This window comes from Trachemys scripta, chromosome 1, assembly GCF_013100865.1.
Source record: "Trachemys scripta elegans isolate TJP31775 chromosome 1, CAS_Tse_1.0, whole genome shotgun sequence".
NCBI classification, from domain to species: domain Eukaryota; kingdom Metazoa; phylum Chordata; order Testudines; family Emydidae; genus Trachemys; species Trachemys scripta.
Window position 1 is genome coordinate 135364094 of NC_048298.1, and position 108068 is coordinate 135472161.

General features: G+C 45.7%; 3 protein-coding genes and 1 long non-coding RNA gene across 4 annotated transcripts; all 4 read right to left on the reverse strand.

Moving 5' to 3' along the window:
- Nucleotides 1-16994: 16994 nt before the first annotated feature.
- Nucleotides 16995-19473, reverse strand: LOC117870886. Its single transcript, XR_004644059.1, has 3 exons — nt 19386-19473; nt 18507-18659; nt 16995-17223 (listed from the first exon to the last, which is right to left on the reverse strand). It is a non-coding gene; the product is annotated as an uncharacterized LOC117870886 (long non-coding RNA).
- Nucleotides 19474-20249: 776 nt separating this feature from the next.
- LOC117873778 (antigen WC1.1-like) lies at nt 20250-29463 on the reverse strand. Its single transcript, XM_034763570.1, has 4 exons — nt 29327-29463; nt 22529-22621; nt 21412-21495; nt 20250-20281 (listed from the first exon to the last, which is right to left on the reverse strand). Exons 1-4 carry the CDS (start codon nt 29421-29423, stop codon nt 20250-20252), a joined length of 306 nt encoding a protein of 101 aa, XP_034619461.1. The 5' UTR covers nt 29424-29463.
- A 333-nt stretch (nt 29464-29796) lies between these two features.
- On the reverse strand, nt 29797-45181 carry LOC117873833 (scavenger receptor cysteine-rich type 1 protein M130-like). The gene is made up of 9 exons (XM_034763702.1): nt 45100-45181; nt 42463-42777; nt 41697-42008; nt 36150-36467; nt 32885-33199; nt 32105-32416; nt 30260-30574; nt 29897-29966; nt 29797-29827 (listed from the first exon to the last, which is right to left on the reverse strand). Exons 1-9 carry the CDS (start codon nt 45179-45181, stop codon nt 29797-29799), a joined length of 2070 nt encoding a protein of 689 aa, XP_034619593.1.
- Nucleotides 45182-49056: 3875 nt separating this feature from the next.
- Nucleotides 49057-81841, reverse strand: LOC117873899 (scavenger receptor cysteine-rich type 1 protein M130-like). The gene is given in 4 exon segments (XM_034763826.1): nt 49057-49388; nt 52550-52699; nt 52702-52863; nt 81719-81841. Coding segments are annotated over 4 exon segments (705 nt in total). The 5' UTR covers nt 81780-81841.
- Nucleotides 81842-108068: the final 26227 nt, after the last annotated feature.

Consider the following 108068-nt stretch of genomic DNA (forward strand, 5'->3'; position numbering starts at 1 on the left):
GAGAGCCCAGGGCTGGGGTGGCAGGAGGTGTGTGTGGGGGTCAATGTTGGGGGGGTAGGGGGAGCCCAGGGCTGGGGCAGCAGGGGGGTGCGGGTGGTGGGGGAGAGCCCAGGGTTGGGGCGACAGGGGGGGTGTGGCAAGGAGCCCAGGGCTGGGACGGGGGGCAGCCAAAATTTTTTTTGCTTGGGGCGGCAAAATACCTAGAGCCGGCCCTGCTGGCTTGACTCTGACTCTTGCTTCTAGAGCCTGGCTCTTGCAATTTCTTCAGCTCCTGCCTGATGACCACCTTCCCCTCCTGGGCAGACCTCAGCCTAGGTGTGACTGGTAGGCAAGAATGCCTATGCCTTGGTCCATTACAAAGGGAAAGTGAAATGTGTAACATCTTACTGTCACAAAGGAAACCACAGAGTGGTAAGAGAAGATGGGAATGACATTTTATCATTGTTGGCATGGAGACTATGAGGAGTGGGACAATAAATGATTTGGGTTTTTTTTTCTTATTTCCCTGCACATGTGTAAGTGAAGAAGGGAGTTGTAGCCTGCAGAGAGGCTGTCAGATCTCAAGCCAAAAAGAAAAGCTAAAGATGATCTGTTCCATGGAGTACACAGTTAATCCCCAGAGAGGGCCCTGAAGGCAGACGTGCGGAGGGAAGGTTTCCTGGAGCATGCACAAAAAGGTCAAAATGGAGTGAATGGCCCTTGGGAGGGACTTTATGCAGATAATGCAGAGGCAAATAGCCAAGATAAAGCACCTTTTGCTGCAAAAGCACCTGGGAGCCCTACTCATGGTCCAGGTCCAGGTCTCCATTGTGCTAGCCGCTGTACAAACACAGAAGAGAAAGACAGTTCCTGCCCCAAGAAACTTACCATCTAAGTAGAAGACAAGAAACAACAGATGGATACAAACAGACAGACAGGGGAGTACATGGTCAGCATGGCAGATTGTAGTCTGAGCACACCTGCAACTTAACCATTGTCAAGTTTTCACCTGGGTCAAATTTCAACTGTTGTCACCTCTGATGACATTTGCCCTAACCCTGGCCCTCCCTTCATCCCCACTGTGATGTTGTGGGGGTGCAATCCACACCAGTGAGAGGTTGTGTCTCTGCTTGCCCTGCAACCCTGGGTGACTTACAATGCTTTGCTGCTGTAGCTCCCAGCCTGGGACGCTTCCACCAGTCCACAAGCATATAGGCCACACCCTGACTGTCTGTGCACTTGACAGCCCTGGTTCAGTAGCTCTGAGCCCAGCAGCCTGTGTACAACCCCACCGCCCCACTCTGGCTTCCACCAGAATTGGTTACAACCAGCAAAGTGACCCCAACACACTCCCAGGCTCAAATTTCCACAAAACTGTCTCCCCTGAAATGTCCATCTCTCCCCTGGAACATTCAGAGGTGTATAGAGGTTTGTTGCTCTCATAAAAGAGTCAATACCCAATAGCTTAACACTTTGACTTGAAGTGACTGCTAACTCCAGTTAAACACAGCACTGAGTTGGTTTATAGTAAAAAATAAAGCACATTTATTAATAGGACATCAGTGATGCCAACTAAAAGGAATAATGTTAGAAAGGGTTACATGCAAATAAAAGTGAAAACAAATATTTAAAAGTCTAAAACTTACTCTAGCAAGGTACAGGCTTTGTTCAAGATGGTTTCTCGAACTTATATTCAGTTCCCAAAAACTTCACACCCCCCCCCCCTTGGTTTGAAGGACCCATCTTTCTCAGCTTGCAAGAGCTCTGGCCTCTTGTGTCTGTCTAGTGATGGGTGCCAAAGATGGCTTCTGTCCTTACTTATAAGTTTCAAAGTTCAATGACCAGAGGCACGATGACCTTATGCTGTTCTTCCCTTCTTGTGGATTTTCAATCCCCCTGCTGATTTCCATGTAAATGGGGCTTCCATTGTTTTGGTCACACCTTGTTTAATTTAATTGGGGACGGGTAGATAGCTGCCTTCCCTCCTGTTTGGAAAAGAGCTGATTCTCCCTTTGTTTGGACATGCACTTTAAACCATGTTATCAATGAGAATCTACAATTCCTTATAATGTTAATACAGACATTTCATAGACTTTCATACAATATTTCCCTCGATACACATTCAGAATACAGTAATATTGTGTAGACTCAGTTCATTCAATTGCTTATTGCTTGAGAATCCCCTGTCTTTATGGCCCAATAAACCTTTGCAATGTAATCTTTGAGAAGAAGAACTCAAACCAAGCTTCTCTCTCCTGCTGGGTGTAAATGCCATGCTGTCTCCTCCTGCACTTGTTAGATTAATAGTTTTATTAACAAAAGTCCATTGACATATTAGGTAGTCTCTGCCTCAGGACCCAGCTGGTCAGAGAGGCAAACAAATTCCTTCTTGTGGGGCAGACCTGTTTGCTAGCTCTCTATTTCATGCATGGTTTAAATACATTTTAGTCATAATTCCAGCCTATACCTATGTACACACTTAACACATGTGCAAGAATATTAATGATCAGTGAATTATTAGTTTTTCAATATTGTACATACTACCTATCAGACAAAGATTATGACATCTGTGAATTGGGGTACACTGAACTGGTCAGAGCAGCTGAAACTCATTATCTGTGAGCCTCTTGACCTCTGGCATTGGGATTCTCTTAGTGTCACACCAACCCTCTCCACCTCCACACCATCCTCACCACCACCTCCATCCCTCTCTTGTCACCACTCCTAGCTACAGCCAGGCCAGTAATTGTTATTTTGGTTCAGATACCAAACTGAGAAATCAGAAAAAAAAAATTGGTTCAGCCCTGAAACTGAATGGTTCAGTTCCAGAGAGTCCATTGTGGGTCATATAGAAACGGTGTGTGCTCCCCCTTATAAACTTTAGCCCTGTGATTAGGGCACCTGTCGGGGGCATGAGAGTTTTGAATCCCTGCTCAGAAGCAGGGGCTTGAATTCAGGTAGTCCATCCCTATGCCACAGGCAAGTGCACTAATCACCAGGCCATGAACTATTCCAGGTGGGAATGCCTCCTGTTGAAGGTCAACGTCTCCTGTTGAAGCTATTCCACTTTACATGTTCCACCTCTGAAATCAAGGAAATGATTAGTGAAGGTACATGCCACTATTGGGTGGGTGAGTGGGGGGGAGGAGTTTGTAGGGGGGTGGACTGAGTTGATCTGGGGCATGGCTGGGGAAGCCTGGCTGAAGCAGGGGCAGGAGTCCCAGCTGGGAGTGGGTAGTGGGAGTGAGGGGCCAAGCTCAGTGTGTGGCTTGAATTTCATAACCAAGGTATGGTGCAGCCCTCCAGTGATCTGCTGCTGTGATGTTTATGCAGCAACATAGGGCAGGAGACAGCAAGGAGCAACTTCTTACATGCTTGAGTCTGAACATTTCTCCATCTATGACGGCTATGACCTCCTCAGAGACACTTCAGAAGGAATCCTCCCTTTGCTGTTTGACCTGCAAGTTGGATGACCCCAATAGCTTCCCCACACCTGCAAGCTCTTGTTTGGGGTCCTAGGGGCACATGTCTCAGCAAGGTCATTCGCTTAACCTAGGCAACAATCCTGACTCCCCCCACCCCTATGTAAGTCTCATCTCCCATGTCCGGTGGCTCATTTCTCTGAGATAAGAACAGACCTTCAAACAGAAAGAGGTCCCCTAGGGTCTGTTCAACAGGGCCTGCAGCAGTGTCTTAAAGTGGGGCCAGGCCAGCTCTGCCATATCCAGTTCTGTTCATTCACATGCTAGACCTACTGTAATGTGGCCTGTTTGTCCACCTGCTGTCAGACAGCCCTTCACATAGGGATAGCCCTTCACGTCCCCATGGAGGCATGTCAGGGGCACGGTGCCTTACAAATGGATCTTTGCCTCCCTCAGCAGGTCTTCTCTCACTAGGGTTTGCTCACATCCTGAGTCCACCAGGGCTGGCTCCTCCTGATCGTTGATATGCACCACGGTGATCAATTTTGGGTTGTTTGGTATTTTAATGGAGTCTGGGGAAGGTCAAGCTGCCCCCATAATTACACTCCAGGGTCTTACAATCTCTTCTGATATGTTCTTCTTGCCCACATAGGAAACAGATCACTCTCACTGGTGGGCCCTGTAATGGCCTTCCCTGATTTTCCTGTCTTGACCTTCAGAGAATGGGATGGGAAGTAAGTTGGGGACAGTCTCTGGCATGAGAACTTATCTACTGGGGCGAGGCTGCCATCCACACTGTGGCCTCAAAATGACTGTTCCCTCTCTCTCCTGCCCTACTTGACTTTGGGGAGGCAAGCTCTGCCCTCCCAAGTTGGATCAGTGGGGTGTCAGCTTGAGGTAGGTCTCTGCTAGTCTCATTGCTTCTTCCAGTGCCTCTGGACGGTGCTCTGTACCCATTCACGCATGGGCTTGTAGGGGGTGGCAGAGGAACTACTCGAGGATGACCAGGTCAGCTACTTGCCTGCTTGTCCTGGCCTCAGGCCTTAGGCCTTAACCACTTGCAGCTGATGTCCTTGAGCCTCAGCAACAGGGTGTGAGGCCACATAGACAGGCTGAATCATTCTCTGAAATGATGGTGGTAAGTCTCTTTGGTTAATTGCAGTCTGTTGAATATGGCTGCCTTCACTGTTGGATAGTTCAGGGCAGACGGTGGTTGAAGGCCCTATAATGGGCTTGCACCTCCCCAGTCAAGACAGGCATGAGGTGGATGTCCAGCATTCGCTAGCCCAGTTGTTGAGTTGTGGCCTGGACCTCCTACTGTTGCTGCTGGGAGCCTGCTTGCAGCTCATTTTGCTGTTGCTGGGCCTGCAACAGCTGTAGTGTCAAGACTTATATCTGCCACAGCTGATTCTGGGCAATGGCTTGTTGGTCTAAGACAGTGGCCTGCTGCTGGCCAAGTAACCATACAGCTTCCTCTATCTTGGGCCCTATTGGGCTTCAATATACGTGTTTCAGTTCTGTGGGGTTGGGATACAGTGAGAAATCCCACTTCTAGTATCACACGTGAGTCATTGCATCAGTCCAACAGTGCCCCTCCTGGCCAAGCAGGGCATGGCGCCGGCTCCCTCAGCTCAGCGGGGCCGTCAGTCTATTCCTGGTACCCAGGAATCTGAAAAACCCTCTGTAACGATGCTGGTTCTGGTGGGACCCAACTGAGAGTGCCAATTCAGGACAAAATGCTTAAAGCAGAGCAGTTACAGCCCAAGGCTGGGGTTTTTCCACCCCTAAGGCAAACCAAACCAGCCAGCCAGAGAGGACTTTGGTTTTACTCCCTTGGCTAACCACAAGTCACACAAGCAATTCCCTTAGACACTCCAGTTTCCTAGTATCACCACCAGTGCCACTCGTTATGGGGACAAATGGTTATGAAAACCAATACCCCAGTAAAAGAAAACCAAGCCCCAGACCCAGGTCAATCTACAAATCAGATCTTACCCACAAATCATGCTGTTGCCAATCCTTTAGAATCTAAAAACTAAAGGTTTATTCATAAAAGGAAAAAGATATAGATGAGAGCAAGAATTGGTTAAATGGAATCAATTACATACAGTAATGGCAAAGTTCTTGGTTCAGGCTTGTAGCAGTGATAGAATAAACTGTAGGTTCAAATCAAGTCTCTGGAGTACATCCCCAGCTGGGATGGGTCATCAGTTCTTTGTGTAGAGCTTCCATTTGCAGCAAAGTCCCTCCAGAGGTAACAAACAGGATTGAAGACCAGATGGAGATAAGGCATCAGCCTTCTATAGTCTTTTCCAGGTGTAAGAACACCTCTTTGTCCTTACTGTGGAAAATTACAGCAAAATGGAGTCTGGAGTCACATGGGCAAGTCCCTGCATACTTTGCTGAGTTACAAGGCATATCTGCCTTCTGTCAATGGGTCAGTTGTATAGCAGGCTAGGCAGAGCTGACACCAACTTGTCTGGGATGTTACCCAGAAGCATAGTATAAGTTTGAAATACAGACAGTATAGAGCCAATATTTATAACTTCAACTACAAAAATGATACACACATATAGACACCGTAATCATAACCAGCAAACCGTAATCTTGTTTTAGATACCTTATTTGACCCCCTTTATACAAGATTTGGTGCCACCACAGGACCTTGGTTGCAACCATGTTCTATATGGTCCCAGTTCAAGTCAATAACTTGACACCCTCTCTGAACTCGGGTCTGTCAGCGAGTTGGTAGGGGAACCCAGGCCCACTCACTCCACTGGGTCCCAGCTCAGGGCCCTTAAGCTAGACATGCAGGATGAGGGTTTGCTGACTCTGAGCGCCTTCCTACCTTCCCCAAGGCTTCTGCAGGCTTGTCAGTCTGTTGGTCCTTTTGTCCCTTTCTGGGGTGTTGTCCCTGGGCTCTTTACCAGTCTGCTGACAGGAATTCCTTTCTCCAGTCTGCTTACTCCTCTGGTAGCCTGCCTGTCCCTCTGCTTCCCAGCCCTTTTATCCTACCAGCTGCTGTGAGGCTGCCAATCACCAGTGGCCAGCAGTGTCTGTATTAACCTTTTGGTTGTTGGGTGAGCATGGAGTACATACACCCGATGACAGGCATAGATTCATAGATTCTAGGACTGGAAGGGACCTCGAGAGGTCATCGAGTCAAGTCCCCTGCCCGCATGGCAGGACCAAATACTGTCTAGACCATCCCTGATAGACATTTATCTAACCTACTCTTAAATATCTCCAGAGATGGAGATTCCACAACCTCCCTAGGCAATTTATTCCAGTGTTTAACCACCCTGACAGTTAGGAACTTTTTCCTAATATCCAACCTAGACCTCCCTTGCTGCAGTTTAAGCCCATTGCTTCTTGTTCTATCCTTAGAGGCTAAGGTGAACAAGTTTTCTCCCTCCTCCTTATGACACCCTTTTAGATACCTGAAAACTGCTATCATGTCCCCTCTCAGTCTTCTCTTTTCCAAACTAAACAAACCCAATTCTTTCAGCCTTCCTTTATAGGTCATGCTCTCAAAACCTTTAATCATTCTTGTTGCTCTTCTCTGAACCCTTTCCAATTTCTCCACATCTTTCTTGAAATGCGGTGCCCAGAACTGGACACAATACTCCAGCTGAGGCCTAACCAGAGCAGAGTAGAGCGGAAGAATGACTTCTCGTGTCTTGCTCACAACACACCTGTTAATACATCCCAGAATCATGTTTGCTTTTTTTGCAACAGCATCACACTGTTGACTCATATTTAGCTTGTAGTCCACTATAACCCCTAGATCCCTTTCTGCCGTACTCCTTCCTAGACAGTCTCTTCCCATTCTGTATGTGTGAAACTGATTTTTTCTTCCTAAGCGGAGCACTTTGCATTTGTCTTTGTTAAACTTCATCCTGTTTACCTCAGACCATTTCTCCAATTTGTCCAGATCATTTTGAATTATGACCCCGTCCTCCAAAGCAGTTGCAATCCCTCCCAGTTTGGTATCATCCGCAACCTTAATAAGCGTATTTTCTATGCCAATATCTAAGTCGTTAATGAAGATATTGAACAGAGCCGGTCCCTGAGGAACCCCACTTGTTATGCCTTTCCAGCAGGATTGGGAACCATTAATAACAACTCTCTGAATACGGTTATCCAGCCAGTTATGCACCCACCTTATAGTTGCCCCATCTAAATTGTATTTGCCTAGTTTATTGATAAGAATATCATGCGAGACCGTATCAAATGCCTTACTAAAGTCTAGGTATACCACGTCCACAGCTTCTCCCTTATCCACAAGATTCATTACCCTATCAAAGAAAACTATCAGATTGGTTTGACATGATTTGTTCTTTACAAATCCATGCTGGCTGTTCCCTATCACCTTACCACCTTCCAAGTGTTTGCAGATGATTTCCTTAATTACTTGCTCCATTATCTTCCCTGGCACAGAAGTTAAACTAACTGGTCTGTAGTTTCCTGGGTTGTTTTTATTTCCCTTTTTATAGATGGGCACTATATTTGCCCTTTTCCAGTCTTCTGGAATCTCTCCTGTCTCCCACGATTTTCCAAAGATAATAGCTAGAGGCTCAGATACCTCCTCTATTAGCTCCTTGAGTATTCTAGGATGCATTTCATCAGGCCCTGGTGACTTGCAGGCATCTAACTTTTCTAAGTGATTTTTAACTTGTTCTTCTTTTATTTTATCTGCTAAACCTACCCCCTTCCCATTAGCATTCACTATGTTAGGCATTCCTTCAGACTTCTCGGTGAAGACCGAAACAAAGAAGTCATTAAGCATCTTTGCCATTTCCAAGTTTCCTGTTACTGTTTCTCCCTCTTCACTAAGCAGTGGGCCTACCCTGTCTTTGGTCTTCCTCTTGCTTCTAATGTATTGATAAAAAGTCTTCTTGTTTCCCTTTATTCCTGTAGCTAGTTTGAGATCATTTTATGCCTTTGCTTTTCTAATCTTGCCCCTGCATTCCTGTGTTGTTTGCCTATATTCATCCTTTGTAATCTGTCCTAGTTTCCATTTTTTATATGACTCCTTTTTATTTTTTAGATCATGCAAGATCTCGTGGTTAAGCCAAGGTGGTCTTTTGCCACATTTTCTATCTTTCCTAACCAGCGGAATAGCTTGCTTTTGGGCCCGTAATACTGTCCCTTTGAAAAACTGCCAACTCTCCTCAGTTGTTTTTCCCTCAGTCTTGATTCCCATGGGACCTTACCTATCAGCTCTCTGAGCTTACCAAAATCTGCCTTCCTGAAATCCATTGTCTCTATTTTGCTGTTCTCCCTTCTACCCTTCCTTAGAATTGCAAACTCTATAATTTCATGATCACTTTCACCCAAGCTGCCTTCTACTTTCAAATTCTCAACAAGTTCCTCCCTATTTGTTAAAATCAAGTCTAGAACAGCTTCCCCCCTAGTAGCTTTTTCAACCTTCTGAAATAAAAAGTTGTCTGCAATGCAGTCCAAGAATTTGTTGGATAGTCTGTGCCCCGCTGTGTTATTTTCCCAACATATATCCGGATAGTTGAAGTCCCCCATCACCACCAAATCTTGAGCTTTGGATGATTTTGTTAGTTGTTTAAAAAAAGCCTCATCCACCTCTTCCACCTGGTTAGGTGGCCTGTAGTAGACTCCTAGCATGACATCACCCTTGTTTTTTACTCCTTTTAGCCTAACCCAGAGACTCTCAACACTTCCATCTCCTATGTCCATCTCTACCTCAGTTCAAATGTGTACATTTTTAATATATAAGGCAACACCTCCTCCCTTTTTCCCCTGTCTATCCTTCCTGAGCAAGCTGTACCCATCCACACCAACATTCCAATCATGTGTATTATCCCACCAAGTTTCAGTGATGCCAAAAATGTCATAGTTGTATTTATTTATTAGCACTTCCAGTTCTTCCTGCTTATTACCCATACTTCTCGCATTTGTATATAGGCATCTAAGATACTGGTTTGATCTTTCCTCCCAGTTTTGTCCTGACCCTCCTTTCTCTCTGCCAATATAGCCCAAACTCCCTCTCGTTTCCGACTCATCTCCCAGGTCTCCATGTTCCCCACTTACCTGTGGGCTTTGCTCACCTGTCCCCGTCGAACCTAGTTTAACGCCCTCCTCACTAGGTTAGCCAGTCTGTGTCCAAATAGGGTCTTTCCCCTCCTCAAAAGGTGAACGCCATCTCTGCCTAGCAGTCCTTCTTCGAATAGCATCCCGTGGTCTAGGAAGCCAAAGCCCTCCTGGCGACACCATCTTCGCAGCCAGGCATTCACCTCCATGATGCATCTGTCTCTGCCCGGGCCCCTACCAGAGGGGCATCTGAGATTCTACTGGAGTCCATTTGGATGTGCCCACTCTTCCAAAGATTGCAAAATGTAACCTGCCCCCTTGAGGTTCAGAGAACCCGGTCTCACTGCTTCTGAACATGAGCTCAGAAAGATGAACTCAGACTGTCCATGGGGCAAACTGAACTGGGCTAAGGGCACCCCAAACTGTGCCCCTGGGGCTCCAGAATTTTCCCTAGACAAGGGAGTCCCAAATGATACCTACATTTAGCTCATGCCATGTGAACAAGATAGACATGCCTAGGGCCAGTGGCCTCTTCATGGATCCAGTGGTGGTCAGGAGCCAAGGCTCCATGGGAATCGCAGCCTCCGGATGGGATCCTGTGTTTACAGCAGCTTGCATCATATTGGTCAGAAACCTGATTGAAAGTTGTTCGGACAAGGACTTAGAAAGTGCTCTGACACTCATTGCTCTGCCCAGGATTTCAGTTGAGTTATGGGTGTCTGAGCTCTGCCTTATAGCTTGTTTATTGCCCATGAAATGTTGGTCATCCCCTATTAGGATGTCACGGTCACTGAGTTTTGTGTCCATTCTCATTACTTGACTCTGGCCTATTAACTGTCCTCTGTTCCTGGTGACCAAAAATCACATTAAAAAGGAGAAAAAAGTGTGTTTGGTGAATGTGAAACTTGTCAGACAAAGAAAAAGTTATTTAGTAAATTGATTCAAACAAGAATATTGAATTGGTGGGGAAATGCCATATTTTCTTCCTTGCTCAGAGTTGCTGTGAGCAGTTGATTGTTCCTTCCTAAATGGAGCACTTTGCATTTGTCCTTTTTGAATTCAACTTTTGTTATTTTTGTTAAAAATTTGAAAACTTTAAAATTTCCCCTCGCCCTATCTTCCTTGGCCCTTGGGGATCTCTGTGGAAAGAGGGAATGGAGCCATTTCAAGGCAGCACCCTGCACCCCAGCCATAGCATGCAGACCAGCCACAAAACAAATGTCAGGGATGTCAGAAGCTGATGGCAGATCTAAGAGAGCCAGCACAGCTAGGAGGAGATCATCAAACAATGAAATTGGAGCAGTTTCCTTGCCATGCCCAGGATTTGTCCTGACCAAGACAACTCAGGTACAGCAGGAGACCTCAGGTGATACAAGAGTAGCTTCCTTGCAACCTGCTCAATGAAATTATCAGAACATGGAGAGTAAAGGCAGGGCAATATGAAAGCTTGAAGTCATGGCTTCTTGTGCATTGACCTAACAATGGACCATCTGAGCGAAGATGGATCTTTGCTCTTCCATAGCAAGGCATTAATAGTCTTAGCCAGTAGTGGACACAATGACCTCACCCTTGCATAAAAGGTTTTGGTCTAACATGGAAGTTTCAGGCTACAGCGCCCCAGAACAGCCAGTGCCCCATCATGAGTTGCAGTAATCAACCCAGTGTGAGGAGATGGAGCTTTTGCCCCCTGCTGACATGGCGCAGATCCCCAGGGATTCAGCCAAACCAGTCTGGAGCCCATCAGCCATGTCTCTGAAATAGTAGATGGATGGTTCTCATTATGAGAACCATCCAAATCTGCTGCTGAGGGCAAATAGTCTGGGTTCACGTGGATCCACCACCCTGAGCAATTCCTCAGGCAAGGACTTCTCAGAAATGGTTGTGGAAGAAATTACAGATTTTGTCTCCTTAGTCCCAGCCTTGGCATAACAGGGTATCAAATGTTCCTCACTTCCCTACAGCCATAGAAGTCTGTACAACTCTCAGTTGGGAATGATAAGAAGTTTTCTGCCCGCAGCTATGGGGAATGTAGGTCATTGCCTAATTTGTAGAGTGCAGTCACTGATTAGACATTAATAATAATGAATATTATTGCAAGTCTGCAGTGATTTGGCTGGATTTCATCTGAAAAGCACAGGATCCAGATAAAAGCTGATCAGTCAGAGCAGTCTCAGCCGTTCTACAGAGACACATGACCTCCACAGCTGCCTTTTTGAAAGTGCCTGCAGTGATGTGGGTCACGGTGGGATATTGTACCTGGGCAGGACACAACAGGAGTGTTTGGGATGAACCCCAGTTACATCCTAGGCAAGATGTAGGCCCCTGTCATATGTCTGCTAGGCTCCTGCAAACAGAACTCTAGGGTGGGAGCCATGAATATGTTGTGTCTGTTCATTTCTGGTGTCCTCACTGCTGTGTGGGGGAAATCATGGGGTGTTTGTCTACTAGCAGACTTTGGCCATGTCTTCTCTTTCTGCCCTCCCCACCCTCGACAGATTCTGTGCCAATGCCTCAGACAGCCCTGGGGGAATGTGCTTGCAGTTATATGGGGTGACACAGAGGCCCCTTGGTGGTTCCCGTCTCTGTTTTAACAACTCGTCAGGTCTGACACACTCACTAGACCTGACACACTGTTGTTATAATCTGGATCTGAAGGTGTCATGTAAGATATCATATACAAGCTGGTAATATCCTGGTGCCAAAAATCATTGTATGATATATGTACGGGGTGCGTACACAGAGTTATGGATATGTACTAGTGATCTAGAATTATGTTCTTAACATGTGTTTGGCAAGCAATACATAAGCCCAGTCTGCCCTAGACAAAGGAATGTGTATTTGCTTGTCTGACCAGCCAGGTTGTCAGGCTGAGACAATGAAGGTAAACTTACATGTAAGGTAAACAAAGTTAGAATGACTTGAAGCCTGGCCAGTAGGGCTAGCAGGCAACCAACAACCCACGCTCCCACCCAGCAGCAGTAATTGGGCTTCTTCCTGTGATCCACAAGTCGCAGAGGCTGAACACCACAGGAAATTCCGCCTTAAGTGATCTGACTGACAGTGGTTTTAGCAAACCCTGATTTGGTCATTGATCCTATATAAACCCCTGGGATAGAAAATAAGACGGAGAATATCTTATTGCCCTTATATAAATCCATTGTATGCCTACATCTTGAATACTGCATACAGATGTGGTCTCCTCATCTTAAAAAAGATATACTGGCACTAGAAAAGGTTCAGAGAAGGGCAACTAAAATGATTAGGGGTTTGGAACGTGTCCCATATGAGGAGAGATTACAGAGGCTAGGACTTTTCAGCTTGGAAAAAAGGAGACTAAGGGGGGATATGATAGAGGTATATAAAATCATGAGTGGTGTGGAGAAAGTGAATAAGGAAAAGTTATTTACTTGTTCCCATAATATAAGAACTAGGGGCCATTGAATGAAATTAATGGTCAGCAGGTTTAAAACAAATAAAAGGAAGTTCTTCTTCACACAGTGCACAGTCAACCTGTGGAACTCCTTGCCTGAGGAGGTTGTGAAGGCTAGAACTATAACAGGGTTTAAAAGAGAAATAAACAAATTCATGGAGGTTAAGTCCATTACTGGCTATTAGCCAGGATGGGTAAGGAATGGTGTCCCTAGCCTCTGTTTGTCACATGGTGGAGATGGATGGTGTAGACTTATTGGAAAACCTGGGAGGTGTCTAAAGGTCCCTTCCCCGCCTAGCGGGAGGGATCACTGGACCCAGGAACCAAGTGATTATGGGGGGACAACTAATAAATAACAGGGAGCGAAGTGAAGGTAATAGGTTCAAAATGAGGGTACCAGATGGGGACACTGAGCAGAGAACCCCGGACAGCAACCACTGGTCCTCGAAGGTGTCGAGGAAGCCAGTGGACACTGCCAGGTGGAACTCTGCCTGGATACATGAGACGAGGGAGGAATGGAAATAGGCCCCATAGTCGCAGAGCACCCCCTAATCCAGCATCCTCCTCCTGGTAGTGTAGATGGAGAGTTTGGCCAGGGCCAGGAGGAGGTTGACGAGGAGGTCTCGTGACTTCGTGGGGGCACGGATGGGGTGGGCAAAAAGGAACAGGTGCGGGGAAAAGTGCAGTCAGAACCTCAACAAGAGGTTCTGGAGAAGCAGGAATACGGGCTGCAACCTGGTGCATTCGAGATAGGCATGCGCCAGGTTCTCCCTCATGCTGCAGAAGGGGCAGGGCCGGCTCTGGCTTTTTTGCCGCCCCAGGCAAAAAAGCCTCCCGCCGCCCCCCAGTGGGGAGCGCGGCAGGGGAGGGCGCCGAGCCTGGCTGCGGCCCCGCTCTCCCTGGCTGGCTGGAGCGCCACGGGGAGGGCAGCGAGCCCGGCTGGGGCCCCACTCTCCCTGACAGGCCGGAGCGCCGGGAGGAGGGTGGCGAGCCCGGCCGCGGCCCCGCTTTCCCCGGCCGGCCAGAGCGCCTGGAGGAGGGCGGCGAGCCCGCTGTGGCTCCGCTCTCCCTGGGTGAGCGCCGCCCCCCTCCAGGTGCTGCCCCAAGCACATGCTTGGTAGGCTGGTGCCTGGAGCCAGCCCTGGGTCCCCAACATGGGCCCTGATACCTGGTATTGCCCCTCAGCCTGATTCCTGGCTCTGACTCCAGTTTGACTCTTGACCCCGATACTGACTCTGACCCCTGGCTTCAGTTCTGAGATCCCAAGCTCCTGCCATTAGTCTTGCTTATCTTTGTCCAGGATCCTGGCACTATCAAGCTAACCAGCAGGGAGAAGACTGTATATCTTCTACACCCAGCAGAGGAAAGGAACTCTATTTGGGGATATACTTCAGATGAATACATACCAAAGATTTATTAGACTATAAAGAGAAGGGGAGAGAACACCTAAGTTATTCCTCATCTGAGGAGTCAAAGAAACCAAGCACTTTCAGCTCTGTGTGTTGGGCCCTGGCTAAAGAATGAGTCAGTCATACTGGAGGGGTGTGATGAGAGAAACTTCTTTGAACAAGACACTCAAGTTTCTTAAGCTGAATTTTAGTCTTTGAACTGTCTTTCTACTTTCATTTCCTTGTAACTGTTTCTCTCCTTATTCCTTATACTTGGTATCACTTAAACCTATGTCCTTTTGTTATTTTACTCTGCCCATAAACCATCTCAGTGCTTTGATTGAAGTGGAGAGTTTGTCGAGCCCAGTTAACTTGATAAGCTCTTGTGTACTGTCTCTTAAAAGGAGCAGCAAACTTGACAAGGTTTTGTAGGCGCTCCAGTAAGAGGGACTGAGCAGTGCATAGAGAGAGGTTTTGTGGGGAGAACTGGGGGCTGGAAGCATTGTTGAAGTCACCCTGCAAAGAGTAACTGGGTGGAGCAAGCCAGGATGTGAACTTCAGGCTTGTCTGCTGGCTGTTGGTTTCAGGGCTGTGAGCCAAAGCAGCAAAGCATTTAAGGAACCCAGAGATGCAAGGTAGGTGTTGATTGAACCCCTTACCAGCCTGGGTGAACCCTGAAGCATCACACATGGCTAAGTTACCCACTTCTCTGTGGCTCAGCTCCTCACCTGTACACAGGGGATAGTGATATTTATGTGATTCACAGGGTTGTTGTGAGGGAAAACTGATGAATGTCTGGGAGATGCTCAAATATTACAGTGACGGTGGCTGTATGAGTACCTAGATCGTTCAGTTGCTCGATATTGTAAAACTCATCCAGGATGCTTATTTACTTGTGTATACTTCTGTTGAGGGGGGGTGTACCTTGATGGGTTATCTCACAAGAGAGATTCATATTTGACTTTCAAGGCTTAGAAAGGACCATTATGATCATCTAGTCTGACTTCTTGAATAACACAGATTTCACCCAGTAATTCTGACATCAAGCCCATAATTTCTGGTCCAACTAAAGCATATCTTTTCGAAAGAGAACCAGGAAAGCGAGCTGCAATTTTTTCCAATGGAATGTTTTTTTTTTCCCCATCAGAAAATGCTTATTCCACAAAATGGAAACACTTTGAAGGAAGTATTGATTTTGTGAACATTTCTGAGAGGAAATTATTGAAATGTTTCATTTTACTTTTTTTACTTTTAAATTGCAATATCACACCACACAACATATCATATCCACAGTCACATATAGACACCCAACACAATCCTTTACCACACATCATCCACATCGCACCAAACACATACACAACATACAAACACCTCACCATCAGACACCTACATCATCACATGCAACACCCCACTATCACAGACCCCATACAAAACACATAACACAACACCACCACACAGATACAAACACACACCACCACTATGTGCCACACCCACAATGCACCATGCAACGTAAGAGTGAAAATGGTACAAAGATGCCTTCTTTAAACAAAGGTGAGCAAATCTAACCTTATCTTAAACAAAGCATTTCAACCTTCTCTTAGAATATCATCTCAGTCCTTAACTTCAAAGTATTTAAGCCCAGTTCCAGAGAGGTATTTAAGCTCCATTGAAATCAATGGACGTTAGGGGGCCTAAATGCCTCTGAGGATCTGAGCCTCTAAGATTTGGGCCTGTGACAAAGGAAAGAAAGATTGTCCCTCAGGCACAGTGGAGCCGTCTCCTGCCAGAGGAAGCTCATTTGTTCAGGAGACCGTTTTCTTGCTGGTTGATTAAGACTCTGGACCCGACTCCCACAGGATCACAAATCACCTGAACCCTCTTTCTGTTTCACTTGAAAATGACCTTCTAAAACCTGCCTTCACTAATGTAAGCTCATAGCAGGTCATACAATAAAACCACAAATAACCCTCCATAAGAATCCATATGCACTTTCCCCAGGGGGAGGGATGGAGAACGAACCATATGTGATGGAAGAAAATCATGCCACTTAATGCACCTCTTTAAGATGCTCTGGTGCCACAGTGATGGGCATAGTATCAGAATTTGCAGGGCAGAGAAGAGGTTAGGAGCCTCTTTTCACTAATCATGTATGTGTGTGTGTGTGTGTGTGCGCGCGCGTGTGTGTGTGTGCATGGGTGTATTAAGGTACCTGTAAATAACCTCCCATTTATCCTCCTGGATTTCAGAGGTAAGTCTGGAGTCTGGATTGGGGGTTAGGGCCCCTCTCTGGAGTTAGTGAGAAACCCAGCAACAAAATATTCCTGTTACCACACCCCTGATAGAACATTCACTCTCAGTGCAGTGCCCATCCTGGAGTCGGCGATACCCGAGAAGTGACATTTTAACATTATTACTTTTGGGTGATTCAGTCTCCTTCTCTCTCCCTGCTGGTCCCCTTGGAGCCACCCAACAGACCTCACGAGAGAAACATCAACCCTGGAACAGATCTTCAAAAAGGGTTTAATAAGAAAAAGCAAAAATTCACGATGAAGAAATGTTAGGAACACAATATCAGGGAAGTTCCAGACTGTCTGATCAATGGGAAGTTACAGGGGAAAATCACAGCCCCTGTCTCAGTCACACTTACATTTCTTGCATCTAAGCAAACTGCAATAAAAAAAGCTAATTGAAGTAGTTCCCAGGCAGGGATTTTCTCTGATACCTCCATGGGTGAATGTGCATTTGGGACAGGAAGAGTCTAACCATACAGCATCTACATCCTCACAGGATACTTGATCTGAACCCAGCTGTTCTTATATTCATGTCCCAGAGGCACCATCATCAACATCATCATAACCCAGGTCATGAGGAGGTGGGGACAGGGCGTCCCTCTCAGCCCCAGAGGCCCCTTCACTTCTTAGCGAGTGCAGACTCCAGCCTAAAAATAGCAAGGAGGTCACATTGCAGTAAATGTATCCATTCTCCACCCATGTGCACTCACATAATGGGTGGGCAACATACAGCATGGGCTGTGAATCAGCCCCTGCCCACAGTTCCTCTGAGTGGGCATCTGACTAGTTTAATCCATTATCTCTTTCTGTTCTTCAAAGAAAACATATGGGAACAGATTCTCTCTGTGCTGAGATCTCCCTGGTGCAGAAGTGTGGGGATGGCAGTGAGCTGGTGACGACTCCCTGATAAGCCACTAGGGGCTGCTGTAACTCCTGACAGCTGATATAGTTCCTGGTGGCTGGAGTAGGGTGGGGGCCCTAGCCCATGGGACATGCCTGGGCATCACAGATCTCACCTGCCCACACAATGCTTGTTTGCATGTTATTGCCATCAAGACCAAAGAAATGCACATTTCATCCCTGGGCCCCAGGTCTGATTCTATCCTAAAAGGGACATTTACATATAGAAGAGAGTGATTTCAAACCTGAAGTTGGGCCAGTAACCAACTCCACAGCAGGGCCCTGCTCTTCCCATTACCATCCAGGGCACTGACACCTGGTTTGGGGAAAGGAACTTTGGCCCTGATCCTGCCAATGGTCACATGCAACTTTGCTGATTTGGACAGTCCCACGAATAGTCTTGCTAACTTTAATGTGAGTAGTGACAGATGGGATCTAGTATTTGTAGGATCAGGGACCTTATCTAGGAAATCTCTCTTTCTTGGTTTAAGTCCATTTAACTCCATTTAAAGGTCAGGGTGGGGATACACCTGGCAGTTTACAATGACTGTATTGCAGTGCAGTCACAGTGACCTCTAGCAGCCAGTAAAGGCTCTTCCAGGTGAGTTGCCAACAACAGAGATCCCAATACACAGGCCCAACAATCCCATCTGGAATTTCTATCTCAAACGTGTCCCCTCACTGGGAGAGGAGACTCCTCTCAACCACTGCTTTGGCCAAGATCGCTTCCTTGCTGCATAACCCACATTCCCAACTGTAGATTGTTCCTGTGGATCAGTCATTGAGAAACACAGACCTTTCCAGCATTGCCAACCCCAAGTGTTCAGAAATGAGGGGTCAGGCCTCAAATATCTTGAGTTTGGCTTACAAATAATGAGATTTAAACAATTGTTTTGGTTCGTTTCTCAGTTTTGTCTTGTGGTTTGAGGCTTTAGGTTAAATTCCAGAAACTGAAACTCTTAGAAAAACAAATATCAGGGGACTAATGAAAAAATGGTGACAATTGGCAACATTACATTTCCCCACTCACCAGTCTGATCATCTCTGTTCCTGTCACTGTCCCCATGGGCCCCAGGGACTTCCTGGGCACTCAGTCCAGAAGCAGGGTCATCTTCAGTGTTAGAAACTTCTCTGGCATCATCATAACTGTCCCATGGGGCACCTTCAGACAGGACAGGGACCTCTGAAATAAAGATTATAATTAATCATAATGAAAAGGGGCTTTCCACAGAATAGAGAAATAAACTACATGCCAGGTGTGGAGAATGAGGGATTTATGTATATTATTTCTTATGAATGTAATATACACCTCAGTTTACCTGTTTGATATTATCCTGCCAGACTGCATAGAGTTAAGAGTGCAAGGGACTATTTCATCAGGCCCTGGTGACTGGAAGACATCTATCTGGTCTAAGTAATTTTTAACTTATGCTTTCCCTATTGTAGCCTCTCATCTTACCTCATTTTCACTGGCATTTACTATGTTAGATGTCCATTTGCAACTAAACTTTTTGGTGAAAACTGAAACAAAGAAGTCATTTAGCACTTCAGCCATTTCTCCATTTTCTGTTATTGTTTTTCCCTCCTCATTGAGTAACAGGCCTACCCTGTCCTTGGTCTTCCTCTTGCTTCTAATATATTTGTATAATGTTATCTTGTTACCCTTTATGTCTCTAGTTAGTTTAATCTCATTTTGAACCTTGGACTTTCACATTTTGCCCCTACATACTTGTGTTTTTTGAGGGGTGCTGTTAATTGTGGAATGCCCCTCTCTGGCTCCAACCAGGCAAGTCTGGTTAATTCTTCCCAGCCCTAAGCTCAGGATCAAAGGGCAGACTAGAAAATGAAGTGGGGGTGGAGCAACAGTAGCCATGGAGTAATGTTTTCAGGAGATGGATTCACTGCTCACCTTGACCATCTGGAGTCTGGGGGATGTCACTTGATGCAGGTTCCTCCACATTATTGTAATCCAACTGAGAACCACCAGGGAAAGCTCCTTCTGGAACAGCAAACAGCACATTCAGCATCTCCTGAACACACCCATTTCCCCAGTAGGTTTTTAGTTCCCCATTAAAGACCTGTTGCCTTGGAGTTTGGGCTGTTTATCATGGAGTTTGTAGGAGAAGTCACAGGTGAACCAGGGTCAAAGTCATGGACAGTGTATGAGAATTTTGCCACCTTTAGTTCCTCATAAATAACAAAGGCCCAGCCCTGTCCCACTGTATCCAATAGCAATTTCGTCATGCCCTTCAATGGGATCAAGATCTGTGCTGGTGAGGCACTAACCCTGGACATATTGGAAGATAAAAGCTGCCACACCAGACACAACAGTTGTGAATCAAACTGAACTGTATAAAGGCATGCTTTAAAGTCTCTACTCCTGGGGGAATTCTGTGCTCCTGCAAGAGTGCAGAAAAACACCCCCACCCCCTGCAGATTCTCTTTACTTTCTGCAGAAAATGGTTTCTGTGGGGAAGCAATGAGAAACTGCACCAGTGTTCATTCACTTCTCCCCAGCAGAGCCCAGGCTTGTCTGTTCCGTCAGTTGTCAGAGAGGTAAATCACTTGCAGGGGGTGTCTGGGGATTCCATTGCAGATCAGGGATGTTAGTCTGAGCTGGGCGGTGGGGGGAAGAGGAGGACAGAGATGGAATTCCACCTCCCTCATCCCCAAAATGGAGCAGCAGGAGCTGGGTCAGATCCACCCCTGGAAACTTCCCCTGGCTGCAGAAAACTCTGCACCATGGTGGGTGGTGGGGATTGGAGGGGGCGATCTAGATGCAGGAGATGAAGCTTGGTGCGGGTTCTGGGGGGAGGAGGGGAAATGAGGTTTGGTGGGGGGGATGGGAGGACAGGGGGAGCAGCTCCCTGTACAGTGACTCCTCCCCCCTGCAACCAGAACCCCCTCCAGAGTCTCCCCTGCATCGGGGACCCCTGCACCCAGAACCCCCCAACCAAGCCCCCAAAATCAATTCCACACTCTCCCAAGCCTCACCCCCTGCATCAGGAGCCCCCCTCACACAGACCTCACCCAGAATCCCCCACTGAGCCCCCTCTGCACCTAAATCTCCACCCTCTCCGAGCCTCATCCCCTGCATTGGGAGCCCATTGCTTCTTGTCCTATCCACACCCGGACTCTCATCCCACTGAGCCCCAACCAGTTGCATCTGGACCCTCCTCCGCTGAGCCCTAACCATCTTCATTGGGACTCCCCTGCAGAGTCCCATTTCCCCTACACTCTGAACCCCACACCGAGCCTCTGTGCATCCAGATCGCACTCAGACCCCCTGCCAAGCTGCCTGCACCCAGATTGCGCCACACAGAACCCTGGTACTCTTGAGGGAATTATCCACCAAAAAAATTAAAAAATTAAAAATTGTGCAAAGTTCATATTTTATTTGTCAAAATAACACAGTAACACAACAACAATATAGTCACACCATTTTCAATTATTTTGGTAATTTATTTCAAAATACTTGTCAGCAAATAATGGTGTGATTATATTGTGTTATTTTGACAAAATATGCAGAATTTTGCAGAATTTTAAAATATTGTGTGAAGAATTTTTAACTTTTTGGTGCAGAATTCCCTCAGGAGTAAGTCTCTTCCTGTTATAAGGGGTAGATTATTCTGACTTGGGCTACATGCTCATGCTGGAGAGGCAGGGGGCTAAGATCACGAGGCACAGATCGGGGCTTCTTTAGTGATAGGTGCCAGCTGTTAAATTCAGATTCTTACATGTCAAGTGAATATTTCTGTATCCTATTCTCTGCAGTTTCTATCCTGGGAGAGGGCACCATGAGCAATGCAGAGAAAGGGTCAGGATTTGATCATACATTTCCATTAAGAGTTTGGACATACATCTTTGATGTGGAAATTAAATTCCCCATCTAGATGTGGGTGTCTGTCTTTGTATTCACCCCACTCCCTTGTTACCTTGTTCTGATGCAGGATCGTTTTCCCCCTCACTATCCCCGGTGTAATACTGCAGCTTCGACACTGAATCATCTGAAAAGGAGACTGGAGAGATGGTAAATGGGATGTTATCACAGTGACAGCAGCAAAACTGGCTGATGGGCAATGCATCCAGGTCCTGGAGCAGGATTTATGGTCTTGGTATTTTTCTCCTTCTAGAGAAGATGCTGAATTCCAGCAACTGACACTGACTTTCCAAGAGAAATATCGTGTGTGTGTGTGTGTGTGTGTGTGTGTGTGTGTGTGTGTGTGTGTGTGTGTGTGTGTGTTAAATGTGACTTTGGGGTGGATAAAATCAGATTGGGAAGATGCTGGGAACAGCCATATTGACCTCATGAGGTGAGGGAGGGACTGAGTGAGCCCTTTAACATGGGATCCTTGACTGCTGTGGATTTAATTTGAATCCTTCTCATTAAGTGGGGAGCCTGTTTTCATTCATACGCAGGCTGTAAGAATTGGTTTAGAGAGGAATGTTTTTCTCCTCCTCCTGAATGTTGCTACTTCATAGCCTTCTCCAGCAGAAAATCATGGCTCAGGCTGCTGGTCTTTGAAAGGTCCAGACCTCCTCAGACATGGATGTGACTCCTGCTTTGTTAAGCAAGATACTTCCCCTCCCCTGCCTTGCTGCCAGAGTAGGCCACATCCCTCCAAGGGTCAAAGCCTGTTATCTACTCCTGCCATTAGTGAATAGGGATCTAAGAAGTAGCCTCAAGGAGATGCACTGACCATGCTCAGAGAGCCTGACAATGTGCTAAACCGAGAGCAGCATCTTCCCAATTGATTGACATTGAGTCAAAATGGTGTAAACAGACAGGTTGCTGACCCATAACTAGTTACCCTTCAAGGCTGCAGGATGTACAGATGGGACTGACTGTCCTCAGAATGGGGCTAGAAGAGTCTGCTTGGGAGGAAACTCATTCATTTGAATCCAGTAACTGGCAGGTCTCTCCACAGACCCAGCTCCAGCAGCCATCCAGGACTCTCAGGGCTGAAGGCTGCAGAGATTTAGCTCTGAGTCAGAGTATTAGGATGGGAAGTGCATTGGAGATTTGCTCCCTGTTAGGAATGACACACAGACCTGAGCGACCAAACATCTGCTTCTTTCTCATCAGGTTATAATCGATCTCCTCATACACAGCCTCAGAGAAAGGGTCCAAGGATCTTCTGGAGCCTGAAAACAAAGGACAAGGTTTGCACAGGGTCAGAAACTAGGGATGGGAAACCCTATGAGATCATCCAGCCCCTGCCCCTGGGCCCAGCACACTCCCACTGCTCTGTCCAATCTAGATTTGAACGTCTCAGGTGACAGGGACAATGCCCCTTTGATGTTTGTTCTATTGGCTATTTCACTGTCATTAAGTTTATCTTGATATTCAGCCTTTATGGTCCCTTGATAAATGTGTCCTGCAACTCCTAGTAGCACCCAAAATCATACCTCTTCCATCCTTGTGCTTACACCTATGGGCAAAATAGTACTTACATATTTATGTACTGCCTAGAGACTATCTGGGGAATAATTAGCTACTATTTGTGCAGTGCTTTAACAATGGAAAGTGCTATCTACATAAGGGTTCATCCACACTGCAATCTGGAGGTGTGATTGCAGCACTGCATGAGTAAACACACCTGAACTAGCTTTCACTGCTATTGTTATACCACCTAGGTTTCACCTACTAGCATGTCAGGCTTCTGTAGTAGATACGGACTGGCTACAGAGCTTTCCTTCCAGAGAGATACTCACTGCATGTGTACATCATAAGATCTTTTAATACTCTGCCAAATATAGCTGATGTTAGTTGAAAAAAAACTTATGCCACCTATTGTCTGAACAGTATAATACAGTTAAGCATTCCTTTAAGTATTCCACTTTAAGTTCTACATTCCTACCATTTACAAAATTTAAACTATCATGCTATCATTGTAGTTCAGTATGAATCAGTCTATTAAGTGTCTGTCTCTCAATCGTACTTGTTTTCTAATTACCCGACCCAAGCACATAACAACATGGTCATCCAGCTGTACATTAGTTGCAATAACTGGCTACAGGTGGTTTGGAATCCTTGAATCATCTTCTTATTATGCATCCACCATCTGTAGAGTTTGGTTTGTTGATTGTTGTTTCTGAGGAATAAACTGTATGTGTTGATGGTTTCTGTTGAACTCTCCACTGTTGGTCACAATCACATTTGATCTGAGTACTGAATTATTTTTCTTTGAGACAGCTAGAGTTGTCCATTCTTTTCCTCCACCCAATTTGGCATGAACACAGTCACCAGATTCTAGACTCAGAAGTTATCTGAGTGACATCTGTTTTAAAAGTGTTCCTGAGCTCTTTCAGCCTTTTTATCCGATTTGGCTACTCTCTTCATATAGATTCTTTTCTAAAGTTGGAACTGTAGTTCTGAGTTTTCTTCCTATCAGGAGTTGTACTGGACCACATCAACACCTGCTATCCCCATATTCACTGGGTAAATGTCACTGTAGGATGGGAGGCAGAGACAAAGTTTCTTGACACTTGACATGACTGCTCCTTAGAGCAGTTAGTCCTGGAACCCACAAGGGGAGAGGCAATTTTTTATTTAGTCCTAACTGGAGCACTGGTCCAAGAGGTGAATATAGCTGGACCACTTGGTAATAGTGACCATAATAAAATTAAATTAAATATCCCTGTGGTGGAAAAAACCTCACAGCAGCCCAACACGGTAGCATTTAATTTCACAAAAAATGAGGAAGTTAGTTAAGCAGAAATTAAAAGGTACAGCACCAAAAGTGAAATCCCTGCAAACTGCATGGAAACTTTTTAAAGACACCATAATAGAGGCTCAATTTAAATGTATACCCCAAATTAAGAAACATAGTAAGAGAACCAAAAAAAAATGCCACCATGGCTAAACAACAAAGTAAAAGAAGCAATGAGAGGCAAAAAGGCATCCTTGAGAAAGTAGAAGTTAAATCCTAGTGAGGAAAATAGAAAGGAGCATAAACTCTGCAAGTCAAGTGTAAAAATATAATTAGGAGGCCAAAAAGAATTTGAAGAACAGCTAGCCAAAGACTCAAAAAGTAACAGCAACATTTTTTTTAAAGTACACCAGAAGCAGAAAGCCTGCTAAACAACCAGTGGGACCACTGAACGATTGAGATGCTAAAGGAGCATTCAAGGATGATAAGACCATTGCAGAGAAACTAAATGAATTCTTTGCATTGGTCTTCATGGCTGAGGATGTGAGGGAGATTCCCAAACCTGAGCCACTCTTTTTAGGTGACAAATCTGAGGAACTGTCCCAGATTGAGGTGTCGTTAGAGGAGGTTTTGGAACAAATTGATAAACTAAACAGCAATAAGTGACCAGGACCAGATGGCATTCACCCAAGAGTTCTGAAGGAACTCAAATGTGAAATTGCAGAACTACCAACTGTAGTCTGTAACCTATCATTTAAATCAGCTTCTGTACCAGATGACCGAAGGATAGCTAGTGTGAGACCAATTTTTTTAAAAAGCTACAGAGGTGATCCAGACAATTACAGGCCTAACTTCAGTACTGGGCAAACTGGTTGAAGTGTTAGTAAAGAACAGAATCATCAGACACATAGATGAACATGATTTGTTGGGGAACAGTCAAAATGGTTTTTCTAAAGGGAAATCATGCCTCACCAATCTACTAGAATTTTTTGAGCGTGTCAATAAGCATGTGGACATGAGTGATCCAGTGGATATAGTGTACTTCGATTTTCAGAAAGCCTTTGACAAGGTTGCTCACCAAAGGCTCATAAGCAAAGTAAGATGTAATGACATGAGGGAAGGACCTCTCATGGATCGGTAACTGGTTAAAAGATACAAAACAAAAGGTAGGAATAAATGGTAAGTTTTCAGAATGGAATGAAGAGAGGTAAATAGTGGTGTCCCCCAGGGGTCTGTACTGGGACTAGTACTATTCAACATAATCATAAATGATTTGGAAAAAGGGGTAAACAGTGAGGTGGCAAAATCTGCAGAGGATACAAAACTACTCAAGATAGTTAAGCCCAAAGCAGACTGCGAAGAGTTACAAAGGGATCTCACAAAAACGGGGTGCCTGGGCAACAAAATGACAGATGAAATTCAATATTGATAAATGCAAAGTAATACACATTGGAGAACATACTCCCCACTCTACATATACAATGATGGGGTCTAAATTAGCTGTTACCGCACAAGAAAGATCTTGGAATCATTGTGGATAGTTCTCTGAAAACATGCACTCAATGTGCAGCGGCAGTCAAAAAAGCTAACAGAATGTTAGGAATTATTAAGAAAGGGATAGATAATAAGACAGAAAATATCATATTGCCTCTATATAAATCCATGATACACCCACATCTTGAATACTATATGCAGATGCGGTCACTCCATCTCAAAAAAGATATATTGGAATTGGAAAAGGTACAGAAAAGGGCAACAAAAATGATTAGGGCTATGGAACAGCTTCCGTTTGGGGAGAGATTAATAAGACTGTGACTTTTCAGCTTGGAAAAGAGATGACAAAGTGGGAGATATGATTGAGGTCTATATAATCATGACTGGTGTGGAGAAAGTAAATAAGGAAGTGTTACTTAGTCCTTCTTATAACTCAAGAACATGGGGTCACCAAATGAAATTTATAGGCAGCGGGTTTAAAACAAAGGGAAGTATTTCTTCACACAACTCACAGTCAACCTGTGGAACTCTTTGCCAGAGGATGTTGTGAAGGGCAAGTCTATAACAGGGTTCAAAAAAGAAATAGATAAATTCATGGAGGATAGGTCCTTCAATGGCTATTAACCAAGATGGGCAGGCATGGTGTCCCTAGCCTCTGTTTGCCAGAGGTTGGGAGTGGGCATCAGGGGATCGGTCACTTGGTGATTGCCTGTTCTGTTCATTCCCTCTGGGGCACCTGGCATTGGTCACTGTTAGAAGACAGGATACTGGGCTAGATGAACCTTTGGTTGATCCATTATGGCCATTCTTATGTTCTTATGGCACAAAATTGTCACCAGTTTCTAGACACAGCAGTTCTCTTACTGAGTGACAACTGTTGTAAAAGTGTTCCTACACTCTTTTTTTGCCTTTTTTAATCCAATTGGCTACTCTCTTCACATCTGGCCACTTTGGAGATAGATTCCTTTCTAAAGTTGGAACAGTAGTTCTGAGTTGTCTTCCCATCAGGAGTTGTGCTGGACCACATCCAGTAGCTGCTATTTATGCTGATCTGTAACTCAGAAGAGCAAGGAATGGCTCTTCCTATTGCAGGATTTTTTGGCTGTCTGTACAGGTCTCTCAGCCTCTCTATTTGCTTATGGGTAATGTGGACTGTTAGTAATATGATCATACTCATATTTTGTTTAGAATGACATTCTCCTGCAGTGAATTGTGGTCCATTGTTTATCACTAGTTGTTCTGGAATACCGAAATAAACAAAGGTGGATTGTAGTTTTTCAATAACACTGTGAAATGTTTTGTCTTTCAAGTATATTATTTCTATATACGTGGAAAAATAGTCCACTACAGTCAGAGAATGATATCCTCTGAATTCGCATAAACCTGCAGCTAGCTTCTTCCAAGTTCTGTCTGGTATTTGTACACTGTATAGTTCAGCATTGTCTCTTGAGTTTATTTTTACTGGATAGCCTTTCAAAAATCCAGTATCAACAAATCCTTTGTGAAGCTCTTCCACCTTTCTCACTAGGCCCATAATGGTGGGGCAGAGAAGGTTGTTGATCTTTGATGCTTTGATCACATGTACTCTGAATGCAAAGCTTTTGTCTTGGTAAGTTGTTTCTGTGGTAAACTGGCCCATGCAATCAGAATGCCTCCAAGGCTAGTCAGAGCTGTGTCAGGTGACTTCAGCTCTGGGACGGGCCGAAGGTTATTTTCAGTCCCTTCTGAGATGACTTTGACATTTTCTCTTGAGTCAATTTTAAAGTCAATAGCCTTTCTCTGAATATTCAGTTTCACTCTCCAGACAGGCTCCATATCTTCACACATGATTAGGGCTCTACTATATTCAAGGTCTATTTTGATAAATTTCATGGCCATAGGGTTTTCAAATGGGTCAATTTCTCATTTTCAGCTGTTTACATCTGAAATTTTATGGCATTGTAACCATGGGGGATCAAACCCAAAGGGTACCTGGAAGTGGGTCTGATCTCCCTCGCTCTTCCCCTCTCCTCCCAGAGCTGCCATGCAAGGGAAGAAAAAGTCCTGTCTCTCCCCAATCCAGCAGGAACTCACAGCTAGGAGCTCATTGGCAGGAGCACTTCCAGGAACAGGGATATTGGACCCACCCCCACAAGTCTTCTCCAGCTGCAGAAACCTCCATTTCTGGTCAGGGAGCTTCCTGCAGCAGGGGGAGGCACTCGGATGTGGGGCTGATCCCCCCTGAGAGAGAGAGCGGACATGCAGGGGAAGGACAAGTCCTCTCCCTCCCAGCCCAGCCCAGACTTGCAGCTAGGAGCCCCCTGACTGGGGTGCTCTCAGCAGCAAGCGGGAGATAGGATTTCACGGAGAAGGGTTTATTTCACGGTCTGACACACATTTTTCACAGCCGAGAAATTGGTAGGGCCCTACATATTATAGATCTCAGAAACAATGGCTCTTGATTGTCTGTAATATGAATCAACTCCCTGACTACTTTGATGCAGCAAACAACAGCAAAATGTCCATGTTTTGTGCATTTATTAAATCCTGAGCCTTTGGGTGGACATTCCTCATCTCTTGGGATATGAATTTGTCCTCATCTTATGCATTTAGGCTGTAAGGCTTTTGTAATTGCTTGGAATTCAACCTTCTTAGCCTGGGAGTTCTGTCTCCTTACCTAAGCAGTCTTATGGGAATTACTTGCATTTATTAACAGCTTCTTTCTTTCAAGCTGGTTTCTTGTTTTTCAAGTTTGGCAAGTTGCTTTGGGTTTTGCTGTCTAATCAGCTCAGACTGCTTTTCTTTTTGAATAGCACTGTGTAGGGTGAAGTCTGTTTTTAATTGTAGCTGCTGTGAAAGATTTTTATTTGTTAACCCAAAAACCACTACTAGTCTGTCTCTGATATTTTCATATTTTTCTGTTCCAAAATCACAGTTTTCAGCCAATGCATGCAGAGCTCTAATAAACCATTCAACATTTTCCCCTAGTCCTTGAATTCTCTGGTGAAAACATTCACTTTCATAAACCACATTTCTCTGAGGTATAAAGTATGCATTAAACTCATCTAGAACCCTTTCGTGGTTGTCTTCATGGCAGTCTTGATTAAAATCATAGGATTTAAAGTTATGCTCTGCCTGCTTCCTCATAGAATAAATTAAAGAGCATACTTGTATATCTTCAGTTTCCTTGCATAATTTTGTAGCAATTTGAAATCTTGCAAAATGTTGATTCTAGTCTGTCCATTGTGAAGGTTTATCTAAGCTGAAGTTCTCTGGGGCAATGGAAAGGGGGATATTGATGAGATCCTGCAACCCCTGTTTTTTTTTTTTTTTTTTTTGTCTGCAACTTCTGTTGCTGTTTTCCTTCTGTTCTTGTTCTCCTCTGGCACTGCTGAACTTTGGACACCATGTCATCTACACCTTTTACAAGTAGGTGGCAGGGCTGCTATTAGCTGGTCAGACTTCTGTACCACTCATGGACCAGCTATAGAGCTTCCTTCCTATATAGATTCATGCCAGATGTGTTCTCTATAAGATCCCTTTAATGCTCTTCATGGCATGGCTGAGGTTAGTTTAAATAAATTGCAACATACAGCAACACCTTGTAGCCGAACAGCATAATACAGTTTAGTCTTCCATTATACTGCCAATGCCCCTCTCCTCAGCTACAGCTCCTCCTGCTATTTCAGAGGCATTTCACTCAGTGGCACCAAGAAGGACCCACCTCTGCGCTGTGCCCTGGCACTTTGCACCTGTGCCCCCAGGATGATTAAGACCAGGCAGAGCAGGGCCCCCAGGATAATGCAGATGACCACGGGCATCGTGACTCTCCCACTGTCAGTCAGAGGGCGGCGTGGGGGAGCTGGATGGAAATGAACATATAACAGAGAGATTATCCTGTGAGAGTCGAGGGGGTCCCAGGGAGCTCCCCAGTCACTCATTGCACAGCCCAAGACAGCAAGGTAATGGGCTGGGACACAGTCTGTGCGCCATGGGGGGAGCTCACAGGGTGCTGTTTAAATCATGGGCTCTGCCCTGTCAGCTGGAGTCCTGCTCAGCACCCGGGTGTCATTCACCCTCAGATTTCATAGACCATGGAAAGGAGCTCCTTCCCTCAGGCTGCAGCTCCTCCTCTGTGACCCAGCACCAGGTAAATTTAACCCTGGATGGAAGGAGATAGATGTTTTACCTGTTCTAGTCAGTGAATCTGATGTCTCTGTCACACCTGCAAAGGGAAAGGGAGGAGAGTTAGAGTCTGGAGTGGGAGGGTGGGGTGGGGTGAGGTGTTTGTTACCAGGAGAAGGGCTCCCTCTGAGAGTCCCTGGGGGTCTCCAGCTGTGACCTGTTCTGATTCCCAGAAACTCCTGCACAGCAGCATAGGGCCTGTATGTTAGAGATTGTGGGCCCAACTTAAGTCCCCTGTGCTGAGAACACTAGTAACAAACCAGCACACTGGGGTCTGTGATGGATGCAGGGGCTATGTGGGCTGATGCCTGAGCCAATCTGGCCCCACAAAGATTCCACCCCACAGCATCCATGATGCTCCTGCACACAGGAGATGGGAAGGCCTGGTCTGGGACCAAGGGGGGGGAGGCAGTTGGATCCATCCCCTCTGTGAAAATTACAGCATGTAGCAGAACCATCTCCTGTCACTCACCTGAGCAATTTACAGAAGCATCTTCCTTATGACCACAGTTACTCTCACCCCAGGGCTTGGCAGGACAGTCCCAGAGAGATGACTCTGTCCCTCTGCAATTCAACGTCTCCACCCAGATGGGACCAGTCCCCTCACCGAATGCAGCCTCGCCCGGGGCAGATACAGCAGATCCACAGCCCAGTTGTTTACACACAACGTTAGCATCCGCCATGTCCCAGGAGTCATCACAAACTGTTCCCCAGGAGCCACGGTACCAAACCTCCACTCTCCCCGAGCATCTGTCCTTTCCTTCCACGACACGTAACTTCTCCCTGTCTGGAAATGCAGAAACCTCACATGTTACTGAGACAGCTGGGAAAGTCCTTAGGGACCAAGAGGGAGACAGTGAGAAGCAGAGATACCTGTGCAGATTGTAGAGTTTGGGCATTCACCAAACAGGGTCTGAGATGGTTTTTCTTTTATTCCTATGGATTGAAAATTATGACATGAACAGGCTGAGAAGCATGTGGGATGTAGGAGAGAGTAGGGTTATCGGTATATTAAACCTCTAAATTACAGCAATTTCATAAGCTTAAATCTAAATCCCTAGCAGGAGGTAGCGGGAACACTGGTAGACACAGAGAACAAAGAGATAGCAAGAAGGTTAGGCAAGTGCTTAGGGAAATGCAGCAAAGTACCGGATGGAACAAACCTTGACTGCTGACTAGATGCAGTCCCTGAGCCAGAACCCAGAGTAGAGCGGGGACCCGGCTTCCCCAACCAGCCACTTGGGAAGTGGCACCATAGGAAGACTGGCTGAGCCTGTTTGGGAGAAGAGACACCCCCACCCAGAAGTGCAAACCACAATCGTGACCTAGCTGAAGGGCTGAGTCACGAAGAAACCGTAGCAGCTCCTGGATCTAGAAAGCAGCTGCAGATAGAGAGACAGAGATGGAGGGATGGTTTGCAACCATGGGGAGAAGCAGAACAACCAGGAGGAGGTGCCATACTGCAGTGAATAGAGCACCCCCATCACACAGACACAGACACTTTTGGAGAATTCTGATCTTGACCCAGATTTCACAGGCAGGGTTTCGGGAATCAGCACCTGCAGCAGAGCAGTCTCCAGGCAGCTGGCCTGTAGTAGGCTGCCTGATTGGTGGGAGAGTCTGCAGTGCAGCTCTTGAGTCTAGCAACCATTCAGCGACTGCTCAAAGCATTTCCCACAGCTGCAATACCTCGTGCTCCTGCCTGGTTCCCAACCTTGCTCTTGCTTTGACCCCAGACTTACCCCAGCCTTGCCTTGCCGATCCTGGCTCTTGCCTCTGATTCCTGATTTCTGACTTTGGCTCTGACCCCTGGATCTGAGTTCTGACTACCAGCTCCTGCTCTACCCACTGTACCTGACTCCTGCTCCAACCACTCTCCACAACCAGGGCCAACTCCAGGGTTTTGGCCGCCCCAAGCAGCCAAAAAAAANAGCTGGTGCCTGGAGCTGGCCCTGACCACAACCGCCTATGTCCTGGTCACTGACATTGGGCCCATCTCTGATTGTTTAGCCCAAAAGGATAACCACAGAGATTCCCAAATGACGCTAGCTAATGGGAGGCATTTGTGAGCTCTCACTAGATGATTGCACTGTGTACCACACAGCTTGCATAAATAACTAATTCCCCTGTTTGTTTTCCATGGGCCTCATTCTCATTCCTAGGGTGGACAATGAAAATATGTCTGGGTCACTGCTGAGAATGTAAAACTATCTATTCTGAAAATTAAATACATGCAAAATTTCTATCACAGCCTTTCAATGAGTTAAACACGTAGAGGGTGTGTGCGTGCATGAGCACACAGTTTCAGAATTACCACTGCAAGAAATATGGGTCTCTTCTGCACGGTTATCACAGGACTGCTGTTTCCACTGGCCTGATGGGCACTGCCAGAGGGAGCTGTGCTGCTCACGGCATGAAACATGGTCCAGCCATGTGGGACCAGAACCTTCTCCATATGCAAAGTCTTTTGCAAGCTGCCCTCCATCCCCACAGTTCAGCTGTTTGCAGACAATTGCTGGGGTGACTCCAGACATCCGATTGTAGCAAACACTGCCCCACATCCCTTTGTAGAAAACCTCCAGCCGCCCAGCACAGTCACTGTCGCTCACCAGCCTCAGATCTGTGAATTCTAGAAGGAAATGTAGAAAAAGGGAAATTAAATCTTTGATTCTGAAAAGAACTGGGGTGTAAAGAGTGAAATCCCACTGATTGCTAACAATCCTGTGCATTATTTTGCAGACGCAAGTGCCAGAGACAATCACTCCAAGAAGCAGAGACTCTTCTGAACGCCACAGGCCCATTAGAAATACAATGGTCACCTCTGAAAAGTCGCCAGTTCCCAGCAGTTATACACACAGATACCTGCAGTACAGCAGTGACTGCCCTCCCAACACTAGAGAAATGCTTCAATATCTCCAATACCCCTGGGTGGGAACCGATGGGAAATGGTAACTTTTTAATCATGATCCCTGTAAGTAGGTAGGAGAGACAGCAAGGGAAAGTCTCAATCATTCTCAGCTCTCTCTCTCCTCAAATTTCTGCCCCCTCCATTAAATAGCTTGGTAACCAGGCTCACAAGAGCATTCCCAGACCAGACCTGAGCAGAGAACTCCCACATCCTCTTTGTGTCTGCAATTGTGCCGGCCCCAGCCCCTGGAAGGACATGCCCAGAGATTGGATTCGTTCCCAGAGCAGTTCACATCATCCAGCCAGATCTGCCCGGATCCTTCCCCATAATGAGCAGAGACAGTTGCATTGATGGCGTGTCCACATCCCAGTTGTTTGCAAACGACATTGGAGTCTGACAGATCCCAGGAATCATCACAGACTGTCCCCCAGCTGCCATTGTAATAAATCTCCACTCTCCCGGCACAACGACCTGCCCCATTCACCAGTCTGATCCGCCTGCTTCCTGCAAGAATGAATCCCAGTTGTTAATATGCAGTATAATAATAAGTGAACAGCTTCCAGGCAAATTAATGATGATAGTGCAATGGTTGAGATACTGAAATACTTTTAAAAATCTGTCTTTGCAAGAAACACAGAAAAGAAAAGAAGGCTGTAATGTAAGGAAATGAGGAAGATTTTTAGAGACCAGCTTTGATAAACACCAAGTGAGTGTAAGGGCCTAATTCTGAACTCCTTATTCATCTGAGTAACCCTTATGGGTAGGGACTTACCAAATTCAGTGTCCATTTTGGTCAATTCCATGGTCATAGGATTTTAAAAATCATAAATTTCATTATTTCAGCTATTTAAATCTGAAATTTCACAGCGTTGTAATTACAGAGGTCCTGACCCAAAAAGGAGTTGGGGAGGTTGCAAGGTTATTGTAGGGGACTGGGGGGAGGGGGCCTGGTTGCTGTACTGCTACCCTTTTGCACTGCTGCTGGCCGGGAGCCCAACTTTGAAGGCAGAGCCACCACCAGCAGCAGCACAGAAGTAAGGATGGCATGGTGCGGTATTGTCACCCTTACATCTGCACTGCTGCCTGCAGAGCGGAGCCCTCAGTTAGCAGCCACCATTCTCCACCCACCCAGCTTTGAAGGCAGCAGCACAGAAGTAAGGGTGGCATGGTATGGTATTGTCACCCTTACTTCTGCACTGCTGCTGGGTGGGCACTGCCTTCAGAGCTGGGCACACGGCCAACAGCTGCCGCTCTGTGGCTGCCCAGCTCTGAAGGCAGCACAGAAATAAGGGTGGCGATACCACCACCACCCTACAATAACCTTGTGACCCCTCCCCCCACAACTCCTTTATGGTTCAGGACCCCCAATTTGAAAAATGCTGGTCTCCCCCATGAAAGCTGTATAGTATTGGGTAAACGCACCCCAAAGACCAGATTTTACAGGAGTAGACCAGATTTCACCGGCCTTAACATGTTTTTCATAGCCGTGAATTTGGTAGGGCCCATCTTATGGGGCTCATCACATGGGTAAGAGGTACTAGTGAGACTAAGGTTATGCAGAATCACCCCTTACTGGAAAGTCTGAATATTTTCAAACTGCTCTTAAAGGATAAGCATCAAGTTGTTCAAGGAATTATTAGACAATAAATTTAACACAAAAGAAATAGTCTTTTAAATTGTTATAGAACTGGGTAGACACCAGAGGATTAGAGAAACGCAGACATGGTAGCAATTTATTTCAGAAATATAGGGAAAGAAAGGCAATTTGATCCATGTGTCTACAATAAAGTCCTGGACACTTAGGGCCCAATTCTACCCTGCTGAAATCAACTGTGAAGCTCCCATTGACACAATGGGAGCAGGAATGGACCCTTAATGTGCCTTAGTTACCCTGCAGTTGGAATGGGCATGGAAAATAATTTCAGTGCAGTAACACAGAGTGCATGATATAGGGATATGTTACTTGAAGGATACCGGGAATACCAGTGTTATGGTTCTATGTTTACTTTTACTGTGGGGTCTTAAAATAAATAATATACCATCAAAAAGAATGATAGAATTATCTTGTACAATAGTCATCTACAACCAACAATGAAAAAAATCCCATCACAGATTCCTGTCCCCCCTTTTAAATAAAGGAAAATTGCACAGTTATAAGATTAGGATTTAACAGTGTCACATTACAACAGCAACTTTGATGTATTTCCTAAGTGACAGAGGGTTAGATCCACAAAGGTACATAGATACCTAACTGCCTCTTTATAAATAGATAATATATAAATCATTACATATTTATTGAAGCAGGGAATTAACTCTCTCCCATTCCACACAAGTGCCCTGGCCAGTAGGCTAGAGTCAGTCTCTTGCTTTTTCTCTGATTCAGTGACTAATTATTTGTACAAAGTGGAACATTTCCAGCAGGAGAGACCCCCCCAGCATACCCTATAGTAACTGTAGCACTCACCTGTCTTCACATCCCTGCTCCAAATCAGACAGAGCAGGGATTTGAACATGGATTTCCCACATCCTAGTTGAGTGCTTTAACTACTGGGTTAAAGAAGTGAGTTCATGGCTGAGAGTCCTGAGCAGAGCTAGGTGCCTACCTCTAACCAGCGTGTCAGAGGCCTAACGCTTAGATCAATGACAGTTAGGCATCTAAATAACTTTGTGTATCTACGCCCTACTCCCTTCCTTGGCATTTCACTGCTGGCAAGTTTAGCTGGTTCCCTGTTCAGCTTGCAGGCTTCTGAGGTGTCTAACTCTCCGCGTGCATTGTATGGGGAGCTGGGCACATGACTCAGGGTTGAGGATCTCATTGGATGTCAAGACACCTAGGAGTCAGGCCTTGCAATGCCCAAGTTCCTTCGGGGATCTAGCCAAGAGCCACTATCCATGGCAGTCTTGGTCAAAACAGATTACATATGACTTCCTTTTCTTACTATTGTTTTCTGATTCAAGACAGCACGTTTGTTAAGATTTTAACATAAATAAGCCACTATATACACTAGAACTGCTCAGGAAATTCATTCTTTTTTCCCACACAATATTTAGATGACCATGAATATTTTTTTCTCTTCAGCAACTAAATTTGGATTCTTCAACAAAAATCTGAACATTTTCAATGGAAACAGACATTCTGTGAAAATCAGTAATCTTATTGTGAAGATTTTTCATCATTTTTTTTATCAGCTCCAATACATAAAAATATATGATAGAGAGAGAAAAGACGGGGGGAGGTTGCTGCATTTTATTAACCCTATAATGTGGCTATGCTTTTTCTGTATATAATATGATATTTTTTACTGTAAATTGGCAAAAGTTTGAACTTCAGATCCACATTGTTTCAAGGACTGCTGAGATTTCAGCACAAGGTGGGGTGGAGGCAGGCCCTGGGGTGGGTTATGTTCCCATTGAACAAGGACAGGATATTTATAAGATTTTCACACTAAGTCACCTGAGCAAACCACACCGACGTCCTCAGCAATTCCTGCCTGGGCTATCTCAGACGTGGAGTTGTCACAGAGAGTCAGACGAGTCTCATTTCCTGCACACTGGACCCTTCTCAGCCCCACAGGGCCCGTTCCTCGCTCAGACATAGGGGGGTTATAAGCTTTCTCAGCGACTCCGCACTGGAGCTGCCTGCAGACCACGCTGGCATCGTTCATGTCCCACTGGTCATCCAACACTCTGCCCCACACGTCATGGAGGGAAATCTCGACTCTGCCATCACACTGACTCTCTCCATTCAACAGCCTGAGCGACTCAGAACGACCTGGGCATGGAGAGACAGGAAATGCACTGAATAAAACTCCCCACCGGTACTGCATTAGAAATAATGCACAGGTGTGATGTGAAACACAGTTTTCTGTGGCAAGTGGAAGGTAACCCTCACTGCTGTGCAGTGCTACAGGGAACAACCTCTCTCAAGGGCTCCATTTATCTCTCTACTCAGAAATGCAGGGGGTGATGGTGGGAAAGGCTTCCCCAGCTCTGAGGCCAGATCCTGTGAGGAGCTGGGCCCCTCCTGTACGATGCAGAGCGCTCTCACTTCTCTCTGGAGTTACTGTGAGTGGAAGGTGCTCAGGAACACCTGGCAGATCAGGTCCCAGTACAAAAGGCCTCCGTGCTCACACAATCCACTGACAGCGGAAGCACTGTGAGATCGCTGTGATTTACAACAGGAGTCTGGGTATTGGCCTACTTCCCTGCTGCAATTCCCAGATCCAGCACTGCCAGGACACGTGGCTCCTTTAAAGAAAACCCTGCCCTGTTTTCACTGTTCAATGTACATTGGTGACCTGTGATCACCACCTCAGCTCCAAATTCATAAGGAGCTAATACAAAAAAAGCTTTTCTGCACCCGGCAGGGTTTTTCCAAGGCCAGATCTACAACTCTGAACACTTGAGTTTCCTTTCCCATGTTCTCTAACTATTGGCTTGGCTGGAGATGATGCTTGGAGGGGTGAGTGACCTGGTCAATGGGAAAGAAGGTCCCATTTTTTCCTCAAACATATATGTGTATATTATATATATATATATTTCATTTTAAAAGTTTATCCACTGTGAGCACATAAAGTTGTTGGAGTTCCTTGTGGGAGAAGCCAAAACCCTTTCATGTGTTTACTACCATTGGAGATTTTTTTATACAGTGTATACGGCACCTTGCATTTAAAAGGAGCCAATGTGCTCCCAAAGCATGATTTCTAAACCAGTTAAAACTTCTTAAATAAATATACATAGACAGATCAGTAGTGATTCATAGCTCAGGATGGGCTTAACGTTGCGCATAAGACAGGGAGTCAACTACTCTTTTCTATTAAAAAGTTACATAGAATCATAGAAGATGAGGGCTGGAAGAGACCTCAGAAGGTCATCTAGTCTAACCCCCTGCTCAAAGCAGGACCAACACCAACTAAATCATCCCAGCCAGGTCTTTGTCAAGACGGGCTGTAAAAACCTCTACGAATGGAGATTCCACCACCTCCCTAGGTAACCCATTCCAGTGCTTCACCACCCTCCTAGTGAAATTGTGTTTCCTAATATCCAACCTGGACCTCCCCCACTGCAACTTGAGACCATTGCTCCTTATTCTGTCATCTGCCACCATTGAAATCAGCTGAGCTCCATCCTCTTTGGAACCTCCCTTCAGGTAGTTGAAGGCTGCTATCAAATCCCCCCTCACTCTTCTCTTCTGCAGACTAAGTTACATATGGTCTGATTCTCCCATTAAGGCTCCTTTACACTGAGTAGCTGGGGTTAGTGAGAATCGGACCCAGTGTACTCTCCCCTCACTTACATCACAGATTCTTCGCACTGCAGCATTTGACTTTGTTTCTCCGACAGGAAGGGAGAAAAGCAGTGGGGAGGGGACATGGATTGTAGCTGGATACTCTGGGCCTCTGTTACATTGTGGGCAACCAACCTGGCAGGTCACACCCTAGTCACCCTTTGAGGGCTGAGCCAATAGAGTGCAATGGGAGAAGGGTTATAAATAGTGGAATTAAAGGGCTTGTCTGCACTTGAAAGGCTACAGCAGCACAGCTGCAGTGCTGCAACTACACCTCTGTAGTCCTTCAGTGTAGACACTACCTAGGCCAACGACAGGGGTTCTCCCATCGCTGTAGTTAATCCACTTTCCCAAGAGGCAGTAGCTAGGTTTATGGAAGAATTCTTTTTTCAACCTAGTGCTCTCTATACCAAGGGTTAGGTTGGTTTACCTATGTCACTCAGAGGACTGGATTTTTCACACCCCTGAGTGATGTGGCTTGGTCAACCTAATTTTTTTATATCAAATGCAGCCCTGTGGCCTCTGTGGCTCATAGATGAAGGACTGAGAGATCTATCTGCTGTGAGGGCTGCTTCCAATCCCTGTACCACATTAAATATAGGCTACAGATTTCTGTTTCACCAGCAACTGAGAGCCAGTGAGCTCTTAACCCAAGGGCTGGAACACTGCTAGCAGCTGAGATCCCCAGACTGGTTGGTTGCTGATCAAGTTCTGAAGTGTTTGAAACGACTGAGGTGCTGCCATTTGTCAAACTCAGAAGAATCCAGGTGACACACACTACATGTTATGACTGCACTGCAAAGCCTGAGAAATCATCTCTGAGAGAAGATCAGTGGGGAATGTGTTTTGATGTGTGTGCTGAAGTACCGAAGATGTTAAGTTGAAACCTTATATTTGAATGTTTGTAACAAACAAAAGAGGGGAAGGCTGTATAAGGAAAAACCAGTAGATTTACTGTCTAACAGATTTTTTTAAAGTTATTCATAGTATTCCAAATACTATTTACGATGTTTTCAGTGTGCATTAAATGTTTGTTTTACTAAGGTCATGTCTGTACTACAGGTGCTACAGTGACACAGCTACAGCATTCCACCTATGACACTGTATCACCATACTGTAGATGCTTCTTGGAGTGACAGAAGAGGCTTTACTATTGTTGTAGGTAACCCACCTCTCTGAGTGGTGCTAGCTAGGTCAATGGAAGAATTCTTCTATTGTTGTCTACACTGGGGGTTAGGTTGGCACAGCTACAATGCTCAGGGATGTGAAGCCTATGGATCCTATTGATTAAGGCTGGTAAGTGCCTAAATCCTTTTAGAAAATGAGACTTAGGCTCCTAAATCAGTGCAGAGATGCCTAAATACCTTAAAAAATCTGGGCCTATACCACTATGGGTAGCCCTCAGATAACTTGCCATCTATCAGCCAGTGTTGCTTTTTAAGATGGGGAGGGATAGCTCAGTGGTTTGAGCATTGGCTTGCTAAACCCAGGGTTGTGAGCTCAATCCTTGAGGAGGCCACATAGGCATCTGGGGCATAAATTGGTACTTAGTCCTGCTAGTGAAGGCAGGGGGCTGGACTCAATGACCCTTCCAGTTCTATGAAATACAGGTGTGACATTGTGCAGTCTATATGGTTTTATTAAAAACATGATAATTAGTGAATATAATGTAACTGGAATATGCTTCATGCAAAAGGTCTCTTGTAAGGTATCATTACAAAGCTTATAATCTACTGAATGTGATCATCCTATTTGTATAAATGTATCATTCTTGTATCTAAAACTAGAAATATAAAATATAACTCTGAGGGCCTATTGTAATTATGCAAAGTGTGGGCCATTAATGGTGGTTTGGAAGCTTGATGATTCCCATTAACCAGGACCATTGTCTGCAGATGGCTGGTTTTTTACCTGTGAGTCTTCCTGTATATGTGTGTGCTGGCAAGTGGGTAATGAAGTCTTGCAGTGACATGTGATCATGTCACCTGAAATGGAATCCATCATTAACCTGGTGCTTTTCCAGTGAGGGGGGGTGGATCCCAGAGGGACAAAGGGTTCCCACCTTATGCAAAAGATATATAAAGAGGTGGAACAGAACAAGGTGAGAGGAGAGAGAGGAGCCAGCATGAACAATCCCCTAGCTATCACCTGAGTTGGAACAAGAGCTGTACCTGGAGGAAGAATTGTGCCCAGGCCTGGAAGGTGTCCAGCCTGAGAAAAAAAACTTACTGAAGCATCTCTGAGGGTAAGATTATCTGTATTCAGTTTGATTAGACATAGATTTGCACATTTTATTTTATTTTGCTTGGTGACTTACTTTGTTCTGTCTGTTACTACTTGGAACCACTTAAATCCTACTTTCAGTATTTAATAAAATCAAGTTTTACTTATTAATTAACTCAGAGTATGTATTAATATCTGGGGGAGCAAACAACTGTGCATCTCTCTCTATCAGGGTTATAGAGGGCAAACAATTTATGAGTTTACTCTGCATAAGCTTTATACAGGGTAAAACGGATTTATTTGGGTTTAGACCCCATTGGGAGTTGGGCATCGGAGTGCTAAAGACAAGCACACTTCTGTGACCTGTTTTCAGGTAAACTTGCAGCTTTGGGGCAAGTTATTCAGACCCTGGGTCTGTGTTGGAGCAGACGGGAGTGTCTGGCTCAGCAAGACAGGGTGCTGGAGTTCTGAGCTGGCAGGGAAAACAGGAGCAGGGGTAGTCTTGGTACATCAGGTGGCAGCTCCCAAGGAGGGCTCTGTGATCCAACCCATCACAATAGGTATATCTCCATATATTTTTGGGGAGGGATAGCTCAGTGGTTTGAGCATTGGTTGGCTTAAACCCAGCATTGTGAGTTCAATCCTTGAGGGATCCATTTAGGGATCTCGGGCAAAAATCTATCTGGGGATTGGTCTTACTTTGAGCAAGGGGTTGGACTAGATGACCTCCTGAAGCCCCTTCCAACCGTGATATTCTATGAGGAAGTTTTTGACATTGGATGAGGGAAAATCTGTGGAGAAGCCTGCAGGAAAAAGGACCCCTGAGTATTTGTGTTGCATTGTAGAGGAGGATCTTCATCAAAGCACCAGCTGCTCTCACTAAGAGCAGCATCTTTGTGAAAGTTCCCAGCTGGCTCTGGAGCCATCTGAAAACCGGGATCTTTGGAAAAGAAGTGACTATTTCTATGAAGTGTTGTGGGGAATTAATGATCTATCAACCTACACAGCCACTGAGCAAACTCTGCAGCTGAGGGCTGCAGTCCACCAGCACAGAACCCGGGATGGGGAGGGGGACATTTTGGCCAGGAACACCAGGGCAAACACCTACTTTTCCAGAGTGAAATGGGATTGTAATGGTCCCACAGCTTGGATAAGATCTCTGTGTATAGGTTGCTTCTGCAACACCAACATCAACCTGATGAAGGGCTGAGTCAGCGCTGCTGGGACTGAGGGAATCTGTGAATCACAAACCCCAAGTTTATCGCACAGAGCCATTCTTTCCGGTTCACGCTAGCGTAGTGCTGGGATCCACCTTGCCATCCCTCACTGCACCCAGAGGAGTCTCTGATCTGAGGAACTTAAACAAGGAGAGCAACATACCGATACCCCTACTTACCTTGAGTACAGTAGTCAATGGGACTACTCATGATGATCCTAATCTGGGCAGTACACTGCACTGTAACTAACATATACAGTCTATATTAAACTTACCTGAGCAAATAACCCCAGCCGTGTCTCTGGGGGAGCAGGCTGGGTTGCCCAGGGCCATGCGAGAACAATCCCACAGGCAGGTTTCAGTCCCTTCACAATGAAAAGCGTCACTCCATACGGTTCCGTTCCCTTCCCCGAAATGGACTCCTCCCCGGATCGACTCGGCGTGGCCACAGTTCAGCTGATGGCAGAGGACGTTGGCATCTTGCAAATCCCAGTGGGAGGCACAGAGGCTTCCCCATGTGTCTCCATGTCGGATCTCCACTCTCCCGGAGCACTCGGTGCCATTCACTAACTTGCCACCCGGGCACCCTGAGCACGAGGAAAAGTGAGTGTCGAGATGGCGCAGTGATCAGAGTTAAGGGCAACGACTGGGAGGGGAGTGGGGAACAGGAAAGGATTGTTGCTCATATTCAATGCTAGCAGTTACTCTGTGGGGGCTGTGGGGCTATTCCACACCAGCACATTCACAAACTGATACTTGATCCATCTTACTTAGTGCGAAGGGAGGACAAGGGACCAGAATTTGGTTTCCTTGGTACAGTCCATACTCAAGGCACCACAAGCATTTCACAGAGGGATCAGTTCCAGCAGACTTGGCTGGTGCAGGGACAGGGCGCCAATTTAGGGGCCAGGGCCCCACCTGGTGTAAATCAACATAGCCTCACTGAGCCCAATGGAGCTTGGCTGATTGACACACTGTGAAGATCTGGCTGAGGATGTTCCCCAATCCCCAGTTCTTTTCTTTCCCACTGCAGCTGCTCACCTGAACACACCACGCTGGCTTCGCTCCCAGGGGGACACTCAGTTGTGCCCAGCGCAGTAACAGGACAGTCCCTCAGGCGGGATTCGTTCCTCTCACAGCCAAATGTGCCATTCCAGACAGGCCCATCTCCTTTGTCAAAGAGCTGCCCTGCTGGAATCGACAGGGCGAATCCACAGTCAAGCTGCTGGCAGAGGCTGTGGGCAGCCTGTAAATCCCACTGGGAGTCACAGAGGGTTCCCCAGGTGCCTCCATGGAGAAGCTCCACTCTCCCCGAACACCTTGTGCTGCCGTTTGCCAGTCTGTACCCGCCGTACCCTGAGAACAAGGAGAAGGGAGATCAGAGGAGACAGTGTTTTCCTGTGGAAAAATAGTAAGTGATCACATAAATAAAATCTGTATCATAATCTACACACATATGGGGATTGCCCAGGTCACATTAACTCTGGCATTTCCTAGCTTTCAAGTGCTCAACTTGTAACCTAAGTTACTTTCTTTTAACACAGTGTGTTTTGGGGGAGAGGCTATTTTTTTTTAATAAAAAAAATAAATGTGGATCAAGAAGTCCAGTTAGCCACTGGGCCCCTGTGTGCACCCCTCCAGCTATGATTCTTCCGAAAAGCCTGAGCTTGAGCCTGACCACCAACTTCCTCCTCCCTCCCAGGGGAAGGCAACACATCCTGGCTGCAAAGGGTTTGAAAATGAACCTTCACTGCCCAATCTAACTCTCTGGCTGGTATCACTTCACTTTTGTTTTTTCTCCAGATCTGCACCATCTAACTTTCCTTCTCTCCCATTCACTGCCCCTTCTCCTGTGTCACCTGACTGAGCTCACAGCCTGGTCTACCTACCCTGGCCCAGTAACTGAACTCACCTTCCTCACTTCACCCCTTCTCTTGCTGTTCCAAAGCCCTGCAGAGCTGCTGACATCTTCCCCTGACTCCTGCAGCTAAATCCTTCAACACCTTCTGTGACTGCCAAGATAATCCAGCTCCTGCTTTTGCTTAACAGCCACACGAGCTTCTCAGGGCAATTGCTCCGACTGTGGAGTGGCTGCTACTGTCCCTCTCACCTGACTGTTCACTGCATCTTCACCGATCACGCAATTGTCCAGAGAAATAACTAGAGCTGAGTGAAAATTGAAATCTTTGTCTCCCAGGAAGCTCTGATAGCTACACATTTGTTTTCATCCCGCATCAGGACAAAATATGGAAATATTGAAAATTTTCATGGGACAAAAAGTTCTGAAAAAAAGTGACAAAACATTTCATTTTGGCACCTTCAATCTTAAATAACCAATTTCCACTTTCCCAAATTGAAATGTTTCCTTTCAGTTTGTTGAACTGACCCCAAATGTTTTGGTTTGAGTCAGGTCAACTTTAAACTTCATTTCCCTCTGATGCCTATGTTTTGCCTTATAGGCTAGGTTCCCTGACCAGACTAAATCTCTCATCATGCACCTGCAGTCATGTGGCTACCATGCAGCAACTGTGTCACCAGTTAGAGGGAATATTTATACTGTATAAGGGGAGATTTAGTCTGGCCAGGGAGCCCAGTCCATAGGAGAGAACTGGAGCCTGAACTACAACTCCCATGAGGCAATGTGCCATAACAGGGAAATGAAGATAACTGTTGAACTGACTAGAAATGTAACATTTTGGGTCAGTTCTACAATCTGAAATATTCCCACCAGGGTTGAACCCACCCCAGATGAAACATTTCATTTCTATTTTCCCAACACAACACTGGAAAAAAATAGCAAAATTTAAAGTTTCCCAGGGAAAGTTTTGATTTTGAGGAAACAGCATTTTCAGTTAAAGAAAAATTCTAATGGAAAATTCCTGGCCATCTCTAGGAATAACTAACTCAATTCTAACTGACTAACTCACCTCACATCTTATCTCATTGCTTATTGATTCACTGCTACTGATTTAATTGGATTCCATTTATTATTTCAGTGTTCACTTGTTTACTAACCATGTTCATCTGTTACTTGCCCATGGCACTTATCACACCTTTTTGTGCATCACAGATCTGCCCTCTTCCTCCCTCAATCCTAAACTCCCCCCACTGTCCCCATTTCCCCATTCTATTACCTTCACCCCTCCACAGATCCCACCAACTCTAACAGCTTCTCTTCCATCCTGATCTCTATCCCCTTCCCATCCAGATCCCACATCCTCCTCTGCTTCCTCCTCTTGGTTTCCGGTTACAACTTCTCCAATCCTGGACCCCCTTCATTCCCATCGTCTCCACCTTCCACACCCATCCCCATCATCCCCTCTCATGCCACCATTCCTAACCTCATGTCCAGCCCCCTTCCTTCCCTCCTCCTCTTGTTGTCTCTAGAATGCCCACTGCATCCCTAAAAAGATCACGAACACCCACAACCTTTTCATCACTCACTCACTCCAGCTCCTGTCTCTCACAGAGACCTGCATCCCTCCATCTGACATTGCCTTTGCAACTGCGGTTTTAGAGGCCTCTCCGCCTCTCACAATCCCAGCCCTGAATCATCCGCAAAGAAACAAGCTGAGTGTGTTGGACTTCTCTGCTCTCACATTTTCTTCTCCTTTGAGCAGCACTCCAACCTATTCTTCTCTCCTCTCCCCCTCTATGTTACTGTCAGCTGCTGCCTACACAGCTCCTCCTCATCAGCCTTTCTCTGTGATTTCAGCTCCTCGATCTCTCTCTTCCTCTTATCACAATCTTCCACATTCATGCCCGGAGACTTTATCGCCAATGTTAATGGCCCATCTGACTAGAGCTTGAAGGGAAACAATTTTCCTGTTCACAAATGTTTGAGATTTTGATAAATTTTCCCATACTGAACTGGAATGAAATGCTGAAATTTCAAATTTTTTCACAAACTGAATATCCATATTTTTTTTTTTTTTGGATCAGGTGAATTGAAACATTTTTAGATCAGTTTTCATAATGTCTAAATGTTTAGTTATGATTTACACATTGAAATGTAAAAAGGTACTATAAAGTCACTTGCTTTCAAAACAAAAAGTCATTTTGACCCCAAAACTTGAATTTTTCATTTCAAAAATATCAAAATGGGACATTTCAACAATTTTGAAACTTTCTTCAAAATTGTTTTAAAAAAGAAAATTTGCCAAAACCAACCTTTCCCGCAGTTTGAGTTTTGACAAATTAATATTTTCCAATGAAAGAAGGATTTGTTAAAAAATTTGAAACAAGCTCAATTTCTAACCTGTTAGCTGCCTTTCTCCTTGCCCTCCCCTCTGCATTGACCTACAGCCCTGGATCAGCTCTCCCCCTTCGCTAAAGGGACGTTCACTCAACCTGGTCTTCAACAAGCATAGTTCTCATTTGCATCTTGCTGTTGCTGTTCCCTGACTCTGGCCATCACCTGGTCACTTCCAGCATTGTCCACCAGTCTCCTCCTTCTTGCCTCATTGTCTGATCTTCCTTGATTTCCAGTCCATCAATCTCAATGACCTGCTTAGCCTCTCCTCTCTTTTCTTTCCCCCAGCGACATGGTGGTTGCTTCCTGCACCTTTGACTCTTTAGGCCCACTGTCCCACTGCAAGGTCCGGCCTGCCAACCCCCCACCCTGCCTCAGCCCCAGCACTCCTATTCTCCTGCAGCAGAGCATCTCAGGTGGAAATCCTATAGCCAGGCTGACTTCCTCCACTACACATTCATGCTCTGCTCCTTCAAATCTGCCATTTTCTTAGCCAAGCAACTCTCCTTTTCCACCTTGATTGATTCCCCACCTGCAATCCCAGGAACCTTTTTGCTATCTTTGACTCACTGCTCAAAGCCTTATAGTCCTGTCTGCACAGGAAATTGCTGATTTGCATTTGCTTAATAGTTTCAAAAAAATTTTTGACTTCTCATTTCAAAATGACATTTTGCTTAGAATTTAGATATATTTGTTTTAAAAACCCACAAAAGGGTGAAAAAATTGAAAAATGAAATTAAACCAAAAACTGAAATAAAATTATTTTGGGATGAACAAAATGTTTCATTTGGCCCAAAACAATGTTTTTAAATTTGATTTTGTTTAGTTTTCAGGTGTTTATTTTTGGTCATTGAACTGAAAAAATCAATTATCTGCTTAACTCTACATATCAAGCTAACAACTCCCACTGTTGCTCTGCCAATGAAGGCAGCCTTCATCTCTTGCTTCTCCCTTAAACATCTCTGCATGATCCTCCCTTGAGTAGGAAAAACTCCCAGTCAAAATCCATAACACCATCATCTAATCCTCCTTCAAGTCCCTCCTCAAAACTCACCTTTTCCATAATTCATAGAGCAACATGCAACCTGACAATGGTAAGGCAACTGGTGAGTTGTCATTACTGTCCTGTAACATGGGCTACAGAGTGCCATTAAAGTGTGTGTGCAGGAAACACAGATTAGCCCCCTCCCCCACCTGACCCTTCTCTTCCCCTCTCTGGTGCCCCTCACCTACCAGCAGCCCCTATGGCCCATGAGCCCCTATACTCACACCCTCCTAATGTGAGTGAACAGCATTGCAACCTGCCACACAGGGTCACGGCACCACTCAGGTTTGGCCTGGCCAAAAAGTGGTCAGACCATGGTCTGGGTGGCCCTTCTGGCTCCACAGACTATGAATAATGGTACAAAATTGTGCACACACTATTTTTATTACCATCTCCTCCCATTCGTATCTTGACCAGTTTGCTTGTCTCATCCCCCTGTTATGTTTTGGACTGTGAGCTCTTTGTGTCAGGGATTGTTATTTTCTCTATGTCTGTGTAGTGTCTAGCACAATGGGGCCTCGACCTGGTTGCAGCTTCTAGACATTACTGCAACATAACTAGGGCCCTACCAAATTCACGGTCCATTTTGGTCAATTTCACAATCATAGGATTTTAAAAATCATAAATTTCATGATTTCAGCTATTTAAATCTGAAATTTCACAGTGTTGTAATTGTAGGAATCCTGACCCAAAAAGGAGGTGGGGGGGTGGGGTGGTACTACTACCCTTACTTCTGCACTGCTGCTGACAGCGGCACTGCCTTCAGAGTTGGGCAGCTGGAGAGCAGCGGCTGCTGGCTGGGACTCCAGCTCTGAGGGCAGAGCCGCTGCCAGTAGCAGTGCAGAAGTAAGGATGGCATGGTGTGGTATTGCCACCCTTACTTCTGTGCTGCTTCCTGAAGAGCTGGCCCTCAGTCAGCAGCCGTCACTCTCCAGCTGCCCAGCTCTGAAGGCAGGAGTGCAGAAGTAAGGGTGGCATAGTATAGTATTGCCACCCTTAGTTCTTTGCTACTGCTGGTGGGGCGCTGACTTCAGAGCTGAGTGCCTGGCAAACAGCCACTGCTCTCTGGCTGTGAAGGCACTGCAGAAGTAAGGGAGGCAATACCATGACCTTCCTAAAATAACATTGCAACCCCCCTGCAACTCCCTTTTGGGTCAAGACCCCAATTTTGACCCTTTTGGGTCAAGACCCCAGGAAACGCTGGTCTCCTCCATGAAATTTGTATAATATAGAGTAAAAGCACTCAAGAGACCAGATTTTACAGTGGGAGACCAGATTTCATGGTCTGTGACGTGTTTTTCGTGGCCGTGATTTTGGTAGGGCCCTAAACATAACTGTTAAATAACAATAATAATATGGGAATGTTATAGGAGCCAGGTGAGTTTATGAAGCACAAAAGTGTGAGATAAAGGGACAACACACACAATAGATGAGGCAAGATAGCATGGGAAATAATAGCATGTGATCATGTAATTAAATATTATATGATAAAGCATAAGGGGGCAGAGTTAAGATTGCATGAGCAACCTTACTGTTAGCATTTCCTGCAATTTTGGATGCAAAATCTTAATTTTTGGTAGACTTTTTGTACACAATTATTCATAACATTTACATCAGTATCAATGGGTAGTACAGACAGTTACAGGGCAGTAGCAAATAAAGGTGACTGCAACTAGCAACTCTATCGTGCAAGTTTTTAAATTAATAATACTTTGTGCTTCTCTGGCACCATACGTCCAAGGATTTCAAAGCTCTTTATAAAAATTAATGGATTAAACCTCACAATAGGATGGAGAGGGGGAAGTGTTATTATCCCCATTTTCCATATGAGTAAACTGCAACAAAGATTGAGTGACAGAGTCAGTGTCGGAGCGGGAAATAAATCAGGTCTCCCAATTCTTGGTTTTCTGTTTTGACCTTTACACAATATCACTCCCTTTATAAACATGGCAGAGTAGGGCATGCTTAGCATCCAAGAAGCCCTGAATAGCATGCACCTTGTGGCAGAGGTGAGGGGACAGGAAGAGACAGAGTGTGAGTGAGAGCGCTGCTGGAACACCACATTCAGTAGGGAAGAGGAGAGCAGAACTGTTCCACTTCAACAGAAGGACAAGGGATAGAGACAATAATGCTCTTCTTTGTCCTCTCCTGGCAACTAGAGCACTGGGAGAGGAAGAGAGAGTAGAGTCACCCCTCCTAGCAGTCAGGAGTCTGTTGAAGTATCACTGTAACCAGTAATGCAAAGGCTTGTGGGTTCTCAGGGGGAAAATATGGTGATCTGTTTAGAGAGCTGCTGAGCACCCCAGCTGTAGGACACATTATAGATATTTTAAAGCCATCACTTTGAACCCTTACCGGAGCATACAATGCTGGCATCACTCGAGTGTGAACATGTCTCATTAGGATGCAGAGCTCTGGGACAGTACACAAGGTGTGTTTCATTCCCCAAGCAATGGATCTTCTCAGACCAGATTGACCCATATCCTTCACTGAAGTGCGCTCCTCCTGGGGTGGATACAAGTGTTCCACAGCCTAATTCATTACAGATAACACTGGCGGCTTGGAGGTCCAAGTGTGAATCACAGACTGTGGTCCATGTGTCTCCGTGTCTTATTTCAACACGTCCTGAGCAGGCAGTGTTCCCTCCAATCAGCTGGGGCTCAAGGCGTCCTAGACCGTGAATAAATCCATGTGTTAGTTACATTGACATCCTATAATCTCCCTCACACTTGACTAAAATTAAGTTTACTTTCTTGTATACCAGCACTGAGATACATTCAAACAGGCAGGAGACCTTTTATCTGTTATGGCAGTTCCTGCTTTTCTGTGAAGGTACAGCTTTATAAGTGGGTAGACTTCATTGCTGGGGTAGCAGCCATTGGCATTCTTAGCAGTGTGTATAACTTGTGCCTCTACTCAATGTTGCCTAAGCATTTTGCATCATAAAACACTTTTTCTGTTGCTTATAGCATTGTTAAACTACCACCTTTTGGCCTGAAATTTTCCAGGTCTGTCCTCTGTCAAATGTGAATCTTTTAAAAAGGTGGAGCAAGGTATTTTTGAGAAAGACAGCAGTGAAATAAGTACACTTTTGAGCTTGTTGAACAGTTCTGGCATCTCAGTGGAATAGGACAAAAACCTTGAAATTTGGAGAGAATATAGTTGGTATAAACGGTGATGATCCACTCTGATTTGGCTGAGTTATAAGGCCATGGAAATGTATTTTGCTCATGTGCACTAATATTTTAATAATGATAAAGATGTTTTAAAAATAATCTCCAATATTTTATCATCACTGTATCTGCATATGTAACAACTTGGAACTGTACTAATAATTTTTTTAAAACTCCATCTAATTCAATGTATTGATGCATTTAGAATGAGGCAGGGCTCTGAAGGAATCCTTGCTCCATTGACAGAAATTTATTCAAGCAAACCATGTTAAAAAAACTCTTTTCAAGAGTCCTCTGTGGTTGAATCATAAGGTACCAACGGACCTCCCTTCTCCACAGAGATCACTTATGCTATCCCTCTGAAGCAGTTGTGGGTTAGCGCTTTCACTCTTGCTCTTCAACCGGGTCAAGCCCATTGCCTCTGATGCTGCTGCCCTAAAGATCTTTGGGGAGTAGCAGGGGTTAGAATGGAGGGGGCCTCCAGCCTGCCATTGCTCCTCCACTTACTGGAGCAGAGGGCCCTGTGTATGGCACCCCCCATGTCCCAGAGCAAAGGGCTGTGTCAGGTGACTGTGTGTGGTGCTGTCCTCCACACACACAGGGTCCTGTCCTGGATTGGTGGGGACCTGAGACCACCTTTGTCCTGGACCAGACCCCAGCCTACCTGAAGAGAGGGAGTGGGGAATAACGGAGGTTCTAGCCAGCCTGATGCCCCAGTGGCAATGGCAGGGACCCACTATCTCTTCAGAAAGCTCATGCATACTTGACTTTTTCTACCACCACCGCACACACAGAGTGATACTGCTTCAGAGGCTGGTGAGCCTATGCTCCTGTATTAGGTTAATCCAGCCCTAGGAAGGAGGGAACCCCTGAGGGGAACAGCAGGGCAGCAAAGGGCAATTGCTTAGTGCTTCCTCTCTGCCTGTTTGAGCGGCAGCTGAGCTCTTCCTTGCTAGTTACATCTCAGGGAACCAACTCTGAGGAAGTGTTCAGTTACTTGCTCACACTGACAGAGGAACGCTGAGCTCTCCACGGTCTAAGCCTCCTATGGAACCTGCAAATGGACTGTTTTACCTGTGTACACCCAATATGAGCCAAGTGGCTTAAACTTCAGCCAATCAAATGGAAATGCAAGACTAACAGCTGATCCAGATAAAGGAGAATGATTTGACTCCATTCTTCTTTCCCTGCATTTCTACTTTTCCTCTATTTTCTACTCTTTCATCGGTCTTCCACTCTCCCGCTCCCTTTCATACTTCCTTCCTTCCTGAGGTGTCTGTCAATCTCACTCCTTGGCGCAGGGAGTAGTCTGATATAATTTCTACCAAGGAGTCCTCATCTCTATTACTCTATGCTCTGAAGAGAGATGAAGACCACGCATGGGGTTGTAGGAGAGAAAACGAGACCTTCAGGGCAGGGAGAGGGAGGGACTTGAAAAGACAGAGATCTATATCTCTGGAAGAGGAGAAGAGAGAGAACAGACTAGGGAGGCACAAATTAGGACACCTAGGGGAAAGAGTAGAGCTGCTCAAAGTTTTTATGATGGAACAGATTTCCATCTGAAAAAGCTAGTTTTGACAAAAATCAAAACTTTCTGCAGAAATAGACTCATTTTGTCAAAATTTTAGATGAAAAGTTATCAGAAAGACTTGATAAGGTCAAAATATTTCATTTCAGCCTTATCAAAACATTTAACTTAAACTTTTTATTTTATATATAATACATAATAGTTGAGCAGGTAAAGTTGAAACAAACATGTTTCCATAAGGTTGAAATTAAATTTCAGCATTCCCATTACACAGACATTTTGAAATTCTAATTTGTTGTTCCAAATAAGAATTATTTATTATTACTTTTGTAATTTCCCTTGCAACAGGAATTCCAGGTTTTTACATGCTTAAGGAAGGAGAGCAGGGAGGGGAAGTATAGTACCAGGTAGACATCTGTTGACGAAGGTATGGATGGGATTCCAATGGGAGGGAGAATAAAAGGGGCAGGGAGAGCAGGGGGGACACTATTAAGGGGATAGAGGGAAGTCCTACTTTCTTATAATCTTCCTCCAGTTCCCATCGATGGAGCTGAATGGGAAATGGGGGAAATCTGATCCTGCAGCTGCAAATCTGTGTGGGTAGGGACAGGGCCATTAGTTGCCTCTTCCCTTTCCCCTTCTCCCCACGATCATGTGGGTGCCTTTCATCCTGTCTCTGCTCTCTGTTTCTAGGAATCAGCCACAGTGCCCTGTACAGCAGGCAGCACTGGACCTGGCTAAGTGAACTGCACCACAAAGATGTTCAGCCCTGCAGCGCAGAGAAGTTGCCAGACAGATCAGGGTCTTCTCCCTGTGAGGACCCGCAGGTCCATGGTTCAGCCTCGTGCAACTGGGCTAAACTCCCCTCTGCCACCATTAAAAGGAAAATGAAAGACATGGCATTGAAACTATGAAGAGTGGGATAATGAAAACCCTTCAGAGATAGGAATTTTCGTTTGATAGGAATCACCCAAGGTTTTTAAACTATCCAGTAAGATGGATAATAATTACAGAACTTACTCTAGTTTTAATTAATTTCTCATTAGGGTCACAGGCCCATGACACCTCTGGGTTCAAGCCTTTTTCTCTCAGAGGAATTGCCTTTAGGACTGAATTGGCCAATTCCTTACCTGAACAGGTCACGCCAGCATCCTCTTTATGCTTGCAGTTATGATCACCCCAACTGTTGTGTTCGCATGCCCAGACAGCAGACTCAGTACCACGACAGACAATGTTATCCAGCCATATCCGTCCAGATCCTTCTCCAAAATGAGCATCCCATGGGCACTGACAGCAGCTCCACATCCCAACTGCTTACAGACAACTCCAGCAGCTGCCATGTTCCAGCCATCATCACACACCGTCCCCCACTGATCCTGGTGTTTAACCTCCACTCTCCCGGCACAGGGGCTGCTTCCATTCACCAGCCTCAGCTCATCAGCACCTACAATGAGAGACAGAACAGAATACAAAGAGCACTGAGCTCCACCCCCATTGCTGTTACCAGCAGACTTAGTGCACAGCAGCACAGGATCTGCATTAAGAGCCATGACTGGACAGTCTCAAAGTAGCCCAATCACACATGAGTCTCGTGAACCTATATGCTTTTTTTTTTTTAAAGCTGCCATGTTCCCAGGAAAATCTGGGGCCCTCTCATAGTTTTTGCTTTTATGAAAAAATGGCCACTATCTCCTATTTTCCTCAGCAGGACAGAAGCCACCAGCTGATCTCAGCCAAGATGCCTGCCATTTCCCTGTCACCTTTGCATGTAGACACAAGACTGTTCCCAATGGGATGGAAGCCAGGCTGCCCGCAGTGAGAATGGGAATCCCCGTATCCAGCAGAGGTGATCCAGGCAGGAGACGACTATGGCACACTGTATGTGACTAATAGGAAATGCAAGAGATGGTAAGAGAAGGGGGAGTGGCTTGGAGAGACACAAAAGCATAAATAATTTAGGGACCGTAAAAGGGATTGGCTGCCTCCTGAGTGCCCCCTAGTGGCCACAGGTCAGTCTACTGCACCATGCCTCTGTTCCCCTCTTCAGAGTCCCTTAATAACTCACTCAGTCCAAAGGTAATTAAAACATTTGCCTCCTGGGGTCCTTACATACTGGCCCTCTGGGCCTCAACCCCAGTTCAGGCTCTCTCACCGCTTTGGTAGGGAGTTCCCAGCCCTTTTTTCCCAAAGCTGGGAAAGTGTCTCAGCTCTCTCTCTGTCCCCCCTTCCCAACTCAAGCAGGAGTTTGGTCCTGCAGGCTCCAACCCTCATTCACCTTATGATCTGCTTAATGTAGTCCATTGGCAATGTCCCAGGAGAAGAAGGAATCCATCTATGTCTTATTCTCTGCACACAGATCAGTTGCAGTCAAGTTGGAAGGTAAGAGTGGTGGAGAGATGGGAAGCCCCAATTTACCCAAATACCTTCACAAATCCTTTTCTCTTGATTGCACAGTTATATTCTCAAACAAGCAGCAAGTCTAAAGCTTCAGGCGTTTCATTTAACCGTTATATTAACAAAATAACAGCACGAACCAGATTAAGAGATTCCTTGAAACAGGGTGGCTTGCCATTTAAGGGCTGGAGACTTGGGGCCAGCCAATCCTGATTAGTGAGGGAGCCACCCAAGCTGCCTTTACAGCCTTGATGGGGCCTGATGGAAGACAGCTGATTCTCCAGTAAAGTGCAGCAGGAAGCTGGAGATAGTCGGGGGGAAGCTCAAGAAGCTGTGGCAGAGTCTGAGGAAAGAATCCTGCAGGGAAGACCCTGAGATCGGGGAGTTACCTGGCTAGGAGGATTGGGAGTAGCCTTCTAAGGCAGGAGGAGAAGTCAGAAGCAGGCTGAATTCCAATCAAGTAAAGCCTGGGAGTAACTGTTGAATTTGGACCTAGCACTCGGAAGAAGGACAGAGAGAGACTTACACGGAGGAAAAAATATATTTGAAGATGCAAAGGTGCTTTTAGATGGTTATGCTATTCCATATAAAACATAGTATATGAACTGTGCAAATTCAGACAGAGAATGCACATAGCTGTCAAATCCATCTACCCCTATGTAAATATATTGAGGGAATTAGCTAAGTCTTGTCATTTTTGACATATTTGAATCATATGTAATTAGAGATCAACTCACTGGGAAGTGTGCTCGCAAAACATTACAGGAAAAATTCTAGCCATCACAGTTGAGTTTAAATATAGAAAATGGTAGCGGCAATGGCAGGACTGTCTGAGTCAGCGCAGGCAGAATGTAGAATTCTTTCTGCTGTGTCTGCAGATCAGAGCATTTACACAGAGCAGGCTCACAGCTAACAGTTGTTTTAATAAATAAAATAAATCTTCAGCATATGCATGAAATGCACAGTAAATGATAATGGTATTTGTTAGTACTGTGGCCAGTCTATGCATTCATAAGATAAATGTGGGAAAAGGAGTGCTAAATGAACATACAGTAAAAAAAAAAAAAAAAAAAAAAAAAAGGGGGGGGGGGGACACCATGCTAAAGCTTGCAGAAAGGAAGAAAATAAAGAAACTCCTAAATAAAAGAGTCCCAAGATTGATGTGGGAAAGTGTGAGCTCTCTTATAGCATTGACTCAGAGGCAGAGGAGCTTATTTTATGAGCTCAGATGTAGGCGGCTGTGACAGAAGGTACTCCTGTGTCCACACCCTACACACTGTTGTTATAATCTCTGTACAAAATATGTCTTGTAAGGTATCACCTGAAAATTCATAATTTGCTGGTCAATATTTCCTGCTAAAATGTGTGCGTCAACATTGTCTGGGAAATTATAAGATTCCACTGTATGGTGATCTTAACACATGTTCCAAACTGAGGTTAGCAAACATCCGTTTCAAACAAAGAAATGTGTGCTCTGCCTAATTTGCATTTAAGCAGTAATCAGAGTCATGAAGCAGGAAGGGTGGACAAAGAAACCTCAAACAGGTGAGGAAAAATAGCAGGAAACATCCTTTCCTGGAGACTTTCTGTTTCCTGAATCTCAGCTGGAAATGTTTTCCAAGAAGGGGACTGATACTATAAAAATGAGGGACAAGCACTCCATGCCCCCCGGTCCTCCTGTCTTACTCTATCTGCCCATTGATTCACTGTACCAGAAGGAACAAAGGAAGCAGCCATTAAACAAAAGAACGGGTCCTGGCCTCAGAAGTTTGGCCAGTAAGACTGTTAGAGCCTGTGATGATAAAAACTTGGCTTTGAATTTAACATAGTTTGTTAAGTTAGGCACTAGTTGTGTTTTATCTTTATTTGTCTTGTAACCATTTCTGACTGTTATGCCTCATAACTTGTATTCACTTAAAATCTATTGCTTTGTAGTTAATTAACTTGTTTTATTATGTGAATGAAAGTTTGTTTGGGAAACTCCATTTGGGAGAACAAGATTTGTGCATATAATTTCTATTAATAAAATGGACTTTATATCCGTTTGTATTGTTCAGGAGAGGGCTGGGCAGTACCAGACATACATTTCTGGGGGAAGATCCCAGACTGGAGGTATGCTGGAGTCACCCTGCAATATACCCAGTGCTGGTGAGAGCCAAGGTATGTCTGATTGGCTGACTGGCTGCAGCCCACACAGAGACATATAGGGTTGCCAACTTTCTAATTGCACAGACCTGAACATCCTTTCCCCACCCCCCTGCCCTGCCTCTTCCCCGAGGCCACGGCCCTGCCCCGCCCCTTCTCTGAAGCCCCACCACCACTCACTCCATCCCCCTTCCCTCTATCTCTTGCTCTCCCCCACCCTCACTCACTTTCACCGGGCTGGGGCACGGGGTTGGGGTGTGGGAGGGGCTGAGGGCTCTGTCTGGGGGTGCAGGCTCTGGGGTGGGGCCGGGGATGAGGGACTTGGAGGGCAGCAGGGGGTGAGGGGTGCGGGCTCTGGCGGGGCAGCGCATACCTTGGGCGGCTCCCGGAAGCGCCTAGCATGTCCAGCTCCTAGGCTCAGGGTTCGGCCAGGCAGCTCCCCATAGGAAGGGGACAAAATGGGTGTCAGAAATGACAATGAAGAGATCAGACTTTGAGAAGACCAAAGTTAAGAAAACTCAATAAACCTGTGGTTAGAGAGTGTCACTCTGTACTTACAAAAGATAAATATTCTCCATGCCATGAACCACTGAAAAGTTTTTGTTAAACTTGATGCTGGGAAGGTGTCTGGCAAGTTGTGTAATGACCTGAATCCAAGAATCTGCCATTTTAATTCACTGTGTCTGTTGCAGAGTCTTTAAAATTCATTTTGGACCTTACAGTGCTCCTGAAGCCTATAAAAAGGATTCAGTACTGTAGTAGGAAGAAGGCCTGAAACATAAGCCCTTGTATCAGAAGCCTGGTATCAGGCATGAGGCCTGGGCTAAATTAGTGGTCAAAGCTTTGCTGATATAAAGCAAAGTTAAACTGTGAGCCAGAGGCAGGCCCTGCTCACAGAATCTGGGAAGAACAGGGCTGATATTGCAAAAACACACATTCCTAAGAGGTGGTGGGCACAGAGCATTCATGCCAACACATTCCAGAAGGATGGTACCAGAACATCACGATACCAACACATTCCCCAAAGATAAGAGGAACACGCTGACCCATCCTAAAAATAAGGTCAGGATGACAGCATGATGGATAGAGAAGTTTTGATTGAACCAACAGCTACAAGATAATGGGTAGTGGTTAGATACATCAGAGGGTGGCACCTAAGTACGTCAGAGGGGCAGTACGTAACTTGTTTGTATTGGGGTATAAAGAGGTATCTCTGGGGGGTATCATGGTCTGCCCTAGGGGGGAATGGAGAGTCCCGCCATTCACTGAGCTGGTCCATTGTAATGGGCATACATGTGTTAGTGGTCCTGTAAAGTCTGAGAGATAGTAGGACCATGCCTCATTGACAATAAACCTGGCTGGGTACCTTTGCTAAAAATGGAGTCGGTGGATTTATTGGGCAGTTCAATTGAAATCTGCTATCTCTGCTATCTGCACAAAGCTGGGACAGCACTCTGAAAGAATACACACACACATGCAGCCAAACATCTATCAACAAGTACTAAATAGTTTACCTCAAGTGTAGTTTACCTGGAGCTGTTTGATATATGGATGTCTTGGTTATCTTTGCTGATAATGAGGACTAACTGCAAGAAAGACTGAAGGAAATTTTTGATCAATTTCAAGAAAGACGCTTGAATGTCCAATGAAATACCAATATTTGTGACCCTTTCGATCAGGTTTAATACAATCAGCTGTTCCTAAGATGGTGGAAGCTGTTCCTAAAGCACCAAGACCAGCAATTGTACCAGAATTGCATTTCTTCAGGGGATCCTCTGGTTTTCTTAGGTGAATATTTCAAAACTGAAGACTGAACAGAAAAAAGTGTCAAATGGGAGTGAAATTATAAAACACTGAAAGATATTATTCTTAAATTGAAAGGGAAGTTCTTGGCCATGCATAGGCAATAGATCCTTTTATTTCATATATATGTTTGAGGAAGTGAATGACTGATCTTAAACCCCTAAGTCACATGTCCAATTATAGTAAATCTACTGTGTTACCACTTAAAATCCAGAAACTAGGATGGAGACTTCAACCATCACATTTTACTATTGCACATGTCACAGGAAAAGCAATATGACCTGGGTGCTCTAGGGGACCAACGCATTTTCTTTGAAAAAATTAAAGTGTTCAAAGCAGGCTGGTTGACGAAATACTCCAGCTTGGAATAAAGAAATAGGACTCCGGTTTTATTCTGTTGATTTTTCCGAACTGGGGCCATGATTAAGAGGGACAGTCGGAGACATTCATACTCTTTGTTATAACTTCAGCTTCCATAACTACCTCTGACTTAATAACAGAACACAGTGTGTAAATCACATTTGGAAGTATTAGCTCCGGTGGAATTAAGGATTGGTTCTTAGCAAGATGACCTCTTAAGGGAATGTTATAAAATTTGACAATTGGGAAAATGGCCAAACACAACAATGGACAAGAATTCCATTTCAGAGAGCCACAAATTAACTGTATACCCTGGAAGGTATTGTATTAAAAGGAGATTGGATTGTGATTCCAATCTCCAAGATGACCCCAGTTACTGTTTGTTTTTGTTAAACACATTTTGTGCTGTATGGCTTTTCTGGCACTCAGATGTTGAATAATTGATCAGAAATTGTAATAAATCAACTTCTGTGTGATGACTGCCTGCTACAATCTTTAGACATACCACGTGATCTGTGGATAAAACTAGGTCTAGATCTGGTTGGGACTCATACAGTAATATTTCATTTTTTTCACAACTGACTGCTAGACATCACACTACAAGGGACTTTTAATCACAGATTTCACACCAAAAACCATGAGAAGAACTCAAGGAGAGAGTTTGGGAGAGCCCTTTGAAGTCATTACAGAGAATGGACAACAGTCTGTGAATAATTTCATTGAAAAATTCTTTCAAGATTGTGGAAACAAACACAGAAGGACCTTTCCATTTGATTCAAATAGATAGAGAATTTTCATTGTTACTTGAAAAAAGCTTTCAATACTGCTAACAGTGAAGGAAAGGACTGGGAGAAAGAATAGCCAAAAATACTAATGGCATGTTGCTCAACTATACATGGAGAGCTTCAGGGGAAACCCCTGCTAAATGAGTTCTCATGTGAAATCTGCACTGTTTCCCTGCCTAACTTCTGACAGCAATGTGTATAAAGAGAAAATTAAGCAAAAAGTTGATCAAGAACACTGAGCTATCAAGAGCCAGGATTTCCAGTTTGGGGATCTTGTCTATGTTGCTAGCATTACAAGGCTGAGCATGCTGGACTCAGCCTGTAAAAAATGAGCAATATGTTATCATTAGAAACTTGTCCAAAAACTAATTTATGTTTATGCTCGCGGCCACCACCACCACTACTGCAGCAGCGGCCAGAGCCCTGGGCCCTTAAATCACCACTGGAGTGATGGCATGGGCCAGGCAGCATGGATGGGCAGGCTGGGGGAGGCTGACCTCCAGCCCCACCCCTTCCGCCCAAGCCCGCACCTTTCTGTCCAAGGCCCTGCCCCTTCCAGGGGCCCAGAGCCAGGCACCCATACTGGTACATGTTTAATGTTACTTTCACCCCTGTATGACAGTGAGGAGGCATGACTGCCCCCGAAGACTGACAGGGAGGGGCAGTCACACTCCGTCTACACACCGTTATGTTAACAACAACAACAACAACAAAAGCCCCAAAACTCAACAAAGGGAGGACAATAAATGTATCCAAGAGGAAATGCAGACACAGTGCATTGGGGGAAAGTGAGTTAGAGAAATATGGAGACATATGAAATTTTGAATGGCAGTAGCATGATAGTTAAGGTTGCACAAGAGTTTTTCTTTAGTCAGAGAAATTAAACTTTCACCAGAATTGCCCATTTTGTATATTAGGGTTGAATTTAAAATGTTATTCATATGTAACCCTTCTGCCAAGTGGAGTCAGCAGCAACATTTACGGGTTCCTCTTAACAATACAAAACACAACGTGCTCAAGTCCCCCCATCCCCTTCAGTAATCTGGGAAAACCTATCACCATAGATAGAAGGTGATAAAGTACAGGTAAGAACTGAAGAGAAACAGTGAAATGAAAAAGAGTCCCATTCAATTGCATCACATAATGACAGACAGAAAACAAGTGACAAATTTTATAAGTGTTCGTATATGAATGCTAGAAAGTCTAAATACTAAGATGGATAAACTTGAGAGCCGGGTGTTAAATGAGGATATTGATGTAACAGGCATCACAGAAACTTGGTGGAACAATGATAATCAAGGGGACAGAGTAATCCTGGGATACAAAGCATACACGAATGACAGAGTAGATCATGATGATGGGGGAGTGGCACTATATGCAAAAGACAGCATAGAGTCGTACAGTAAAAACCTTTAATGAATCAAACTATGCGACAGAATCTCTAAGGATAGAAATTCCATGCTTGAATAATAAGAATATAGCTGCAGGAATATACTACCAGCCACCTGACCAGGATGGCATTGGTGATTGTGAAATGCTCCAGGAGATTTGAGAGCCTATAAAAATAGATAACTCAATAATAATGAGGGATGTTTATCTATGTGTCTGACAAATTTTGTTCTTTACTATAGTTTCAACCAGTTTGCCCGGAACTGAAGTCAGGCTTACCGGCCTATAATTGCTGGGATCAGCTCTGGAGCCCTTTTTAAAAATTGGCTTCATATTAGCTATCCTCCAGTCATTACGCTTAGTTTATGTTTTTATTTATTTGCTAAGTAATCTGCTTTGATCTGTCTGCTATCACTTATAATCACTTAAAATCTATCTTTTGTAGTTAATAAATTTATTTTATGTTTTACTCTAAACCAGTGAGTTTGGAGTAAAGTGTGTGGGAGTCTTAGCTTAGAGGGGCTGTTGAATATTCCTCTCCACATTGTGGGTTGGGGGGAGGGTGTGACCTCTATGAGCTTGTGCTGTACAGTTTCCATGGTATAATTTTGGGTTTCTGCTCCAGAGGGGGTATGTGTTTGGGGAGCTGAGAGTTACCTTGGCTTTAGCTTTTCTATTGTTGGTTCGTGCAGTGGCTGGTCAGAGAGCTTGCATGTAACTGCAGCTGAGTGTGTCCCTACCTGTGTGTTTGCTGGTGGAAGTGTAAGATTGGGAGCATGTCTGCAGCTTGTCACAGCAGCACAGTGTGAGATGGAGCGCAGGCTGTTGGATCAGACAGCTCAGTGGTACCCCAGTTCCAGGTGGTACCTGGGGGGAACCCATCACAGAGGTTTTTGAACAAATCAATCAATTAAACAGTAATAAGTCACCAGGACCAAATGGTATTTACCCAAGAGTTCTGCAGGAACTGAAATATGAAATTGCAGAATTACTAACTCTGGTATGTAGCTTATCATTTAAACCAGTTTCTGTACGAGAGGACTAGAGGATAGCTATTGTGATACCAATTTCTTTAAAAGGCTCCAGAGGAGATCCTGGCAATTACAGGCCGGTAAGCTTAACTTCAGTACCAGCAAATTGGTTGAAACAATAGTAAGGAACAGAATTATCAGACACATCTATGAACATGATCTGTTGGGGAAGAATCAATATGGCTTTTGTAAAGGGAAATCATGCTTCACTAATCTATTAGAATTCTCTGAGGGGGTAAACAAACTTGTGGACAAGGGTGATCCAGTGGATATAGTGTAACTGGACTTTCAGAAAGCCTTCGACGAAGTCCCTCATCAAAGGCTCTTCAACAAAGTAAGCATTTATGGGATAAGAGGGAAGGTCCTCTCATGGATCAGTAACTGGTTAAAAGACAGGCAACAAAGGGTAGGAATCAATGGTCAGTTTTCAGACTGGAAAGAGTCTGGGTCCCCCAAGGATCTGTACTATGACCAGTGCTGTTTAACATATTCATAAATGATCTGAAAAAAGGGCTAAACAGTGTGATGCCAAAGTTTGCAGACAACATAAAAGTACTCAAGATAGTTAAGTCCAAAGCGAAAAGTTACAAAGGGATCTCACAAAACTGGGTGACTGGGAAACAAAATGGCAGATGATATTCAATGTTGATAAATGTATACTGGAAAACATAATCCCAACTATACATACAAAATGATGGGGTCTAAATTAGCTGTTACCGATCAAGAAAGAGATCTGGGAGTCATCACGGGTAGTTCTCTGAAAACATCTGTTTAATGTACAGTGGCAGTCAAAAAAGCCAACAGACTGTTAGGATTTATTAAGAAAGGGATAGATAATATGACAAAAATATCATAATGCCAATATATAAATCCATTGTAAAACCACACCTTGAGTGCAGTTATGTGTGCCTCATCTCAAAAAAGATATATTAGAATTGCCCACAGAAGTGCAACAAGAATGATTGGGGTATGGAACAACTTCCATACAAGGAGAGATTTAAAACACTGGCGCTGTTCCTCTTAGAAAAGAGATGACTAAGGGGGGATATGATAGAGGTTTATCATACCATGAATAGGATGGAGAAAGTGAATAGGGAAGTGTTATTTACCCCTTCGTATAACACAAGAACTAGGGGTCACCCAATGAAATTAATAGGCAGCAGATTTAAAACAAACAAAAATAAGTATTTCTTCATTCAATCCACAGTCAACCCATGAAAGTTGTTGAGAAGGCCAAGAGCATAACTGAGTTTAACAAAAGAATTAGATGCGTTCAAGGAGAACAGGTCCATCAAAGGCTATTAGCCAAAATGGTCAGGGATGCAATCCCATGCTCCGGGTTTCCTTAAACCTTCAACTGCCAGAAGCTGGGACTGGACAACAGTGATGGATCACTGAAAATTTCCCTGTGCTGTTCATTCCCTCCGAAGCATCTGGCTCTGTCCACTGTCAGAGACAGGATATTGGGCTACACTGGTCTGACCCAGTATGGCCGTTCTTATGTTCTAATAGTGTTTATGTAAGAGATGGAGCTAACAGAGTTTATACTGGGGAGAGGAAAGTATGACATTGCCTGAGGTAAAAAGAGCCAAGTCTGCTGGAACCTATCCCTCTGTGAAATGCTTGTGTATGGAATGTACCAAGGAGTATGGAATGTACCAAGGAAACCAAATTCAGGTCCCTTGTCCTCCCTTCGCACTAACTGACATGGATTGAGTATCAGTTTGTGAATGTGCTGGTGTGAAATAGTCCCACAGCCCCCACAGAGTAACTGCTAGCATTGAACACGAGCAACAATCCCACAGCTGCAGCGCTTGCTCAATGTGTGTATATGTTTATAGACATAAGAACAACAAAACCCACAAAACAAATATTACCAACATGGCCCCCATGGTTGTGAAAGGGTGGGAGGAAGGAGGAAGGCTGGGAGAGAAGAAAGTGGAGTTGGGAGAGGATGATGAGGAGAGGATGTGAGGGTCTGGCTCATCAGCCCTGCAAGGAACCTTGCTAACAGATGCTCAGCTCCCCAGTGAATAAGGCCTGCCCAGTACCCCTATGTAATGTAAAACCAAGTAGTTGCAACTTGCAATGGTCAGGGAGACAATCACCTGCCCAATTTTTTTTCTTCTGCCCAAAGATTGGGGGAAGAGAGGGATTCTGCTTTGCTAGGAACCCCAAAAACAGATGGCCAGGCATATACTGTGTGTTGGCCTAGCCCCAGTCTTCTTCACAGACAGAGCAACAGTTCACAGAACATGTGTTTATTACTGGAAGAGAGGACAGATACAGCTCCCTTCCTGTTGCTGGTGGTGCTAACTCCAAAAATCCCTTTGCCTTTCCCCAGCCAGGAGGTGACCCCTGACCTCATCCAGGGAGTCTCAGAATGCATAGCTTCAGATCATGCATTTAGAGGGACTTTGTGAGGGGTGTTTGGCCCATCCATTTGTTTTCAGTGAGGATTGTGTGGCTGCCTGGCCAGGTGAGACAGGTCTGTTTATTTGTCTCAATGAGGGCCATGTGGCTGGGATCCTTAGATCTTTGATAAGCCTGGTGTCTGAAGTCTCTGAATGGGTAATCCCTCTCTATTAACAAGGGGATGGAGCTGAGCAGAGAGGCTTTCTATATAGATCAGTTGTCAGATGAACTCCAGAACAGGTGAACAGAATCAGCAAACAGGAGAGTTTTGGAGGGGGTCTATAGGAGGGACTGTGTGAGGTTTCTTTTTAGGCACAGTTCTTTGCTCAATATCATGATGGCCGGTGATAAAACAGTGACTGTGATTGGATGTGCCATTTTTATTTTCCTGCCTGAAACCAGAAGGGTTTTCCTGTGTATGAAGAATAAAGTGGCTGACCTGGAACAAAATATTGTTGGTTTAAAAGGAGAGGTGTAGACACTATGGAGCACCTGAGAGGCCTAGGAGCTCTTGGACAACCAAATTCAGGAAACAGCACCACTCCATATTCAAGGAAGGAAGGAAGGAACTGGTCCCAAAGCAACGAGAGAGAGAGGAAATCAGAGAGGAGGCTTGGCAATTCATAACCATGAGAAGCAAAAGGACCTGTGGCTTTCTTCATGGCTGGAATCAGACAAGGATGTGCAGGCTGTGACCACCATGGAGAAGAAGACCTGGAGGAATAACTCAAAGTTAGAAGTAGCCAATTGTTACTATATTCTCAGCGTAGAAATCGGAGAAAATGTCTCTCTAGATCCACCTGGTTGAATGAAACAGAGAGGTGTATGGGACACACCTCTGGATGGCTGCTCAGGCAAACCCATAAGACAATCAAAGGTGCTCACAGAGATCTTCAACCATCCAAAGAAGACAAGATGATCCTTGTTGGGAGATGATATATTAAGAGCTTCTCTACATATACAGAACTGCAGCATTTAGATGCTATCTATGCTGAATGGAGAGCTTACATAGGTACTCCATTTCTCTGAGAGGTGGAAGCTATGTTGATGGGAGAAGTCTGTAGTGTAGACCAGGGGTTCTCAACCTTATTCTTTCTGAGCCTCCTTGCCCCTCCCCCCACACCCCTCCAACATGTTATAAAAACTCCACGGCCCACCTGTGCCACAACAACTGATTTTCTGCATATAATAGCCAGGGCCGATGTTAGGGGGTAGCAAGCAGGGCAATTGTCTGGGGCACCATGCCATAGGGAGCCCCCCAAAGCTAAGTTGTTCAGGCTTTGGTTTCAGCCCCAGGTGGTGGGGGCTCAGGGCCTCAGGCTTCAGCCCCATGCAATGGGGCTTCAGTTTTCTGCCCTGAGCCCCAGTGAGTTTAATGCTGGCTCTGCTGGGCAGACTCCTTGAAACCTGCCCACTCCCTCCCAGGGGGCCCCAGATCCCTGATTGAGAACCACTGGTGTAGACCACACCTAAGAATGGAAAGAACATTCTGCAAGGGACAGCTGGAAAACAGGAGGTGTGCTGTCTTTCCAGAGCCAAGACATGAGACATCACTCCAAGATTGGATAGTCTTCTGAAGTCAATGGGCAAGGATCCACTGGTGATGTGCATATTGGCACTAATGACACTGCTTCCCGAGATACCTCACAGATTATAGATGGCTTCAGGGAACTTAGGTGCTGAAAGAGAAGAATATCTGAGTTATCTTCTCAGAGCTCCTTCCTGTTCTGCAAGCGAAGGACAACAGAAGGCAGAAGATTCTGCAAGTGAACCACTGGCTAGGTAAGTGGTGTATGGTAGAGAGTTTTGGTTTTGTGGAACATTCTATGGTACAGTTTGGATGGCCTTCAGCTCTGTGGAAGGGGAACCAATCCTCTAGGGCAGTGGTTCTCAAACTTTTTTTTTTCATGGACCACTTGAAAATTGCTGAGGGTCTTGGCCGACCACTTAATGATCTTTTCAAATGTTGTTTGTACCATTAGCTAACTATTGTAAAGCACTTTGGATAAAAGTGCTATATAAAAATAAAACAACTTAATAATTAACTTTTTTTGTTCTGCCAATAAAAGCACACAACTCATATTTCAATATCAGTAGTCTTACTTTCCTAATGTGGTGGATGTGCCCTCTGTCCCCCACGGCAGCAGCCCCTGAGCTGGGGCTGGAAAGAAGGGGGGTCTCTCCCCCACCAGAGCAGCCACAGAGCTAAGGCTGGGAAGGAGGCCATCTCTCCCAGACAGCTGCAGCCCTGGAGCTGGGGAAAGTCACCTCTTTCTCTGGCTGCTGCAGCCCTGCACATCCCAAATTCTCCCCACCCTCTCTTCTCACCCCACTTCCCCGTCCCACCTACCCCCTATTCCTCCCAAGGCCACCACCTCACCTTACATGTGCATCTTCTCCAGGGCCCAGGCACCTAATTAGTGGAGCCACGCCTGAATGGCTCCACTAATTAGGTGGGTGGCCCTTCATTCTCTTGTGTGTGGCTGCCCAGGTGCTCACCTTAGAGGGAACTATCTGCGGACCACTTGAATGGAGCTCGCGGACCACTATTGATCCACAGACCACAGTTTGAGAACCTCTGCTCTAGGGAACAAGCCGGCTAGACTAGTCAGGAGCAGGGCCAACAAGAGTTGGGGGAGAAGCTGGGGCGGGGGGAAGCCAGTACAAATTACTGGGGCCCGGCGGTCCGGAAGGGGGCCCGGCTCCCCCCCCCATCGTTGGCCCTGTTTAGCCGGTCCGCCCTTGCTGGGGGGGCCCGAAATTTTTTTTTCACCGGGGCCCGAACCTGCTCTCGGCAGCCCTGGTCAGGAGGGCATTAAACTAACAACAAAAGGTGAGGGAAAAAAGGGGGAACAAATAAGCACTCCTTTAGCACAAAACATGATGTTGAGAATAAAATAAATCAAAGCATCAAAGGATGTGGAAAGACACAATTATTTAATGGCCTATACACCAATTTTAGGAATCTGGGTAATAAACAAGAAGAATTAGAGTAGCTTATTAATGAGCAGAGCTGGTGAATAATTTAGTTTTCAGTTCTCTGGCAGGCCTGAAAAATAATGATAAAAAAATCACTTTGATTCTCACCAAATCTGAAAAATCCAAAACATTTTGGTGAATCAGAAAAGTTCATTTTCAGTCAAATGAAACATTTTATTTTACCCAAAACATTTTGTTTCTGGGCATTTTTGAAGAGCTAGATTTACAAAATGGCTGGAGGAGGAGCCTCTCTTATAAACTTTAGCACAGTAGTTTAGGTACTCACCTGGCATGTGGGAGACCCAGATTCAGTTGCCCACTGTGCATGATATGGAGAAGGAGTTTGAACTTGAGACTTCCATATGCAAAACAGTGCCCCAGCCACTGGGCTATGAGGCATTCTGATGTGGGTCTTTCTCAGTCTCTCCTATTGAAGCTGTTCCATTGTGTATAAATAATGAAATAGTTCAATGTAAGCAGGAAAATGAATTTGGTTCTCCCTCTGCCAGCTGACTGCCCCAACCACCAGGTTATAGTCATTTTTGCTCTCTCTTTCTCTGGCCCAATGACTATTCAAAATAAAGTGGTACTGATCACAGAAATAAAAATTAGTGGTTTGCTCAGGTGAAAGTGATAATGACTTGATCACACTTGTTATGCGCAAACGGAACATAATCCAAACCGGTAATAATAATGATATGCAAGCTGAATAAACTCCAGCCCAGAAATATAGGGCCAATTTCTCAAAGACCAGAATCTTCGAAATATAAAAGTGCAAATGTTAGAGAAGTAGAAGTAGATACTAATTGTATTTGTCTGTGGTTACCTATATCTGTTAGAAGTTAACAATGTGATTGCATTAGCTTGTAGGTGATAAACTTCTGTTCCTATCTGTTACTATATTCTATTGATTCAGAGATCAAAAAGGAATATTAGCAATTAGATGAAGCTTGTGGTGTAATAATATCATTGTCTTTATTTCTCGTTGAAGTTTGTAGCAAACTACCTATGAAGTGCTTGAATCATTAATAACCTTATGCTAATTAATGCAGCTAGATACCCGTGTGTGCCTAGAAAATTTAGCTTCAAAGCAACAATGTACATTACCTATTCTTCATCCAAGAAATACCTGTGGTGACAAAAGGCTTCTCAGCCTGCTTGGGAACTATAAAGGGTCTCAGTCCTGATCCTGTTTATTTCAGATCTACTTTAACTTCACCAGGGGAAGTTCAAGAAGTAAGACTGAGGTCTCCAGGTGTGCCTGGATTACCCTGCAAATTCTCATGGAAGAATTTGACCAAACTCTATACGTGGATTGTCTAATGGACTATAGCTTTTAAATTGATTCCAGAAGGCTTTTACAAATCAGAAGCCTTGCCAGTTCTCCACTTAAATTGACCTAAGGAATTTATTCATATCTATATTAGGGCTGTTGATTAGTCACAGTTAACTCACGCGATTAACTAAAAATCATTAATTGCAATTAAAAAAATTAATTGCAATTAATCACAGTTTTAATTGCACTGTTAAACAATAGAATACCAATTGAAATGTATTAAATATTTTGGATGTTTTTCTACATTTTTAACTATATTGATTTCAATTACAACACAGTATACAAAGTTGACAGTGCTCACTTTATATTATTATTTGTATTACAAATATTTGCACTGCAAAAATGGCAAACAAAAGAAATTGTATTTTTCAATTCACCTCATACAAGTACTGTAGTGCAATCTCTTTATCATGTAAGTGCAACTTACAAATGTAGATTTTTTTTGTTACATAACTGCACTCAAAAACAAAAGAATGTAAAACTTCAGAACCTACAAGTCCACTCAGTCCTACTTCTTGTTCAGCCAATTGCTAAGACAAACAAGTTTTTTTTACATTTATGGGCGCTAATACTGCCCTCTTCTTATTTACAATGTCACCTGAAAGTGAGAACAGGCATTTGCATGACACTTTTGTAGCCAGTATTGCAAAGTATTTATGTGCTAGTTATGCTAAACATTTGTGTGCCCCTTCATGTTACAGCCACCATTCCAGAGGACATGCTTCCATGCTGATAATGCTTGTTAAAAAAATAATGAATTAATTAAATTTGTAACTGAACTCCTTGGGGGAGAATTGTATGTCTCCTACTCTGTTTTACCCACATTCTGCCATATATTTTATGTTATAGCAGTCTCGGATGATGACCCAGAACATGTTGTTCATCTTAAGACCACTTTCACTGCAGATTTGACAAAACACAAAGAAGGTAACAATGTGAGATTTCTAAAGATAGCTACAGCACTCGACCCAAGGTTTAAGAATCTGAAGTGCCTTCCAAAATCTGAGAGGGACGAGGTATGGAGCATGCTTTCAGAAGTCTTAAAAGAGCAACAATCCAATGTGGAAACTGCAGAACCCAAACCACCAAAAAAGAAAATCAATCCTTCTGCTGGTGGCATCTGACTCTGATGATGAAAATGAACATGAGTCGGTCCACACTGCTTTGGATGGTTATCGAGCAGAACCCATTATCAGCATGGACGCATGTCCTCTGGAACGGTGGTTGAAGCATGAAGAGATATATGAATCTTTAGTGCATCTGGCACATAAATATCTTGCAACATCAGCTACAACAGTGCTATGAGAATGCCTGCTCTCACTTTCTGGTGACATTGTAAACAAGAAGTGGGCAGCATTATTTCCTGAAAATGTAACCAAACTTGTTTTTCTGAGCAACTGGCTGAACAAGAAGTAGGACTGAGTGGAATTGTAGGCTCTAACGTTTTACATTGTTTTATTTTTGAATGCAGTTATTTTTTGTTCATAATTCTACACTTGTAAATTCAACTTTCATGATAAACAGATTACACTACAGTACTTGTATTAGGTGAATTGAAAAATACTATTTCTTTTGTTTTTTACAGTGCAAATATTTGTAATCAAAATAAAGTGAGCACCATGCACTTTGTATTCTGTGTTGTAACTGAAATCAATATATTTGAAAATGTAGAAAATATCCTAAACTATTTAAATAAATGGTATTCTATTATTGTTTAACAGTGCGATTAATCACGATTAATTTTTTTTAATTGCTTGACAGCCCTAATCTGTATGTATAATGATCTGCCAACCACAGAAACTCTTTCTTTATTTTTTAACAAATCTTAGATTAGTTAATAAGAATTGGTTGTAAGCATGTATTTGGGTAAGATCTGAAATATTCATTGACCTGAGGGGTAATGTGTCTTATCCTTTGGGAAAGGGTAGCAAATCTATTCTGTTCTTCTTCTCCAGATAAGACTGGGTAATGTTGGTGTAAGTGGCTGGTGTAAACCAGTGCAGACATAAGTGGCTCTAAACAGAAGTGCAAAGCTGGCGTATAGGGATCCTACTTGATAATAATACCTATCAATGTCATGCTCCAGGCTGGTATCTCTGCTCTTCTCCCTTGATGAGACACATCCATTTTCATGGTTCTCCCCCTCTACTGCCTCGGTGTACATAACTCTCTGCCTGGCATGTAGACTATGGGAATTGTGATGTACACATCTACCCCGATATAACGCTGTCCTCGGGAGCCAAAAAATCTTACCGCATTATCGGTGAAACCGTGTTATATCGAACTTGCTTTGATCCGCCGGAGTGCGCAGCCCCACCTCCCCGGAGCACTGCTTTACCGCGTTATATCCGAATTCGTGTTATATCGGGTTGCGTTATATTGGGGTAGAGGTGTATTTGGCTTGGTGCAATATGGATCATTGTCCATACAGGTTTTCAGCAGGTGCAGGATATGAAGGCCACAGAGGGGCCATGCAGGCAAGACAGGTGGAAGACAAGGAAAGTGGCAAAGAAGCTCAGCTGATTATTGGTTGGTAAAGTGGGGCCTTTCAACATACTGCTTATCAGGAAGGGGAATGGGTCATTTTGAAGGCCAATACATGTGAATATTGCCCTAGCACAGACTCTGGGCAACTATACAGTGGCTGTGGCCTGGGAGCAGAGCTCACAAATTGCCAAGGCCCAGACTTGGGATGCAATGTGTGACAAAGACCTGAAATGAAGGACACAAAACTAATTAGTGCAGGAATCTTAAAATGCTTTGTGACCCTGTCCTTTAGTATAAATGACTCTGTAACTTCTGGGAAATGATTCTTCATTTCTGATGAAAATTATTTTCAATAATATATGTGAGTGGACAGTCAATGTAAGTGGCTCATCGGTCACTTTGAGACCACAATGAGTTACACCCCTCAAAATGGGGTACACCAGAGTGGGACTTATGGGAGTGAGGGTTTCTCAGACAGGTAGGCTTCCACTCCACATTTATTCAATATTTGCCTTGTAAATGCTTGTGCCTAATTCCCAGACAGCCGGTCAGGTTCCTCTATATCCTCTGGATAGTCTCCAAGTCCCCAAACCGCAGTGACAGGCCCTCAAATTCAGGATTTACAAGCCCAGAGCTGCTGCCACAGAGACAAGAACAGGCCTAGTAGAATGAGTTTGTGGCTACAAGACTCCCATGTTTGGCTCCTCACATTATGCAAATAAGCTGCTGTCTGCACGTGTGCATTTCTAGTATAAAAATACTGGGGAATAAGGATGGTGCAGCTCAGTCAGTTGCACCAAGATCACAAGAGACAGTGCAGCTGCAGGACTCACTTTACACAGGAAACCCAGAAACATCTCTAGAGAGAGAGACCCTTGACCCTTCTATATCCTTGCACCAGTGCTGAACCTGGCACAGAGATTGAGATAGGAGCCAATGCACCTCCATCTGCTGGGGGTTACTCTAGCTCAGGGCCTCTGGAGGAGGGCATTTATGCCATGTGTATTTGCTCAGAATGGGTGGAGATAGGGCTTTTAGTGACTTTGTGGCCCCTTTGTGCTGCCATAGGTCATAGCTGGGGCCAAAATAGGTACAAACTGACCTAATCTGAAGAACTGTCAGGCTCAGGGCTCCTCTCCTGCTGCCCCAGGGAACTCTGGGGAAAGTTCCACAGCACTCGCCCCTCTGGCTCCTATCCCAGCTCCAGCAGCCACAGGCAGGTCACAGCTGCTGCTGCTGCCCCAGGGAGACACTGGGCTGTTGTACCCAGGCACGTACCAGCACAGACCTGCTAATGGGGCCACCCACCCCACCCCTAGCCCATGACAACTGTCCCAGCTGCCCCCTGTCGGCAGCCCAGAGGATGGTGCAGCCTGCTCATCCCCAGTCTGCCCAGGGGAGCTCAGGGAGGGACTGGTTGGCTCTACACGGACCAAGTGCAGGGCACAGTCCAGCTCTGAGTGCCCAGGAATGTCACAAACTTTGGGTTCATTGCCTTCTCCCTCATCTTACCTGAACAGATCACTCCAATATCATTTTCGTGTTTACATTTGAATGTACCCCATCCTTGATGACTGCAGTCCCAGAGAGCTGACTCGTTACCATGACAATTAACTCGATACAGCCAAGTTGGTCCAGATCCTTTTCCAAAAGGAGCTCGATTAAGGGCTTTAAGAGCAGAGCCACATCCAAGTTGCTTACAAACCACCACAGCACCTTTCATGTTCCAGTTACCACCACATGCTGTCCCCCACCGATTCTGATGTTTAACCTCCACTCTCCCAGAACAGGAGCTGTTTCCATTCACCAGCCTCAGCTCATCAGCACCTTCAAACAGACACAGAACAGAGTTACAGAGAGTACAAAGCCCCCTTCCCCCCCACACTGTTGTTAATAATTCCTCTGACCAGGACAGTATCTCACAGGGGCCCTGGGGTTTACTTCCTGCTCCACCACTCAGGCCTATCACTAGGGCAAAAGTACGAGGGGTCTCCTCCTTTCTCAGCTCTCTGGCCTACTGGATGTTGAGTACCATCACTGTTGGGATATTTACAGCAGCAGTGTCCTGACAGTCTCCTCCCCTCCCTCACCAGGCCCACACCGTCCATCCATCAATCCTTCTCCCCACGCACTCCCCAGAAAACATGCCCCACCCGCTATTGGGCACCAGCTCCTCCCTTCATGTGCAACCACCTGTAAAGGAGAACCAGCCATGTATTCTTAGTCCTCTCCTCCCCCAAACTGCTGCTCACCCCTCAGTGCCCACATAGCTCATTTTCCTTACCAACTCTGCTCCCATCTCCCCCAAACCTCTGACCCACCAGTCTCAGATCAGTAAATGTGTTCCATAAGGATTACAGAGTGGGGGTGTCACCTGTACCCCCACATCATTGTCCTTTGGCTTTTCCCCTTGTGTGGACTTGACCTCTGACCTCTGCCAGACTGCCTCATGGGAGAGGACACTTTTGTCCCTGCCTCTGGCCTGAGACTGAGTCAGGGTGTTAGACTTCAGAAAATCCTATCCCCTCAGCACCTCTCCCTAAGGGCTGAGTGACACCCGTCTCTTGGGGGCAGAGAGTAGGAAATTACCCCAACAACAGAAGTTTTCTTAAAACAAGATTGATTAGAGACACGGAAAATCAGAATAAAATAAAAGAAACCATTTTGATAAGAAACACCATGTGAAACTTTGGTAAAGCCCAGTGAGCTGGGCTTCCCTTGAATAGTTACAGAGAAAAGAGCAGGTGAGTTCACATCTCTTGAAAGCAAAATCCATGTTCTGACCCCCTTGTCAGAGACAATCTGGCACAGCACCCCTGCCGCTGTGTCTCCAAACCTCTGCTACCAGTCTCTTCCCATTGCATTTTTAAGCCCTGCATGCTGTCCTTATCCACGTGCTAGAGTTCATCATCACATTACTGTGAGATCACATCAGCATTTCCACAAAGCAGTGTTTGACTAGGTGCCCTCTAGAGGAAAGGAATCAGTCCCTTGTCCCTCAGTACCCCCTGGGAAGTTCCCCCACCCTCCTGACAAGTCAAGCATTTGCAAGGTCACTTTGATCTCCAAATCCTTAGACTCTCCTCACCAGTGAAGTGTGATTTCCATATCCATTGCTCTCCACTACAGGGGTTAGATCCCACCCTCGGGTTGGAGAATTTTTGTATCTAATTTCTGTATTAGCTGATCACAGTCTGACAGTAGCATGGATTTGCCTCTTCTTAAATTCCTCTCCTCAATTTTCCATTGCCATGAAATATAAATTACTAACAAACTCCAGTCCCATGGTCTCAGGAGCTCTTCCAACATCTGCATTTACCTGCTGGTTACAAAGTGTAAATGCAGATTTATCTGTGCTGAGTATTTTTTATTTAGTTTTTATAAAGCACATTCATTCTCCAGTAATGAGGCTGCAACTCCATCCTAGGGGTCAGAAGACATCAGAGCCCTCAGAGTAGAGGGCTCCCTCTAGCTTCAATTACAGCTGTCCACACATATGCATATCTCATGACTAAAACAACCCCCTGCCACACACTAAGCTGTAGGTGGTGCGTCCTAGTGGTCAGAGCAGGAGTTGTGGTCAGGAGCAAGCCAATGGTCAGAGCCAGGAATCAGGAATTCAGAGGCAGGCAGGGACTAGGGCTGAGTGGAGTGGGCAAGGGCTGGAGTAAGGGCTGGACAGGGGTCTGACTGCAGGCATGGAATGCATTAAGCAGCCACTGAGCTGCTGTTGCTATAGGGTTTAAATGGTGATCTGTCGGCTCTTCTGATCAATCAGGGAGCACAGTCATGTAGCGAGGTTTTATTGGGCCCAGATGAACTCATTGGGTTGCTAGGCAACCAAGCCTAGAGACAGCTGAGTTCCTGACTCCCCCTCCCCACAGCTAGGATGACCAGGTGTTCAGTTTTCGACTGGAACACATAGTCTAAAAAGGGATCCTGGCGGCTCTGGAGAGCAACGCCGACCGGGCCATTAAAAGCCCGGTCGGTGGTGCTCCAGGGCTAAGGCAGGCTAGTCCCTACCTGTCCTGGGGCACCACATTGCACCCCGGAAGCGGCCAGCAGGTCTCCAGCTCCACACTCCTGCAGTGCCTGAGGTGAAAGCAGTGCGTGCTACGGAGCCTCCTGATGCCCCCCCCAGCCTAGGAACCAGACCTGCTGGTTGCTTCCGGGGTGCAGCCCGGAGCCAGGACAGGCAGGAAATCTGCCTTAGCCCCACTGCCCCGCTGACCGGGAGCCGTCCAAGGTAAGCCTGTGCTCCAACCCTGAGCCCCAACTCCCTGCCCCAGCCCTGAGCCCCTGCAAACCTGGAGCCACCTCCTGCACCCAAAATCCCTCATCCCCAGCCCCACACCAGAACCCTCATTCCTCCCACACCCCAACCCCCAGCCTCAACCCGCAGCTCCTCCCACATTTCAAATCTTTCGGTCCCACCCCCCAGCCTGGAGCCCCCTCTTACATCCCAAACCCCTCATCCCCAGCCCCACCCAGAGCCCACACCGCAGCCAGAGCCCTCACCCCCTCCAGCACCCCAACCCCCTGCCACAGCCCAGTGAAAGTGAGTGAGGGTGGGGGAGAGCAAGCCACCAAGGGAAGGGGAATGTAGTGAGAGGGAGGCGTGGCCTCAAGGAAGGGGCCAGGCTATCTGTTCGGTTTTGTGTGATTATAAAGTTGGCAACCCTACCCAGAGCACAATGATTATTATGGGGGTCCAGGAGCTCTAGACCCATCTCAGTGTCCCTTTTGTTGAGGGGATTCATTCTCTAGTACTGAGTCAGATTAATAAAGTTGGTGTTTCTTCTGACCTTTCACCTCTCTATGGGAATGCCTGTATCAGACTTGGGACAAAAAATATATATTTAAATGTATTTAAAGGCTTCTCTGTGGTGCTTCATAGCATCCCCTTGGCAACCCCAGACAGAATGAGATTGTACAGACATACTGGGTTGGTTTTTTTTTAACATGAAACCAAGAAGCAGAAGAGGGAAGAGAAACTTTTTACAGTTCTAAGAACTCTGGCATCCACATGTAACTTTGGAGACTTTAAAGATTCCTTAATCAGAGACAGAATCATTTGTGGGATATGTGATTCCAGTTTACAGGAGAGATTGTTGAGAGAAATAGATCTAACCCTGAAGAAATGCCTCCAAATAGCAAGGACAGCTGAACTGTCCAGGGAAAGGATCAGAACAATGACAGCCACTAGTGCAGAACAAGTACATAAGCTCAAACTAATGGAATTCAGGAAGCAGAAGAGAGACTGATTGAGAATGCAGACATCATCGTCCAATGCATACACTATGGAAAGCAACACAAAAGGCAGAAAGAAAAATGCCCCACCTATGGGCAATGATTCAAGGGGACTGGGGAACAGAACTACTTTTTGTCCCAGTGCCCCAGATACACCAGGAAGAAAAAAGGAGAAGTACATGCAATGACTGAAGATGCAGAGACCTCCAATGGAGATGATATCTGCAATATAACTTTAGCATATTCAAAGACTCTCAGTGTACACACACTACAGAAAAAGGCTGCCAGCTATTCTACTGCCATATTTGCAACTATGCTATTAGTCCAATGGCCAGTTCAATTCCAACTGGACTGCAAAGCCAGCTACACCGTAGTGCCAGCAACACTGATAAGCATTCAAATTAGACTGGGAAAATGTGACCAAGTGCTAGTGATGTACAATAAAATTATTCTGAGGCCAGTAGGCAAATGCAGGCTGTCAGTAAGAAATCCATGAAACAAGACACATTATAGTTTGGAATTTATACACCAGAGTACCACTTACTGCTGGGCAGCAGGGCAGTGTGAGCCATGGATTTGATCACTGTACAACACTACATTATCCTCAACTTGAGAGAGGAGAAAGGACAGTCACCTTGGGCCCTGTGCAGTCTAATAGAATATAAGGACATATTTCAAGAAAATGGGCACCTAGGGGGCAAGCTCAAGTTGGAAATTTGCCCCCATGTGTAGCCAGTGAGACTACTGAAATGCAGAGCTCTGTCAACCTTGGCATAACCAAGTAAGAAGAAACTGACAAGTCTGAAAAGAAGAGGTATTATTACTTGCAGACAGTGGAACAGCAGCCCAGCAGTGATGAAAAAACCTTTAGGTAAACTGAGGATCTGCATTGATTCAAAACCACATAACAATGGAAGACATACTGCCCGATTTATCCAGGGCAAAAGTGCTCCTTGTTTGTGATGTGAAGAATAGATTCTGACATATTGAGCTAGATAAGACATTCAGGCACCTGACAACCTTTGCCATGTCTTTTGTCATATACTACTGGGTACAAATGCCTATGGACATCAGCCCAGCCCCAGAGGTGTTCCAATGTAAACTGAACCAGGCACAACAGGGACTTCCAGGCATCACAATTGCAGCTGATGACATTCTTATTGTAAGAGGAGATGTCAAGAAAGAAGCAACCCAGGACCATGATATCAAGCTGTGACAATTCCTAAACAAGTCCTGGGAGTAGAATATTCAGCTAAATGTAGACAAGTTGAAGCTGAGAAGAACTGAGGCTCCCTACAATGGAAAATGTGTTGACTCCTGAGGGACTACAGCCATACCCTGAGAAATTGACAGCCATTAAGGAAATGCCGGATTAAAGGATGTGAAGGAAGTGCAGTGATTTAGAAGGATGGCCAACTACCTTTCCAGATTCTGAGCACCTCTATCAGAAGCCTGTGAACCCCTGACACAGTTAACACTAAAGTGACCATATTTCCCTAAACTGAAAACAGGATACAGGGGCTGGCTCGAGCCACCTGGCATTGCCACTTATCCCCCCCCCCAATATTCCTCCATGCCCCCAATTGAACCTAATAGCAGGGATAGGGGAAAGAAGAGTGGGTATGATCTGGGATCTGGGCAGCAAAGCAGGGTGTGATTGTGCAAGTGTATGTGAGTACTTTTGAGCTCGGAGCCATGAGATAAAGCTATTTGACTATGATCCATCTAGTGTTGTGCTGCCCCTTTGGGGACTGGGATAGCAGAGGGGCAGGAAGGAGGCTCAGGGTAGCGGGAGGGACCAAGGAGACTCCAGATAGCAGCCCTGGGGAGATGGGTGGCAGCTGGGATGTGTACTGGGGAGGTAAAAAGGCTGGTTGGGGTGGGAGAGGGGGGCTGGAGAGGGCTCTGGGGACTGGCCCCAAAGGACAGGGAGTGGAGAGGATACGAGCCTGGGGTCGGGGGCATGAGGCTGGCGTGCGGGCTGCGGTGGTGGGGCATGCTGCATTTGGTGCCCTGTATAAGTGGATGCTGCGGGACCCAGATGGCACTTACGAGACCAGTTGCCCAGTAGGGTGTGGGGCCCACCAGTCGTGTCTCCATAGCCCAGCTGGCCCCGCCATCTCCATGGAAAGCAGACAAGAGTTTGAATTAGGGCCCCAATAGCGCTGCCCTCTGATTGGGCTGCAGAGTGAGTATGTGACACCCCATTCCTCTCTGATTGGAGGGGCAGGGAATAGCAGAGATACGTTGGCCAGACTCCTGTGCAGCTTCCTGGTGGGGGTGGGGCATGGGCCTTGAGCTGCCCGTGGGGGTGTATTTGTGGCAACATCCCCACCAAACATCACCGATTCTCGCTCCCTGAATGTTCTGGGCACCCCACTGTTTTGGCAAAATTGGGCATTTTTCCTGTTTGCTTTTGCCAACTGATGATACGCAGTTTTGCCAAAAAAGTCAAGGTGTCCGGGCTAGGGCTTAAAAAGGGCCCGGCCAAAGGTGTCCCGGCCAAAATGGGACATATGGTCACCCTAGTTAACACACAATGATGTATTGTGGCAATGTGCAGAGCAACAAGAACAGGCATTTGAAAGAATAAAGAAAATTATAAGTGAGGCACCAATCAAAAGCTACATTAATAGAGTTAAGGTTGCTTGGTGGTACGTCGTTCCCTTGCAGAACTTCGAGCGGAGCAAAACTCAACCAGGAAATGCAGAGTTAAGGTTTCCCATTCACCCTTAGCTCTGCCCTCTTTCAGCAATGCTCCAATATACCCTGTTAACACACATAGCTTTACCCTGCCAACCCCACAGTTGCTGAAATGTGCAAGCTCTTCACCTACTTTTATAACACACTCACTCACCCACAGGATGCTAAACAGTAAGCACAAATTGCTTTAATTTTTGGAGCATTCCCCTTTTGCAGAATGCCAGTTGTTCTTTATCTGCGAGGTCAGTGCACATTTTCTGGTCAGCCATGAACACTCCAATTTCCTGATTAATCTTCTTCCAACATTCATTAATAGATTTCATATTGTTGCTGTAGCAATGATTCAGATGCTCAGCCAAATCAGAGAAAGCTATCCCAGCTCCAGGACACAAATCTCTGATGCAGTCCAAACAACATATGAGGTGTACCCAGGAATAAGGCCCAGATCATATCTGCCAATGTGAATCACCACAATGTCTGGTAGATCACAACCTCTTTAGTCAATGGTTGGATGCTGCAGAGTGGGCAAAATGAGTATTATGTCCAGTTTTGGGCCCCCCACTACAGAAAGGATGTGGACAAATTGGAGAGAGTCCAGTGGAGGACAACGAAAATGATCAGGGGGCTGCAGCACATGACTTAGGAGGAGAGGCTGAGGGAACTGGGCTTGTTTAGTCTGCAGAAGAGAAGAGTAAGGCAGGATATGATAGCAGCCTTCAGCTACCTGAAGAGGGCTCCAAAGAGGATGGAGCTCGGCTGTTCTCAGTGGTGGCAGATGACAGAACAAGGAGCAATGGTCTCAAGTTGCAGTGCGGGAGGTTTAGGTTGGATATTAGCAGGGCCGGCTCCAGGCACCAGCTGAGCAAGCTGGTGCTTGGGGTGGCAGATTGTTGGAGGCGGCATTCTGCCCAATCCTAGGGCGGCACGGCCGATTTTTTTTTTTTTGTTCTTGTTCCGCTCCGTCCGCCCTGTAGGGGGCAGCGGCCCGGAGAACCAGGGCAGTCCCCTTTCTTTCCTCCCGCGTGGCAGCGCCCCTGCTGTAGCCCTGGCCGCCCCCTTCTCTCTCTCCCCCGCCCGCTCCCTCACCTTCTCCCCTCCCCCCCCCCAGCCGGTCCCTGCACCCGCGCTCCGGCTGTGCCGCAGGTTTTTTTTGTTTGCTTTGCTGTTCTGGCCGCCCCATCTTTTTTTTTGCTTGGTGCGGCCAAAAAGCCAGAGCCGTTCCTGGATATTAGGAAACACTGTTTCACTGTTTCACTAGGGTGAAGCACTGGAATGGGTTACCTAGGGAGGTGGTGGAATCTCCATCCTTAGAGGTTTTTAAGACCCGGCTTGACAAAGCCCTGGCTGGGGTGATTTAGGTGGGGATTGGTCCTGCTTTGAGCATGGGATTGGACTAGATGACCTCCTGAGGTCTCTTTCAACCCTAATCTTCTATGATTCTTTGAGCTCTCAACCCCGTAAGCAGCCTATAGTCAGCAATCCCTATGTCATGTCATAGTGTATTCACTGCTCTCCCACAAACCTTGTGATCCAGGAATTACCCAAAACCCACATACTTACAATTCTGGCAATGCGCTTATTTCTTTTCCCTCAGCAGTCAAAGTACCTGCACTGTTGGTTCTAAACTTTCATGCTGTGTATCTTTGGAAACATCACATTAACCTACCCCGAGATAAGGAAGTAGCCACTTGCCCCCTTCCCTCCTCGCAGGATCTAGTAAAATACAAATTTTCTCAAGCAACCAATCCAAGGCTTGCTTATCACTTTTCCTTATTCCCCACCCCCAACACAGCCCACAACTTCTGTCTCTCTCTCCCTCTGCCTGTCTCCCCACCCCTTCACACAAACACACAAAGTCCCCTGCCTCTGCTCTGCCTCACCAGATATAACAAAGCAAAGGAAACTGGCTCATTACTGAGTCACTTTAGCTCTTATGTGCTTGAATTTTAAAGCCCATCAGCATTTAATAAGTGACAAAGAGTCCTGTGGCACCTTATAGGCTAACAGACGTACTGGAGCATAAGCCACAGAACTCTTTGTTGCTTTTTACAGATCCAGACTAACACGGCTACCCCTCTGATACTCAGCATTTAATGTTTTCAGTGCATTCAGCTGCACAGAATTCTTTATATACAGGCTTTTCTGGGGATACTCCACGCAATAAGGGTAAATATCCCCAATAACATTAATGTATATTAGGTCCAATCTATCTGATGCAGGGTACAAAGGACACCCATCTTGGCTAATGGGAGTCACTCCAACCCTGTGGGGAGAATAGGGCCCCATGATTTCTTATGGAGCATTCACTCATGCCATGTCAGTCTGCTTATCCAGGAATCCCAGTGTAATTCTCTGCTGTTTCCCTGTCATAAAAGTCAGTTTTATCACGAAATCAAACTCCAGCTAATTCTCTTTGAATTTCTTTGGCCGTTCAGGTACAAACCCCACATTAGCTGCTCCAGAAAATGATCTTGCTCTGGAATCCTCAGCACCTACACTCCCAGGAACAGACATTGCAGAGCTATCTGTGATCTGTACATACCAGCTGTGATACCACGGTTTATCTCTAGCAAAATATTTGAGGTTTCTAAAATCTAACTTTCATCTTCAGCTTCACCCGTTCATACTGCAGCTACAGAACAGCAGCGTCTCAGACTGCAGTAACTCACAGAACAGGCTGCTAATGGACAGTTCAATGTCTTACAAGTGGATCATTCAAACCCTGCTGAAGTTGGCCTGGCATGTTTGATGCACACAGGACAGCAGTGTTATTTTAAATTGTATGGACTGTATATCAGGAATTATTCACAGGTCCCATACACAGGCACAGAGCTGGACAGGGGATGAGGGTGGAGGTCACAATACAGAAGCCCACTTTGCTTTTCTTGTGGTTAGTTTGTTTATCAGGAGTTTCTAAGCACTGAAGCCATTAGTCCACTAAAACCAACTCTGGGCTCACAGTGCTACAAGACTGGGGTATTTTATAAAGTACACACAGTCTGGGACTGGGTCAAAGCTATGATTATTGCAAATATATAAACTTCCTCTCTCAGAATAACCAACAGGGAGATAATTACACACACACATTTACTTAAACCCAATTGCCTGCTTTCCTTTTGTTTCATTGATGTCTGGAATAAAACCCCATTTCTAGTGGATTCAAAACTCTATTTCTAGCTCTCATCTGCCCAATTCATAAAGTAAAATAAATCAGACACTTACCCATGGTGTCCTGAAGAAAGAGGAGAAACCAAAGCAGCTGAGTGGAGAGATGTCCCTTCATTGCCAGCCGGACTACCTGTCCCCTCCTGACACTGCACTGGCTGCACCAAAATACTCTGCCAGGGCTCCTCTGTGTCTGACAAGTGATAACAAAGCAGTGGAAGGGAAATATATAGATTCAGAGGCTGGCATCAGCTGCGAGAAGGAACCAATAGAAACAATATTCACCTTTTTAGACATTATCAGAGGGTTTATCTAAAACTTTGTGCAGCTAAAACATCCAATACAATTCTAAAACTCCGGCTGTGACCATATATGAGTGACGAGTCCACTTCTGATGTCATCTTCGCTTCAGTCTCGGATCATCATGTAACCACCCTCCTTGGCGTAGGGCAGAACAGTGTGAAAAATGATTCTGTCTTTTTGGGCAAATAAAAGTGAGCCTTGAATGCTGCTCATCTGATAAATTAGTTAAGAAAACAAATGTAGGGAAAGAAGAAACCTCTAAAATTGAACCCCACAGAGCTGTGTGTGTCCAATCGTAGCCAGGCCACTAAAACCACAGAGCTGGGATGTTACCAGTGGGGTCAGCTGTATCCAAGGGAGAAGGGAACAGCCCCTGCTCCCTTTGTGGAATCCAGACTGCTCAGGGCTTCCTGAACGGAGTGGGAATGGCAGTGGTACATTAGTGGTAGGAGTGTGTCAGGGAGCTTCCTTCTTCAGATGTGACCATCAGTGGCAGCAGAATCTCAGAGGGCTTCCTGTTCACCCTGTTAGAGCTTGTTCTTAACACTTACTGATTAGGTTCTGAATGACCATCTGACATACCATAGTGTGGGCTCTCTGTCCAGGCCAGTGCTAGGACTGCCCTGTGTGGTAACTCTAGGCAGCACAGGCTGTCTTAGTCAGTCTGGGAGCTAGAGAGAATCACAGTGTCCTGGCCATTTCTATCCGTCTGAATAGATAATCTCCTTAATAGTCAGTGCAGCTGAAACCCGTCTCGTCTGTACAGCGAAGAGCAGCACATTGGCCATAGGACACCAGCTTCCCAGAAGACAGCTGCAAGTTAACCAGGAAACAACATAGCCGACGTCCAGCAGAAAAGCAGCCGCGGGAGGGAGCAATCAAAGATAAAATCCAGCCCGAAGGAGCTGTGTGTAGGTTCGTGTTAGAACACGCCTAACCGAGGCATTTAGAATGGATTTTAAATCAGCCCATCCCAGCAATTTGTGGTGCCAAACAGAAAGGTGGCCTTGTAGGAAACAGCTCAAATGCAGGCATCTCTGGCACTTTGCAACCCCTACCTCATGAAGGCCAAACTGCCGTAGCATGAACTCCTTGGCAATGAACAGCAGGCTGTTTCCCCAGACAGACACCATCTTATTGGGTGGCAAGAACTCTGAATCAGCACAGGAAGTTCTCTCTCCATCCAGAGAGCGGCAAAGAACCATGTGGCAACTACACCAGCTCTGCCTTAAATACTACCCTTATCAGCAACTCACCATGCAAGGTCCAGTACAGCACAGTGCAGCCACTTACCCTGAATAATCAGAACACAGGTCAGAGAATTCAAGAACAGACTGATAATCGAAGAAGGTGCTGGCAATGTTACTGGGAGAGGGGGTGAGCTCTCCTTGCAACAGCTCTCATTGCTTTTTCTGCCCCAGGAGGTGGACAAGTGGGACAGACTGCAAATCAAAGGCTAAAATTCACTAGGTGGTTGGAGCTTCTCATGTTATTTGGAGACTGGGCCCCACCCCACCAAAATCCCATCACCAGGAGCAGTTTGCCAGAGCTAGCAGTGCTGTGACAGCCATTCCAAGGCCATCCCCTTCAGAGCAGGTGTCTTGGGTGGGTCCTGCAACTCCCCCAGCAGAAGCACAGGGCCATGCTGTGAATAGGGTTGACCATTGTTATGTGGCTGATCCCATGAGCAAGGCAGAAACAGCCAGGCAATGATTGTTGCCCAGTAAGTGGGGGGAAAGGGTTGGGAAAGTCCTGGGGCAGATCTCTGCTCAGAGCCTAGTGTCTGGAGTGGAGCCAGCAGAGCTCCCTGCCTAAGGGAAGCTGGGGAGAGGCCCGAGGAGTGGGCAGGTGAGCCTGTGGCTGGGAGACGAAAGGACAGGATCAGAAGTCTGGACATGAGGGGTAGCTGTGGAACCCTGAGAAAGGGCCATATGGGCTTGTGAGGTTCTGCCCCTGTGTAGCTGGGAAAGGCCACATGAAGCAGGTGGGAGAGCTCTGCTGTGAAGGTGAAGAAGGGGATACAGTTCAGTGGTGTCACTGCCCCAAGGAAGGGGACCTTAACTGCCCCCTCTGGGGTGTGAGCAGTTATGGAACTGACAGAGGGGAAACAGAAGGAAGGATGGCCACTTTCCATACCATGGGGGCCTGTGCCAGACTGCACCCTGTGATACTACAGATCTGGGGTTAGAAGTTTGGGGAGAAGGCCTGAAACCTCCTAAATCCCACTGCCAGAAAGCACAAAATATCCATAGGGTCCTGCAACTGGGCTTTCATGACTTGCACTGAGTCTAGACTATGACTTAAACCAGAAAGTGTATTGGCTTTGCCCCACATGGAGAATGCATGTGTGTCTGTTGGGGGTGGGGGGAGTAATAAAAATTTTGCTTCTGTCCCTGTGACTAGGTGCTGTAACCATTTCCTGTTGTTTGAATTTCCTATTTACTCCTGTACGGTGATGCATTTTAATACTTGCCTTGATTCGCTCCCCCACAGATAGAGAAGAACCTTTCCCAAAAGCCCTGTTAGTCTCGGTTTATTTCACAGTATGGAAAACACCAAAGGGGTCAGTATGGAGTCCCCATGAGAGACAGGCACAGTGTGGGGTCCATGCTGTACTCCCAGCCCGGCCAATCTGGGAGGAAGGCAGGGAAACGCCTCCCATTTGAAGGTGCAGACCACAGAAAGGAGAATTGTACCATCTCCCCAACACTCACAGCACAGGAGGGCCAGGGTGCAGGAAGCTGAGGCAATGCAGCAGCACCACCTTCATTGTGACCCCTGAGATGTTCCTATGCTTGAGCTCCTCGTGTTTGGGTCTCTGCTGCTCATGGGGAGTAACTAAGGCTGGAGGGGGCAGATCCTCTCCCTGTGTCACCATCACCCCATAATCCTTCAGCGATTTCACTGTATAAGAAACTCCCACCACACGCAGGGCTCAGAACGAGACCAGAGCTGGATCTTCTGAGTCCATCTCTTATTTGGTAGTTCCAAACTCCTGGCCAGGGATCTGGAGGGAGGTGGTCTCCAGGACTTTGCAGCAGTCAGCAAGGAGTCAGCCCCAGTTCTCTCCCAATCATGGTGCAGTACGGGGAGAGGACACATGGTGCCAGTAGCTGTCAGTTTGGCTCAGGCCTGGCTATGTCATGCTCCCAAACCCAGCTGGGAGGCTGAAGCAGCAGGATCTTTTCTGATGGAATGGGACCATCAACCTCAGTACAGTACAGCTGAAAGGGGAACATTGTCATGATACTGCCCTCTCCCCTCCACCCCAGGAACAGGGGTCACCACTAGAGGGCAATGTAGGAAAGCAGCCTCAGTGGCTTTCGGGGGCACACTCCCATTGGTGCACTGCCTCTGCTCCTAAAGCCTGGACCAGCCTGACCCAGCTCTGAGTTGAGCACTCTGTATCAGTGTGAGGCAAACCCAGAGCCAGACCAAGGCTGCTCACTCAGCTGCACTGGCTCACCGCAGGCCATTTAGTGGAGTGTGGGTCCAGTGCTCTATCTGGGCATTTCTCTTTCCCCCACTGATCCCTCCACACTTTAGAACTAGGTTGATCTCAAGCCCAGGGTGGCTGACAGTTTGCAGAGGTGTAGGGGGTTTCTCCAGTGCCTTTCCCTACCGAAGAGGGCACTGGTGCTCAACCAGCTGATCCCGTCCATGCTCTGGAACTGGCTCAACATCCTGCCCTTGCCCCGGGCACCCTGGCTGGTCTGCAGAATAAAATCTTGGAGTTCTTCTGGCCAGGGTTGCACTGTGTCTCCCCAGGTGCCCTGAGCCTCTCCCTGAAGGAAGGAAGACAGCGTCTGCTTTTCCTCTGCAGTTAAGTCCATTTCTTCCACCTCCAGGCTCTGCACATGCTCCTTTCTGGGGCAGGTATTCCAACATGGAGTGTGCGGGCACATACCTTTCTCTGCCTCTTCCAAGATCTCTGATAAAACTGACAGCTCTTCTATCTCCACCTAAGTGGTCTCCCATCAGACCTCTCTGAGTTGCTGGTCTTTTACCAGGACCTCCTCGGGACCTAGAATCTACTCTTCATGACCAGGTCCATGGCAGCCACTGCTACAAAATCGCTATTTAGGTGTGCTTCCTGTACTGAGAATGGGAGGTGGGGGGATGACAGCCTCTCAACACTGGAGGTCAGTCCTGATGAAGCTCATGAGCATCTCCTTCAGAGTCTGTTTGAAATACTCCCCTAGGCCATCTGTCTTTGGGTGGTATATGGAGTTGTGCAGGTTCTTGATTCACAATAGACCACATACCTCCTTCTTTAGCTTGGAGGTGAAATCTGTACCTTTGTCCTTCAGGATCAACTTGGGTAGTCCCACTGTTGCAAAGATTTTCAATAATTCTGTCACTATCACTAGGGCCATGGTGATCCTCAGGGGAAATGCCGCAAGGTAGCGTGTGGCATAGTCAACTACAACAAGCATATAATGGTAGCCAGTGGAGCTCTTTTCTATGTGTCCTATAATGACCACCCCTATCCGCTCGAATGGGATTTCTACCAGTGGAAGGGGAACCGGGGGGGCTGGTCACACCTCTTTCTGGGCTACCAATTGGCAGTCTGACCAGAAAGCACAATAATCTTTTACTTCTTTGTGAATGCCTGTCCGAAAAAGGCAGGGTAACAGAAAGGCCGGGGTTTTCTCCTGGTGCAGGTGGCCTTCCATTGGCACCTAATAGGCCAACGTGAGTGTTTCTCATCAGAATGTATGGGGTATGAGAATTTGGGTATATTGTTTTCCGTGTAGGGTTCCTTGTGCTGGGAGATAGAGCAGGTCTGCCCGCAACTCAAACTGCGTCAGGCGAGTAGCTAGCCCACATTGATCATTTCCTCATCTATTTGGGTCTATACCCTCCTCATAGACCCTCCAGAAAGAATCCTCCCTTTGCTCTTTGACCTGCAGTTGGATGACTCCAATTGCTTCCCCACATCTACCGGGTCTTGTATGAGGCCCTAGGAGAACTCATTCCAGCGGAGTCATCTGCTTTGCTTAGGTAACAACCCCTAGTCTCCTTATCTAAGTCTCGTCTCTCATGTCTGGTGGCGCATTTCTCATGTCTGGTACACTGGGACTTAGCCTGGGATAGGAAGAAATCTTCAGTCTCAAATGGAAAGAGATTGTCTTTTCAACTCCTCTAGTGGCCTCCATTTGGCCCTTCAACAGGGTCTGCAGCAGTGTGTTAAAGTAGGGCCAGGCCAGCTCTAACAGAACTGGGTACAGCAATTTATGTGCTAGACCTAGTGAGAGGTGGCCTGTTTGTCCACCTGCTGTTAGCCAAACCTTCACACAGGGATAGCCCTTCACGTCCCCATGGAGGCATGTCAGGGACATGGTGCCTTACAAATAGACCTCTGCCTCCCTCAGCAGGTCTTCTCTCACTAGGATCTGCTTACAGCCCAAGCCTACCAGGGCTGGCTCCTCCAGGTCATTGATGTGCATCATGGTGGTCAATTTTGGGTTGTCTGGCATTTGATTGAGTCTGGGGAAAGTCAAGCCAGCCCCATTAATTACACTCCATGGTCTGATAATCCCTTCTGATATGTTCTTCTTGCCCACATAGGAAACAGATCACCCTCACCAGTGGGCTCTGTAATAACAGAATAGCCGGGGTTTCGGCCTTCTCTGATCTCCCTGTCTTGGCCTTCAGAGAACAGGGTGGGGAGTAAGTTGGGGCCAATCTTTGGTGTGGGGACTTATCCATTGTGGGGTGAGGCCGCCATCCACCCTGTGGTCACAGAATGACCATCCCCCCTCTCACCTGCCCTAATTGAATTATGGGAGGCAAGCACTGAAATAGTTCTCTGCTAGTCTGACTGCTTCTCCCACCACCTCTGGACAGTGTCTCTGTACCCATTCGCGCATGGGCATGGGGAGGGCCCAAAGGAACTACTCGAGAATGACCAGTTCAGGTACTTGCCTGCTTGTCCTGGACTCAGGCCTCAACCACTTGCAGCTGATGTCCTTGAGCCTCTGCAGCAGGGTCTGAGGCCATATAGATGGGCTGAATCATTGTTCTCTGAAACAGCGACAGTAAGTCTCTTTGGTTAATTGCAGTCTATAGAATATGGCTGCCTTCACTGTTGGATAGTCCAGGGCAGACTGCCAGTTGAGGGGCCTATAAGCGGCTTCCCCTCCCGCGTCAGGACAGTCAGTAGGCCGATGTTTCATGTCTTGAGGTACCAATGTGCACAGGTGGTGATCAACAAAAANAGAGGCCTCATCAGGAGATGGGTAAATTGTCTCTGTTTTATGTTATGTGTACACAGGGGTCTTGGACCTGACGGTTTCCTTGGGACAGCCTCAGTGAAATTACTGGGACATCCATCTGGTAGTTAAACACTTTTAGAGTGCCAGCCCAGTATAAAAACAAGTTTTGGATGACAGGAGATTACCCAGACAGGAACAGAGGCTGACTGGATAGACTGGGTGGTCTCCCTGGGACATAAAAGAAACCATCACTGACTCCAGAGCTTTGTTCTCGGTAACACTGCGGATGGTGGAGCACTGAAGCAGGGAATTTAGGAGTTAGTTAGACCTGACATGGGAAATTGTCAGAGGAAATTCGATGCGAGCACATTTCTGGTATGTGTTCTCAGGAATTGGGGAAGACTTCGCCTCAAAACCTTGAGAACCATCCTGGAAGATTTAAGACCAGAACGAATGAATTATTTGTATTTGTTTTATAGCGCTGCTCCAATTTGCAAAGATAAAGAGTGCACTCTCATGTTACAACAAACTAAACTCCTCCTTACCAGCAGTGTAGAGTAGAGGAAGATGATTATAGGCCTGTTCCCCCACCAGCTGCATCCCCTCAACCCCTTCCCGTTCAGGTAAATCAGGTGGTCCCAGGGACTGCCTCTGCACCAGTGTAGAATCTGCCTCTAACCCTATCCTGACCCCGAGCCACATTGTATCCTGATCTGCCAGTGGCCTATAATACCTGAAGCCACGTTCGCAGGCGAAGTCTGCCCGACTCCTCCACCGGCTCATGGAGTTAGTCTCCCGAGTGTGTTCCTGGAGACGTCAATTTCAAGCTCATTAAACAAGAAGGACAGGACTTTCTGGCACTCCAATTGCCCTTAAGACAGTACCCTGTTCCTACCGGAGAGGGTCAGGTTGTTGACCGCTATGTCCACACTCCTTTCTCTATCAGTGACCTATTGAATTGAAAGATTACCACCCCAAAGGTCAGGGATGACTCAGAATCTGTACATAGGATATTGAAAGAAAGGAAATAAGTGCTCAGTTGAGCTCAAGAGTCTATAGGTGATTTATTCCCACCGCCACCAGAATGGAATGCCCTGACAGCAGGAGATGTAATTGGGGATGATCCTAACTGAGATTACAACAATGCTGGAGAACAATATAAATTAACCTCTTTAAAGACTGTAATTTTAGATGGAATTAAGAAGGCTGGGCAGAGGACTACTAATTGTAGTAAAGTAACTTTTGTCCATCAAGGCCCAGATGAACACCCCTCAGACTATTATGAAAGACTGATGAAAGCTGCCAGGTTGTTTGGGGGTCTAGATCCTGAAGCAGAGGCAAATATGCCAGTGATAAGAGGATTGGATTGTTTAAAGACCAGGCTGCAGAAAATATAAGGTGGAGATTAAATGATGTGGAAAATTTGCAGGGATGCCTCTCTCTCTCAGATAGTGGCTATTGCCCCCAGAGTGTTTAATGGGTGAGAAGTCCGATGAAAGGCTGAGAGGGTGAAGGAAGAAAAAAGGAAATACAAGAATGTTGGCAGCTGTATTGAAGGGAGCAGAGCCTGGTGTCAACAGAGGCCGAGGAAGAGGACAAGGGTTCGTTGGTAGAGTGGGACCCAGTAAAGGGGCGTCCAGAGGACCTTTAATTTGTTATTACTGTCATCAAGAAGGGCACATGAAGAGAGATTGTAAACTGAGAGCCCAGGGACAACTTAAACCTCCTCAAGGTGTTAATAAGGGCCAAGGTCCAGCTTGGACACCGCCTAATCAACCCTTCCATGCTGATGATGATGCAGGGTGGGGACTTTATGTCTGATGGGATGAAGGGGGTTCCATGTTATATTGCCCAGTGTTTTCCTTATCCCGCAATGATCCCCTAGTTCCTTTGATGATTGGAGGAAAACAGTATGATTGCTTATTAGACACCGGAGCCACCCTTTCCTCCCTTATTGATTTGGATCTTCCTAAGAGTGGCAAAATTGAACGTGTTATGGGAATTGAAGGAAATCCTTTTCATTGTCAGATTTCCAAACCTTTAAACATACACATAGGGCCCCTGTCTGAGGAACACGCCTTCCTACTTACCCAAGGACCAACCAGTTTATTGGGACACAATTTGCTGTGCAAACTCTGGGCTACTATTCACTGCTCTGACCAAGGCATTCTTTTGAGCCTGCCAGATGACTCTGTCAACCTCTTGATGGCTCTAATGAATCCCGAAACTCCTTTATATTTAGCAATGCTCCCCAGGGAGTTGGAAAATGCTGTCCTACCTTGGGTATGGGGAACAAAAAAACACTGACATGGGATTACTAAAGTCAGCTGAGCCAGTTCGGATAAGTTTTAGGACAGACATAGACCCCCCTCGCATTCCCCAATACCCTCTCCCATGAGAGGCAATAGAGGGACTGACTCCTTTAATTGAGTCATTTTTAGGGGGTCATCCCAGATATCATGGGGGCGTCTCCCTCAGGGGTATGTGGAATCCCCCGCTATATTTTTAGCTGTGTTGCATAAAGATTTACAAGGTGTAATTCTCCCAGGACAGTCCACGTTGCTTTTGTATGTGGATGATCTTTTATTATGCTCAGAAACACAAGAAATTAATAAGCAGGACTCGATAGAGCTTTTATGTGCCTTAGCAATAAAAGGACACAAGGTATCACCCTCAAAGATTCAATCGTGCTCACAGGAGGTGAAATATTTAGGGCACATACTAAAACCAGGAATGAGAAGCCTTGCTCAGGAAAGAATAAGTGCCATTTTAAATTTACCTCAGACCAAGACAAAGAGACAGTTAAGGGGGTTCCTCGGCATGGCAGGATTCTGTAAGTCCTGGATTCCTGGGTATAGGGAAATGTCAAAACCACTAGTGCAGATGACCACAGGGATGAACCTGACCCAGTGAAATGGACTAAAGATGCTACCAAATCCTTTGAGAGCATCAAGACAGCCCTTGCATCGGCACCTGCCTTGGGATTCCTGGATTATAGGAAACCTTTTACTTTATTTGTTCATGAAAGGGCGGGGGTGGCCTCTGGTGTTCTTACGCAAGCGTTAGGCCACAGGCCGTTGCTGTGATCCTATTTTTCAGCAATACTGGATTCTGTTGCAAGAAGGGCAATAGTATGTTAAAGCCCTAGCTGCTGCAGCTTTGTTAGTTGAGAAAGCTCAAGAGTTGGTCCAAAGACACCACCTAGTGGTAAAAGTTCCACATGCTGTTACTCTCCTTCTAAATTAACGAAATACCCAACCTTTCACTAATGAAAGATTGACTAGAGGATCAGTGGATGGTGTAGACCTTGCCTGGACTGAAACTTAAATTCCCTCAAAAGGGAACCCCTAGATAAGGTCCCCAGCGAGGGAGCGAAGCTTGTTGGCCGACCGGCAAGGCCAACCCGAAGTAGATGACTACATGGCAACTGAGGTCCTAAACGATTGGTATCAGTTTTTGATGGATATAGAAGATTGGACTGTATTATTTGGATTAAGGTTTATTGTTCTTTTTTCTTTTATTTGTTGGTATTTTAACCTATTGTGAAAATGTTTCCTCTGTTGATTTTGTTGTTTTTCCCTTCCCTTTCTTATGGCCATAATAATTTCATTAGATTTAGCTATGTGGTGAGGAATAGAATCCCAGAATGGAGGAATGACTCATGCTGGGTGTGCACCTTGGTGCCTCCCAATGCAGAATGAGGACTTTCTTTCCTTCCTATCCCTTTGACGGCTGCAAATATTACTCATTCAAAGGTGTATGTTACTCCCCATCGGGCTACGACTCATACCTGGCAACAAGACGGTATAAGCCCTAACTCCGGGTATTTGTTAACCTTCAAGGCACAGGGTGAGTGGTGTCTCCTGAGGAATGGGCTAGGCCTGTTTTTAGGAAACAGTACTTCCAAATACTATGTGGGCCCGGGTGGTGATGAAGAGTGGGTCACTCCCCTCGTTTATTGTTTTGACACCACTGACAACATTAACTACAAGGGTGTCTGCGCCAATAGTTTCTGCTATGAAAGCTGCACTGTGGTATGGGAAAACTCTGATGGAACAATGTCTGTATGAAGGCAGAAATGTAGAGACGGAGACATCTCCTCGAAGCACGGGCCTATTGGGTTTACGGGACATTATACATCCCTGTTACAAAAAGCGTTGGGAGTCACATGGGATACTCCTCCCGGCCCTGTTCCAGCAGGGTTCTTACTGAGTGTATGGGAATAAAGCCTATCATACCCTTCCAGTACACTTCTCAGGTTCTTGTTAACTTGCCTGGTTGTTACCCCCCCACTCGTATTGTGAAGCAATTACATAAAGGCAAGATTAGAAATGTAAGGGACACTAGCAAACCTCAAGCTGAAGAGGATGCAGCCCTTGAACCAATGACGTGGGCAACATTCCCTAATAATCGCAGACTTAAGAAGAGGGGTTAGAAGACTCCAGGGTATTTTAGAAATTATGGCTAATGAAACTGCTACCATAGTTACAAGTCAAGCCACTGAGCTTAAGCAACTTAGACAGTTAGCTTTACAAAATCGTATGGCTTTAGATATTATTTTAGCAGCTCAAGGAGGAACTTGTGCCCTTATAGGCCAAGAATATTGTGTATTTGTAAATGACACCTATAAAAATACCCTTGACAGAGCAGCCCACTTAAGAGACATCGTCCGAGACAGGTCTGATGAAGGTAGCTGGACACATGATTGGTTTGATGGTTTATTTTCCTGCTTCTCTTCTTTAACAGGCTGGTTAAAGGGACTCCTGAAAGGAGGTTGTCATAACTATAAAGGGAAGGGTAACAGCTGTCCTGTGTACAGTACCATGAAATCTCTCCTGGCCAGAGACTCCAAAATCCTTTTCCCTGTAAAGGGTTAAGAAGCTCAGGTAACCTGGCTGGCATCTGACCCAAAGGACCAATAAGGGGACAAGATACTTTCAAATCTTGGGTGGAGGGAAGGCTTTTGTTTGTGCTCTTTGTTTGGGAGTTCGTTCGCTCTTGGGACTGAGTGGGACCAGACATCAATCCAGGTTCTCAGGTTCTCACATCTTTCTAAACAAGTCTCTCATGTTGCAAACTTGTAAGTAAAAAGCCAGGCAAGGCATCTTAGTTTTACTTTGTTTTCTTAACTTGTAAATGTACCTTTTACTAGAGTGTTTATCTTTGTTTCCTATACTTTGAACCTGAGGCTAGAGGGAGGTCCTCTGAGCTCTTTAAGTTTGATTACCCTGTAAAGTTATTTTCCATACTGATTTTACAGGGATGATGTGACGTTATTGACATAAACTGGGACCATATAGATCATTGTTGCAACCAAGGTCCTGTAGTGGCACCCAAATCTTGTATAAAGGGGGTCAAATGGGGTGTCTAGGACAAGGTTATGGTTTACTGGTTATGATTATGCTGTCTATATGTGTGTATCAGTTTTGTAGTCGAAGTTATGAATATTGGCTCTATACTGTCTGTATGGCAAACTTATGCTATGCTGCTGGGTGACATCCCAGACAAGCTGGGATTAGCTCTGCCTAGCCTGCTTGATGGCCCATTAAGGACCAGCAGCTATACAATGGACCCATTGAGAGAAGGCAGATACGCCTTGTACCTCAGCAAAGTATGCAGGGACTGGCCCATGTGACTCCAGACTCCATTTTGCGGTAATTTTCCACAGTAAGAACAAAGAGGTGATCTTACACCTGGAAAAGACTATATAAGGCTGATGCCTGATCTCCATCTCATAGACTCATAGACTCATAGACTTTAAGGTCAGAAGGGACCATTATGATCATCTGGTCTGACCCCCTGCATGCTGCAGGCCATAAAACCGTCCCTACCCCTTCCCTGGACTCTGCTGTTGAAGTCCCCAATCCTGTTTTAGGTGACTTCAATCGGCAGAAACCCTCCTGCTAGAGATCCCTGCCCTATGCTGCGGAGGAAGGCGAAAAACCTCCAGAGGCTCAGCCAATCTGCCCTGGAGGAAAATTCCTTCCCGACCCCAAATATGGCGATCAGTAAGACCCCGAGCATATAGGCAAGAGTCTCCAGCCTGACCCCTGTCAGCCATTATACAATTTACCTACCATTTCTTGGTTTTCCTTGACTACTATGTTTTACCATTAAACCATTCCCTCCATAAATTTATCTAACTTAATCTTAAAACCAGACAGGTCCGTCGCCCCCACCGTTTCCCTCGGAAGGCCGTTCCAATATTTCACCCCTCTGACGGTCAGAAACCTTCGTCTAATTTCAAGCCTGAACCTCCCCACGGCCAGTTTATATCCATTCGTTCTCGTATCCACATTAGTACTAAGCTGGAATAATTCTTCTCCCTCCCTCGTATTAATCCCTCTAATATATTTAAAGATAGCAATCATATCCCCCCTCAGCCTTCGCTTTGTCAGACTAAACAACCCAAGCTCCTCTAGTCTCTTTTCATACGACAGGTTTTCCATTCCTCTGATCATCCTAGTGGCCCATCTGGTCTTCAATCCTGCTTCTTACCTCTGGAGGGACTTTGCTACAAACTGAAGCTCTGAACAAAGGACTGAATGACCCATCCCAGCTGGGGATGTATTCCAGAGACTTGATTTGAACCTGCAGTTTATTCCATCGCTGCTGCAAGCCTGAACCAAGAACTTTGCCATTACTGTATGTAATTGATTCCATTTAACCAATTCTAACTCTCATCTCTATCTTTTTCCTTTTATGAATAAACCTTTAGATTTTAGATTCTAAAGGATTGGCAGTAGCGTGATTTGTGGGTAAGGTCTGACTTGTACATTGACCTGGGTCTGGGGCTTGGTCCTTTGGGATCAGGAGAACCTTTTTCTTTTACTGGGGTATTGGTTTTTATAACCATTTGTCCCCATAACGTGTGGCACTGGTGGTAATACTGGGAAACTGGAGTGTCTAAGGAGATTGCTTGTGAGACTTGCGGTTAGCCAGTGGGGTGAGACCGAAGTCTTAGTCTGGCTGGTTTGGTTTGCCTTAGAGGTGGAAAAACCCCAGCCTTGGGCTGTAACTGCCCTATTTGAGCAATTTGTCCTGAGTTGGCACTCTCAGTTGGGTTCCGCCAGAACCGCATTTGTCACAGATGATTTTTACCGTTTTCTTTAATTAAAAGCCTTCTTTTTAAGAACCTGATTGATTTTTCCTTGTTTTTAGATCCAAGGGGGTTGGATCTTGATCCACCAAGAGTTGGTGGGAGGAAGGAGGGGAATGGTTAATTTCTCCTTGTTTTAAGATCCAAGGGGTTTGGATCTGTATTCACCAGGGAATTGGTGAAGGTCTCTCAAGGCTACTCAGGGAAGGGAATTAGCTTTGGGATGGTGGCAGCGGACCAGACCTAAGCTGGTAGTTAAGTTTCGAAGTTTTCATGCAGGCCCCCACATTTGTACCCTAAAGTTCAGAGTGGGGAAGCAGCCTTGACAAAGGTGTTATGATTTTACTGATGATTGTGTTTATTTTTTGTGTGTGTGTTTAAACTGTCCATGTGAATAATGTCTAAATGTGCTAGGGCAACTAGCAAATCGAAGGGGATATTTCTCTCTTTACAAGAAAGATGGGTTTTGGCAAAAGCGGAAACCATGCCAGATGCTGATATTCTGACCCCTACATATTTGCTGTAACACTCCTACTGCTGTGAAAAGTGTGATCATAAGCCCATTATATGGGTCATGATCAAAGGGGGGAAATTGATATAAAATTATTCTGCTTAACTGCCAGGGGGCAAATTTGTCATGTACACATGGAAGATATACAGCACAGCTATTGCTATGTCTTAACTCAGGAAGTTCCTTCGAGAGGAAATGTAGCCAAACTCCAAACCTGGAGACAATGGACCTTTCTATGCCTGCGTCCTGTAGATAGCTAACTGCTTGGTTTGCAAAATAAGCAAGGAGGAGGGGGCAAGTAGATGAACAGTAAGGGGTCATAAGAGGGGCAGATACATGTAGCTTGCTAATTATGTATCGTAATGATGGCAAATTTTGGCCAATCATAAAGCAATAGATTATCATAGTCAACTGCATATAATGCTTTGGTGTAAGTGTTTTCTTTGTTCTTGCTGACTTATGAGCTCGAACCCAATTGCAATTGAGATAAACGGATCGCCCCTCCCTGGGCTCCTTGTTTGATTAGCTGTGTCTGTCTCTCCTTATTCCTCAGCTGGAACAGACAGAAATTTCTATGACAGTTTTGGTGACCACGAAGGGACTTCTCCAGCTCAGAACCGCTCCAGGGCCCCTTCCTGGAGAAGGACCAGCGCGCGCCGAGGTGAGTTTACCTTGGGTTGTATTGTCTTGGGAGTTGGCCCCCGGCGGGGACGATAAGGAGGACTCTGAGAGATGGACCACAAGCAATGAGACAGATCACGTTGGAAGAGGCCTCATCAGGAGATGGGTAAATTGTCTCTGTTTTATGTTATGTGTACACAGGGGTCTTGGACCTGACGGTTTCCTTGGGACAGCCTCAGTGAAATTACTGGGACATCCATCTGGTAGTTAAACACTTTTAGAGTGCCAGCCCAGTATAAAAACAAGTTTTGGATGACAGGAGATTACCCAGACAGGAACAGAGGCTGACTGGATAGACTGGGTGGTCTCCCTGGGACATAAAAGAAACCATCACTGACTCCAGAGCTTTGTTCTCGGTAACACTGCGGATGGTGGAGCACTGAAGCAGGGAATTTAGGAGTTAGTTAGACCTGACATGGGAAATTGTCAGAGGAAATTCGATGCGAGCACATTTCTGGTATGTGTTCTCAGGAATTGGGGAAGACTTCGCCTCAAAACCTTGAGAACCATCCTGGAAGATTTAAGACCAGAACGAATGAATTATTTGTATTTGTTTTATAGCGCTGCTCCAATTTGCAAAGATAAAGAGTGCACTCTCATGTTACAACAAACCAANAGGTCTTTAGAAAGGCCTCTGGGTCATTGTCTGGTAACATTTTGGACACCACTGGGTCACCGGGTCAACATGACCAGTCTGCCCTATCTCCAGCTGGCAGGGGTGGGGCCTCCTGGTGGGCACCCTCATTAGCGTGTCCAGGTGGCCCTGTTGTTGAGCTGCAGCGTGAGCCTCCTGCTGTTGCTGCTGGGTGCCTGCTTGCAGCTTGTTTTGCCATTTGCTGCAACAGCTGTAGTGTCAAGACTTGCATCTGCCGCTGCTGTTCCTGGGCTGTTGCTTCCTGGTCTAAGGGAGCAGCCTGCTGCTTGGCAAATAACCATAATGCTTCCTCCACCTTGGGCCCTACTGAGCTTCTCTATCCACGTTGCAGTTCTGTGGGGCTGGGATACAGTGAGAAATCCCACTTCTAGTACCACGTGTGAGTCGGTGCATCAGTCCAACAGTGCCCCTCCTGGCCAAGCAGGAATGGCACCAGCTCCCTCAGCTCAGTGGGGCCCAGAAATCTGAAAAACCCTCTCAGATCTAAGGTCTGTCACGGGGTTGGTAGGGGAACCTAGGACCACCCACTCCACTGGGTTCCAGCTCAGGGCCCTCACAAGCTAGACGTGCAGGATGAGGATTTGCCAACTCTGACAGTGCCCTGAGCGCCTTCCTAACTTTCTTCCAGCCTCTGAAGGCTCTTCAGTCTGTTGGTCCTTTTGTCCCTTGCTGGGTGTTGTCCCTGGGCTGCTCTTTAGCAGTCTGCTGACAGGAATTAGCTTTTCCAGCCTTCACACTGTGGTAGCTGCCCTGCCCCTCTACTTCCCAGCCCATTTATCCTACCAACTGCTGTGAGGCTGCCAATCAACAGTGGCTTGCAGTGTATTACCCTTTGGTTGCTGGGCCAGTGTGGGTTACATATGCCATATGGTAGGCACCTAGGATTATACTGGAGTCTATTTGGATGTGCCCACTCTTCCAAAGACAACAAAATGTAATCTGCCCCTATGAGGTTCAGAGAACCTGGTCTCTCTGCTTCGGAACATGAGCTCAGAAATTCGCACTGAGACCATCCTTGGGGCAAACTGAACTGTGCTAAGGGCACTCCAAGCTGTGCCCCTGAGGCTCCAGAATGACCCCTAGACATGGGAGCCCCAAACAACATCTTAATTCAGCTAATGCCATGTGAGCGAGACAGAAATACTTAGGGGCCTTGGAACCAGTGACCTTTTCATAGATTCAGTGGTGGTCAGGAGCCCAGGATCCATGAGAATCGCAGCCTCCAGATGGGATCCTGTGAATACTGCAGATCAGATGGGATTCATCAGAAACCTTCTTGAGAGTTGTAGGGACAGGGCCTTAGAAAATGCTCTGAGACTCATCACTTTACCCAGGATTTCAGCTGAGTTAGGGTGGTCTGAGCTCTTAACTCTGCCTTAAAGCTTGTTTATTGCCCATGAAATGTTGGACATCCCCTACTACAAGGTGAAAGTCACTGAGTCTTTGGTCCATTCTTGTAACTTGACTCTGGACTATTTACTGTCCTGTCTTCGTAGTGATAAATAATCAAATTACAAAAGGAAAGAAAATATGGTGAATGTGAAACTTGTCAGATGAATATGATATAAAATTATTCTGCTTAATTGCCAGGGGGCAAATTTGTCACNCAGAAATTTCTATGACAAATAAAAATATTATGTAAAGATTAATTCAAACAAAACTATTGAATGGGCTGGAAAATGCTGCATTTCCTTCCTTGCTCAGAGTCACAGCAATGGGAAGGAGTTACTTCTGGAACATCATTAGGACCAACTGGCATCAAGGGGATCTGGGCTAAATGCCCAGAGGAGGCAGAATGCTTTTTGGCATCACATAACCCACCAAATGAATCTAGAGATCCCCAGCCAGAGTGATAAAGCATTAGACAAGTCGCNTTTCTTTGTTCTTGCTGACTTATGAGCTCGAACCCAATTGCAATTGAGATAAACGGATCGCCCCTCCCTGGGCTCCTTGTTTGATTAGCTGTGTCTGTCTCTCCTTATTCCTCAGCTGGAACGGACAGAAATTTCTATGACAGTTTTGGTGACCACGAAGGGACTTCTCCAGCTCAGAACCGCTCCGGGGCCCCTTCCTGGAGAAGGACCAGCGCGCGCCGAGGTGAATTTACCTTGGGTTGTATTGTCTTGGGAGTTGGCCCCTGGTGGGGACGATAAGGAGGACTCTGAGAGATGGACCACAAGCAATGAGACAGATCGCATTGGGAGAGGCCTCATCAGGAGATGGGTAAATTGTCTCTGTTTTATGTTATGTGTACACAGGGGTCTTGGACCTGACAGTTTCCTTGGGACAGCCTCGGTGAAATTACTGGGACATCCATCTGGCAGTTAAACACTTTTAGAGTGCCAGCCCAGTATAAAAACAAGTTTTGGATGACAGGAGATTACCCAGACAGGAACAGAGGCTGACTGGATAGACTGGGTGGTCTCTCCGGGACATAAAAGAAACCGTCACTGACTCCAGGGCTTTGTTCTCGGTAACACTGCGGATGGTGGAGCACTGAAGCAGGGAATTTAGGAGTCAGTTAGACCTGACATGGGAAATTGTCAGTGGAAATTCGATGCCAGCACACTTCTGGTATGTGTTCTCAGGAATTGGGGAAGACTTCACCTCAAAACCTTGAGAACCATCCTGGAAGATTTAAGACCAGAACGAATGAATTATTTGTATTTGTTTTATAGCGCTGCTCCAATTTGCAAAGATAAAGAGTGCACTCTCATGTTACAACAAACTAAACTCCTCCTTACCAGCAGTGTAGAGTAGAGGAAGATGATTATAGGCCTGTTCCCCCACCAGCTGCATCCCCTCAACCCCTTCCCGTTCAGGTAAATCAGGTGGTCCCAGGGACTGCCTCTGCACCAGTGTAGAATCTGCCTCTAACCCTATCCTGACCCCGAGCCACATTGTATCCTGATCTGCCAGTGGCCTATAATACCTGAAGCCACGTTCGCAGGCGAAGTCTGCCCGACTCCTCCACCGGCTCATGGAGTTAGTCTCCCGAGTGTGTTCCTGGAGACGTCAATTTCAAGCTCATTAAACAAGAAGGACAGGACTTTCTGGCACTCCAATTGCCCTTAAGACAGTACCCTGTTCCTACCGGAGAGGGTCAGGTTGTTGACCGCTATGTCCACACTCCTTTCTCTACCAGTGACCTATTGAATTGAAAGATTACCACCCCAAAGGTCAGGGATGACTCAGAATCTGTACATAGGATATTGAAAGAAAGGAAATAAGTGCTCAGTTGAGCTCAAGAGTCTATAGGTGATTTATTCCCACCGCCACCAGAATGGAATGCCCTGACAGCAGGAGATGTAATTGGGGATGATCCTAACTGAGATTACAACAATGCTGGAGAACAATATAAATTAACCTCTTTAAAGACTGTAATTTTAGATGGAATTAAGAAGGCTGGGCAGAGGACTACTAATTGTAGTAAAGTAACTTTTGTCCATCAAGGCCCAAATGAACACCCCTCAGACTATTATGAAAGACTGATGAAAGCTGCTAGGTTGTTTGGGGGTCTAGATCCTGAAGCAGAGGCAAATATGCCAGTGATAAGAGGATTGGATTGTTTAAAGACCAGGCTGCAGAAAATATAAGGTGGAGATTAAATGATGTGGAAAATTTGCAGGGATGCCTCTCTCTCTCAGATAGTGGCTATTGCCACCAGGGTGTTTAATGGGTGAGAAGCCCGATGAAAGGCTGAGAGGGTGAAGGAAGAAAAAAGGAAATACAAGAATGTTGGCAGCTGTATTGAAGGGAGCAGAGCCTGGTGTCAGCAGAGGCCGAGGAAGAGGACAAGGGTTCGTTGGTAGAGGGGACCCAGTAAACGGGCGTCCAGAGGACCTTTAATTTGTTATTACTTTCATCAAGAAGGGCACATGAAGAGAGATTGTAAACTGAGAGCCCAGGGACAATTTAAACCTCCTCAAGGTGTTAATAAGGGCCAAGGTCCAGCTTGGACACCGCCTAATCAACCCTTCCAGGGGATGATGCAGGATGGGGACTTTATGTCTAATAGGATGAAGGGGGTTCCATGTTATGTTGCCCAGTGTTTTCCTTATCCCACAATGATCCCCTAGTTCCTTTGATGATTGGAGGAAAACAGTATGATTGCTTATTAGACACCGGAGCCACCCTTTCCACCCTTATTGATTTGGATCTTCCTAAGAGTGGCAAAATTGAGCGTGTTATGGGAATTGAAGGAAATCCTTTTCATTGTCAGATTTCCAAACCTTTAAACATACACATAGGGCCCCTGTCTGAGGAACACGCCTTCCTACTTACCCAAGGACCAACCAGTTTATTGGGACACAATTTGCTGTGCAAACTCTGGGCTACTATTCACTGCTCTGACCAAGGCATTCTTTTGAGCCTGCCAGATGACTCTGTCAACCCCTTGATGGCTCTAATGAATCCCGAAACTCCTTTATATTTAGCAATGCTCCCCAGGGAGTTGGAAAATGCTGTCCTACCTTGGGTATAGGGAAAAAAAAAACACTGACGTGGGATTACTAAAGTCAGCTGAGCCAGTTCAGATAAGTTTTAGGACAGACATAGACCCCCCTCGCATTCCCCAATACCCTCTCCCATGAGAGGCAATAGAGGGACTGACTCCTTTAATTGAGTCATTTTTAGGGGGTCATCCCAGATATCATGGGGGCGTCTCCCTCAGGGGTATGTGGAATCCCCCGCTATATTTTTAGCTGTGTTGCATAAAGATTTACAAGGTGTAATTCTCCCAGGACAGTCCACGTTGCTTTTGTATGTGGATGATCTTTTATTATGCTCAGAAACACAAGAAATTAATAAGCAGGACTCGATAGAGCTTTTATGTGCCTTAGCAATAAAAGGACACAAGGTATCACCCTCAAAGATTCAATCTTGCTCACAGGAGGTGAAATATTTAGGGCACATACTAAAACCAGGAATGAGAAGCCTCGCTCAGGAAAGAATAAGTGCCATTTTAAATTTACCTCAGACCAAGACAAAGAGACAGTTAAGGGGGTTCCTCGGCATGGCAGGATTCTGTAAGTCCTGGATTCCTGGGTATAGGGAAATGTCAAAACCACTAGTGCAGATGACCACAGGGATGAACCTGACCCAGTGAAATGGACTAAAGATGCTACCAAATCCTTTGAGAGCATCAAGACAGCCCTTGCATCGGCACCTGCCTTGGGATTCCTGGATTATAGGAAACCTTTTCCTTTATTTGTTCATGAAAGGGCGGGGGTGGCCTCTGGTGTTCTTACGCAAGCGTTAGGCCACAGGCAGTTGCTGTGATCCTATTTTTCAGCAATACTGGATTCTGTTGCAAGAAGGGCAATAGTATGTTAAAGCCCTAGCTGCTGCAGCTTTGTTAGTTGAGAAAGCTCAAGAGTTGGTCCAAAGACACTACCTAGTGGTAAAAGTTCCACATGCTGTTACTCTCCTTCTAAATTAACAAAATACCCAACCTTTCACTAATGAAAGATTGACTAGAGGATCAGTGGATGGTGTAGACCTTGCCTGGACTGAAATTTAAATTCCCTCAAAAGGGAACCCCTAGATAAGGTCCCCAGCGAGGGAGCGACGCTTGTTGGCCGACCGGCAAGGCCAACCCGAAGTAGATGATTGCATGGCAACTGAGGCCCTAAACGATTGATATCAGTTTTCAATGGATATAGAAGATTGGACTGTATTATTTGGATTAACGTTTATTGCTCTTTTTTCTTTTATTTGGGTTCGTATTTTAACCTATTGTGAAAATGTTTCCTCTGTTGATTTTGTTTTGTTTTTCCCTTCCCTTTCTTATGGCCATAATAATTTCATTAGATTTAGCTATGTGGTGAGGAATAGAATCCCAGAATGGAGGAATGACTCATGCTGGGTGTGCACCTTGGTGCCTCCCAATGCAGAATGAGGACTTTCTTTCCTTCCTATCCCTTTGACGGCTGGAAATATTACTCATTCAAAGGTGTATGTTACTCCCCATCGGGCTACGACTCATACCTGGCAACAAGACGGTATAAGCCCTAACTCCGGGTATTTGTTAACCTTCAAGGCACAGGGTGAGTGGTGTCTCCTGAGGAATGGGCTAGGCCTGTTTTTAGGGAACAGTACTTCCAAATACTATGTGGGCCCGGGTGGTGATGAAGAGTGGGTCACTCCCCTCGTTTATTGTTTTGACACCACTGACAACATTAACTACAAGGGTGTCTGCGCCAATAGTTTCTGCTATGAAAGCTGCACTGTGGTATGGGAAAACTCTGATGGAACAATGTCTGTATGAAGGCAGAAATGTAGAGACGGAGACATCTCCTCGAAGCACGGGCCTATTGGGTTTACGGGACATTATACATCCCTGTTACAAAAAGCGTTGGGAGTCACATGGGATACTCCTCCCAGCCCTGTTCCAGCAGGGTTTTTACTGGGTGTATGGGAATAAAGCCTATCATACCCTTCCAGTACACTTCTCAGGTTCTTGTTAACTTGCCTGGTTGTTACCCCCCCAATTCGTATTGTGAAGCAATTACATAAAGGCAAGATTAGAAATGTAAGGGACACTAGCAAACCTCAAGCTGAAGAGGATGCAGCCCTTGAACCAATGACGTGGGCAACATTCCCTAATAATCGCAGACTTAAGAAGAGGGGTTAGAAGACTCCAGGGTATTTTAGAAATTATGGCTAATGAAACTGCTACCATAGTTACAAGTCAAGCCACTGAGCTTAAGCAACTTAGACAGTTAGCTTTACAAAATCGTATGGCTTTAGATATTATTTTAGCAGCTCAAGGAGGAACTTGTGCCCTTATAGGCCAAGAATATTGTGTATTTGTAAATGACACCTATAAAAATACCCTTGACAGAGCAGCCCACTTAAGAGACATCGTCCGAGACAGGTCTGATGAAGGTAGCTGGACACATGATTGGTTTGATGGTTTATTTTCCTGCTTCTCTTCTTTAACAGGCTGGTTAAAGGGACTCCTGAAAGGAGGTTGTCATAACTATAAAGGGAAGGGTAACAGCTGTCCTGTGTACAGTACCATGAAATCTCTCCTGGCCAGAGACTCCAAAATCCTTTTCCCTGTAAAGGGTTAAGAAGCTCAGGTAACCTGGCTGGCATCTGACCCAAAGGACCAATAAGGGGACAAGATACTTTCAAATCTTGGGTGGAGGGAAGGCTTTTGTTTGTGCTCTTTGTTTGGGAGTTCGTTCGCTCTTGGGACTGAGTGGGACCAGACATCAATCCAGGTTCTCAGGTTCTCACATCTTTCTAAACAAGTCTCTCATGTTGCAAACTTGTAAGTAAAAAGCCAGGCAAGGCATCTTAGTTTTACTTTGTTTTCTTAACTTGTAAATGTACCTTTTACTAGAGTGTTTATCTTTGTTTCCTATACTTTGAACCTGAGGCTAGAGGGAGGTCCTCTGAGCTCTTTAAGTTTGATTACCCTGTAAAGTTATTTTCCATACTGATTTTACAGGGATGATGTGACGTTATTGACATAAACTGGGACCATATAGATCATTGTTGCAACCAAGGTCCTGTAGTGGCACCCAAATCTTGTATAAAGGGGGTCAAATGGGGTGTCTAGGACAAGGTTATGGTTTACTGGTTATGATTATGCTGTCTATATGTGTGTATCAGTTTTGTAGTCGAAGTTATGAATATTGGCTCTATACTGTCTGTATGGCAAACTTATGCTATGCTTCTGGGTGACATCCCAGACAAGCTGGGATTAGCTCTGCCTAGCCTGCTTGATGGCCCATTAAGGACCAGCAGCTATACAATGGACCCATTGAGAGAAGGCAGATACGCCTTGTACCTCAGCAAAGTATGCAGGGACTGGCCCATGTGACTCCAGACTCCATTTTGCGGTAATTTTCCACAGTAAGAACAAAGAGGTGATCTTACACCTGGAAAAGACTATATAAGGCTGATGCCTGATCTCCATCTCATAGACTCATAGACTCATAGACTTTAAGGTCAGAAGGGACCATTATGATCATCTGGTCTGACCCCCTGCATGCTGCAGGCCATAAAACCGTCCCTACCCCTTCCCTGGACTCTGCTGTTGAAGTCCCCAATCCTGTTTTAGGTGACTTCAATCGGCAGAAACCCTCCTGCTAGAGATCCCTGCCCTATGCTGCGGAGGAAGGCGAAAAACCTCCAGAGGCTCAGCCAATCTGCCCTGGAGGAAAATTCCTTCCCGACCCCAAATATGGCGATCAGTAAGACCCCGAGCATATAGGCAAGAGTCTCCAGCCTGACCCCTGTCAGCCATTATACAATTTACCTACCATTTCTTGGTTTTCCTTGACTACTATGTTTTACCATTAAACCATTCCCTCCATAAATTTATCTAACTTAATCTTAAAACCAGACAGGTCCGTCGCCCCCACCGTTTCCCTCGGAAGGCCGTTCCAATATTTCACCCCTCTGACGGTCAGAAACCTTCGTCTAATTTCAAGCCTGAACCTCCCCACGGCCAGTTTATATCCATTCGTTCTCGTATCCACATTAGTACTAAGCTGGAATAATTCTTCTCCCTCCCTCGTATTAATCCCTCTAATATATTTAAAGATAGCAATCATATCCCCCCTCAGCCTTCGCTTTGTCAGACTAAACAACCCAAGCTCCTCTAGTCTCTTTTCATACGACAGGTTTTCCATTCCTCTGATCATCCTAGTGGCCCATCTGGTCTTCAATCCTGCTTCTTACCTCTGGAGGGACTTTGCTACAAACTGAAGCTCTGAACAAAGGACTGAATGACCCATCCCAGCTGGGGATGTATTCCAGAGACTTGATTTGAACCTGCAGTTTATTCCATCGCTGCTGCAAGCCTGAACCAAGAACTTTGCCATTACTGTATGTAATTGATTCCATTTAACCAATTCTAACTCTCATCTCTATCTTTTTCCTTTTATGAATAAACCTTTAGATTTTAGATTCTAAAGGATTGGCAGTAGCGTGATTTGTGGGTAAGGTCTGACTTGTACATTGACCTGGGTCTGGGGCTTGGTCCTTTGGGATCAGGAGAACCTTTTTCTTTTACTGGGGTATTGGTTTTTATAACCATTTGTCCCCATAACGTGTGGCACTGGTGGTAATACTGGGAAACTGGAGTGTCTAAGGAGATTGCTTGTGAGACTTGCGGTTAGCCAGTGGGGTGAGACCGAAGTCTTAGTCTGGCTGGTTTGGTTTGCCTTAGAGGTGGAAAAACCCCAGCCTTGGGCTGTAACTGCCCTATTTGAGCAATTTGTCCTGAGTTGGCACTCTCAGTTGGGTTCCGCCAGAACCGCATTTGTCACAGATGATTTTTACCGTTTTCTTTAATTAAAAGCCTTCTTTTTAAGAACCTGATTGATTTTTCCTTGTTTTTAGATCCAAGGGGGTTGGATCTTGATCCACCAAGAGTTGGTGGGAGGAAGGAGGGGAATGGTTAATTTCTCCTTGTTTTAAGATCCAAAGGGTTTGGATCTGTATTCACCAGGGAATTGGTGAAGGTCTCTCAAGGCTACTCAGGGAAGGGAATTAGCTTTGGGATGGTGGCAGCGGACCAGACCTAAGCTGGTAGTTAAGTTTCGAAGTTTTCATGCAGGCCCCCACATTTGTACCCTAAAGTTCAGAGTGGGGAAGCAGCTTTGACAGAGGTGTTATGATTTTACTGATGATTGTGTTTATTTTTTGTGTGTGTGTTTAAACTGTCCATATGAATAATGTCTAAATGTGCTAGGGCAACTAGCAAATCGAAGGGGATATTTCTCTCTTTACAAGAAAGATGGGTTTTGGCAAAAGCGGAAACCATGCCAGATGCTGATATTCTGACCCCTACATATTTGCTGTAACACTCCTACTGCTGTGAAAAGTGTGATCATAAGCCCATTATATGGGTCATGATCAAAGGGGGAAANTCCCCTGCTTGTAGGGACAGCACAGGGCAGCAGCCCAGCACTTCCACAGGACTACAACAGGGATATAACCCATCCCTGTGCCATACACTCCATCACTTCCCTGAAAGATGGGGTTTGGCCACAGAATCCTCATGATTGTGGATCAAGTGACAATCTCAACCACACTCCCAACCAAAGCCCTTCCGCCCCACTGAACAAGACTTGGCCAAAGCCCAGCAATGCAACATGCAGACCTCCGGGAGCACATCTACACAGTTGCAAGCAGTAAGTCTCGCAGTCTGGTTTGACAGACTCATGCTAGGGAGGCTCGCAGTAGTGCACTAAAATTTGCAATGTGGATAGTTCTGCTCAAGCTGGAGCTCAGACGCTGGAACCTGGGGAGGTGGGTGGCTCCAGCCCGAGCCAGAACATCAAAGCCACGTCTACACAGCTATTTTTAGTGTGCCAGCACGAGTCTGTTGATCCAGGCTGCAAAAATCACTCCCAGCAGCTGTGTAAACATGCCCTTGTGGGCTTCCCACACCCAGCAGCCCCATGCAGCAGAACTGCGCTGGCTTCCACCACCTGCCAAGCCTCACACCCCAAGGGGCTTGGAAGAGAGCAGATTTTCTCTCTACTGCAGACTCCAGCTATTTCTTTTGGATGTGTTGGGTAAAAGTTCTATGCCAGGATCAGGAACTTTATCTGTAGGAGATTTTTAACTGTGTCCTGAGGAAATTCTCTTCTTCTAATCCCTCCTCTGAGGTCACTGCTTCCGACAACACCTATCCACATTGCCCTCCATGTCTCTCTTCTCCCTGAACATGATGCCTTCCGGCCAGCAACAGAATTCATCAATAGATGTAGATGGTTAAAGCTGCCCTCTCCAGAACTGGATTGTCACTGTGTTCTGAGCTCTGATGATGATGATTGTTATTATTTATCATTTGTAATATCCTAGTGCCTAGGAGTCCGACTCATGGACCAGGACCTCATTGTGCTAGGTGATGTACAAACACAGAACAAACCAATAATCCTTGACCCAAGGGCTTTACAATACAAGTATAAGGC

Coding starts and splice junctions, on each gene's coding strand:
- LOC117873778 (XM_034763570.1), bottom strand. CDS start 29,423: ATGCCCGTGGTCATCTGCATTATCCTGGGGGCCCTGCTCTGCCTGGTC. Junction 22,622..29,326: donor TGCCAGGGCACAGCGCAGAG/GTGGGTCCTTCT, acceptor CTTTGTTTTCAG/GCTCCAGAAGATCCTTGGAC. Junction 20,282..21,411: donor CGATCCTGCATCAGAACAAG/GTAACAAGGGAG, acceptor TCCTCCCCCCAG/AACCCGCACCAAGCTTCATC.
- LOC117873833 (XM_034763702.1), bottom strand. CDS start 45,181: ATGAATGTGGAAGATTGTGATAAGAGGAAGAGAGAGATCGAGGAGCTG. Junction 36,468..41,696: donor GGCTGGGGTTATTTGCTCAG/GTAAGTTTAATA, acceptor CTCCATGCCCAG/GTCGTTCTGAGTCGCTCAGG. Junction 32,417..32,884: donor TGTGGGAGTTCTCTGCTCAG/GTCTGGTCTGGG, acceptor ATTTCCTTCTAG/AATTCACAGATCTGAGGCTG.